We start from the raw sequence: 122,807 nt of genomic DNA on the forward strand, positions 1-122,807 counted from the left end.
CCAGTGTGAACTAGAACACTCTCCATTTATGGGGTTTGTAGCCCAACTTTTGGATGAGGTCACAGTTACTTATCCTGAGCTAGGGGATATTTCCATGCACAAGGAGTTAGCCAAACCTGGATGCTATATTAAGTGGCCTATTTCCATGTCTATAACAATCCTTTTTGTTGCATAAGGATACTGAAACATAGACAAGAATGTAAGCTCTTAGTTATATATCCCTCACCAAGTGGCAGGAGGCTGAGTCTACCAGTGCTTGAATATTTCTATTTTGAATATTTTTAAACCTACATAAAAGTAGAGAGAACAGCACAATAAACTCCCATAGATGCACCACTCAGAGTTAAAATTTTATCAAAATTTTTGTCATACTTAGTTTATCTGTTTTGAGATTCTTTTGTTTGTTGTGTTTTGTTCTTGTTTTGAAATGGGATGTTGTTTTGTTTTAGTTAAAAAATTTAATGCCACCAATGTGATGTCATTTCAACACTAAATCATTTAATATTTATTACTAATATTTTGAAACAATAAAATTACCTCCCATAAGCACAATATCATTGTTCAGTTGCCAAGTCCTGTCCAACTCTTCATGACACCATGGACTGCTGCATGCCAGGCTTCCCTATCCCTCACCAGGACAAGGAGAAGATGGTGATAGAGGTTGACACAGTTAGATGGCATCAGCGATGCAGTAGACATGAGTGGACTTGGGCAAACTCAGGGAGATGGTGAGAGACAATCCCATTATCACACCTTTAAAAATTTTAACACAATGCAGGCTGCAAAAGGATTTTTCATAATTTTTTCTACTTGTCCTCTTTTGAAGATCATTTGGGATATTTCTGGGCTTCCCTGGTGGCGCAGACAGTAAAGAATCTGTCTGCAGTGCAGGAGACCCGGGTTCGATCTCTGAGTCAGGAAGATCCCATGAAGAAGGAAATGGCAACTCACTCCAACATTCTTGCCTGGAGAATCCCATGGACAGAGGAGCCTGGCGGGTTACAGTCCATGGAGTCACAAAGAGTTGGACACGACTGAGCCACTTCACTTTCTTTTGCCACTTTGGGCTATTTCTACCCTTTTGCTTTTGTAAGTAATAATCAGACCTTTCATGACTAAATAATTCCTAAAAGAGCATAGAAATTTAATTTTGTTTTGGGGCTCCTTTTCCCAATATATGCTTGTTTTTATACATTCACGTCCCCCTGTATGTGACCTGCTCTGGATTTCAGCAGGAAGGGTAGATATGTTTACTGAGAGGTTTTCTTGCACTGTGCTAATTCATTTTGGTTTCATTGGGTGAAGATGACTGAAGTCAATGGCAGACAGACAAATGTGGACCAAAAGCATGTAATTTACAAATAAAAAGCAAACCCAGCCTCTGGTCACACTGAAAGAAAATGTAATTTGGACCCCACTGATTTTTAAAAGAACAAGTCTTGGAATTTTCTGAATTTTATTATAATCTAACATGTATTGGCCTCCATTTCCATGAGTTCTTTTTAATCAAATGAAGCTTTTAAATATCTGAGTCAGTGTGAGGTCAAGCGGCAGATTTTTATATTCACCATTTGTTCACTGAAATGGAACATCAGAAAGACAGTCAATAAATCACTCTGTCATTTGAAAAGTGAGCTAGAAAGAAGATAATAGGAGTGGTAAGAAAAATTACAAAATGCCAAATATATTCATTGCCATTCATTCATAAAACAGAAGAGAACCAATTTCAATCTTTGAAGCATAATTCCAAGATAACCTTTCTTTTCTTTCAGTCAAGGAGCTCTGAGAACCAACCTCAGCTTGAATATCTCTAAATATAGAAAATCTGTTTAACTTGGGAAATGGGACTATAAAATGTTAGCAGCCTTTTTTTAAGATTCTGAAGTCCCAGTTTTCTCATGCATACTCCATTTCTAGTATAAAGGATGAATAATGAATAACTAAGGTCCATCGTCAACTCTCATTTACCCTTCCCGCCCTGCTCTTCAATAGAAGCCATCAGACTGCATATGAGCCTGTGGAAAAGCCCAAACCTGGATTTGAGCTCAACAGCATTCCAGCCCTTGCTTTAACACCTACTGGCTGCGTGACTTAGGATAATAAGGTTTCTGAATCTTTCTTCTGCTTACTTCTGTCACGAAGTCATGTCCGACTTTTGTGACCCCCTGGACTGTAGCCCACCAGGTTCCTCTGTCCTTGGGATTCTCCAGGCCAGAACACTGGAGCGGGTTGCCATTCTCTTCTCCAGGGGATCTTTCTGACCCAGGTATCCAGCCCAAGTCTTCTGCATTGGCAGGTGGGTTCTTTACCACTAGCGCCACTGGGAAGCCTGTGCCACTATATACATTTGGATTATAGTATCTACTTTCTAAGGTGTGGGAAGAATTAAATTGAGTGTTTCTCAAGCTTCTTGTTAATTTTGCGTCACCTGGGAAGCTTTGAAAAACCCAGATGCTCAAACCTCCCCTCGACCAATATGATCAAAATCTCTGGGGGCCACTCAGGCCTCAGTATTTTCTGCTAAGTTCCCCGGCAGATGCCATTGTTGAGTCAAGTTCAAGAATCCCGTGGCTCTTATATACATACACATCTAGTACACTCCTGCCCCTCAGCAGACTTTCCGTCTGTGTTGGCTGTAACTATCATGACCTATCAAGTCTCAGAATGTCTTCTGTCTTGCCATTCTGTCACCTGAGGTGTCTCCAGACTATTAATGTGAGTAGAACTTGGCGTTAGAGCTTCCTTGCCGTCAACATCTCACGTGTATCCCTTTGAAAGTCCCCTTTCATTTCCTCTTTTAAATTAATTTCTATTGGAGTAGAAATTCTGCTTAGAATTCTACAATTCTACTTCGTTTTGTAGATTCTAGTTAGTCTTACTTTCTGTTGACCACATATGTGTACCCACACACATATCCCCCCTTTTCGGATTTCCTTCCCAGCTATCTCACCACAGAGCACGGAGTGCAGTTCCCTGAGCTCTGCCGTAGGTTCTCATCAGTTGTCTATTTTATACAAGTACCAGTAGTGTATATATGTCAGTCTCAATTTCGCTATTCACCCCACCCTCCCTTTCCGCCCTTGCTGAGAACCCACTTTCCTTTATTATCTCCCCATCTACTCACTTAATAGCATAGGCATCTAGGGAAGTGTATTCAACATTCTGTGATAGACCACAGTGGAAAAGAAAATGGGGGGGGGAAGTATATATAACTGAATCAGCTGTGCGGTAGAAATGAACACAACATTGTAAATGAAATATACGTCAATAAAATAATTTTTTTTAAAAAGCCACCAAAATAGCCATCTTCTATACCCAAAATTAAAGATGCCAGGCGAGGGTAGGAAGTTACTCTCTCCGAGTAGAATTTCACACTGCCTGGACTCATAGAAAGTGAGGTTCAGTTCAAGGGGTCATCTTAGTGACCTCTCTGTAGTAAACCTGATCACTGCTCACTGCACCAGGGTAACCATGGGGTTGGAATTCATGATTCACCGCTTCCAACTCTACTCAGTGACACAGTGTGGCTGTTTGGGTTCCTTTGTCATCCGATTCCATATTTTCATTCTAGTTCTTCTTTGTGCAGTGCAGTAATGATTGTCCTGGTTAATTTCACATCACCATTGTCATGGCTGTCTTGGCACATGGCCAGACAAACCCTGCAAGCGTCTGATTTGAGACACATCCATTCCCAGGATGGCCAGATTGTGATTTGTTTGCTTTTAACTGAAATGAAAATATGAGTTAATTAAGATGAGATGGTAAAGTGATAAGTCTGTCCTTAGTCAGAGAAGTCTGGCTTCAAGAAAACAAGTTGGAGTATTGCTACATGCATGAGCCACCTCATTTTTATTCTGATATGCTTTACAAGCATGTGTCAACCACCCTCAATAGAGTTCTCACACAAAGATGAATAATTTTCTGCAAGACTTGTTCAATCAAGGTGATGATTGAAAATCGACAGATGAAAAATTGAACCTCCCAGGTAAGCCAAACATTGGAACTGAACAATATGAAATTTCAATCTCTGCCTCCTTAACATCTCCAAATTCTTCTATCAGTTTATAGCTCAGACTGATAACACTCATCGACAAAAACAGTTTCACCGCTGTTGAGCTATTTCTGAGTCCGTGAAGACAAGGCTTTGAGGGAAGGTGTACGGCAGCATTTAGTGTCCATGTTCCTGAATTTGTTGTCAACTACTTTAAAGAGCAGTGGACATGTACACACTGCTATATTTTAAACAAATAACCAACAAGGACCTACTGTATAGCACAGGGAACTCTGCTCAATACTCTGTACTAACCTTAACGGAAAAAGAATTTGAAAAATATATATATACATGCATAACTGAATCACTTTTCTGTACCCCTGAAAGTAACACAACATTGCTAATCAACTCTGTGTGCGTGCTAGGTCACTTCAGTCGTGTCTGACTCTTTGCAACCCTGTGAACTTGGGATTGTAGCCCGCAGGCTCCTCTGTCCATGGGATTCTCCAGGCAAGAATACTGGAGTGGGTTGCCATGCCTTCCTCCAGGGGATCTTCCCGACCCAGGGATCGAACGTGCATCTCTTATGTCTCCTGCATTGGCAGGTGGATTCTTTGCCACGAGCACATCCTGGGAAGCCCTAATCAACTGTGCTCCAATATGAAAGTTAAATGTAAAAAGCTAACATTGCAACATATCTTTTAAAAAAGAGCAGTTAGCATTCATATCAACCATTTCACTGCTCACTTTCCCGCGGTTAGTGGGTGGATAATAAGAAACCAAGTTGGAACTCAGTGTCCTTTGTTTTGATGGCCGTGTCGTGACTCCACTGGTGAGGGAGGGATTCTCAGCCTGAGATTTCAGTCCAACCTGCAGCACCCCAACTGGACAGATGCGACTGACGGAGGTTATGAGTCACAAGGGCTCCCAGCCCAGGACAAAAGGACGCCCTGCCATGCAGGGCCTCCCGGGGGTGGGAGATGTGCTCTGGGACAGGCTGGTCAACCGAAGGCTGGCAGAGGCAGGCTTTGCTGTAACAAGAGAGCGGGTGACCCCTGGCTCCTGGCAGGAGGATGTGATTGGCCTGTTTGAATAATTTGGGGGCAGTCAGAAACCCACTGCTCAGGGGTGAACGGCCTTGTGCCTGGTAGCCTCAATCAGTGAAGTTGTTTACTGGGGAACCCCATCCTCAGGAGCAGAGCAGGGAAACTTCAGGCACTCAAGGTTATCCCACATGTCAAGGCACATGTAATACTGAGCTTTTAACTTAAGGTCAGGTTCCCCAGCCTTATACATTCAGGGCTCTCTGGTCACTTGATGGGTCAACAAGAGGGACATGATCAGGCGAGAGAACCAGTGGTTGGTATGCTTAACAGGCACTTCCTCGTATAACTGTATTGTTCAGTTGCTAAGTCATGTCCAGCTCTTTGAGATCCCATGGACTGCAGCATGCCAGGCTTCCCTGTCTATCACTATCTCCCAGAGTTTGCTCAAACTGAGTCGGTGATGCCATCCAATCATCTCATCCTCTGTCGCCCCCTTCTCCTCCTGACTTCAATCTTTCCCAGCATCAGGGTCTTTTCCAGTGAGTCAGCTCTTCCCATCAGGTGGCCAAAGCTTTGAATCTTCAGCTTCAGCATCAGTCCTTCCAATGAATATTCAGAGTTGATTTCCTTTAGGATGGACTGGTTGGATCTCCTTGCAGTCCAAGGGACTCTCAAGAGTTTTCTCCAGCACCACAGTTCAAAAGCATCAGTTTTTCAGCCTTCTTTATGGTCCAACTCTCACATCCGTAATTGACTATCGGAAGTCTTTCCCATTAAGCTGGAAACTTCTTGTGGATAAGGGCTGTACCTCTCTCCTCTCCCACTGCAGTCCCAGTGCCTCACAGAGCACAGTACATTCTTTAATTAGTTAATGTCTTCCTCAGCTTTCTCAGATCCTCTGCACTTAGCCATTCTGTAAGTCTGATTCAAGGATGCTAGTCCAGCTTCAAGTTGATGGAGAAAAAACATGATAGTAACTTCACCACCTTGTCATCTTCAATTTTGCAGCATTGCTTAATTGTGTCCTACTTCACAGCGCTCTTAGGAAAACAAATACGAAGTTTCAGTCTCTTAACATTGTTTCTTGACATGCTGGTTGAGAGTTTGAGGGCCACAAAAGTGTAACCTCTGCAGAAATGGAGATTGAAAGAGCCCGTCTCTGCTCAGTGGATGTGAGAGTGGTCGTGCTGGCCGCTACACACCAAGCCTCCTTTCCTCCGGCGCTCACTGCAAATGTCAGGAATGGTATACTCCTTTAGGCTGCTCTCTTCGACGTGTATAATTCTGGAAAATGAGTCACCCTTTCGCCTCCCCCCTCTCCCTCTTTAAAATTCAAAACCAAATACAGTTTGCTAAATGTTGGCTCAAGAGCAAAACATACTGGGAGACCACTGTTTAAAGTCAATTTAGCAGAACATATATATGGGTACTAAGGGGGAAAGGGGAGGGAAGGAATTGGGATATTCAGATTGACATACTATTGATACTATGTGTAACACAGATAACTAAGGAGAACCTTCCACACAGCACAGGGAAATCTATTGAATGTCCTGTGGGGACCTGGATGGGGCGGAAACCCAAAAGGGGGGGAATATATGTATCTGTACGGCTGATTGATTTTGCTCTACCATGGGAACTATCACAACATTGTAAGACAGCCATGCTCCAACAAAAATTAATTGTAAAATGTTTTAAAACTTTTTTTAATTAAAAAAATTAAGTCAATTTAGCAAGAGCTGCCCAGAAAAGAAGTAAAATAACAAACACCAATATCCAGATGGCTTTTCTGATTAACAAATTGGATTAAATTCTGTCTCTGATCCATGAGCTCCCTTCTTATACATTGCAATTTTTCATTATTTTGGCTTATTACAATTTCCAGTAATAAAGGGCACTCGACACAGTGGCCATTTGAAAGTGATTTCAGCGAGAAGAAAATGCTCTGTAATGAACTATTTCAATGGAGATTAGAATATATTTCATTCCTCACAATTTTCCCCCAGGTAATTAATCCTTAGTGGAAAGAAGTCTAAAGACTTGAATATCCATTTTATAAGCTATCTGGGCTTGAAGATCACTTAATCTCTCCAAGCTTCCATTTCCTCATCTGTGTAAAGTGGGGACAATAACACTTGTCTTGCCAAGTCATCTTGCAAAATCAACGAGACAGTACCCCTGAAAACACTTTGCAAAGTACAAAATGTTATGTACAAATGTAAGATACTATCAGACCAAAAAGTTCTTTGGTATTTTCATTTCATGCTTTTTTTTTCCCTCCCTGAATCCTCCAGCTATTTTTCTGTCAATGAAGGAACTGAAAACTAAAATGTTGCTCTTGTTACTGAAGCTGATCTCTGTAATTTCACTACTCATCCATGGGCAGCCCAAATACAATCTCAGACTCCAAACAGCTCACCTAGGAATACTAATTAGGAGCCTGGTCTCCAGACCAAGTGCCTGGATTAGATTCTTGTTCTGCAATCTCTGGGCTGTGTAGCCTCTGTGTGGGTGTATGTTCAGTCTCAAAGTCATGTCCAAGTCTTTGCAACCCCATGGACTGTGGCCCAAAAGGTTTCTCTGTCCATAGAATTGTCTAGGTAAGAATGGGTTGCCATTTCCTCCTCCAGGGATCTTCCCAACCCAGGGATTGATCCTCCGTCTCTTGCCCGCATCTCCTGTGTTGGCAGACAGATTCTTTACTGCTAGAGTCACCTATGAAACTGCTATGTAGCCTAGAATACATCATCTAACCTCTCTGAGCCTCAGTTTCCCGCCACAGTAGTGGAATAATAATGGCTTCTCCTTCATGGTTCTGATGAATATTAAATGTGTTCACACAAGTTATGTATCTAGACAGTGCCAGACGCATAGTACCTCCTCAGCTGACCTGATTATATTTAATAGTATTATCTCCAGCCATTTTCTTTTCTCTTTTTTTAAAAAACTTTTATTTGGTGTTGGGGCATAGTTGATTAATAATGCTGGGAGAGTTTCAGGTGAGCAGCAACGGGACTCCGCCATCCACATACACGTGTCCATCTCCCCCAGACTCCCCTCCCATCCAGGCTGCCACAGAACATGGAGCAGAGTTCCCTGTGCCAGACAGCAGGTCTTTGTGGGTTCTCCATTTTACATGTAGCAGTGTGTACATGTCAATCCCAAACTCCCTCACGATCCCTTCCCCCCACCCTTTCTCCCCACCCCCAGCAGCCACCAGTTCATTCTCCAAGTCTGTGAGTCTCCACTCTGTAAGATCAGTTGTACCATTTCTTTTTAGATTCCACATATAAGGGATGTCAGGAGGTATTTCTCCTTCTCTGTCTGACTTACTTCACTCAGTGTGACATTAGAGAGCGTCCTAAGTCCATCCACGTTGCTACAAATGGCATCACTGCATTCTTTTTGACAGCTGAGTAGTATTCCATTGTATTCCATCTTTATCCCCTCCTCTGGCGATGGGCATTTAGGTTGCTTGCTGCAATGAGCACCACCTCCAGTAGTTTCTACCTGCTTCTCCCCACCTGGCATCCTGCAGGTCCAGCAGGTCACCTGTCTCCTCAGGGGTCTGAGGGCCGGAACTTCCGATACTGCCGTCTTGCTGACGTCATTCCTTTATTCCTTGATTTTTAATCACTCTGCACCTCCTTCTCCTCTTTCTTGTTTTCTTATTTCTTTTTATTTTCCTTGCTTTTTTTCTTTTTTTTTCTGTCCCCTCTTCTGTAATCCACGTCACTTAGCCCCATGTATTTTTCAGCTTAACAAGCTTTGTAAAGATACTCAGGTATTTGGGCCTCACAGAAAAAGTGTTAGTCAAGGTCAAACAAGATTTATGTATTTATTTTTAATTGGAAGATAACTACTTTACAAAGTTGTATTGGTTTCTGCCATACATCAACACGAATCAGTCAAAGGTATATATCCGTCCCCTCCCTCCTGAGACTCTCTCCTTCCTCCCCGCCCCATCCCACCTCTCTAGATTGCTGCAGAGCACGAGGTTGAGCTCCCTGCAAACAGGGCTTATAGTGGATATGAAATGAAGGTAGTCAAACTTAGCAAAAGAATCAGCTCTTCCAGGGTGGTCTCTTAATATTAGGAGTCAATATTTAGCCAAACAGAATCTAAAATATGATACAAATGAACTTATTTACAAAACAGAAACAGATTCACAGACACAGGAAACAAATTTAAGGCTACCAAAGAAGAAAGAAGGTGGGCGAAGGATAAATTAGGATTTGGGGATTAGCAGATGCAAACTAAAATATGTAAAATAAACAACAAGGTCCTGCTGTATAGCTCAGGAAACTATATTCAATATCTCACAAAAAAGCCCCAGTGATAAAGAATATGAAAAGGCATTTATTACTGAATGCTTAGCTGGATTCGGAAAGCATAAGTTTTAATACTCTCAGTATAGTTTACGGTTCTCCCGAAGAAGGAAATGGCAACCCACTCCAGGATTCTTGCTTGGGGTATTCCACAGACAGAGAAGCCCGGCAGGCTACAGTCCATGGGGTCACACAGTTGAGCGCCTAAGCCACCAGCATAGTTTATGGTTATGGTTTCATCCAGAGATGTGGCTGTGTAACCAGGATCCTCAGGACAGAGCACGCCGATAATGACACTGGAACCAGAAGCCGCTACGCAGTCCATCAGCTCCAGGGCACGTTGGAAGCGACGAGTCCCAGCTGGATGGGGGACTCGACCTCCCCTTCCCACCAGGCCCTCTGCGTCTCCCACAGCAGTCCACTGACCCACAGGAATGGCAACCTCCCCGTCGGCCCCTGCATCAGGAGGTGGGCGGTACCCGGAGGGGTTTGGGCCAGAGCCCGGCGCTGCTGCTCCCCGCACCCAAGACTCCCTGGGCATGGACAGACATCGTCCACCCAGGAGCCCACATCCAGGTCCCCAGTCAGGGAGAAAACAATGGCCAGACAGGGCCCTCCTCCCAACCTCACCATCGGTTCATCGGATGAGGGTGGGCAGGGACAGTGCAGGCACCAGGGAGCCAAGAACCCATCACCGGAAGAGGGAAGGAGGCGAAGGGAGGCAGAACCACGTGTGAACCGAGCTTGAAGCCCCCAGCACATGCTTACCAACTGCTTTACAAGTTCAAAGAAAAAGTATTAAGAATTGCAAGACTGCAATTACTGAGCGTTATACCCCAAACACATGGTTCTTCTGAGGAGTTCAGGGCAACCTCACTGGCCACTCCTTTCATAGCTCAGCAGGTAAAGAACTCACCTGCAATGCAAGAGACAGAAGAGCCACAGGTTTGATCCCTGGGTTGGGAAGATCTCCTGGCGGAGGGAATGACAACCCACTCCAGTATTCTTGCTGGACCATCCCAAGGACAGGAGCCTGGCGGGCTACAGTCCATGGGGTCGCAAAGGGTCGGACACAGCTGAGCGACTAACAAAGACATGTTCACTGGTCACTCACCCGTGCAGCTGATCCTAAGACATATTCCCGTCTTAGCTCAGCTGAAGCAGTGCAGTTAAATGTCAACTGAAAAGGAAAACGGGCATATTATCCATCAAAGTGGAGGTTCTCATTACTCAGCCATAAAAAGAATGAAATGTCATGTGCAGCAACATGGATGAATCTAAAGATTATCATACTAAGCAAAATAAGTCAAAGAAAAACAAATATAACATGTTATCACTTATGTGTGGAATCTAAAATATGATACAAATGAACTTATTTACAAAATAGAAAGACTCACAGAAATAGGAAACAAACTTAACAGTTACCAAAGAAGAAAGGGATGGGTGAAGGATAAATTAGGACCTCGGGATTAGCAGGTACAAACTGAGGCGGGCCTGACAACGCACTCCAGGATTCTTGCCTGGAGAATCCCGTGGACACAGGAGCCTGGCGGGCTACAGTCCCTGGGGTCGCAAAGAACTGGACACAACTGAAATGACTTAGCACACGCACGTACAAACTACCATATACAAAATAAATTAACAACAAGGTCTTACTGTATAGCACAGGAAACTATATTTGATATCTCACAGTAAACCATGGTGGAAAAGAATATGAAAAGGAATATATATATTTATGTATGTTACTGAATCACTTTGCTGTACCCCAGAAGTTAACACAACGTTGTTTAAGTCAATTATGCTTCCATGAAAAATTAAAACAAAAACCCAAGTTCCTATCTGTATTCTTACCAGTGCGTAACTAGTGTTTGCTCAGTACCTACTGAGCCTTGCACTGGGATTAACTAAGGGTGCTGCATTTTGGAAAAGATGGAATTCAGGTACATATTTAATTGCATGAAACACCCTCTCTTGGATAAAATTAGATTATCAGCATACTGATGATAAGAAGGAGGAGGAAGAAGAAGAGGCAGAGAGGATATGGAGGGGAGGTAGGGGGGGAGAAGAAAAAGGAGGTAAAACGAGAGGAAGAGAAGTGGAGACTTCCCTGGTGGTCCAGAGGTGAAGAGTTTGCTCTGCCACCAGGGGATGGGGTTCGATCCCTGCTGGGAAATAAGATCCCCCTGTGCTGCAGGGCAGTTAACCCCACTCACCCCAGCTGGAGAGCCCACGCCACCACCAACCCCAGAGTCCCCCAGAAATGTAAACTAGGAAGAGAAAGGGATAGGAGGCTGGGGAGAGAAGTGGAACAAGGCGGAGAGATCAAACAGAGCTCGCACTTTCTGTAAATCCCAACAATTACTACTAATTTCTTCTTGTTGGTAAAAAAACAGACAAACAAGTCAGATAATATGTCTGAGTTAGGCATGATTAGACAGAATTCAGCCAGAACAATGTCAACTGTTTATGTCATTAGTCACGCAACTAGTTTAACTTGCTCTGAGTTTTCCCGTTATAAAGCAAATAGAATGCAATTTACTCAAATCCTTTTCCTAGAATTTAAGAGCACCACGAGCTACTTCTTTTGTTTTCCGGGCATATAGTCATGCAATTTTACTTTCCTAGCGTGTATAGCTTGTCTTTTAAAAAATACTTACAATGATGTTTCTGCAAATTTCCTTATTTACTGGTTGAGCTGTAGTTATAAAAACTCATTTCATTTGCATCTAACTGAATTTCAAAGTTTAGAGAAAGGCATTTGTATTAGTTAACCATCCCCACCACCAAAATGAGTTGTTTTAATGCTACTATTAATTATTAGCTCCAAGCAAGATAAAAAATCAAAGTTAACCTTTAAAAAAAGCTACGGAAAAAATAAATAAATAAATAAATAAATAAAGCTATGAAAATGGAGTAGGTTGTTGTTTTGTTTTTTGGCCAAGCCACATGGATTGTGGATCTTAGTTCCCTGCCTACGGATTGAACCTGGGCCCCCAGCAGTGAAAGTGCAGAGTCCTGACCACCAGACTGCCAGGAAATACAAAAAAGATGTGTATTTAATGATGTCCAAATTATGTTTTACTTGTAATGATCCTCTTAAGTACCAATCCACTACCAGTCTGCTCTGCCTTTCCAGTTTGGATTTTTTTTTTCATGTTTTTATTTTATTTTATTTTTTTAAGGCTAATTACTTTACAATATTGTAGTGGTTTTTGTCATACATTGACATGAATCAGTCATGGATCTACATGTGTTCCCCATCCCGTTCCCCCCTCCCCCCTCCCTCTCCACCCGATTCCTCTGGGTCTTCCCAGTGCACCAGGCCCGAGCACTTGACTCATGCCTCCCACCTGGGCTGGTGGTCTGTTTCACCATAGATAATATACATGCTGTTCTTTTGAAACATCCCACCCTCACCTTCTCCCACAGAGTTCAAAAGTCTGTTCTGTACTTCTGTGTCTCTTTTTCTGTTTTGCATATAGGGTTATCATTACCATCTTTCTAAATTCCATATATATGTGTTAGTATGCTGTAATGTTCTTTATCTTTCTGGCTTACTTCACTCGGTATAATGGGCTCCAGTTTCATCCATCTCATTAGAACTGATTCAAATGTGTTCTTTTTAACGGCTGACTAATATTCCATGGTGTATATGTACCACAGCTTCCTTATCCATTCATCTGCTGATGGGCATCTAGGTTGCTTCCATGTCCTGGCTATTATAAACAGTGCTGCGATGAACATTGGGGTGCATGTGTCTCTTTCAGATCTGGTTTCCTCGGTGTGTATGCCCAGAAGTGGGATTTCTGGGTCATATGGTAGTTCTATTTCCAGTTTTTTAAGAAATCTCCACACTGTTCTCCATAGTGGCTGTACTAGTTTGCATTCCCACCAACAGTGTAAGAGGGTTCCCTTTTCTCCACACCCTCTCCAGCATTTATTGCTTGTAGACTTTTGGATAGCAGCCATCCTGTCCAGTTTGGATTTTAATTTATGACACATAAACACACTTTTAAAAGACTTTTTTCCTTATCCTAGGAAGAGCCATGACTGTTGCGTATATGGGATAAACTCTAATGACTGTATATTGAATGCCATGAGTATGCCCTACGGGCTTCCCAGTTAGCACAGTGGTAAAGAACCCGCCTGCCAATGCAGGAGATGCAGTTTCAATCCCTGGGTCAGGAAGGCCCCCTGGAGAAGGAAATGGCAACCCACTCCAGTGTTCTTGCCTAGAGAATCCTATGGACAGAAGAGCCTGGTGGGCTACAATCCATGGGGTCATGAAGAATCAAGCATGACTGAGCACACACACACACACACACACACACACACACACACACACACATGACCTATATGTCTTCTAAATAGCATGTAATAATGACACTCACAAGAGCCATTTGATGTAAATAGCACTCATCCCCACGTGTTTCTGCTTACCTGATAAAGAAACTGAGGTTCAGCTTGGTAAGCAGTTTGACCAAGGACAAAACGGTCCCTCAGTGGATCTAATCTCTTCCTGAACAATTTCAGAACTGCTGCTGTCTGAGAGGCTGCCTTCCTTCTCACGGTGGATAGCTTTACATTCCATCTTGTGAGGCAGTTGTCTTAAATCTGTACTTTGAAAAGCAGTGAAGTATGGGTGGTGATGCTGGTAAAGAACCCACCTGCCATTGCAGGAGATGCAAGAGACATGGTTTCAATTCCTGGGTCGGGAAGCTCCCCTGGAGAAGGAAATGGCAACCCACTCCAGTATTCTTGCCTGGGAGATCTATGGACAGAAGAGCCTGGTGGGCTACGGTCCATGGGTTCACTAAGAGCGGGACACAACTGAGCATGCATACACACACACACACACACACACACACACACACACACGCTTGATAAGCCTCAATGTTTTCCAAAATAAGCCTCCTAACATCTCTAGTTACATATGATATGTTTTGACATTGTTTTCATTGAGTTGAACTTAGAAACTCCAGTAGTCAGTATCCTCAACTCCAAATCAACAGTATCTGAGGGTTTAGTTTCTGACTTGGCTTTCACTTGAGTCACAGCGGGGCTGGGGTGAAGGAGGTGCTGGACTACGTCCACTGTAGCCACCCGAACGGCTTGGACCCTGCAAAGGGGAAGGCTGCTGGCAAATGAGCGTACCCCGCTTTACAGCAAAGGGCCAGGAAGCATGGGCTGGCCTGGGTGGGGCCTGCTCCGCTGTTAGCACCAACAGAACATCAGGCTCTTTCTCCTTGTTCCGCAGTGCCTGGGAGTCTTCAGACCTATCGTACTGAAGGACCCAGATAAAAGGGAAAACCTAGTAAGAAAACCTAGATAGAAGAGAATCAAACGTCGTTTCTGATTCCCTTGGCGAATATAGGAACCATCAGAATAGGTGTGGTTTATCCACACATAAAATGAATGATTTGGACTATGAAGCCTTTTAATTTCCACTAGACTAGAATACAGTGCCTATCACAGTGCCTGATACACTAGGAACTCGAATTTTGAGCAACTATACATCTGAGACTTTCAATGTTTTGAAACAAAGAAATTTTACTTCCCTGTGACTCCTTTTAAATGTCAGAATGGATCAGTATATTCTACAAATGTCTACTCTACTAAGAAACTCTCTCGGGGGAAAAAATGTTTTCCAGAAAAATCATCTCTATAGTCTATGTATTAAGAAAACCTATTTTGAAGGGGAAAAAATTGCCAGTCTTCCAGCCCTGGCAATGTAAATGACAGAACCAGACAAATTACATCTACACTCTGAAAAATAACGTCTATCTCTGACAAATTTTTCAGAGATCTATGACTGTATTATTTAATACACTTAAATAACAAGGAATCTACCAGGAATTTGTGGAGTCAAAGATATGAAATGTGTGAATTCAATCTCAGCCTGTTCTAGATGAAATCTTGAGCTATGAAACCCCAAGTCTTAACCTATGAAACACCAGTCACACATCAAGAACATGCAGAGGTACCATAACTGAAGGAAGAAAAGGATGAAAATGTCCAGGAAGATTTCTTTATTGTATAAGTGTTTACTTCAACGCAGACTTTAGGGAAAGACACTCTTATTTCAGTACCAGGAAAAACACATTTTTCTTAATTACAATAATCCCTGTTAGCATTGTCTGGTGGGTCTCAAGGCATTTAAACACTGTCAATATATAAACTAAGGTGCATTATTTATTTAATATAGGAAATTATAATCTTTTTTGTATCACAGATCCTTTGAGGGAAACGATGAAAATTCTGGGTCTAATTTTCAGGAAATAATACATTCACCCAAAATTGTGCCTCAAATTGCCGGTGATCCACGGACCTCAGGTTAACAGTCACGTATCTATGAATATCCAGGAGCCGCTCAGATCTTTGGACTTCCCAAGTGGCACTAGTGGTAAAGAGCCCATCTGCCAACTTAAGAGACTCAAGAGACTCAGGTTCGATCCCTGGTTGGGAGGATTCTCCTGGAGGAGGGCATGGCAGCCTACTCCAGTATTCTTGCCTGAAGAATCCCATGGACAGAGGAGCCTGGTGGGCTACAGTCCATTGGGTCACACAGAGTTGGACACGACTGAAGTGACTTTACACATATGCACTCAGATTTTTAAATGTATAGACATTTATTATATTATTTCACATAATATTATATCATATATATTTGTCTTCTGCCATGGAATAGTTTGAAACTATTTGCAGAGGGAATCACATTATATCTACACTCTGTAGATATATCAGAATTTGTTACAAAATTAAACTTACAGGAAATAAAAATGATTTAAACTTTAAGGAGCAGGGTTTCAGGACTTCCCAGGTGATGCTAGTGGTAAAGAATTCACCTGCAAATGCAGGAGACGTAAGAGACTCGGGTTCAATCCCTGGGTTGGGAACATCCCCTGGAGGAGGGCATAGCAACCCACTCCAGTATTCTTGCCTGGAGAATCCCACGGACAGAGGAGCCTGGAGGGCTACAGTCCACGGGGTCGCAAAGAGTCGGACACGACTGAGCGCGCACGCACATAGCAGGGTTTCCCTAATCTCTGATGGATAATATAATAATGAAATAAAAACCAGTCAACAAAGAGAAGAACACTTTTGTAATGAGCAATTTTAGAATATATTAGGATTTGAAGAAGCTTCTTTTCATTGGGCATAATATATCAAATTACCATGAGACAAGAGAATATAAAAATAATTTAATTCACTTAGCTTATTTTAGCAAAAATGGTTTCAAGATGATCACTAGTTTCCCCCCCTTTACTTGACTGTGACATTTGTCTAATTTTAGGGGCAAGGAAACTTGTATTTTCATTTCATTCATTCACTTTCTCAAAAACATCATCTTATCTCCCAGGAAAGCATGGGCTGTCCAGGCTCAAAACTCTCTTCAAAAACTCTACATTGAAAAACTAATAATAGTAATAATTTCCCTGGTGGTCCAGTGGCTAAGACTCTGAGCTCGCAACGCCGGGGCCCAGGTTTGATCCCTGATCGGGGAACTAGATCTCACATGCCACAACTAAGATGTGGCACAGCCAAACAAATAAATAAAAACACTGTGCAGTGACCTTTGTGCCATGAGCTGCTGCAGAATGGCAAGAATTCCTTCCAAGAAGAAGCTTCCAGAAAGGAGGACTGCTACATTTGACATGCTTGTGGGTGGAAATACAGGTTCTGGCAAGAGCAGGTTTATCTGATTCATCTTCCCGTCTTTGCCCCATGACAGCTCCGTGGTGACTCATTCAGCAGGGAGGCTGATCGGAGCCACAGACACACAGATTATAAGGTTCCAGAACTTCGGGCGTGCACACCACGCGCGCTGCGTACAATGGTCTACACAAGTCACCTCTCTCCCCGACAGAGCAGCTGCTCCGCATCTCTGCAGGGAAATGAGAGTCTTCCCTTGTTGATTTCTTTCCCCCTGCGAGTTAGAAGCAAACATTTGCCACCTGGATTCTTTCCGGTCTTCAGCTTCTGTCTGATGCTAAAGCAAGCCTGGCAGGCCAGTTGATAAAAAGTAAGGCTTCAAAGACCCAAACTAGAAACCAGAGTGAGGCTTGTTCATGTTTTCTTCAGATTGCTGAAGCTAAACCTCAGCCACATTACAGCTTTGCGATTTCAGCGCCTGCCAGTCAAAATCAATGAGGATAGTCAATCCAGTTGCCTAATCCTGGATGCATATTCCTTTCGTTGAATTCTTTCAATAACTGCCCATATAGCACTTTAAAGTGAAAGAAAGTGAAAGGGAAGTCGCTTAGTCATGTCTGACTCTTTGCAACCCCATGGACTATAACCTATCAGGCTCCTCCGACCATGGGATTTTCCAGACAAGAATATCGGAGTAGGTTGCCATTTCCTTCTCCAGGGGATTTTCCTGACCCAGGGATCAAACCCGGGCCTCCTGCATTGCAGACAGACGCTTTACCATCTGAGCCACCAGGGAAACCTGATAGCACTTTAAGGCACTCTATAACATGCGTGTTTTTGTAGTTGGATGACTTAATAACCAGATTATGTAAGCCCTCTATGGTCATTATACATATCCTTCTTTCCTGCCTCATACATCCTAGGTCCTCAGTAACGTGTCCATCCTTTTGTTGAAATGAGCATTAAATATGTAGTTTGCTTTTCAATCTATTTACAAACGGCACACAGATCAATGACTTTAATTTCTTAAGTAGGGTAAGCAGAATTAAAACTATACAATTCTTCATGGTGCATTCATGAAAGACCATATACAACACTCAGTACAGTGAGTGCAGGTGCCAAGTAGGGCATCGATCAGTCACTATTTTTTTGTTGTTGTTTAGTCATCAAGATATAACTGGTTCTTTTGTGACCCCATGGACTGTAGCACCCCCAGGCTCCTCTGTCCACGGCATCTCGCAGGCAAGAATACTGGCATGGATCGTCATTCCCTTCTCCAGAGAATCTTCCCAACCCACGGATCGAACCTGTGTCTCCTGTGTCTCCTGCATTATAAGCCAAGTCTTTACTGCTTAGCCACTGGGGAAGCCAATATTTTTGTTGTTATGGTCTCCTCATCAAGCTCAGAAATCTGTAAGTTATAGGAGGTCAATAAATATTTGGCTGGATAGATGAGTCAAAAGATGAAGAGAGCATTATCTCAGTCTTGCAAACAGATTTTTTTGGAAAATAATTGCTTGGCATCAATAAATTAATGAATGACCAGTAAAGTTTTCTTGAGAGTTTTCCAAACACATTAATATAACAACAGAGATTTTTTTTTGACTGTACACTCTATCCTAGTGAGGTTGAAAGGCTTATACTAGCCCTGAAAGCTACATGCCTTCTATTAATACAGACCAAGACCCACTCTTTACAGTTATTGATTAATACTGACAGAAGGCCCAGAAGGAAGTGTGACCAATGGAAGCATCACATAGCTGAGGACTCTTGAGGGGTCATAAGAAGCTCATTCACCAAAGGTGAGATGACCTTAGACCCCAGCTGACTAATTTCTCCAGCTGACAAAAACCTGATTTTTCACACAAAAATACAAATTACTCCTATTTGTTTTCAATCATTTCAGTGTAAGAATAAGGAAACATAAGACCATAATAAGTATATGTTGCATGTATTATAAAGAAATTTAAGTATAAGAATAAAGAAATATATGCAACCTGGGTTGATGTAGGCTGCGACTAGACACCAAGTAGTGGATTGGGAGGATGTTCAAAACTTCATTGCTATTATAATTAAACCGTGTTACTTTTATACTTGAGAGGGGCAAGCTTTTACCTCTTCTAAGGTATTAAAACAATATTGAGTGGGTCTTGCTGCCTAGAGGAAAAGATATTTTCATTTCACTACCGCGAAGTGGTAAAGAATCTGCCTGCCAATGCAGGAGACACGGTTCCGAAACCTGGGTTGGGAAGATCTGGAGGAGGAAACGGCAACCCACTCCAGTATTCTTGCCTGGAGAAGTCCATGGATAGAGGAGCCTGGAGGGCTGCAGTCCATGGGGTCACAAGGCGTCAGACTTGACTGAGCAACTAAACAACAATAACCACCATATGAAATTACAGGTTATTGTCCTTTTTTCCTTGATATATTTATTCAGTCAATATTTACTGAGAGTCTGCTAGTTGATGAGAGGGTAGCTTGTAACCACTCCATACATGTGTGGTTCTTATGTGCTGTAATTCTTGAATTCACAAGATCTTGTTAGACTGTGGGGGCAGCTGTGTGGGCAGAAAGATGAACAGTTTGTGAAAGGTAAAATTTCACAGGAAACAGTAAGTCATCTCTTTTGCCACTCATATGAGAAAGACATCTTTCTAAGCCCCCAAATCAGAAATGAACAGCAGGCTTCAGCTGGTTAGAATTCAGTATAAAATACATTGTGCCCGGAAGACCAGAAAGGTCCCTTGGCCTGAATACATTACAAGTCGATACAAAGGGAGACTTTATTTTCTTTGGATAAATTCTTTGGTTTTGATTCAACATAAGAAAGATTCAGAATAAACATCAGGGTCCTGTATTGTTTGTACATCTTTCTCCTTCAAGACTTCGAATTATCACTAGATCTTCAGTCAGTAGGAGATGAGAGGAGACAGCATCTTGCACAGAGTTTGACCGGTTATACTTGGAATGTTGCCAGAACTCAGAGGAAAACTAAGTGATCCGCTGTTTAGGTCAGCATGTCACTACTGAGCTGGAGTTTAAACATTGAGCAGGAGGAAGGAAGGACTTTCCCGGAATCAGGAATGGCATCAGGAAAGGCACAGAGGTGTGTAAATATTTCTTTCATTTGGGGACTGGAAGTGAGCAGTGTGTTACAGCCAGAAAACAAAAAGAGGTAAGTGATTAGCCAAAAAAAAAAGCAATTGTTAAAGCCCTTAGTGATGGAAAAACACCTTAGAAGAGAAATTTTGACGTGGGACCTTAAGCACCCCAACCATCTTGGACCTCAGCAACAACAGAAACAGAGGAAGGTAAATAATCTCTGAGACTCTTTTCTGGGTGAAAAACTCAATGGTTTAAAAGCCATTCATGTAAAAAATATACCTGAATATTGAGATCCAACCAGTCCATCCTAAAGGAAATCAGTCCTGAATATTCATTGGAAGGACTGACGCTGAAGCTGAAACGCCCATACTTTGGCCACCTGATTCGAAGAACTGACTCATTGGAAAAGACCCTGATGCTGGGAAAGATTGAGGGCAGGAGGAGAAGGGGATGACAGAGGATGAGTTGGTTGGAAGGCATCACCCACTCAATGGAGATGAGTTTGAGCAGACTCTGGGAGATGGTGAAGGACAGGGAAGCCTGGCATGCTGCAGTCCATGGGGTTGCAAAGAGTTGGACATGACTGAGCGACTGAACTGAACGGATAGCATACTTCAATATAGTGCAGACACTGGGTTGACCAAAATGTGAATAATGTCTTATGGAAAAATCCAAACTAACTTTATGGCCAACCCAGTATTTATTCAACAAGTTTGTATTATGTCATAACCTGCACAGCACAGTAGGGACAAAAGAATGAAACCAACACAGGATTTTTAAGGCCATGAAAATGTTCTGTATGATCCCATCATGATGGATACAGGTCTTTTCACATGTGTCTGAATCCACAGAGCCTACAACACGGAGAGCGAACCCTAATATAAACGATGGACTATCAGGGCAGAATCTCGTGCCCACGTAGGTTCATCAGCGTTCTTGGAGGGACTATTCTGCCATTTTGCTGACGTCACTGTCACCGTCTAGAGCCCTGGGCGGCCCCTTCTCAGGATCCGTCTACAGCAACTAACGTTCCAGCGCCACGCGCACTCCTGGAGTGGGGCCCATGAAACTGCCTTTTAAGCAAATGTCCCAGTTTACTCTGAGGGCAATAGTCTGTGATCCACACTGCAGAAAAGCATTTCAAACACAGAGACTTCAGGTCAGATCTGTCTCTTCATCTTCGTGTTTTTGCTTGTTCGATAGTACCAAAATCCTCCAATTAAAAACAAACACCGAATGACAAAACAACCCCTTATCTAAAATACATTAGGACAGCCTGTCTTTAGACTGCATCCTCTGTCATTAACGATGATTGCTAAAGTAGAGTGGCCTCAATTAACTGAGAACAAGCCAAAGCTATTATCAGAACTAGATGGCTGAAACTGTTAACATCACTGGGATGAGGAAAGAGAAATAAAGGGGTCTTTCCAGGCAAGGAATTAATAAGGGGAATGGATTCACTTGCCAAGAAAATAAAAACTATTCCTTATGTCAGAAGAGGCCTGGCAAAGAAGCTTGACGTCAAAGCTTGTCAGTGACAACTAGAAATGAGCGGCTCCAGCCAGTGTCTCACATGGGGCAGCTGCTCCAGGGTGTGGTCCCCAGGGCAACTCCAGCAGCATCGCCTGTTGTTGTTGTGCAGTTGTGTCCGACTCTTTGTGACCCCGTGACCGCAGCACGCCAGGTCTCCCTGTCCCTCACTATCTTCTGGAGTTTGCTCAAGTTTATGTCCAGTGAATCAGTGACGCTATCCAACCATCTCATCCTCTTATCCCAGCATTACCTGGGATTCTAGTAAAAAGAAAAAGAGTAACATCTTAAACCCCTCCCGGTCCCAGCGAGTGAGAAACTCTTAGAGAGTAAGCCTAGGAATCTGCAGGATAACAGGAACCTTCTGGCTAAGACCATGAGAGCTGGTGAGGAAGCGGAGAAATTGGAACCTGCTGAGAATATTATAATGGCGAAGCCACTATGGAAAACAGTGCGGAGTTTGCTCAAAAACATAACATAGGATCCCGCCATCTCACACCTGGGTATATACCCAAAAACAGTGGAATCAGGATTTCAAGAAGTTATCAGCATTCTCATGTTCATTGCAGAATTATGCATAACAGCCAGCAACATGCAACACCATGAATGAAACTTGAGGACATTATGCTCAGTGAAATAAACCAGTTGAAGAAGGACAAATACTGTGTGATTCCACTTACAGGAGGTATCTAAAGGAAGGAAAGTAACAAAAAGCAGAGAATAGAATGGTAGCTTCTAGGAGTCGGTGGGGGAGCAGAAACGTGAATTACTAATCAGTACTCATAATGTTTCAGTTCAGTAAAACATATAAACTCTAGAAATCTGTTGTACAACATTGTACAACCTATAGTCAACCATGTATGGAATTGCACACTTAAAATTTTGTTCACAGTAGATCTCATTTTAAGTGTAATTACTAATATAAAGTAAGAATCCCCTGGTGATTCCAATGCAGCCAAATTTTTGAAAACCCCTAAACCTAGACAGTATATTAAAAGGCAGAGACATTACTTTGCTGACAAAGGTCCATCTAGTCAAAGTTATGGTTTTTCCAGTAGTCATGTATGGATGTGAGAGTTGGACTATAAAGAAAGCTGAGCGCAGAAGAATTGATGCTTTTGAACTGTGGTGTTGGAGAAGACTCTTCAGAGTCCCTTGGACTGCAAGGAGATCCAACCAGTCCATCCTAAAGGAAATTAGTCCTGAATATTCTTTGGAAGGACTGATGCTGAAGCTGAAACTCCAATACTTTGGCCACCTGATGCGAAGAATTGACTCATTGGAAAAGACCCTGATGCTGGAAAAGATTGAAGACAGGAGGAGAAGGGGGCAAGAGAGGATGAGATGGTTGGATGGCATCACTGACTCGATGGAGATGAGTTTGAGCAAACTCTGGGAGATTGTGAAGGACAGGGAAGCCTGGCATGTTGCAGTCCATGGGGTCTCAAAGAATCGAACACGACTGAGTGACTAAACTGAACTGAACCTAGAGGGAAGTCAGGAGCCAGTTATTTCCTTATCACACAATTGTTGTTTATCAGTCACTCAGTCAAGTCCGACTCTTTGCAACCACATGGACTGCAGCATGCCAGGCTTCCCTGTCCATCAGCAACTCCTGGAGTTTGTTCAAACTCATGTCCATCGAATCGGTGATGCCATCCAACCATCTCATCCTCTGTTGCCCCCTTCTCTTCCTGCCTTCAATCTTTCCCAGTGTCAGGGTCTTCTCTAAAGAGCCAGTTCTTCACATCAGGTGGCCAAAATACTCGAGTTTCAGCTTCAGCATCAGTCCTTCCATCAGAGTTGATTTCCTTTAGGAGTGACTGGTTTGATCTCCTTGCAATGACTGAGTATAAAAAAAAAAAAAAAAAAAAAAAGCTAAAGTCAAGTAGTTATGGGAAAGGGTTAAGACGCACAAAGGGGGAAAAAAATCCCCAACACAAATCACATTTACACTAAGGAATCTGGCTATTTTCAGAAAGCTGAATCAGATGCTTTAACCTTTTATAGCATCCTACGCCCACCTCTGGTCTGTGTCTTTCTCCCACTGGAAAAATTCTTCAGTTCATTTTAATTAGCATGACAGTTTACAAAGTGGATTCATACACATTATCTCATTTGATCTTCATAGTAATCCACACAAGAGGCGGGGATCATTCCCATTTTATAAGTGAGACAACTGAAACAGAGATATAAAGAGACCAACGTGAAATCCAGTTCAGTTCCATTCAGTCATGTCTGACTCTTTGCAACCCCATGAATCGCAGCACGCCAGGCCTCCCTGTCCATCACCAACTCCCAGAGTCCACCCAAACCCACGTCCATTGAATCGGTGATGCCATCCAACCATCTCATCCTCTGTCATCCCCTTCTCCTCCTGCGCTCAATCTTTCCCAGCACCGGGGTCTTTTCAAATGAGTCAGCTCTTTGCATCAGGTGGCCAAAGTATTGGAGTTTCAGCTTCAGCATCAGTCCTTCCAAAGAATATTCAGGACTAATTTTCTTTAGGATGGACTGGTTGCATCTCCTTGCAGTCCAAGGGACTCTCGAGAGTCTTCTCCAACACCACAGTTCAAAAGCATCAATTCTTCTGCTCTCAGCATTCTTTATAGTCCAACTCTCACATCCATACATGACTACTGGAAAAACCATAGCCTTGCCTAGACAGACCTTTGTGGACAAGTAATGTCTCTGATTTTAATATGCAACGTGAAATTATACTACTCAATTAGCAGAGTCAGAACCTGAATTCTAGACTTTGGCTCAGTCCCTAATTCATTCCGCCTTTCTCTAGACTCAGGTTACCGACATTCAAGAAGTTCCTCCTAAAGGATTTAGTGCAGAATCTCTCAGTCTCGACGCTGTGGACGCTTTGCGCGGGTGAGCTCTGGGGAGCTGCTCGTCGGCGCATGGAGGACCGTCCCATACATTGTAAGAAGTTGACCCGCATCGCTGACCTCTCACCGCTAGATGGCAGTAGCACTCCTACCTCCCGTTCAGTTCAGTCGCTCAGCCGTTGTCCGACTCTTCGCAGGCCCAAGGACTGCAGCATGCCGGGCCTCCCTGTCCATCACCAACTCATCATCATCACCTCAAGTTAGGACAACCCAAAAGGTCATCAGACATAGTCAAATGCCTTAGGGACAGGTTGGCGAGTAAAACCACTCTTGTAGAGAATGCCTGCTTTAGTTTAGCTAAAACTCTATCAGAATCACCTGGATTGCTTCTTAAACCTCAGGTGGCCCTGCCCCAAACCCTGAGTTTCTGATTCAGTAGGTCTGATGTGAGACCTGAATATCTGCATCGCTAACAAGTTCTCCAATACTTTGGCCACCTGATGCGAAGAGCCAACTCGTTGGAAAAGACTCTGATGCTGGAAAAGATTGAAGGGGACGACAGAGGATGAGATGGCTGGATGGCATCACCCACTCAGTGGACATGAGTTTGAGCAGCCTCTGGGAGGCGTGAAGGACAGGGAGGCCTGGCGTGCTGCAGTCCATGGGGCTGCAAAGAATCGGACACGACTGGGTGACTGAACAACAAATTCCCAGGTGATGCTGCTGTTGGTGGCTCAAGACCACCCTTTGAAAACCCCCTCTCTAAACCACTTGTGAAGTCAAAAAGTATGTCCCTAACAAGGATGCTTGCTATTTAAAAGATTTCATCACCAAACAATGAATAATGAAAACAAGTAAAGATTGTCTTGATCCACAGTGAATGTGAAAGTAGCTCTGTCATGTCTGACTCTTTGCAACCCCATGGACTATACAGTCCATGGAATGCTCCAGGTCAGAATACTGGAGTGGGTAGCCTTTCCCTTCTCCAGGGGATCTTCCCAACCCAGGGATGGAATCCAGGGTCTCCCACATATGCAGGCAGATTCTTTACCAGCTAAGCCACCAGGGAAGCCCAAGAATACTGGAGTGGGTAGCCTATCCCTTTTCTAGCAGATCTTCCTGACCCAGGAATCGAACCAGGGTCTCCTGCATTGCAGGCCGATTCCTTACCAACTGAGCTATCAGGGATTGATCCACAGCCTGCAGTTCAATATGCAACATCTTTCTGGACACCCAAATGAGGTTTCCACTATTAACACATGGCCCTTGAATATTATTTAAACAAAAAGCACTCATGCTGCTGACAGGAAAATACCTCCTACTTCTTATCTCCCATGGCTCTTTATGAAATCTTAAAATGTATTAGACCTTCAAATTCCTCTTATGATACAGGAAAGACAATACTCTAGCTTTTTTTTTCTTGCCTACCACTACTAGTTAGCAGACCAGATCAAGAGATGGCATGAATAATATGCTCCCTCTCTGAATTATGGAGAGAATCATATTTTATAATAGATTTAAAGTGCTCTCTCTGAGACAGGGAGAGAAATTCTGAAGTCCTAGGTGGAGAACTTTTCATAGAGGTTTTCAGAAGATACAGCAGTTCTGTTTCAGAATGAAAGTTCTTTTTTATTGTTTCCTGGGTTCTGTTATTGTTGTTCGGTCACTAAGTCGTGTCCAACTCTTTGCTACCCCACAGACTGCAGCACGCCAGGCTTCTCTGTCCTTCACCATCTCCCAGAGCTTGCTCGAACTCATGTCCATCCAGCCGGTGATGCCATGCAACCATCTCATCCTCTGTCACCCCCTTTTCCTCTTGCCCTCACTCTTTCCCACAATCAGAGTCTTTCCCAATGAATTGCCTCTTTGCATCAGGTGGTCAAAGTATTGGAGCTTCAGCATCAGCATCAGTCCTTTCAATGCATATTCAGGGTTGATTTCTTTTAGGATTGACTGGTTTGATCTCCTTGCAGTCCAAGAGACTCTCAAGAGTCTTCTCCAGCACCAAAATTAGAAAACATCAATTCTTTGACGCTCAGCTTTCTTTATGGTCCAACTCTCACATTTGTATATGACTACTGGAAAAACCATAGCTTTGACTATACAGACCTTTGTTGGCAAAATAATGGTTGAAGTTATTATGAGACTAATTGATGAAGGAACAGTTGCTTATTTCTTTCACCTTAACAGAGAAAAAAAGTGATGTTTATGTAATGTGACTAGAAATTCTCTTACTGTAATGGTGCTAATTGAAATACAACAAATACTTTTCTGTTGCATATCATCCTTTTGAAATCTAAGTTAGCATTTTAAAAACTCAGCATTGACATTTTAACAGCCAATAATTATGTAATTATAGCCTGTATACTTTTAAATGATTGAAAGGGTAATGGCCCAGGAGAAATGTCTTATAATTAATTGAATGTTTTTATGTGAAAAATAGCAAAATGACTCAAGGTTGAAGCAGTGAAAATTTGCAAAATTATTTCTTTGAAATAAGCTCACTCTATATTCTATTTAACTAGGATGTACACGCACAATGGGTAATTCAACCAAATGGTAGCTTTGCAAAATAAATGTATTTTCACGGCAGTCTTTTTTTATCTTGGAATATAACTGCTTTACAATGTTGTGTTCGTGTCTGCTGCATGACAAAGTGAATCAGCGATATGTGTACATGTATCCCCTGCCTCTTGGCCCTCCCTCCCACCCCCCATCCCACCCCTCTAGGTCATCACAGGGCATGCAGCTGAGCTCCCTGTGATAGACAGCCGCTTCCTACCGGCGACCTAGTTTACACCTGGTAGTGTGCATACATCAACGCCACTCTCTCAGCTCATCACCCAGGAAAGGAAGCGCTTCAAGCCTCAGCCCCCTAGATTTTTCCTTCAGCCGTGCCGCCCCCACCCTGCCCCCTGCCCCACCAGGCTGGGGCCTGGTTCACACAGACCTGACCCTCAAACCACTTTGAAGAGCCAGAGATTGCTGAGCGAACCCCTGCTGTCAGGACACGCCTGATGAGAGTGTGGGGGCCAGTCCCACAACCATAGTTACCACTCAGTAGCTCAACTCCTCCTCCTTCTCCTGAAATATCGATTGTAGGGCTTCCCTGGTGGCTCAGACAGTGAAGAATCCACCTACAATGCAGGAGACCAGAGTTCGATCCCTGGGCAGGAGGATCCTCTGGAGAAGGAAATGGCAACCCACTCCAGTATTCTTGCCTGGGGTATTCCAAGGTCAGCAGCCTGGTGGGGTACAGTCCAGGGGGCCGTAAGAGTCAGACACGACCGAGCGACTAACACTTTCCCTTTCCTTTTTCTCCTGAAATATCTATTGTAGGTTCTCCCCTTACGGTTCTTCTGTTGAAAAATTGGTTTCATAATGACTATCATTTAATCAAAGGAAGGGGATCTAATCCCCTGAAACTTATCAATCAGGAAAGAAAACCTAGGACAATTATCTGGGTGACGCAAATGAACAACTGCTTCCGCTGTTTGATCATAGGAAAGAAAAAACAGACTTGGCAATTATTTGATAACAATAAAAAAAAATCTGGCCATTGCAAAACCTAAGGTGGATTTTATCTTAAACTAGCCATTTGTGCTGTCTTCAAGATGGTAGCGAGTCTGCCTGCAGTGTGGGAGACCCGGGTTCGATCCCTGGGTTGGGAAGATCCCCCGGAGAAGGAAATGGCAACCCTCTCCAGTCTTCTTGCCTGGAGAATCCCATGGATGGAGGAACCTGGCAGACTACAGTCCCTGGGGTCGCAAAGAGTCAGACACAACTGAATAACTTCACTTTCAACTTAAACAAATCATATTTTGTTTACATCTCTCCACGAAGTGAAGTGAAAGTTGCTCAGTCATGTCCGACTCTTTGTGACCCCATGGACTATGGAATTCTCCAGGCCAGAATACTGGAGTGGGGAGCCTTTCCCTTCTCCAGGGGATCTTCCCAACGCAGGGATCGAACCCAGGTCTCCCACACTGAGATTCTTTACCAACTGAGCCACAAGGAAAGCCCAAGAATACTGGAGTGGGTAGCCTATCCCTTCTCCAGGGGATCTTCCCAACTCAGGAATCAAACCAAGGTCTGCCACACTGCAGGCAGATTCTTTACCAACTGAGCTATCAGGGAAGCCCTATAACATCTCCCCATAACAGCTTGAAATACTCAGACTCCATTGTCTGAATATCTCAGAGAAATATGTTTCTGTCTCAAACCATGCACACATTTCCCTTGCTTGCCTACTTCCCACCAGGGCTGTAGACTGCCTGAGAAGTGCTGTGTGCCATCAATCAGTCTCTTGGCCAGCACGGAAGTTCAACAAGAAAGAGCCAGCCACAGGCCTTGCACTGAAGTGACACGGAAATCCTGTTACTGTTTAACATGTAAATATCGGGTTGGCCACAAAGCCTGTTCAGGTGTTTCTGTATGATGGATGGTATGGAAAACCCAAAGGAACATTTTGGCCAGTCCAATATTTCAGTGACAATCATGGAGATTTTTAAAAGGAAAAGTGAGTTGGGAAAAACATGTGATGCCTTCCTTGATTTTGTTTCCTCAATACCATGTGTCACAAGCTGTTCACGATAATGGGCATGAAAGCTGAATCAGGTACAGCCTTTGTCTCCAAATATTTCACACGCCATTAGGAAACATAGACAGAGACATCCCCAATCACTGTAGCTGTTGACTAGGACTATACACAAAAATGCCCCAAGAGCTTTAAGAATAGAGTTGAAGGCCCCGAAAATGGTGGAGGGGAGTTAGATTTGAGTGGGGATGTGGATATACGGAAGGTGAGTGGCGTTAAGATAAAAACTGTATCATTAACTGTGAGGCTTTCCCTGCAGTGATTACAAAGGGGAATTGCTTGTGTATTGGCACGGCTAATTCATATTTTAAGAAGGGAAAGAACACCTAAAGTGAGTTAAAAACAGCCTAAAACCCGAGGCGTGTTTAAACGCCTTAATTTTACCTTTTAATATTTAAAGCTCAAGTCAGCGCTTGTTATGTGTTAAGCTTCCGTGTTTATGAATCTCCCAAGGTGGTTTCTATGAAATGCCTTGTTTTTTTAAATAGCAGATATTCTCCTGTGTTTAGACTCTCAGCCTCTCAAGACCTCACTCTCTCTGCACACTGTTTTCTTACATTTCTCTGCTCCCCGGGGTTAATAATAACGAGTCAGTGTGAAACCTTCATAAAACACTTTAAATTGCCCTAGAAATGAAAATCTCAATTATTGTGATTAAGTAAGCCCTCTGTGGGAAAATGGAGAATAATTGGGGGCTGCTAACAAATTTAGGCAAAATAATATCCTGAAATATGATTTCCTTTCACATCTCTTCAGTTCCGTGTTAATGCTGCCTGGCATTCTAGCACTGTTTCTGGGTGAGATGTAGCCACCTCCTCCATCTCCTTTTATAATAAACAGGACGACAAAGACCATGACAGCCTCAGGACAGAGTCCAAAGGGGGCCTTGGAGTCAAGGCGATTTTGAACCAGAAGCAACAGGAGAAGCAGTTCGAGAAATATTCACGAAGCAGAAAACCGGCATCAGCACGAGAGCTCTGTGAGAGAGGAAATACCATTTCACCAACACGGGAACATAGAGGCCTATTGACATTCTAACAGAACTATACACCTACATATACAATACGGATATATTCTATAGATGAATGCATGTGAAAGTGAAAGCTTCTCAGTTCTGTCCAACTCTCTGTGATCCCATGGGCTGTAGAGTCCACAAGGCCCCTCTGTCCGTGGAATTCTCCGGGCAAGAACAAAGGAGTGGGTTGCCATTCCCTTCTCCAGGGAATCTTCCCAACCCAGGGACCGAACCCAGGTCTCCTGCACTGGCAGACAGAATCTTTACTGTCTGGGCCACCAGGGAAGCCCATACTCCATATATGAATACATAGGTAACTATATATACATTTCTATACATACATACATAATATACATCTGTACAGATACTATATATAATACTTAGACATAAAGATATTTATTTGTCTATGTATACAAAGTATATATGCATTGTATATCTTATATATGTATATATATTATGTACATATATACTAGTATACACATATGCACATGTCTATAATATACAAGACACATACACTGTATATATATAGTGTATGTAAGTGTATATATTATATATAGTAGCAGTAATAGTTGTGCATACTCAGGCCTGTCCAACTCTTTGCAACCCCCCAGACTGTAGCTGTCAGGCATTTCTGTCCATAGGATTTTCCAGGCAAAAATACTGGAGTGGGTTGCCATTTCCTACTCCATGGGATCTTCCCAACACAGGGTTTAAACCCTTGTCTCCTGAGTCTCCTGCATTGCAGGCAGATTCTTTACTGTTGAGCCACTGGGGAAGCCCTATTATGTATAGCATATATGTGTATACATGTGTGTGTACGTGTATATCTATATTTAGTATATGTGTGCATATATATTATATATAGTTTATATGTGTGTATATGTTTTATACAAATGTTATATATGAAAACATGTCAACAGTTGCACAGAGGAAATTTTCCAGATTTGTAAACTAAGCAGTGAGGTTCTTTCATGCAATGACTATCAAAGCTTTGTGACACAGTAATAAGATGTTGTCTCCATAAGCTCTAAGGTATTTTTAAATCACCTTCTCACCTGAAACTACCTACAGTATTGTTATTGTTGTTCAGTTGCTAAGCTGTGTGTCCAACTCTGAGAGCCCATGGACTGCAGCATGCCAGACTCTTCTGCCCATGGAATTTTTCAGGCAAGAGCACTGGAGTGGGTTGCCATTTTGCTTCTCCGGGGGATCTTCCCGACCCAGGGCTCAAACCTGCATCTCTTGTATCTCCTGCATTAGCAGATGGATCCTTTGCCACTTGAGAAGCACCTGCAAATCTCAATATCTCATTTCCATTGGGAACCGTGTGTCTCTAGTTACCTACCCAAACAAAGCGCAAAGACTTAGGACACAGAGGTAAGGATGTGTGAGGTCCTTGAGAGTGATGGTTATATCTTATTTATCTTATTTATCTTTGTGTTCTAATTACCTAGCATTGTGCCTTTTCTAAAATGGACACAAATATCCATTAAAATGATATAATTCAATTCAAGCCAATAGCATTCTCACTATTCACTGCCTACATAAATACATTTATGAGTACCAGGCTAATTACAAAATAAATGGAACTGTAATTTGTAGTCCTTGATCTCATGGAGGTTACAATCAGCTATGGAAACAAACACATAAAACAATTCAAGAATAATAATCCAACTCTTTGGGCTGCTTAATGAGGGAAAGGTGAATTTTTCACTATAGGTTTTCAGAAGGATGAAAATTAGCTAAATGAAACTGAAAGTCAATTTATCAACTGCTTCTTCATGGAACATGCAAATTTGTTCTCTGTTCAGTTATAAAGACATCTGAATTTGATTCATAGGTTTACTATTTTAGCTAATGGAATGAGGCAGAAATTAACAGAGTGACATCATAACAAACTCGAATGGGGAAAACAAAACAAATAAGCCAACACTGATTCACTTGAAATTTAACATCATCTAGTCTGGGGAAATATCCTAAAGAACTGAGGGATTGCTGCCCCCAAGAGGTTAATAAAAAAAAAAACTCCAAAATAAAAAGGATGACTCACTTAAGTTCAGGAGTCCAACAACTGAGAAGTGAAGACATAGGGTTGGCCTTATTTTATAAGAAAAGGAGACCCGAGCCCACTGATTCTGGAAGAAAAAAGAAAAGAAGGTTGTATGGAGCTTGTCAACAAGGAGAGGAGTTTGTAGCTAAGGAAAGAAAAGGTGAGTTTTGCTCCAATGAACATCAGCGGCAACTTCTTTGGGGAGTCTTAGCAACTTCTAAGTTTTTTCTTTTGTCACTTTTGCCCTTATCTCTCTGTAGATACTAGTGTTTAATAACAGTGAAGCATACCTAAGAGGCTCTATCAGTTCAGTCACTCAGTCGTGTCCGACTCTTTGCAACCCCATGGACTGAAGCACGCCAGGCTTCCCTGTCTGTCACCAGCTCCCAGAGTTTGCTCAAACTCATGTCAGAGTCAGTGATGCCATCCAACCATCTCATCTTCTGTCATCCCCTTGTCCTCCTGCCTTCAATCTTTCCCAGCATCAGGGTCTTTTCCAGTGAGTCAGCTCTCCGTATCAAATGGCCAGAGTATTGGAGCTCCAGCTTCAGCATCAGTCCTTCCAATGAATATTCAGGACTGATTTCCTTTAGGATGGACTGGTTGGATCTCCTTGCAGTCCAAGGGACTCTGAAGAGTCTTCTCCAATACCACAGTTCAAAAGCATCAATTCTCCATGCTCAGCTTTCTTTATGATATAATGCTCTATGCTTATTCATGCTTATGCTTATTGCTTATTTCAATTATTTAAGAAAAGCTATAGGGTCTTAACTCAACAATAGGCCAGAGGAGGGTAACCTCCATCAGAATTAACCCTTGGCATTTCCCTGGGGGTCCAGTAGTTAAGACTTCCAATGCAGGCGACACAGATTTGATCCCTGGTTGGGGAATTAAGATCCCACATGACCCCAAGATTTGGTCAAAGAAAAAAGAATTAACCCTTGCATGTAGTAGAAGTGAAAGCCTGTAGACAAAATCTCTGCCCAATGGAACTCCTCTTAAAGTAACAGGCAGAAGGAAAGGAGTGTGGGGCCCAGACTCTTCCTGTTGTTACTCAGTTGCCACATTGTGTCCGACTCTTTGAGATCACAGGGACTGCAGCTGGCCAAGCTCCTCTGTCCTTCACCACCTCCCAGAGTTTGCTCAGATTCATGTCCATTGAGCCGGTGATGCCATCCAACCATCTCATCCTCTGTCATCCCCTTCTCCTCCTGCCTTCAATCTTCCCCAGCAACAGGATCTTTTCTAATGAGTCAGCTCTTCTCATCAGGTGGCCAAAGTATTGGAACTTCAGCTTCAGCATCAGTCCTTCCAATGAATATTCAGGGTTAATTTCCTTTAAGAGAGACTGTTTTGATTTCCTTGGAGTCCAGGGGATTCTCAAGAGTCTTCTCCGGCACTGCAATTCAAAAGCATCATCTTAAAGCATGAGTAGTTTAATTACCAGAAGTCTCTAATAGCAAATTATAATCTGTGTTGGTTTCAGGAACTCCTCGTATTAAGTCATACTTCTAATATTCAATTAGAAAAGCATGTGTAAATCAGGTGGGCAGAAAAAGGAGACAGTGGAGGCTGAAAACAACCTTCGTCTCAATCATCGGATGTATTCGGGATTTATTCTTAGAGAGTCACATGCCCACCAACTTGAGAGCTTTGCTGTAAATGCTTTTCCCCTAAGTACGGTTGACTTAGGTCTCTCTGTGCCTGTCCTGAGCCCCACTTCGTAATCCCACACAGAGGGACTGGTCGTGTGGAATCCTTTGCCAATTCACACATGTACCGATGCTCCTCCAGCCAAACCCACGTCATCCAAGATCAGGACTGCATCCTACCTTGCACAAAGACAGTGTCCCCCAGGCAAGCCGAGTGACATGGACACCGGATCTCCCCTGCCGAGGTGCCTTCTTTCCCTTAGGAGCTAGAAGCGGTTGCTCGAGCTGGCCGTGACAAGAGCCCTGCAGTCCCGGGGCTGGGAGAGCAGAAAGAGCCGCAGGAGGGAGCAGGGAGGAGATGAACAGCAAACAGATGGACGCTTGTGATGGAGAGATAAAGATGGGATCCGACGAGTCTGGAAGCGAAGGGAAATCGATTTTAGGACAGATGTCGGCTGGTAAGGATGGAGCCAAAACAGTCAGAAGCAACAGCTGAGGATTCTCTAGGCAAAAAGCCCAAAATGAGTTTAAGGGGAAACTAGCATGTTTAAAGGGGTAGCTTAGAACTCACTGGTTCTAACATGGTTCCTATCTGTCGTTGGTTAGTCACAAGTTGGGTATCCCCGTGGACTGCAGCCCACCAGGCTCCTCTTTCCGTGGGATTTCCCAGGCAAGAGTACAGGAGTGGGTCAGCATTTCCTTCTCCTGACCCAGAGATTGAACCTGCGTCTCCTGCTTGACAGGTGGATTCTTTACCACATGGTTGTTTGGTCATAAGTTCATCTTCATCAGGTGAGCAGTACAAAGAATAGCATCGGATGAGTTCTTAGACTTACTTTAATTGCTAAATCATCTCTGCCTCATTGCCTGAAGGATTGCATAGTGGTGATGCTGTAGGTATTGAGCAACGGAATATTTTCTGCTATAGCAGTAAACAAGGGTGTCACAATCATCAGCCTTTGCAGCCCTCCACCTTGAGCCCTGAGGGAATCCAGGGCTGAAAAGAACACCTGCCTTCTAGCAGCCATTGGAATACAGCCACTCCCTGCTCTGAACACTGAGGAAACTCGGGATGTGAAAACACGGGATACTGGCCCCAGAGAGTTGAGGCGCATATCACAGGAATGATTTCAGACAGCCCTGGCTCTTGCCTCTTCTCAACCAGAGAAAAGCCCCAAATCCCTTGACATACCCCATTTCTTTAATTAGCAGTATCTTTTGATGTTCCCAAGTATCTGCCCTTTGCTGCAAAACTCCTACATTTCCTAGCTCCTCCCCTTGCAGGAACAGCTTGGAGAAGTTTCTCAGAGCTACCTGAAATGCCGTCTCGCAGGCTGAAATAAAACTTAACTCTCGTCTCTGACACTGGGCTTTTTTTTTTTTTAAATCAGCAGTATCCATGCCAAACAGGCATGCTGTCTTAAGCTCCGTCTTTCTGAGCTTCATACAGAGATTTGTAATATATCTTCCACAGATGTTTATGAAAATGTCTGTAATAGAGGAGAAGCCTCGCGCTCATTCGTGTCTGACCCTTTGCAACCCCATGGACTGTAGCCCGCCAGGCTCCTCTGTCCGTGGGATTTTCCAGGCAGGAACATTGGAGTCGGTTACCATTTTCTTCTCCAGGGGATCTTCCCAACCCAGGGATCGAACCTGAACCCAAACCCGAGTATCCTGTGTCTCCTGCACTGAACCAAACAATTTGGTTCAGACTAAAAGTTCAGATTATAAACAAAAGTTAAAATCAGAAAGAACTTTTAATGTGGAGACATTTTTGAAGACCTAGGGGAAGTTGAATACAGATGTGGAAGCCACGGGGTTGTAGTGAACTCAAAGAGACGCCGCCAAGATCCCACTGCAGGAAGCACTGGGCCCCAGCTGCTGGCAGGGAGGTCACAGGCAGCCTCCGCATGTCAGCCCTATGAAATGGAGCATTTCCTGTCACAGCAATAAACAAGGATGCCACAGCCATCAGCTACTCCGGCTCTCCAAATGTGAATTTCTGAACCCACGTGGAGCCCGGGAAAAAAACCAATGCCTGTGATCTGGTAGCTCTCAGCCTGCCACCACTCCCCACTATGAGGAGGAGCTAAGCATGTGAAAAATCAAATCACAGGATGCTGGTCCCAGATAGCTGAGATACTCACTAAACGAATGATTTCAGGAAGCCCAGATTCTTGCATCTTCCCATACACAGATATAGCACAACAGTGCTATATATTCCTTAACTTGATATTTCCTGGTTTTCCTTAATTAACAGTAATCTTCTGGTGTTCAGACTACCTGCCACTTATTATAAGCTTCTATAACCTGATTGCCCACCCGTCACCCTTCACCCCCACCCTCCCATCCCACTGCCCCCCACCATTGTTCACAAGTAAATTTTCAGCTTATCCTCAAAAATCAGCTATGAAAAACCCCCTTTGGGATTCAGCTTTGTTAGCCTATTTTTTTTGTCTTAGAGTGGAAAGTGATTCTTCTGCTGAGCTAATATTTCCATGTGTCCACATCAGTTTTTATTTCAGGAGTAAGTCTTCTCAGATATTTGGTGAAGAAACTCTCCTCTTTGATCATTTCACACTGTAAGTAAAACAGTGACTATTTTTAGCTAGCAAAAACAAGTCCTCGACTTGTATTTAAAGACCCCGCATCCTCCAGAAATAGACGGTAAATGTGAAATACCTTACTAAAAAAGAAATGTAAGCAGCATCTCGTTTGGAGCACACACATTCCAAAAAAACTGATTCAATGACAAAGTGAGGACATTTTTAGCATGCTTTCCCAGCTGAGACCAAACAGATGCCTCCCCGTTTGAGGGGGTGCCACGGGGAATCGTCTGAGCAGTCCTCATGTACGTATGCTCAACAGGATTCAGCGTAAACAATGGGAAACTGCACTCTGGTAGGAAATTGACGATATTAGATCGTTTCCTTCCATAGACTCATACTTAGAAACACAAGGATGGCTTGTTGTTTCAAAATTTTCATCTCTCTAGCCAGAATGGTGTGCTTCCCAGAAGCGCAGTGGTAAAGAACCCGCCTGCCAATGCAGGAGACGCAGGAGACCTGGGTTTGATCCCTGGGTCGGGAAGATCCCCTGGAGATCTGGACTACTGGAAATTGCAATCCATTCTAGTATATTTGCCTGGAAAATTCGACAGAGGAGCCTGGCAGGCTGAAGTCCAAGGGGTCTCAAAAGCGTCGGACACGACGGAGCACATACACGTACATGCACGCAGAATGGTGGGCTGCAAAGAGGACATCCATAATGCCAGTCCTAGAAACCATTAATCCTAAATAGTTACCAGGTACCTACCGCGCACGAGACACATTGCTCAGAAAACCCAAGAGGCTACTGCATCAAAGACTTCTTGCAAGTGACCTAGCTCTTAACACAGTGCCTGGCTTTGCCTAGCAGCCAGGAAGAGTCTGGCAACACCACCTGGACCCACCAGTTTGGGTACCTCCCTCAGTCCTCAACTAAGAAGGCTGTACATCCTGGGGAATTCACTGAAATGTCAAATCTGGGGGACAGGGAGGGTGGTCCCTCAGGAACGAAGGGCTGTAGAAGGTGGAAATGACCCAGGAACTGTGGGTGACGGTCCACAAAGGAACACGTGCCAAAGTTCTACATGCAAATTCATTGCACAGTCGTCCTTCTGTGGTTCACGGGTGATGTGTCCAGCTGTTCCTGACGCTGAGTGTCTCCCCTCTGCTCCAACTAAAAAAAAAAAAAAAAACAGTTCCAATACATCTTTCTAAAAGAGAATGGGTCAATTAGAAGTAAAGAAGCATTCCAAGTTTACATGGTCGGTTTTGTTTCCCTGGTGGCTCAGATGGTAAAGAATCTGCCTACAATGCAGGAGACCTAGGTTTGATTCCTGGGTCGGGAAGATCCCCTGGAGAAGAGAATGGCAACCCACTTCAGTATGCTTGCCTGGAGAATCCCATGGACAGAGGGGCCTGGCGGGCTACAATCCATGGGGTCGCAAAGAGTCGGACACGACTGAGCGACTAACACTTTCAGCTTCTCTTGTTTATAAACAACATAACTTCTTAGTTTCTTATGTTTCCAGCATCCCCTATGCTTTTTGTCCTCTAGCGCCTATCAGACCAGCATCTTCAGGGTGGTCCTCTGCTGAGACTGATTCACTGGAATTCACTCCCTGGAACAGAATCACAATTTACCCAGCAAGGTGGGACACCAGCCTGTAAAGGCACATTCTAACCAGACGGTGGCGCTGTTGCAAAGGCAAAGCTGAATGGATAAACCCACAGGAACTGGTTTTGATAAGTAACATTGTCCAGAATTTTCACGCACAGACACAGAAACTGAATTAAAGCTTGTATGTGACATTTTTACCCCTGTTAATAATGATTATAATGGAATTGCAATTGTAGAACTAAACACATATTTTAACCTTGTGACCACTGCAGCATGTTTTCCTATAAAGTGTAGCTTTGCAGTTTACTTTCTTCTATAGTAAGTCCTCAGTTGTGAACATCACAGTCATTTAATTACTTAGAAACAATTGAAGTGGTTAAAAATTGGGAATGTTTTTAAAAATTTGGTATATTCTTTGAACTATATAGAGATCATGCATATAAATGTTTTAAACTCTGAAAATGAGAATAATGCAAAGCTAAATGAAAAGTTTGTATATGAAACTAATCCATATTAATCTAATCCATAGTAAAAGTCTAATTTTGGCTATTGGTCTCTATTTCAGAGCAGTGGAATTACAATGCTTTTAATTATAATCATAGGTGCAATGAGATATCACCTCACACCTGTCAGGCTATTGTAAAAAAATAAAAAAGAGAAGTGTTGGCAAGGATATGGCAAAATTGGAACTCTTGTACACTCTTGATGGGAATGTTAAATGATGCAGCTGCTATGAGAAACAGTATGAAGGTCACTCAAAAAATTAAAAACAGAACCACCAGATGCTCCAGGAATCCCACTTCTGGGTATATATTCAAAGAATTGAAATCAGGTTCTTGACGGGACATCTATATTCCCATGATCTTTGCAGCATTATGCATAACAGCCAGGACGTGGAAACAATGGAAATGTTCATCAACAGACGAATGGATAAAGAAAAGTTAGCAAATACATGCTGTCGTGCTGTTAGTCGCTCAGTCACGCCCGACACTGTGATTCTTTGAGATTGGAGATGTCTTTCCCTAAAGCAAATTAATTTTTAGAATTCTAGATTCTAGAAATAGTAAAAAGCCTATCTGTCCATGTTACATCTCACCAACAATGGAGCAAACTGACCTCTTTACCTCAAGAAAACAGGTTTTTAAGGTCTCTTTACTCCACGCCTCAATTGATTTTTTTTTTATATTTAGTTATTTTCTTCCGGGCTGAGCTGGGTCTTCACTGCGGCATGCGGGCTTTCTCTAGTTGCTGCTTCACTGCGGTGTGCGGGCTTCTCTTTGCCGTGACTTCTCTTGCTTTTCTTTGATTCAGTGAGCATGGGCTCCAGGCACGTGAGCTTCAGTAGCTCCACAGCACGTGGGATCTTCCCGGGCCAGGAATGGAGCTGGTATCCCTTGCATTGTAAGGCCGACTCTTAATCACTGCACCACCAGGGAAGCCCAGCCTCAGCTGATTTTTACAGACCATTTCTTACAAACTAAATAATTCTTTTTAAAAAAAAAACTGAATTGCCTATTCTCTGGAAGTCTTAACTTTAGGTGGCAGGACGCCAAATGATATGACTGGCCCCCCCACACTGAGTCGCTATGGCATCCGAGCCCAGCTGTAATGATTGTGATTATTTGATTATTTATTGTCGCTGTGGAAGGTACTTTTTCTCTTTTAACCCTGATAAAACCTTCAGATTTGTAATTGAGGATACTGAGGCCTTGTTAAAGGCTATGAAGCTAATGAGTGAGTGGCAGAGCCAGTCCCCAGAAGTAAGACCCCTTAGCTTCTAAGTGCTTTTACTCGCTTATTCTTGGCTTCTCTCCATCAAGTCAGGACACTTGGGCTCATCATTACACTGTCTGTGCTTAGCCGTTCAGTCATGTCTGACTCTTTGTGACCCTGGACTGTAGCCCACCAGGCTCCTCTGTCCATGGGGATTGTCCAGGCAAGAATACTGGAGTGGGTTGCCATGCCCTCCTCCAGGGGATCTTCCCGACCCCGGGATAGAACTCAGGTCTCCCACACTGCAGGCAGATTCTTCACCAGCTGAGCCACCAGGAAGCCCTGGGGCCATCATTAGCACTGGCCTTTAATTGGAACCTGAACCTAACAAGTTTTCCTCGCACTCCGAGTTTGGGCAGATGGATGGGACTTCAGAAATCCCATGCAGGTGTGCAAATATCAAGAGCTGCAGTGGTTGGGCTGGTCCAGCCTGTGCCTGTCCTGTCGAGAGAGACCCACGGCTCTGAGATGCCTCCTGCAGTGCCACTCAGAGGGCAGGAACTGTCCTCGGGTGCTTCCTGCATTGAACAACCTAATTCATGTCTGTCCACAGAAGCGTGATTTACTGTCCTGGGATTCAGTGGGAGCAATGTGTTTGCTAACTGATACACATGACGAATGAGGGTGGAACAAAATAAATACCACATGCTCTGTTCCAGGTAAAGCTCTTTTGATTAAGTAAAACAAAATTCCAAAGACTATGAAATAAAAGTATTTAATATAGGGAGGGTGGCTCAGTGGTAGAGAATCCACCTGCGGATGCAGGAAATGAGGGTTTGATCCTTGGTCCGGAAAGATCCCCTGGAGAAGGAAGTGGCAACCCATTCCAGTATTCTTGCCTGGGAAATCTCATGGGCAGAGGAGCCTGGCGGGCTACAGTCCAGGGGGTCACAGAGAGTTGCACATGGCTTAGTGTCTAAGCAGCAAGAGGGGGGGTTCACCATAATCAAACCGAAAGCAGCAGCCCAGTGGGCTAGGGCTTTCCTGAGAATACGATAGTTCTGGAGGATGGAGTGTTCTCAGCCCCCCGGCAGCAGGGCCCAAGAGCCAGCTTTCAAGAACCTCGCTCCAACCCTCCATCACACACTACACGCCCGCTGCTTCTTTCATCGCCTGAGCACATAATGACTCTTAGTCCCTTCACCTACAGCCAGAAAGAACATGGGGGCATCCTTCCTGCCCACATAGCGGGGACCGTGTGCCCTGTATGGAGGGAAGCCTAAGCCCTCCCCACGCTTCTTAAATGAGGACACACCTTCACAATCTCCACAAATAATCAACCCCAATCCACTGCGTGTATTTTGCATGTCCGTTAAGTCTACCAGCTCCAAAAGTCCTCTGGAAGTCAACGGATTTGCTATTCTGCCCACGTTCTTCTGATTCTGCAGAAGGAAGGGGTGGTCTCTGGTCCCAGGGACAGCTGGTCAGAGGGGTAAAGGGCTGCGCTGGTCCCAGAAAGGAGAGGAAAATGGAGACTTACACTGTGGCGTGCACTTGTTTATCTGCACTAAACATCTGCAGTTAAACGCATCTCATCTCTCCCAGTATTTACTTCCTTCCAAAGGCACCTCTCTCTCCTATGTGAAAAACTCACACTTGTCCTATTTATATAACATCGACTCTATTTCTCAGGAACTGACAACTCTAGCCTTAGTATGCTAAAAGCACATGCCCTGGGGGACATGTTTAAACTTTCTCAGATTAACTGACAATAAAATGTGCTGTTTTGAAATTGACTCAAAAATTTCCCCCCATAACTACAAAGGAAGGGGGCTCCGTTAACTCTTTCCCATGCAAACGCGTAAACTGGTCCAGAGAGGTTCACTGTCTTGTTAAAATGACAAAGCAATGAGCTAGGACTAAAGTTCAGGTCTCCAGATTCCTAAAGCCACCTCCCAGTTCAGTTCAATCGCTCAGTCGTGTCCGACTCTTTGCAACCCCATGGACTGCAGCACGCCAGGCCTCCCTGTCCATCACCATCTCCCAGAGTTAACTCAAACTCATGTCCATTGAGTCGGTGATGCCATTCAACCATCTCATCCTCGGTCGTCCCCTTCTCCTCCCGCCTTCAATCGTTCCTAGCATCAGGGTCTTTTCCAATGAGTTAGCTCTTCACCTCAGGTGGCCATAGTATTGGAGTTTCAGCTTCAGCAGCTCACATCCACCTCCCAGTACCAATTTCTGCGCAGGGGAGACATGAACGGCCCTCTAACATGGCCCACCCCAGAGGTACATGATCTTCAACTTTTCAATTTTTCCAGGATTTTTCTCCTCACTTCCCTTTGCCCTGAAAGGCAAGATTGTCCTAAATGTTTGGCTCCAGGCTCTGGGTTTATATCTGCTCCAGAAATTCTTCAACCTACTGCTAGCCCTAGGAGGCCTACAAGCAGGTATTTTTCATATGTCATCCAGCTTCCCCTCAATATTCCCAGCAGGAGTCTTGATCCAAATTGCCTAGTTTATTATTTCTCTTATTGAAGTTTCTCAGAGCTGGACCTGTGTTACCTCGTTTAATTGAGTTCAGAGGTAGAACGAATAGAAACAGAAAAAGAATAGAAATAAAGTAGCAAGTATCAGAGTTATTTAGAATTATGTAAATCTTAAGACTAAATGAATAGATATTATTTATATGCTGGCATAGTGAATGTTTGGTATGATGAACAAATCTTTTGAACTTAGGCATCTTTGGAAAGGCCTTTCTATGTTTACAGACTTTCCCAGATTATCAGTTCTGCCTGCCCATGCAAGAAGTCAGAACTTAATCCCCCAGCCTCCTTTACAGCTAAACACAGCCCTGGGCCTTAAACTTTGTGGAACACCTTGGTCCATCCGACTGTGCCCTGGAGACGGTCCAGGCAGTGGGCCTGTACGCTGGGCAAGGACGGCCTTTGCCTCCGGGGGGCGACAGTGCTCAAGTCTGAAACACCTGAATCTCCCTTTCTCTGGTGTGAGCTGTAATCCTCATCCTCCGAGAAGCAGATGCCAAGCCCGGCTTCAAGGAGCAAGGATGCTATCGGGGAAAATGCCTGGGCGAGGGAAAATGGTCAAAAGTCCACCAAAGGTTTGGGAGAGCCGTGAGGGCGCGATGCGAGCCCGACCCCTGAGTAAAGACGAGAAACGCCAGCGCTGGGTGCCCCGCAGCCTAGCGGAAGGCTTGGCAAAGCCGCCTCCAGCCCCAGTCGGCTGTCAAGGAAGTTGCTCATCTCGCAGGACCCGAGCGTCCCTCTCGTCCCTTCTCCCCGGGGTCACCGCCTGGGGGGCCGCCCACGGGAGGAGGGGCCTCGCTGGCAATCGGCGCTGGATTGCCAAGCCAGGCATCTGGACACGTGGGATGCTTTCCCAACCTCGGCGGCCTGGGATGCTTGATCAAAGGGTTTTCTGTAAACAATACGGTGCCACAATACTTACAAAGCAGGTGAGTCAGGGGAAGAGACTGCTGTTGCCCGCGTCTGCCTTGGCACGCTGCCCCCTCCGCCCCGCAGGTGATGCGGAAGGGAGGTGGGCCTGGGGACACCCGGCTCAGCGCTTCCCGCTCCGACAGTGCTGCGTGGGAAGGTGTGGGCGTCCAGTCTGGCACTTCACTCCGGATACCAGGCCTTGCCCTCCTGACCCTGCGCTGTCCCGTCCTCCCCTTCCTCCCCCTCCGCGTTCCTAAGCCCTGGTTGTGTTTATCTGTATCTTCATTGTTTCCTTCGGAGAGCCAATGATGGATGAACCTTTGAGCTGTTTGTCCGGTTGCGCAAAGGGACTGGGCATTGAAAGAGTTACGTTAGCTGGGAAAGTCATTAAATCCAGAGAGCAGCTGGGGTAAAAACACAGAGTGAAGAATACTGGGGCTCCAAGACAAAGCGTAAATGACTTCGTCCTGAGCTCAAGTGATTACTGAGGTTTTAAAAAGCAGTGGTCTTCGAACTGTGGTACAAAGTCCTGGATAACTTCAGTCCGATCAGTTTCCAGAGGCTTAAATGTCCTATCTCCTCTTTTCCAAATTGACCTGCCTGAAGATCTGCCTGTGATGGAAGGACATACTGCCTTCCCACCTGTTTCACAGCTGGGTCTCCTGCTTTAAAGATAAAAAGGCATCTTACTGTGGTGCATCTCCTGCAGGTGAAACAGTTTCTTCGACATCAAATAAACGGACGATTTGAAAAACTGTCAGCAAAATCTTAAATCACAGCCCCAAAGCATGCATCTCATGCATCTTTTTAAGACCTGCATTTTCAATAACAATTTTCTTTTTGTTCTGTAATTTTTATCTTAATCAAATAGTAAAGCTTAGGATGTTTGTCATTTTGATCAACCTGAAAGATAATCCAAAAGAAAAATATTAACACTTTGATCCCAGGAAAAAATTTAAAATATTAACATTTTTGTTGCAGATAATAAATGATCAGTAGGACTTTCCATTATAAAGATAAGTTACATTAGGATAAAATTCTATGTAGAATGATAAAACTTCAAGAAGAAAGAGCGATGCCAAATGTCTGAATTTAAATGGAATATGTTCAGGTATATAAATGTACAATGCTAAGTGTCAAACAACAACAACAGTATCAAAGAGTAACATTCAACTAGCTACATTTAAATGAATGACATAGAAGTTTAAAGAATATCAATATTTATAAAATGTCAGATATTACATCCTTTATTCCTTGAGAGTATGATGACAAATTCTAAGTTATATTAAAACTATATAAGAGGGTACATAATCTTTCTAAAATATTTTTATGGGATACATAAGCAGAAGACATTTTTTAAACACTGTTACAGGAGTCTAATAAAAAGTCTCCCACTTTGGTTTCATAGTGAACAGTTCATTCCCCATCCATTCATTGGGTGGCATTCCAGCAGAGCTCGACTGGTGTGGTAGAAAACATCAGAGACAGACAGAATAGAAATCCAGCTTTTTCATCAATTCATTTTGTAACCTGTGGCGGTCAATAAACCTGTCTATCTTTGCTCCTCATCTGTAAAATGAAATGACTGGACAACAGTTGAACAGTTGAACCTGGAAGCTATTCCACTCTGTCACTATATGTTTTTCTTGAATGTCTTCTGAGTTTGTCCTTCTCTTTTCTTTCTCAATCACTGTAAGTCCTTTTCGAGGTAACATAAACACAGTTGGGAGGAGGAAGGAAAACTTTAACTATCCTGTTTCCTCTTCACTAAAGAGAACGTGCTTCTCTAAGCCTTATAGAGTAGAATGAATGGGCAAGTAATCAATTCAAAAAAACTGCACAGCCTGTACAGTAATTTTTTGAGACTTCATGGAGAATCCCCCAATCCCGTGAAGTGGAAACTGGTGTACATAGGATTTCCCTTGACACCATGCATTCATAACCTGGAGTCCATGATAGAATCTGAGGGGTTCAAAAATTTGAGTAGAACAAGAGAAATACAGCTTAACTTCCACTAACCTTTTAGTTAAGTATTTCCTTCAATTATAGATGTAGGTAACAACCAGAGTGGTGTTAGCATTACTGTTTGTTCCTATGTCACCCAAAAAATCAGTTTCTTGTCACAGTACAGGTCTCAAAGTATCATTTATGCTCTTTACTATTGTTCAATTACGGGAGCTTATTAGATTTGGCACTAGCTCCTGCTTACTTTATGCAAAGAACATATGTATAACTACATACACACATGTATAAAACTATTTCTGTATAACAAAGTTGGTTTTCACATTTTGATAACTTTCAACATAATTTCTTTTGTAATTCTCTATATTTTATGAGTTTAAAATTGTTCTGAGAAGCTGATCTTAAGGCTGACCAGATTGCCAAAGGCATCCACCCTTGGCACATCCTCACAAAGACTGAGATTACCCTGGCATGAATACAGACAGAAAAATCATTAAAGTGCCACTGGGGCAGCGTGGAGCAATTGATAGCAGCCACTCTTAATCAGGAAAATTGCCAATTATGGCTCTATCAGGGTTTTCCTGGTGGCTCAGATGGTAAAGAAATCGCCTTTAATGCAGGAGACCTAGATTCGATGCCTGGGTCAAGGAAGATCCCCCCAGAGCAGGGAATGGCAACCCACTCCAGTATTCTTGCCTGGAGAATTCCATGCACAGAGGAGCCTGGCAGGCTACATCCAGTCCATGGTTCGCAAAGAGTGGACAAGACTGAGTGACTTTCACTTTCAGTTGAGTGAAGAACCCTGAGGACCAACCAGGAACACCAACTTAAAGACAGAGTCGGGGTGGGGACGGGAAGAAAAAATAAAATTTGTTTTTCAGAAATCCCGGAAGCCCAGGGTAAGACAGGAGGATAGGAGGGGCCCACTTCGGGATGCTACTTCGTTATTGGCGGCAGAGGCCGATGGAATGGCCAGCAACCCGTTTCCTGTTGACTGCAGACTGCAGTCCTGGCCTGTCCCCACCACCACCACCACCATTCTTCAAAGGGACACACCTTCGAGAGAGGGGAACGCCAGCCACCACTGAATCAAAGAACTCCCAATCAGAAAAATCACTCCCACTCTCCCAAATCAAAAAATTGATCTCCCGGCTTTTCGCCAATATCCGACACGCCTAAGGGGTTTAAGCGAGCTCGCGTGGGCTCCCTCTGCCCCGGGTCCACCCGGGGGGTTCCGCCGCAGCTGAGCGCAAAGTTTCATTCAATTACACCTGCACTTTCAGAAACCATCAACTGTCAGAGAGGGTCTTCCCGCTTCTCCAGACGCCAAGCCCCCACTTCCTTCTCTATCCCCCCTTGGGGCGGGGATATGCGGACCCTCTGCTTAGAAGCCGGCCCGCCCCCTAAAAAAAAAAAATCCCCGCCCCGCTAGTCCCTCGCGTTTAAGACCCCCCGGGGGAGCTCCAGCCCCCGAACCCCTCCGGCCACGCCTCAGGCTCCGCCCCCTTCTCTGCGGCCCCGGGTACCTCCAGGACTCGGCTTCCGGAGAGCAGCGCCGTCGGCTCTGACGTGGAGGCGCGGGATTGGCCGGCCCTCCCTGGCGGCCCGAGGATTGGCCGGCGGCCGGCCCCGCCCACCCCGTCCGCGCCTCCTCTCCCAGCCGAGGCCCGCGGCCGCCCGGGTTGTCCTCGCGCCGCCGCTCGTCCGCGCGCAGCCCGGCCGTTTGCCTCCACGCCGCCTTGCAGCCTGCGTCCATGGCCACCGCCGCGACCGAGGAGCCCTTCCCCTTCCACGGCCTCCTCCCGAAGAAGGAGACCGGGGCCGCGGCCTTCCTGTGCCGCTACCCGGAGTATGACGGGCGAGGGGTGCTCATCGCCGTCCTGGACACGGGGGTCGACCCCGGGGCCCCGGGCATGCAGGTGCGGCGGCCGCTGAGGGCCCCAGCGCGGGGGTCGGGGGCGGCGGGGGGACGCGGGCCTCGGAGTCCCACTGTGCGGCCGAGGGCGAGCCGGGCGCCGGGAGGAAGCCTCGGGCTGGGAGGCGCGGAGCCCGGGGCGCCCGGGCTGGGCCCCGATCCCGGCCCAGACAAAGCGGCGGGGCCCGGCGCGGCCGGTCGGGGCGCTAATCGCCGCCCCCCTGCCTCCGGGAAGCCCCTTCCAGCCTGGGCGCCGCCTGGCCCCGGGGCCCGCGGGCTCTCTCCTGCCCAGCCCAGCGCCCTCCGCCGCCGCCGCGGCTGCCTCGTGGACCCGAGCGGCCAGTGCCCGTTATTTACCATTTTATTATCCTGGGGAGGGTGGTGTGGTGGTGGTGGGGAGGCTTCAGAGAAGAGGCAAATCAGAACTTTTCGTGGGTTTTTTGTGCGTGTGTATGTGTGTTTTCTCACTGTCATTCGGGTGATTTGATTTGGGGTGGAATGATTTTTTTTTTTTTTTTAATCTCGAAACAACGAAAGCCGCCGGTTTCAAGAAGATAAGTCAACTTCCGGAATTGTTTCCTCCGGTAGTTTTCTGGGTGCTATTTTTAAACCGTCTTCTGCAGTGTACTTGTTTAGGGTCAGCTGCAACGCAGGGCTTATTAGGCTTTTACGTAAAGAAGAACCCGATTGAGTTTGTTGTTGGTTTGGGTTGTTTTTTTTTTTTTTTTTTTTGCGAACTCTTCCAGGGTGCATTCAATTATGCTTTCTTTCTTTTTAATTTTTCAACCTCAAAATGTAAGACCACGTACTTTATCATTTTTTAAAAGACGATTTTGTTTGGCCTTCGGCACCTTTGGGATCGCTGAATCAAGGTACCCTTGTGAAAAAGGTAATTTTTTTAAAACGTTGATCTCTGTTGAAAGCCTTCTGATTAAAGTTTTCAAAGTTTGGCTTTTGTAAATTTAGCCTTAGACTTGCAGGGAAACCCAGTAGTCAGCAGAACCTCACCATTGCTCAAGGTCCCATCTCTCCAACGTCTAACCTGGCTGATTGCTGTTCTCTTCCCCTGTGTCAGCCCTTCACCTGTATGTCTTAAAACCCTGAAGTTGAGGGATTCTCTTCCTCCCACGTGCCTCTGCCCTCTTAAATCCTTGATTGTGCTCTCTTAAAAGCGGGATAGCATTTGGGAAGTTAGGATGTAATTCAGGGGGACGAGGAAACTGTCAAGTCTGCTCTGTAGAGAGTCCCTTCTGGGGGGTATCTTGCTTCCTCCCCTTAATTCTTAAGCAGTGGGGAGGAGTGCCACTCATCTGCCCCTGACCCTGCGGGGCAGCTCTGGAGCCTCAGAAGAGAAGCAGGTGATGCCTTCCCTCCTGTGCTGGAATGGTCCAGTCATGTTAATAACTCGGGAGACTCACAGCAGTGACAGCCATCACCTCCTCGAGATTTTATTCCTGGGGAGCGATGGTTTCTTTCCGGGGTGGTGTGTGTTCCCTTTTTATAGGGATAAGTGGGAGGAGAACAGCTGGAGGCCGTGGTTCACTGGCTCTTTTGTCAGGATAATAAGGGGATTGGAAGAGTTTGGAGGAGTACTGTCTGGGGAAAAGAGGCTTTTGTAGAATCTCCCAGACCTGCTCATCCCGTCATTCTGTTCCTCCCTCTATAAAGTGGCAGTGACTTTCATCCCACCGCGCTGCTCTGAAAATTGAGACAATTAGTTACCTGTGACTGCTAAAAGAGCTCAAGAAAACCGTTCAAGAAACTCATGTTTTTAAGCAAGGCTTAAATAACCTTGAGGGAGTTTATGCTGGATCTTAAATCGCTGGCTCTCTGAAGGATAAATGTGCATTAGATGTGTGTGTGTGCTCAGCCCCTTCAGTCTTGTCCAATTCTTTGTGACCCCATGAACCGTAGCCCACCAGGCTCCTCTGTCCATGGGACTCTCCAGGCAAGAATACTGGAGTGAGTTGCCATGCCCTCCTCCAGGAGATCTTCCCGACCCAGGGATTGAACTCTCATCTCTTACCTCTCCTGTTCTGGCAGGCAGGTTCTTTACCACTAGCACCACCTGGGAAGCCCTTAGATGTGTCCATGTAACAACAAATGTTTGCACAACAGTGTATTTGAAGGGAAATGAAAATTTAACTCTTATCTTCTAACAGCTTGGAGAGATTGACCTAAACATGGCCATCCAAAAAGAATTCAGTAAGGTGACTTGCAAACACGAGTGAATTTTTAAGGTATTTTTTTCCCCCTCCTTACCTGTAACAAACGTGTTTTGTAGATCTGTGTATGCATCATTAAGGTAAGAAGGTAGATAAAAATAAAGTGGAAGGAGCGAGTGAAATAGGAAGAGGTGGTTGGACTGGACATCTGAAAAGCCAGTGAAGTCTGAGCAGAGGACCAGAGACCGGAGGAGAACTTTGAGGAACACAGTGGAGAGGCCCGTTCTTTGGAGATGGCCTCGGGCTCAGTTCTCTTTTGTGACAGCGTGTAGGCTTGCTAAATGCAGAGGGTGGCAGGATGAGAGGAGTAATAATTAAATAAGTGGTTAGGTCTTTTCCGCAGCAGATATTCAGGCATCTAAGGTTTTGCATTAAAAGATTCTGGAGTCGTGCAGACTGTAACTGTTAACAGATTGATCAGGGGGCCAGCCAGGCTTCTTGGAGGAGAGACAGCTTGGACAGGACCTGGAATTCAGGGGCCTCCTGGCCATCACTGGTCATCCCCCGCATTGCCAGAGTACCCTTCCTTAAAAAAAAAGAAAAAACCCTGCCATCACACCCTTGCTTAATATCAAACCGACCTATTTGGGCCTTCCAGTTGTCTTTGCGTGCAAACCCCCGGTCCTGAACTTTGCACAGCCCATTGCCACCTGATTCCAGCTCCGTGCATAACCTTTGTTCACATCTCAGCACTTCTGTCCCCGCCCCCGACCCTGGACTGCCACCACCAACACTCCACCCCTTTCCCAGATCTTCCAGGTCTGTCCCCAGCACATGCCGCTACACGTGAGGTTTAATCTGCCCGCAGACTTTCTACAGACACCTGTAAAGGCCTGTTTAATCCCATAAGACCTGGCTGGGCCCTTGCCTGTTACCTTTGGGGATATCTGCTGATTTACTTCAGCCATCTCCCAACGCGTATACTGTGTATTTTTGTGTATATGCCAACCGCTGTGTCAGGACCTGGGACTTCAAAGAGGGATAGGGCCCAGTCCCTGCTGACAGTTCCTTTTCCCTCTTTGCTCTCATAGCGGTTTATTCATATCCTCCTATAGCACTTAGCATTTCATTTTGGTCTCTTGCTTTTCATACCTTTTGCCTGGTTAAGTTAAAATTCCTCGAAAGCACCTATCCAGATTCATTTTCTGTGAAATGTGCTTGTGTTGAGTGGGAAAAAATATATATATGTGTGATAATATCTGTAATTTCCTCATGGAAAAAAAATATAACTTGGGGACGGAGGTTACAAGTAGTCCTGTAAATGTCTTTCTAATTTCATATTCACTAAAATATAATAGAGGGGGCTTCCCTGGTGACTCAGTGGTGAAGAATCCACCTGCCAATGCGGAAGACATGAGTTAGATCCCTGGGTCCTCCCCTGGAGGAGGAAATGGCAGTTTGCTTCAGTATTCTTGCCTGGAGAAATCGCATGGACAGAAGAAGTTGGCGGGCTACTGTGGGATCATGGTCAGACACAAGAAGATAAGAGTACAGTGAGGAAATTCTCATGGACGTGTACTTAGTTACGGATGAGAGGTGCTGCCAGTTTTAAGTTTGCCTTTCAGTTTGCCTTTCCTGATTTCCTGCAAGCTGAGTTGTGTGTTCTCACATGCCTTCCTAGACACTGTCCTTCACGTTTGTTATTCATCGTCCTGTGTCACTGTTCTCTTGTTTCATTTGTCTTTCCAGCTGGATTGTAAGCTTTCTGAAAGCAAAGCCTGTCTTACTCATTTTATCACTATGTTCTTAGAATAAGAGTCATTTCATACTGTTTGTTTGCAACACACCATGCTTTGCTCAGAGGAGTGTTCTCAGTATCGTCCCTGAAATTTCAAGTGAGCGCTTGTTCCTTCACTGCGGTTTGTGCAGAAAAATTGGCGAGCTTCCCACTCTGATTCTGATCTTCTGTAAACCCTGGCCAACTTTGCCACAGTAAGTGGTTCTCTGGAGATAAAAAGTAGCTGAGGTTCTTGATGTTGGGGAAGAACCTTTGGGCAAATTTTTGTTCCATTCCGCCAGCATCGCGCGGTAAGCACCTCTCTCAGTCTTCGACTCCATTCCCAGGGCTTACACCTCTGCGCCTGTCACAGCAGCTGTGTCTTCAGGCTCCTGTGACCGTGCAGCCCCACAGTGGAGGGACAGCGGGCTCAGGCTAGCCCTGCAGGTGCCTCTCTCCCTCCCAGAGCTGCTTGCAGGATTCTCAGCCGGTTTGCCTTTCTAAAACCTTCCTAGCCTTAAATTCCCTCTGTCTTCTCTCTGGTGGAGTAGGTCCCTTCACCTCATGAGGAAGGGAGAAGTACACAGAGAGAAAACTGTCCATGTGAGAATTTTTCATGGGTAAGAGAGGTCCTAGTGAGTAAAGCTGATCACAGTAGCAGATGCTGAATAAGCCACGAAATCCCGTTAGGCTCTCTTCCTTTGCTCACACACTGATGAATGAGGTTTCTAATGAGAAGGAGCTGTGTCGGACTTGTTAGCGATCTCTTGTGATTCTTGATCTCAAGGCACTGATGTTGTTGGCTGATTGAATGAGAAGATGAAGGCAAATGGTTTGTGTTCTTAGTGCTATGGTGCAGCTTTCAAATTACACACTTATTTGGAATACGTTTTCAAGGAGATTATTTGCTTCTGGTCTTAATACATGATCTAACTAGTCTTACAGGAGAGTTTATAGGAGAGTTTGAACTTCCTCCTAGTGGCTTCTGTCTTTATCTTGTTAGATTCTCTCACGTTTTTCTTCGTTCCTATATTTTCACTTCATGTTTGAAGGTACGTAGCCAGTCCTTTCAAAATCTGTGTCTGAACCTCCCAGGATCGCATCTGGAGAATGGCTTGTATTCTGCCAGTTTCGGAGTCGGGAGGGAAAGCAAGCCTGGCAGAGGTACCCATTCCATTCCCAGTTTGCTCAGTATCTGGTGATTGGAAGACACTCTGCAACAAGAGAAGAAGAAAAAAAAAAAAAATCTGTGTCTGATTTGTTTCATCACAATCTTACCGGGTTTGGATATGATTCCTGCGGTGCCTTTTAATTATGATTTGGAGCCTTCTGAGTGTATTAGAATACTTATTCCTAATATAGACAGCTCCCAAGAAATAATCACCCAGTTAAAGCATTACATCACCTCAAACTAACAGCGGTGCCCCCGGACAGAACTCTCAGCCCCTGATTGGCCGATGGTTGAGGTGAGATCTGAGATGCCCCCGCCCACCCCCTCATTTTCCCTCGTAAAGAAGGTGCGTGTGCGTTTCCCCCACATAGGGAACCCCCCCCTCCTCTGCGCCCTAACTGCAGAGCTCTGAGTGCCCTGCCGTGGGGGTGGCGGTGACGGGAGAGACTCCTAGGGGTGGCCCCTGCTCTTCATCTCAGAGGGCGAGTTCTCGGGTGGAACGGGAATCCGGGGGCTGGGCTCTTGGCCCCCTGTGGGCTTTTTTTTTTCATTCCTGTTTCTCTCTTTTTTAATTAATTTGTTTTTAATTGGAGGATGATTGCTCTAACAGTGTTGGGTTGGTGTCTGCCTCGCATGAGCGTGAGTCAGCCGCGGGCACACATGGGTCCCCTCCCTCCTGAACCTCCCTCTCACCCCTCGAGGTGGGCGCAGAGTGCCAGGTTTGAGCTCCCTGCCGCATCCAGCAAATTCCCACCGGCCGTCTGTTCCTCTTTCGCTCATGAGGGCAGGGGTCTTGTTTTTTCCTGTCCTTTTCGGGTCTGCGCACCTGATTCCTGCTGCTCACTCAACACGTGTCTCTTGAATGCAACAAATCCCCTTGACGAAGCTAGCCCAGAAAGAGCCCCAGAATGGGGTTTTTTTGCCCCCCACGAAGGCAGTGGGGTGTTCAGTGTTACCGTGGGCTGCAGCAGTCGGAGGGCCCAGCTTTGAAAGGGTGGGGCTGGCCGCGACCCCACAGCCGAGGAAAATCCATCTTAATGCCGAGTAAGGAGTGCCAGGCCGTCCAACAAGCCAGGAGCCTCGCGTGCCTAACAGACGCTGCCGGGTTTGGACTAATGTGGGGAATAAAACAGACGCGGCCCCTGCCCCAGTGGCGCCTCCCTTCCACTAGTGCGAGTCGGGGAAGAGCCCCAGCCGTGGTTACGAAGCCAGTGGAGTTCTGCAAAGGCCCCCCAGTACCGTGAGGAGGAATGACCGGGTTTAGGGTGATGCACGCTTACACGAGGCCAGCAGGGAGGTCTCTGTGAAGGGGCAGCGTTCTCTAGAAAACGGGGTCCCTGAGACGAGACCGGGACCCTTGTGGACAACTGAAGGGACAGAAAGTTCTCAGCAGAAGGGCCTGGTGCAGGAGGGTGGCGGCCACGGCCGAGGAGCGGGAAGGAGACCGAGAGGCCAGGGTCAGGAGGGTGCTCCTGTTGATCCTGGAGGGCTTCCCGGGGGCGGCGTCCCGTCAGGAAGGCAGGAGGTGACGGGGGGGAGAAGCTCGGGGTGCCGGTAGTGGACATCTAGAGAAGGGGGTCTGAACCGCACTAAAGAGGTAGAACGAAGGACCTCTGGGAAGCTGGCTGTGAGCACTAAACACGAGAGGCCGAGGAGGACTTCCTGCGTTTCTGGCTTGAGCACCCGGGTGGGTGGTGGGTGGTGGCTTCCCGGGCTGGCCGGGCTTGGGGAGGGGGCGGCTGTGGTGGTGAGTTTGAACCTGACTTCAGTTTGAGGGCTACTGTGGCCTCCAGTAATGAAATGCTAGTAAGCGTTTCTCCCTTCAAGCTTTGTACTCGTCCAGCCCCAAACTCACCTTCAGATCTCTCTCCAAATGTGGACGTTCTCAGCGAGACCTTTCTTGCCCAGCCTCGGAGCGCTGAGCGCCCCGTTCCACCTGTCTCCTTTGCCTGCTCGACTTTCTTGGTTGTCGTGACTGCCGACTGACATGTTACGTATTTATTGGTTTATTGAGTCCATATAACACAAAGTCTGTGAGGTCAAGAATTTTCTGTACTGGTCCTTGCTGTGTATTCCCCACACTTAGCGGAGTGTGGCCTCTGGTAAGTGTTCAGGAAGTATTTACCTGAATATATGACTACATTTTCTTCAGAGTATTCATCAAGCTTTTGGCTTAAAACAGCTCAGTTCCCTTTTTTAAATGAATGCAGATTTTATAGGATATTTTACATACGGGGACGTATGCACGCACAGACACACATTTGGGGGCTGGCATTGCTTTCACGATAAAAGCTGGATTCTATAATTCATGTTTTAATGGTCTCTTAATCTTCAGGTTACAACTGACGGGAAACCGAAAATCATCGATATCATTGACACAACGGGAAGCGGCGACGTGAACACGGCCACGGTGGTGGAGCCAAAGGATGGTGAAATTGTTGGTCTTTCAGGAAGGGTGCTCAAGGTTGGAGTGTTTTATCCTTTCACTGAATTTTTCTCTTTATTTTTTTGTGCTCTCACCTCAAAGCATCTTATGTTTTTACCTTACATTCCGTGGTATGATGTTCGTTACCTGTTGCTGTATCATAGATCACCCTGAGATGTCATGCTTTCAAGGAACCAATGTTTATGGCTTCTGTGAGTCAGGAAAGCAAGACAGTAAAGTCTTCAAGTGTCTTTGACTTAACTGTGCTCTGGTTAGATTACCTATATTCTAGTTCTGCTTCTTCCAAATAGCACATAAACTGCTGATGGTTGACGTCTAATTCTTCTTCCCTGTAAGATCAGCTACTGGTTAGGTGCTTTGAAGATGCTCGTCCTCTCCTTCTCTGAGGATGCTATTACTAAGCCATCTTGAGTAACTGGTGGTCAGTTACTTACGGCCAGTGGTAGTTATGGGAACAGATTAAAGCAGAAGAGTGAATAGAAGCATAACGCCTTTCATAGTTAATTGTACAGGCAAAAAGAAAAATGCACAAGATGCATATGTACAGTTGAATGAGTAATTTAAGTGAAGACCGCTTTACCTGCTATAGATAAGACAGAACATTGCCAAACCTCAGGACTTCACTGTGTTCTCCAGATCACAACATATTTTGGCTTCTGTGAAACCAGTTGTTTGCTTTCCTTTATGGTTTTACCACCTCTGCACAGATACATGGAATATATTGTTATTTTTGCCTGTTTGTGAGCTTCATATGAATGACCTCGTTTATGTGTCATTTCATGTCCTCTTTGCCTGGGTGTTTGTGAGGTCCATGAGATTGAGCCATGGTCTGCGTGGAGCAGTGGTGTCTTCGGTTCATTGCTGGGACGGTTTCACGTCTGGGACGTGGTTGGCTGTACCACGGGGTGTCCATTCTGCCGGGAAGAGTTGCTTCCGCTTTGGGAGTGTCGCAGTCTTTAGAAAATGTCCTTGCAGACGTACCCTGCACACCCGTGTGCACGTGGCTCTAGGCTTTGTGCCTGAGAGTGGAATTGCTGAGTCAGAGATACACCTTTCTTGGGTGACAGCTTCACCAGTTTTTCCAGCTGTTGCACTAAAATGCATTTCCACTAACCACATGTAGGACTTGTAGCAGTCACACTGCTACCAGTTACTGTTTTCAGGCTTTTTAATTTTTGTGAATAGATTGGAACTTAGCTGTATTACTTTGTAGTTGGAATTTGTATTTCTCGGATGCCTATTCAGATTGAACGCCTTTTCACGTGTTGCTCAGGCGTTTGGATCTTCTCTTTTGTGAAGTGCGCCTCTGCTGGTTGTTTTGAATCCTGAGTCATCTGTTGTTTTCTTACTGGTGTGTGGGGTGATCTGTCCTTGGATTTCATGTGTTTCGGGTGTCTTCTCCACCTCTGTACTCGTTTTTACACCTTCCAAGTGATGTCTTTTCATGGGTAGGACATCAAGTCTGTTGTGGTTGGAAATCAGCCTTTTGCATTTTTGGTTAGGGCTTTTTGTGTCTTACGAAATCCTTCTTCCGCTAACAATGAGTGAGAAGCACTGGCCCTGAACCTCACAGACAGAGGGAAGCGAACACCACCAGACCTGCACCAGACCAGCCGCAGACGAGAGTAGGGCCCTGGCCGGCACCTCGGTTGAAGCCAAGTGAAGGATCCAGCCCAGCGGTGCCAGCTTCTGTGACAGAGCGTGTAAGACAGGAAATGTGTGTTCTTTTAAGTCACAGCGTTTGTGGTAGTTCGTAACACAGCAGTAACTAACAGACTCAGCAAAAGATATAGAAGCTGTAAAAGACACTCAGATGGACATTTTAGAACTGAAATTTTTACGATAGCTGAAATATTTTTTTTTAAGAAAACATCACTGGAAGGATGCAGTAGCAGAAAGATGACAGAAGAGTCTGAGCGAACTTTAAGATCAACCAATAGAAAATAACCATTCTGAATAATGAAGAGAAAAACACTGGGAGATAATGAACTTAGCTTGAGGAGCTTGTCGGTCAATAATGAATGGTCAGATATTTGCATCATCAGACCCTAGGAAAGAGGGGAAAGGAGTGTGCTGCTGGAAAAAAAAATTCTGAAAAAATTTGGGAGATTCTCCCAAGTTTGGCAAAGATATAAACCTACTAATTCCAGAAGCTGTGTGAACCCCAAATAAGATAAACCAAAAGGAATTCATGCCCAGAAACATTCAGTCAGATTGCCAAAAATGAAAGACCCCCCCCCCCAAAAAAAAATCTGGAAAATAGCCAGGAAAAAGTGACCCACTATATAGACGGGAAGGATACTTGATTGACAGCCTTCTCATCAGAACCCTAGCGGCCCGAAAGGTGTGGCATGACATTTTTCCTGTGCAGAAAGAAAGGATCTGTCGATCCCAGATTCTGTATGCAGTGAAAATACATTCAGGGGAAAAGGGTGAAATAAAGACATTCCTAGATAAGTAAAACTAGGAGTATTTATAACCAGCAGATACACTTTTTTAAAATAGTAAAAAAAAAAAAAAAAAAAAAAAAAAGACTTTTCAAAGGAAAGCATGGAGCAGCAGAAATGAAGGACAAGCAGAAGAAACCATAAAGGTCTTGAGTACATTTGATCACTTGCTTTGAGTTTTTTAAAATCATATTTGATAGTAAAAAAAAAAAAAAAAAGTTCTTCCTGATCTGAAATCATGAGGATATTCTCCCATTTTTATTTTCTAAAAGCATCCATCATTTTTCTTTTCTTGTTTGTTCTAGAATTCACCTGGACTTGATTTAACGCTTCATTTAAAATAGGAGTCCCTATATTCTTTTTTTCCATCTGAACACCCACTTGTCCCACCATGTGTGTTAAAAGTCCATAGTTCACCCACCAATTTTCAGTGCCGCCATTCACTTTGCAGCCTTCAAAATGTGGTGACTTTTGGCTTCTAAAGCCTCATTGCCCATTCTTTGTCGTTAGGGTTTTTGTTTTTTTTCCTTTTCCTTATTCTAATTTTGGCAGCATTTGGAAGGAAGCACAGTGCCTTTTAAAGTTCTGCCTCATTTAACTTGAAGTCATTTTCCAAATCATCACTTTTTAGCCTAGTTTAGGCTAGTTGAGAGACCGTGAATGCTTCAGCCAGACTTAACATCGAATTTAGATGCAGTGATAGCTAAAAGGGAGAGGGTCCTTATGTCCAACCCGATCATGAGCCTGATAAATCTGAAGTACAGTTTTGAGGCAAAAAACTCAACATGATTTTCTTGCATGGAACGTCAACAACTCACGGTGACACTTGTCTCATTGAGAAAACCTTCAATTCATTAAACAGCCTTTCTTTAAAAGAGTCAGTAAAATGAGGTGTAATTAGTAATTAAAGAAATTCTGTTTCTTCTTTAAGAATCAGTCTTACCACATTGTAGTTACTATGTAATTAAAACTGTTTTAAAGAGAGCAGCTTAAAATGGTAGTAAATAAATTTTTATTTATTTGATTTGATTTTTGAGACTCACAATAACTTCATTTGTATGGAATACTCAAATTTGTAAAATGACATATTCTCTAATGGCCTAAGAGTAAAGATAGCTGAGCACAGAACTGATGCTTTTGAACTGTAGTGTTGGAGAAGATTCTTGAGAATCCCTTGGTCTGCAAGGAGATCAGACTAGGCCATCCTAAAGGAAATCAACCCTGAATATTCACTGGAAGGCCTGATGCTGAAGCTGAAGCTCCAATATGTTGGGCACCCAATATGAAGAGCCCCCTCATTTGAAAAGACCCTGATGCTGGGAAAGATTGAGGGCTGCAGGAGAAGGGGACAACAGAGGATGAGATGGTTGGTTGGCATCACCGACTTAATGGAGATGAGTTTGAGCAAGCTGCAGGAGATGGTGATGGACAGGGAGGCCTGGGGTTGCAAAGAGTCGGACTCAACTGAGCAACTGAACAACAAACAACAGATGTAGCTGTAACCTGGTTAAGGTTGACTAGTAAAACCATGATTATGCATAATTCTTCTTCTTATTATTATTTTAGTTACATTTTTGTAACTGGTCCACCTGTGTTATGAAGGAAATGCATGGTAGCGACTTGAGGAATATCTGGTTTATGGGCCCTGCAGAATTTAGTCTCGCTTTAATTAGACATAAATTATGTCTACTCGATTACTTTTATTGTATTACATACATAGTTTAAGTGATTGTGATTGCCTCAACACCTGATTATTTTGCAGTTACTTTGATCAGCTGTTTTGTTTAATCCTTACGCATTTCACACCTTTTCCTAATCTCTGTGCAAAGAAGCTGTCAGTAGCACAGGGGAACAGAGCCAGCTGGGTGGTGGGACACCTGTGATTAAATAAGCTAGTGACTGCTTACTCTTATTGTTGCAGCGAGTTATTACTATGTGTCACGGGTGCTGCCAGCGCAGGTTAAGAATCCCTATTATCTAAAGAAGGCTGGTCAGCTTTGAATGAAAAGCACTAGTTTGTGTGCCAGCGTATTTAAAATTTCACAAACTCTAGACATCCTTGATTCAGAAATGATTACTGATGTGCAGATGTTTTTTTAAATTTCTTTTTAATTGAAGGATAATTGCTTTACAGTATGTGCAGGCTTTTGAAGGTCAGTAGATCTTGGAACTTCTGTGCACAATTGTCTTCCTTTAGTTGTGAGAAAATTTCCTCCACAGGCTTCCTGCCTGGGGAATAATTTGATAAAGAGGGACTTGAAGATTCGAGGTCCTGCACAAGTGAGAATTGTGAGTCAGTCCCACAGCTTTTAGTGGTTGATAGTCCAGCTTCATAATCTGTACACCTTTAAAAGCTATTTTTAGTGATCATGAGTCCTGAGATGATAGAATATGAAGGGTCCCCATGGTCTTGATTGATATTTCAAGTTGGTTGATGTTCACACAAATTCTTATTCATGTGAATTGTGAAGTAAAGATTATTTTCTTCCTTTTGCATGTGAGGAAGTGGAAGCCCGTGCCTCCCACCTGGTGAGTGGCAGAGTTTGGGCCATAGCCAGGTTTGTCTGGCTTTAAATTCTGTATCCTTTACACCAGGTTTTTGTCTCTTGATAGAACTACATTCCAGCCTTCTTTTCAACCCTCCTGTTTGGGCCAGAAGTTTAATTTCTCTTTGCTTCTCTGCTTTCTCCATTGGTAAACTGGGCATGCTCTTTGTATTTTATGTAAATTAAAAGCTTGAAGTGTTATTTTTAAATACCTTGAGAGAGCAGGAAAGACTATTATAAGATGTTGTATGTAATTATCATGATTTTTATAGAGCTTTTTTCTTAAGAACACAAAGAGCTCTTTTTATAGGCTCTGGGCCCATCCCTGTAGTATCTTGGAGGAGAGTGAGTTTGTTTTCTTAACGGGACATCTGAGGGCGGAGAGGTCCTGTAAGTTGCTTCCCTCCCCTCGTTGATGGGCAGCTGGGTGATGGGGAAGTGAGTTGTCCTGAGTGCTTGGAAACTGAAGGTCTTAGCAGTTTAGTGTGGGTTGAAAGCCCTGTATAAACTGTAAAGCATTGTGTAAATGAAAGGTACTATAGTTGAGCTATCTCACTGTTGAGACAGAAGGAGCCAGAGTGAGGTTAAATGGCAACGTAGAGTAGTAAAGATACTGCTCGAAGGCGGGAGCCTGCTCCAGGTTGAGCCCCAAGGATGGGTTTTCCCCCAGGACTGTACCATTGGGATTGGGAAGCATTTAGTGAGAAATGTTCTTTTTTCCCGTAGATTCCTGTGACCTGGACAAATCCCTCAGGCAGATACCACATTGGCATAAAAAATGGCTACGATTTCTATCCAAAGGCTCTCAAGGAAAGAATTCAGGTAACGGAGACAATATGGTATCGATGACTTCTTCAGATTCTATTCAAACTGAAGAAAGAGGCTTCCTTAGCTCTCACTAACCTGATGAATAAGGGGATCTGGAGACTTTCAAATGATGACTGCTTCAAGAAAGACACTATCCGGTGAAATGTTACCCATTCGTGTTTCCTAATCTGAGATACATGGATAAGTTTAGGGAATCTGAACACCTTGAAATTTCTTTCACATTTTGTGTATTTGTGTTTTTCTGGGAGAATGGATATGCTTTCATTGGACAATCAATTTAAAGCCTAGACTGCCTTATTTATTCCTGTTCCTGTCATTTCTATGGTAATTTATCCCATTTTTCTAGTCTTTGCCTTGCTTTCTTGATTGCGGTAAGTGATGATTCAGTACTAGGGAAGGAAGTAACTCAGACCTAAAGCAGCTGAAGGACGGGAAGCACAGACTGTCTTTGGAGAGCTAAGAATTGTAAAACCAGTGAGACGGAGCCTGCTTTGTGGCAGCACTGTCGACCTTTCAGTAGTTATGGGCGAGTTTGAAATGTTCATTATCCTTCCATTACAGTAGCCATGAGCCACAAGCAGCTATTGAGAACTTGAAGTGTGGTTAGTATGACTAAGGAAATGAAGTTTTACTTTTATGTAAGATTTTAACGCAGTAAAACAAGATGTGATCCTTGCAAATGGGCCTTCAGGGTGAGACCCACGGGCCCTGTAGTCTGGGCTTGTGATTTGCTTCTCCAGGGGTCAGTAAGAAGTTGCTTAGTATTTTACATATAAACCTTTACTTGTCAGATTCCAGTCATTCTGGGGGAAAAAAAAAAAATTCAGAAAATAAGTGCACATAACTCAACTTCTATTAGATACTATTTTATTTTAATATTTCAGGCTAAAATGCACAGTATTTTTATGCATTATATTAAAGTTAATCAGCCACATTCAGGTATAGATATTAGGTTCAAGCAGATCCCCTTCCTTAGTCCGTGGAGTTGATTCTTTTACTGGAGAGCTTTCTTTCACTAGCCAACTTCCACTGGGAGGCAGTGTGGTTCAAGACACTAGGGATGGCAGGAAGACCAGTTTCAGCAGCAAAGAACCCCATCAAGTCAATGAGGGTGGGAAAAAAGAACAGGCCAGAGAGGTAGGAGGCTGAGGACGCCCACCAGAGTGCAGCTGCAGGCTTGCCCCTGTCTTCTGCTTGCTCTTGGCTGAAGGCATTTCTTTTTCCTCAAATGATGGGATTTCGGGCTGTTACCTGACATGGTGTTAATCTCTTCTTGGAGAAGGATTTAATGGGGGCCTGTGATGTGTTAAAAATACATTTGGTTGTGCCTTGGTAAACTTGTGCTCTTAGAGCCTAGGCATGGTGAATTAAGTAATCAAGTTTTTTATAACTGATCCATTGCTTTATCAACTTGATTATCAATGTTTTTTTTTAACCTCCGTGTGAGCATGGTATAGCATCGCAGCGGATATCAGCTCTTAAATTCCTGTCTCTGTTTACCTGCGTGTTAGTCCACCTCACTGGAAGGCCATTTCTCTGTCTTTGCAGAAAGAACGGAAGGAGAAAATCTGGGACCCTGCCCACAGAGTCGCCCTTGCGGAGGCCTGTCGGAAGCAGGAGGAATTCGACGTTGCCAACAACTGTCCTTCTCAAGTTGGTGCTAGTCGCTTTTATTTAAACATTACTGTGTTCTTAGAGAATTAACACTTCTTAGAGAATCAGTAGACTTTTTCCCCAAGTTTGTTTTTTCCCCCATGTTTTAACTTGTCTAATTTTACCTCTTTTCCTTTCCTCATTTGTCCTGAAATCAATTTATATATCGGTCGAATGTTTAAAAGTTCTTAATGAACACAGAACACCCGCACGGAAAAGTGCACACATCCTAGTTGTGATGTCATGAATCGTCACAAAGGGAGCGCCCCGAGTGCGCAGCACCCCAGCGCCTCTCATGCCTCTGGCTGCTCACCGCTGCCTCCGCCCAGAAGCAGCCGCCACCCTTGATGGCTGACACTGTCGAGTGACCTCTCCCGTTTTGAATTTTGTCAAAGGGAGTCATACAGTGTCCGTCCTTTGCCGCGTCGCTGCTTTCATCCGACGTTCTCTGCGCGATCCCTCTTCGTGCGGGGTGTTGCAGTGTTCACGCTCGTTGCTCTGTGAAGACTGGACCACAATGCATGTGTCCATTCTGCAGACTGATCCTTGCTTCGTTTCCAGTTTTTAGGAGGATGAAAATCCTCTTTTGAAAGTTCTCGTGCATGTCTTCTGGTGGGTTTTAAAGTGACTGTACCAATTCCACAGGAAGCGTATGAGAGTTCCCATTCTTCTACATTCTTGCCGTTGCATGTTTTGTGAATCAGTCTATGAGATGAAAATAGCATCTCAGTTTATTATAAAAGCAGTAAGTGCTCATTGCAGAAACTGGAGCACCAGAGGTATGTACGGTTTAGCAGGTGAAAGTCTCTGGAATGTCACCACCCAGGGATGCTAACAGCAACTTGATGTTCGTCCTTCTGAATTTTTCTGTTAATGCATGCCACTTTTTAAATGAATTTTTAATCGAAGTGTAGTTGATATACAGTGTTTTAGGTGTACAGCAACGTGATTCAGTTATCCATGCATATATATATATTCTTTTTCAGATTCTTTTCCATTATAGATTATTACAAGATATTGAATATAATTCCCTGTGCTATACAGTAGGTCTTTGTTTATCTATTTAATATGTAGTGGTGTGTATCTGTCACGCCCATGTTCCTAACTTACCCACCCCCCCCCCCGGTCTGTTTGTGTCTGTGGGTCTTTTCTGTCCTGTCAGGAAGTTCATTTGCGTCATTCTTTTTTAGATTCCACATATAAATGATACCATGGTATTTGCCTTTCTCCTTCTGATTTACTTCATTTAGTATGATAATCTCTATATCCGTCCGTGTCGCTGCAGACGACATTATTTTGTTCTTTTTCTGGCTGAGTAGGACTCCATTGTGTGTATGTATGTGCCACATTTTGTTTATCCAGCCACCTGTTGATGACGTGTAGGTTGCTTCCTTGTCTTGGCTGTTGTAAACAGTGCTGCTGTGACACTGGGGTGCATGCTGTCTTCCCAGATTGGAGTTTTTATCTTTTCCAAGGATATGCCCTGATGGGATCCTGGATCATGTGGTAACTCTGTTTTTAGTTTTCTAAGGAATCCCGCACTGTTTTTGAAACAGTGGCTGTACCAGTTTACGTTCCCACCAGCAGTGTAGGTGGATTCCCTTTCTCCATACCCTCTCCAGCATTTGTTATTTGTAGACATTTTGAGGATGGCCATTCTGACCAACGTGAGGTGATGGCTTCATTGTAGTTTTGATTTGCATTTCTCTAATAATAAGTGACGTTGAACATCTTTTCCTGTGTCTGTTGGCCACATGTGTGTCTTTTCTGGAGGAAGCGCCTGTTTAGACTTCTAGGGCATGCTTTTCTTAATCAGAAATGGAATTGTATTGGTGATTCTGAGCCCTGGCTGCATGGTAGGATCACAGGAGCTTTAAAAACTCCATGTTTGTGTCCTAGAGAGGAAATAAATCAGAACCTTACAGAGGAGGCAGGTATTTTAAAAACTTTTCAGGAGATTTTATTAACATGCAGCTCAGGTCGAGGCCCACCAGCCTACACACGCTTCTATTTACTTTATCTGTGTTCATTTTTAACAGCTGTAGAATTTTCGGTGAGATCACTTTTGGTTCTTCAACCTCCCGTTGGAGACATGAAATGTAGTATTTCAGGTACTACATATAGAGAACTATAGAAGAGGGATCTGAATTTAATTAACCATTTTATTTTGTATGCCAGAAATGTTTATATACCTGTCTGTTTCCTTGAGGAGGAGTAAACATTGAATATATTGAATAAGGAAAAATGAAGCATAACTTAAGATTTTGGGAACATGTGAAACCTAAACTTTTATTCACTTGGACTATTCAGGCGAATGTAGGTCCATCTCATATAGTATGTAGTTTTAAAAAGTGCTTAGGTTGAAGCATACAAATTTTCCGTTTTTATAGCTCAGAATGGTTGAATAGCAGCGTATATGTACTTGGTCATAAATACAGTATGTATTTAACCCAGCAAATTCAACAGAGGTGAGACTATTCATAATTCCTATTATTTGTTTGGGCTCTTAAGAAACAGATTTGAAATGGAAATGTTCCTGGATATAAAAATCTAAAGATAGATAAACTAACATGTAGCAACTTTAGCATTACTTTTGGAACACAGGTATGTGACTGATACCCTTGGCCAAATGAGATCACCACCACACAGCACCCTTTCTTTCCCAAAGCAGGTACAGTGAGTGACAGACTATGATAGTGAAAGAAGTATTTTTTTTTAATTATTTAATATTTTAATTGATATCTGCCACTAAATTGAATTTCAAATTGCACAGATATAAAAGGAAAGTTTCTTACATTTTTCCAGGGTAAAATGACTTTACTGCTAGTTCACATTGTCTTTGGTTGTCTATTAATATCACTTGTCAAGAGCACAAAATGTATTAACATTAACATGTGTTCTAATTGATTAGGCAAATAAATTAATCAAGGAGGAGCTTCAGAGTCAAGTGGAATTGCTAAACTCTTTTGAGAAAAAATACAGTGATCCTGGCCCTGTGTATGACTGCTTGGTGTGGTTTGATGGTGAGACTTGGAGGTAAGTCATGTGCATTTTATGCATCTTCATTTAAAAATAGTCTTGCTCTAAAGAACATTAAGCCCTCAAAACTGCCTGGAGATTTGGTTTACAAGACATTAATATCTCTAAGCAAAACTCCTCAAGAGCTGGGTTGGGTTGACGTTTGAGTAGTTTTGGATAAAACCTTTGGATCTTCTTAGTATGTTAGGCATGAGAGCTGACTCATCTCTTTTAAAGAATCTTACCTCCTTAACCAGACAGTAGTCATTAAATAGACAACAGCAGGCTGATTGTAGAAGTGTTCCTGATTGAAGCTGGGCAGAGTATCTACTATAAATGTTTTAAGAGCAGAGAAGGAAAGTGGGATAAAGATTTACCACTAGAGACCTAGATGCTAAGTTGGTCTGATTCCTTAAATGGATGGGTGGTTTTCTTCCTGGAGGTTTGTGAGGGACAGCTCCTAGAGCCCCTTGTGCCTGAGTTCATTTAAGGGCTGGTTGCTTAAGTCACCTCACCCAGTCTTTACTGAGGCCTCTGACAGAGGCAGCTGCCACGTTTGTGGTGGTAAACAGAGATAGTGTGTTGAGAAAGATAGCCGAGAAACTGTATTGCGTGATTTTTAGAAAGGTAGAAAAAGAAGATGAATTGCATTACCTGCTCTTAATTCTCCTTTCACAGAGCCTGCATTGATTCAAATGAAGACGGGGATCTGAGTAAATCGACTGTTCTGAGAAACTACAAAGAGGCCCAGGAGTACGGCTCCTTCGGCACCGCTGAGATGCTGAATTACTCCGTTAACATATACGACGACGGAAACCTGCTCTCCATAGTGACCAGTGGAGGTATTCTCTTTCAGGTTTGCTAACTAGAGATGAACATACAAAACACCAGGAGGGTAAATTCCTCTGCCCAAGAACAGCCTTAAGGAGAATTGACTTCCCTATGACAGAATTGGTCTGGAGTCATGGATGTGATTTGATTCCCTGGAAAAGTATTGTTTTTTTTAAGGCCGCAACCATGTAGGAGCCATTCCAGGAGTGTGAGCATGGTCCAGCAACAAAAAATAACATAAACATAGTTCATTCAATGAACAGTAATTTCACCTTCAAATACTGACTCTTGAAAATTCACCATGATTGTGAAGAGTCAGATAAAAGGATCCTCACCACAGCTTTCATTGTAATTTCAAAAAAGTTATAAACTTTCTAAATACCCATCGAGAAAAGAATGTTTTTTTTAATTATATGATTTATCCTGTGGAATATGTTATATAGTAATCAAAATGAATCTGCATGTAACTGTATAAATCTCATATGTAAATCTTACTGAAAAAAATATATTGATGTTAAAAAAATTTGTGTGAAAATTTTAAACATGCTGAACGATACTGTGTCATGTTTATGGGGGGGGGGGGGGTGTGTGTGTGTGTGTGTGTGTGTGTGTGTGTGTGTGTGTGTGGTAAGAATATAGGTGCGAAGAAGGTGTGCCCCAGCTGCAGTGCAGTGGTTCCTTCTGGGAGGGAGAAGGAGGGTGAGGTGGGGGCAGCCCGCGCCCCCCACGGCCCCCCACGTCCGTAGAGGCACAGCTCTGGTACAGGATACTGCACACGCACACTCACAGCGTGGTGAGTTTTGATGTGTGCGCACACCCAGGAAACCATTCCCACAGCCGAAATAACAAACATCTCCATCACCACCACCCTCAAAGCCCAGCTTGTTCTTCCTTTATAATCCAGTTGTCTCCACTCACATCCTCTGGTAGCCACCGAATGGCTTTCTTGTCCACCCTAGATTACTGTACATTTGATAGAATTTTACATAAATGGAGTAAAAAAAAATGCAGTTTTTTTTTTTGCCTGCCCATCTCAGCCTGTTGGCCTGAATCCATGTTGTGATTACAAGTAGCTTGTTCCTTATTCTCGAGTTGTGCTTCATCATGTGCCTCCACCGTGGTTTCTTTATCCACTCAGCTCCTGACGCACATTTGGGTTTTTTGAACAACTGTGTACAGGTCTGTGTGGAAGTTCGTTTTTGTTTAACTTGAACCCATGTTTGGGAGAGCTGGTTGGGTGTGGTAGGTCCACACAGCATTGAAGGCCCTCCGAGCTCCCCTTGGCAGTGGGAGGGTCACACCCGCCCACGGTGGCCGCCCTCAGCCTCAGCTCTTCAGCAGGGCGTGGCTCCGTGTGGCCTTCGTTTGCATCTCCCAGGTGACTCATGTTTTCATACATTTATTTGCCATTTGCTTATCCTCTTTGGGGAAATGTTTTTCAAACAACACTCTTTACCCATTTTTCTTTTGGGTTCTCTTATTTTTTTGGATTTGAAAGAGCATGTTCTAGATATAAGCGCTTTGTCAGTTATATGTGTGTGAATACTTTCGCACCTTTGTGACTGAACCGCGAAGAATCCAGGGTGGCAAATAGTGTATGTAATTCAAGTCATTTTTTGTGAGTTTTTATGAAGAGACATAAGAGAACAATACCCCCTTACGCGTTAAGATAAGTGTGTTTTTATTCTGATTACTAATATGCAGATTGAATCTTGCAGTTAACACTTTGAGCCTCTGAGGGTGTTTCCTCACTTTCTCCCCCTTTTGCCTCTAGGAGCCCACGGAACACATGTAGCTAGTATCGCTGCCGGGCATTTTCCCGAAGAGCCTGAACGGAATGGCGTTGCTCCTGGTGCTCAGATCCTTTCCATCAAGATTGGAGACACAAGGCTGAGCACGATGGAGACAGGCACAGGCCTCATCAGAGCCGTGAGTGCTCCTGAGCCGCGGGTGTCGGGGCGCACGGTTCACGGTCGTGGACACTTCGTCAGCAAGCTGCTCTTGCTTTCCCCAAAACACATGGAGCTGTATTCAGTGCATAGGACTTTATTTTCAAAGCCCAAAATGCTTAACTCATTTAAAAAATATTTTTATTAGAAATTGTTAGGGTTAAAGGGATTTGGGGAAAAAGGAAAACATTGTTTACATTATGCTTCTCACTTGTAGTAAATCCCTTAGCAAACTATTTTGAGACACTTTTAAAAGCATGTAAAAAGACAGGAAGACATCTCGGCCAGCCTGTTCCATCAGTGTAAGAATTTATTCGTCATTTTAACATATGAATTCTCTTTCACTTGAGTGAATTTAGACTTTAAAAGAGAGCCCCTTCCTCTCTCCAGCTCAATTCCGCAGATGCTGGTTGGTTTTTATGGACTCCTTCCTGTGCTGTGTATCAACCCCTGCCCCAAACACACACACACTTTTTTAGGTTTGTCAGCTGTGTGTCTGGCAGTAACTTATGAATTTAGGTATGAATTGGAATATGACTGGTTATGGGACTGCGAGATTCCATGCCTTTATTGTGCTAGCGTATCAGTTTTTTATAAATGACTGCCTAAGCTGGACTCTCTATCTTTTTAATAGATGATAGAAGTTATAAATCATAAATGTGATCTTGTCAACTACAGCTACGGGGAAGCCACTCACTGGCCGAACTCCGGGTGAGTGTTCTTTGCCGCGCGTCAGCCGTGGGAGCTTAGCTGACAGAGCAGTGAGCGTTTCTGGGTGACTGGGCCGAGCGTCACAGCTGACAGGGCGGGCTGGTGGGTCGGCCCTGACTGTGCGTCCCTGAGACCCTTCGTCCTCGGTCACGTCTTTGACGTCGGGGTCCCCTCCTGGCTGTCCACCCGACGGCCCCCGGGCCCCCGTCCACAGGCAGCCCGACCTCTCGGGCGTGCTCGCCTGACAGAACCCGGCCGGCGGAAGCCCCGCAGCGGGGCCGCGACGGCGCCCCTCAGCTGCCGGGCTCGCGGAGGCCGCCCTGGCGCCGGGCTCGGGGCCGCGCACCGCCCGTGTGGGGTCAGCGCTGTCTCTGGCCTCCTGGACGGCCGTGTCACACCTTCCCCTGGGGGCTCCCGGCCACCTCCCCGTCAGTCCGCAGCTGATGTGCTCACTGCTGTCCTTCCCGGAGCAGATGAAAGTGCTCAGGGGCGCTCCGGGCCCTCCTGTGACCCGCCTGACCCCGCCTGCTGCCGGCCCCTCTTCTCTCATGAAGCGTGCCCAGGACCAAGAGCCTGGCTCTGGTCCCCTCCAGCCTCGGAGATGCCCTCCAGCACCGAACCTCTCCTTTCCTGGCTCTCTTCGCTGTTAGACAGACGTGCTCAAGTATCCACTAGCTTTAAAACTAACTAATAACAAGCCTCCTCGTCTCCCATGGCCTTCCCTTACTTTTCCAGCAAAACCTAGACAGGTGTGTTCACTGTTTCCCCTGGACGGGTCTCACTGCCCACTCCCCTCCCGGGGCTGTAAGGGTCTTCCAGCCGCAGGGCCCTCTGGCTTAGCCTTGACCTCAGGTCACCTCAGCCTTTCTGTCTTCATAGCGCTAACTCGGCAGTGACGCTCTCTGGAGAGTTTCCTCCCAACACCCCATCCAGATGCACCCATCGTGCATTTTCTGCCAAAACGCAAGTGTCCCCAAACTAGAGCCTGTAGTTGGCTGTCAGCAGTGACTTAGTGTTCATGGGTGCGTCATAAATGCTTTGGCCAGATGGAAAGAGCCGGTTTCGGTGGCTCTGTGTCTCAGGGTTGTATTTAGGTGACATGTTGAAAGAGGCACAGCGGCAGGGCTCAGGAACGATCCCTGGGCGCCGGCGCGCAGAAGCGACCCTGCACCTGCAGTGGCCAGATAACCCGGGAGACGGTTTATTGCGGTGCTGAAATTCCTGTACTTAACGGTGGTGGTTTCACGGTCTGTACATACATGAAGTCTCAGAACTAGGCACCAAAGAGAAGGTCGGCCCTACCATATGTTGATTTAAGAAATAAAAATTTTAAAACCCATCATTTCCTCAGCTGACTGGTACTGGGCTCCTTGTGAAACAGATGCTCATTTCCGGCCCTGGTAACGAGCGCGCTGTCAGCATTGGTCGTGAACATAACCTCACTTCTCCTGCTTATGTTACCGCAGTGTATATCTCGCTCTCCTGGGATCTTACTTCTTATACAGTCTTCTTACTCTAATGTTCTTTTTCCTTCACTTTTATGATTTTGGAGTATCCTTGGCCCTTTACCTATTTTACTTCGACCACTTCGACCTCATTATTTTTCCTCGTGGTCTAACTTTACTTCCTGTAATTACTACCAGTGTATTTTTCTTCCTTGCTGTCAAACTCTGACCAGATCTCTTTTATTTTAAATCTCCCTAGTGCCTTATTTCCCCATTCACCTTTGCCTCTTGTCACAGCTGTGTGAGGAGCTGGTTCTCCATACTTCAAGTGTGGGGTGGAGTGGACCCCCGAGGCCCCTGACCCAGCCTCTGCTAATGGTGCGGTCTGTTCTTTTGGCCATTTTGCAGTTAATTTTCCTCACGTATATACAGTTTTGTTTTTAGCACATTCCCCGCTAAAAACGGGGCCTCCTAACTCCCTCCACTGAAACCCAACTAGGGTATGTCCACCATTAGTGGGCATGCCAGACTTTACCTGACCTTGTGTTTGAATGTGTTTTAGTTTTATAAACATTTTGTGAGCAGAAGCAATGCGCTTGCAGTTTGAGAATGTCCCTGAGTGATTCTAAGCACCCCTCCTGACCTGACCACTGTCTACTTCTGCTGCTCGCAACCCATGTTTTGGGTTTGTTTTTTTTTGTTTTTTTTATATAAACCATGTTTGAAAATATTTTCACATTACAGTAATCCATTTCTTGAAAAGTGGACAGTTCATATGTTCAAAGGAATCCCTCTTTCAGGAGAATCTGTGAAGTAATCAGTGAAGCCGTGTGGAAGCACAATATAATCTATGTCTCAAGTGCTGGGAATAACGGCCCCTGCCTGTCTACAGTCGGGTGTCCAGGAGGAACCACGTCCAGTGTGATAGGTGAGTTTCCTGTTTTAGAAATAAACTTAAAAACAAGCAGATGAAAAGATTCAGTCCATCCAGTGTTAACTGTATCTCTCCTACACGCAGGACTCTAGACCCTCAGGAAAGTGAACTCTAGTAGGGACCCACTGAGGTAGAATTTCATCTCCAGCAGACTGGAGTAAGTGGGGACGTACAGATCACGTATAGTGGAAGTATAGATCAGGCCTGTTGTTTAGTCGCTAAGTTATGTTCAATTCTTTGTGACCCCCATGAACTGCAGCATGCCCGGCTTCCTTCACTATCTCCCTGAGCTTGCTCAAACTCATGTCCTTCGAGTCAGTGATGCCATCCAACCGTCTCATCCTCTGTCGTCCCCTTCTTCTGCCTTCAGTCTTTCCCAGCATCAGGGTCTTTTCCAGTGAGTCAGTTCTTCACATCAGGTGGCCATAGTCCTGGTGCTTCAGCTTCAGCATTAGTCCTTCCAGTGAATATTCAGGGTTGATTTCCTTTAGGATGGACTGGGTGAATCTCCTTGCAGTCCCATCAGGCTGTGGGATCACAAAAGTGCAGTTTCCTCTGATTTTAGAGTCTGGGCAGGGCTTTCTGGAAGAAGCGTGAGAACAAGGATTTCAGTAGGTAGTCACAAGCAGGGGACGGGCTTTCCAGGCTAAGTGAGCAGCGTAAGTGAAGACACTTGCTTCACTTCTTATTTATAGTGTACGGCTGTGTATTTATAGCAGAGTTTCCTCCTTGAGTTTCTCTGGGAGCACGCAGGAAGCCCTAGAGGTAGAGGAAGGGAGCTTCGTTATTGAGAAAAGCAATTGAAACACGTTTATTGTGTGAATGTGGCCTTGGTGTTCAGGATCTGATACAGTATTTATTGTCTGTTTCACTGGAATCCAACAGGAAAAAATCATGCCTGTCAACGAAAGTTGTAAGAGATCAAATTATTTGCAGTCATAAAATCAGCTTCCATTATACTACAGTAGCTGCCATCTTGTGCAGAAAACAAAAACCCACAAAATGTGAAGCCCACCCCTTGGTTTTTTTAATGTGAGGCATGAATGAGGAAGGGTGAATTGAGGTCCCTTAATTAGTAAGTGAGACCTGAAGATTTTTGGTTTATTTTTAAATTTGGGTTCAAAGCACCTCTTAATGTTTGTGATTGAATATGTTACTATAAAAACTGGTCCCAAACAGTTTTCCTGGTTTATCCATCATTAACTGCACAGATACATACATATCATAGGAGTTACTATATAGTTGCATAGGTGTTAGAGATGTTATAGATAAACAATAATATGTGGGCATTAAAGTTTAGAATAGAAACTGGTCCTTTTAAAAATATTTTTGTTTTAAAACATTAGTGGTCTTATATTTATGGGACATGATCGTATTCGTGGCTTGTAAATTTTAAGCATGGTGTAGCTTGCTTTCAGTAACCTGAAATCTCTTGATTACGTAATTCTGTTAAATGGTGTGTTAAGACAGCAGTGTCTGCCAGTGATTCATGCATTGTGTGTTCCAGATCTCTGGATACTTTTAAGGACACGAAATGAAAGAAAATAAACCTGGGAGGCACCCAGTGATCAAAGCGCACTGCTCTGCTGCCGTGTGCAGTGTTTTATCATTTTCTCATCCCCAGATTCGCAGAACATTTTAACCTAAATTCTGCAAAATGACTACAGTTTCATGTGGCAGCATTGTTAACCTCAGTCCTCTTGGCTCACTCACTCTGTCCAGCCTTCTACCCAGGAGATGTGTGTGTTGTGAAGGAGAATGAGGAGCTGATAGACTTGGATTCTGAGTCTTGGCTCTGCTGGTCATTATGTCTAGTACATTTTTTAACCTCTCTCGACCCTGTTTCCACATCCCTGGAATGAAGGACCTGACTTGGGTCTCTGAATTCTGTGATTTCAGAGTCTAACTAGTTTGCCTCTGCACATTTGTCTAGGAGACTGCAGCATGTCACATGTTTGTTACTGGCTTACTGCAGCCGTTTTGCAGGGAAGGGCTACTGCCAATTTCATGAGTGGAATTTTCTATACCATGGTCATTTAAAAATGAAGATCAGTCAACTAATTGCTTTATTTTTCTGAAGTTACATTTTTACAGTTTGAAACACTTTTTTCTTTCTCTTTTATACACACATACACTTTTAGCTGCATTATCCTGTTTAGTCCACAAAACAGGCCTGGTAGGTATTTTCATACACAAAAGCACGGCCCCTCATGTAGTGTCTGGTACGGAGTAACCTTGCCTGGGGCGTTAGGTTTTTACACCTTTCCATTTTGTGAGAGAGGGTGCTTCGCCGGGTTCCCGCGGCCGGGGGAGCAGGGGGCTTTGCTTTTGCACGGGGTCCCCTGTTCTCTATCCCTTTGTCATTGACCACATCCCCACCCCCACCTCCAGGTGTGGGCGCCTACGTTTCTCCTGATATGATGGTCGCCGAGTACTCTCTGAGGGAGAAGTTACCTGCAAATCAGTACACGTGGTCTTCTCGAGGCCCCAGGTAGGTTGCCCGTGGAAGTGAAGTGGAGTGAAAGTCGCTCAGTCGTGTCCGACTCTCTGCGACCCCACGGACTACACAGCCCGTGGAAGTCTCCAGGCCAGGACACTGGCGTGTGTAGCCCTCCCCTTCTGCGGGGTTCTTCCCAACATGGGACTGCCTGGGGCGAGGCGCAGGGCTTTGCCCTGAGTTCACCTGCCCGTTGGCCCAGCGCCCACCTCCCTAAGCAGACTCTGCCTTGCTCTCCTCCAGCGCTGACGGGGCCCTCGGAGTGAGCGTCAGCGCCCCGGGCGGCGCCATCGCCTCCGTCCCCAACTGGACGCTGCGGGGCACCCAGCTCATGAACGGGACGTCCATGTCGTCTCCCAACGCCTGCGGGGGCATCGCGCTGGTTCTGTCAGGTGAGGCGCGGGTCCCCGGCTCAGCTCACCCGCTGCGGACTCTCCTGCTGGAGCCACGGGTCGCCGGCTCTTCCCCGCGTTTCAGTCACAATTTAAGTACTCTTAATGAGATAGGATTTTCAGAGCGTCATTTCACGCTTCACCTTGCTGCTGTTCTGCCGCTGGCTGGTGTCTCTGTGAGCCCGTGGACTGAGGGCTGCCAGGCTCCTCTGTCCTTGCCAGCGCTTCACCTCTGTCCCGGTTCTAGAGTCCACGGCTTATTTGGTTATAAGCTTGGTCAAGTAGGTGTGAGGTGTCTAGACAGTTTCATAAAATAAAGTTGATGGCATAAAGTCACATCAGGTTGTAGCCATAAAAAGTAATTGAGTACCTTTCTCTTCTTGCAGACAGATATTTTTGTTCTCTAAAGTTCTCAGGGCAAGAGACCTGGCCCAAAGTAAAGTGTCAGGTGGAGAATCATTTATGTGATTGTAATGGTTTGAACGTGCATTCAGTCAGCAAGCGTATTTATTGGCTGTTACTATTAAGCTTTATTTTGGCTCTGAGGCTAAAGTAGGGAACAGAACATCAAAAAGACCTGCCCATGTGGAGTTGATATTAAAGTTGGAGGAGGAGCAGACTATGAACAAAGTGAAAACTCGCTTCCGTGACACAGTAGAGGGTAGGGAACGCTGCCGTGGAGCCGGTGGAGGGGGCCGCAGGGAGGCGGCTGTGCTGACGGGAGGATGGGGCCCTCGGCACTGCCTGGGGCTCCCCCCCACCCCCCACACTGTGCCGCCGGTGGAGGGGGCCGCGGGGAGGCGGCTGCGCTGACGGGAGGATGGGGCCCTCAGCACTGCCTGGGGCTCCCCCCCGCCCCGCTCCACTGTGCCGCCTCTCCAAGTGTCTTGGGCTCGCTGGTGCCTCTTGTCTGTGGCGCGCTGTTCTCTCTGCCTGGAGTTCCTTTCCCGCCGGGTCCTGGCCCTGTGAGCGCCTGTATATTCCCCGAGAGCCGACCCAGCCTCTGTTCTTCTGCTGGAGCACCGCCCTCTCCAGGATGCTCCCTGACAACATCGTTGGCTTTCTCGGTTGGCTCCTACAGTGCCATCGTGTTCCCACGTTTATTTGGTTCACGTTCTACACTCTTCATGAGTATTTATTTGCATGTTCAGTTCTGAAGAGGACGGCTGGGTGGCCTCCACATCACGTAGACAGTCACCCCCAGCCCAGGAGGTTTGTCATCAGCGCCAGTGCCTGGGATCCGGTCGCTTTAGTTGCGTGGGGCCTGGGCATCTTTCTGGCTTGTTTACGTACCCCTGGTGTTTATCCTGTGCGCCCTGGTTGAGACCTTCTGCCAGTGACCATGTTGGTTGACGAGCAGTGTTTTAAGGAAAACCTCACTGGAATGCTTTTTGGTCCCTCTGCGGAGCCCACCTTCATGCTGCATCATAGGGGGCATGCGGAAGTTTTCATTGAGTGAAGTCTTTGTGTTATGAGTCATACTGTTTGTCACATTTTTAAGAAAAAAAAAGATTGAAAAAGGTGTGTTCAGACGTAAAAACATTAAAAGTAGAAAACATACACATTATCCATACCCTGGGGCAGGGGGAGGCCAGGGAAGAGTTTCAAGTAACTGTCTTCTGTAATAAACACTAGTTTCTTGATTTCATTTTTTGATTTTAGGTCTGAAAGCTAATGATGTTAACTATACAGTTCATTCAGTCAGAAGAGCTCTTGAAAACACTGCAGTGAAGGCTGACAACATAGAAGTATTTGCCCAAGGACATGGTATTATTCAGGTATTGCTGTTTGTTTGAGAAGCAGGTTGTAGATCAATAGGATAATATTTTAACTGTTATTGGATAATATCCCTGTCATGGTGATGATTGAGTTTTTCTAATTGTAGACTATATGGCCAGAGTAGTTCTCTGAACTATTAGCAAAGAAGATATGAAAACAGACTTTATAGTTGAATTTGTGGTGCTAAGATAGAGAAATTTAATTGATGTAGGACATATAGAGAGATGGCAGAGGGCAGCGGGTGAAAGCTGAACAGGCAAAACGGCACGGGGAGGGTTCCTAGCGTCATCACTTGGGAGTAAGAGGGTGAAGTGGAAGGTGAGTCCAGTTGCTGGACCAGTGTTTGTCCAGTGAGGTAGAACTGCCCTCTTAATGGGGTTTATCATGTAGTTCAGAGAGGCAAATGTTGAAGCTGACTTCTTGCTTGTACTTTGCTACAACCAAAATGAAATGGGCGATTTGCAATAGAAGATTTTTTTGACCCAACTGTGTATCTTACTGTTTGTATCCTTCTAATTAGGTCGATAAAGCCTATGACTACCTCGTTCAGAACACATCGTTTGCTAATAAATTAGGTTTCACTGTTACTGTGGGAACTAACCGTGGCATCTACCTCCGAGATCCTGTTCAGGTGGCCGCACCTTCGGATCATGGCGTGGGCATTGAACCTGTATTTCCAGAAAATACTGGTGGGTGATAGCCAGACAGTAAGCTCACATGCTCACGTTTTTGGTTTGAATTGTACTGTAGTAGAGAAGTGCTGTTGAGGCTGATCTTTTAAAGAGGAGATAGGAATCAACAGTGTTAATATTATTGTAAATTTCAGAGCACAGGGGAAACTGATGGCAACTGGGGATCCTGATACAGTGGCAGTTGAGTTAGCAGCATGACTACAAGAAAATAGTAGAGTGGGCCTCCAGTCACCTAGAGCTCTTGCTAAATTGTGGATCATAGAGCATCGATGACTTTTCTTTCCCACTGTTACTGCTTGAGTATAAGACCCAGATTCTGGTTGGAGAGTGGGAAAAGGAGAAGCAACCAGGGAGAACCCCAGCTCAGCGAATGTAAACACAATTTTGTCATCACTGTCAATTAGGAGTCTCTTAGATTCTGTTAACTGCATGCAGTATGAAAAATTGGCACTAAACGCCTTATGTTAAGGTTGTGGCCATGCTGGGTGAGCCCGTGGATGGACCGCAAGCATGCTGAAATACGTGTGTGGGAGACTGTGTGACTGATGTGTGTGGGTTATGCTTGGGAAGCCTGTGCCTACTACATTTTACAGCCAACCATGCTTTCCTGCTGCTGAATGTTCTTGAGAGATGACAGAATGTTTTAAAATGGAAGAAGAGGAAAACAGAGCTAATCTTCACCTTTTGGTTTTTTTAATGCCAGAAAACTCTGAGAAAATATCCCTCCAGCTTCATTTAGCCTTAACTTCGAATTCATCATGGGTTCAGTGTCCCAGTCATTTGGAACTCATGAATCAGTGCAGACACATAAACATCCGTGTGGACCCCAGGGGCTTAAGGGAAGGACTGCATTATACAGAGGTACTCACCTGTCTATCTTCATTTCTGCTTTCTTTGCTCTGTGTAAGAGTGTTTGTGTGGCAGACCGTTTGCCCGTTAGTCTGAGTAAGTCAAGGGTTGGCCTGCATGTAGTTGTTCAGGCTATTTGCCATTGGTACGTGACATGACATCAGAAAATTGATGCTTTTACTTAGGACCTTTCAGCTTTACTATGAGATGAGTTGTTTCCGTGAGTAGGTCCACCTTCTTTCCTTCTTTTTAGAGAAGCTTCATTTGTGGATACTGACACTTAACTTATTTTTCAAGGTATGTGGCTACGACATAGCATCGCCCAACGCGGGTCCTCTGTTCAGAGTCCCCATCACCGCGGTCATCGCAGCAAAGTAAGTGCCCAGTCACCACCAGCGTGCTGCTCGTGTAATTATGAGGCGGCTGTTCATGGAAACGGGCTGAGCCTGCAAAGGATCCATAGGCCAGAACCGAGGAACTGGGTTTTAGTTCTGCTCCTTGCTCAGCGTCCAAGGTGGCCCATGGTCAGTCAGCTGTTCCTTGTTCACAGGGAGGAGGACTAATGGCTTCTGCCCCCTGCCTTCCACCAGGGTCACAATGCCCTCCCGACTGCCCGGGCCAGGGGCCTGAAGCCTCTGCAGTGTCTTGACAGTGACTTGTCCCCTCCCAACCCAGCCTCACAGCCACCGCCGCCATCTCTGGAATCACATCTTCTCCTGGTTCTTCTGAGTCTCTGGTCTCCTCTGTTTCCACACTCTGCCCTTTCCATCTTGTCTTCCACCCTGGACTGAAGGACCAGGTCTGCTCATACTGCTTCCGTATAAGGTCCTCTAGCGTCTCACCTGAGAACCCTGCCCTGCTTGCAGAGCCCGTGTGTCCTGCGGCCCTATCACCCCTTTCTTCGTTCCCGTGAGCCCGCCAGAGCTGACCCTCCCGCTGTCTTCGGGACGGGCCTGTTTGCACAGCTGATTCTTTGCCTCGGTCCCCTGTCCTAACCCAACGACCAGGCAGGTTCCCGGTCATCGCCGGCTGAAGGGAGCCCCTCCTTTCTGCTGCTTCTCACTTTTGCACGCCTGTGGTTCCGGCTTTAGCAGTGCGCTATTTCTTTTACCCCCTTTGACTGTGAGCCCACGGGAGACTCAAGGCCTGTGTCTCCCGCAGTCCCACATGGACCCCACTGTGCAGAGCAGACACAGCAAACGGTCCCGTGCATGAAGGGCAAGACCGAGATGAGGGTTCTGCAAACGGGGAGATTCTGAGTTCGCACTGTCTGTCGAGTTAGTTGCACAGTGATACTTAATATGCAGTAGGTCCCAGCCTGTATGAAACGTAGAATGAGTGGAGATAACTAGTGACACAAGTGAAAAAATGGCAGAACGGTTAAATTCTCAGCCGCGTTTTCCCTGGAAGTCCAATAGGAACCTATTAGACAAGGTAACGTGTAAGACTCAGGAACCGGCTAAGACCTCTCCTGATGGAAGCTCCCCGGGACCACTCCGCACGAAGGAAGCCCTGTGTGTCTCTCCACGAACACTCCCCTTCTCCCGAAGCAGGCTGCGTTCAACATCGCTGCTGGGCTGTCTGACCCCACAGGACTGGCCGAGGAGAAGGAAAACAGTACATTCATTGTTGTGTCTGTAGCGTCTGATAGCTGTGCCAGCAGTGTAGTAGGCACTCATGAAATGTTTGTCACGCTGAGTAGACTTAATCCTTAGTACCTGCTTTAGCTTTCCAGTGTGGATAAGGATACATTTGACCTTTGTGTTTCACTGATCCTTTACAAAAATCCTGTGAAAGTAGTTTTCCTTCGTACTGAGTCATTTCTGGCATGGGTGCATTTTAAAGCTACAAAAGGGATTAAATTTAATAGCAGTTTCAGAATGATAAGACAGTTATCAGAGTCACAAAACGTTGCCTTTGATTTCAATATTTTAGACTCAAAATAGTCCAGATTCTCGTAATTGGAAAATTCCGTGGGTGTTGTAGAATTCCGTTAACAACAACAACAAAAAAGAACTGTGTGTCTGTGTGTCTTACAGACAAATTATAAAACAAGTGAAAAGCAGAAGAATCCTCTGTACTGGGCTCCCCCCAGGTTCTGTCTGCTAAGATGTTGCAAAGATGAGATGATTCTGTGCATACTGTTCTGTTCCCAGCCTTTAACTTCCTGTGTTCATTTCTCAGGAGCTATTGAAATCTAGAGTGCCGGTGGGTTTACAATATGAAGCCCTTTTTAATGAAAGTATCATGTTTAATCATTAATTTTTATTAATTTTCAGAGTAAATGAATCAACACATTATGACTTAGCCTTGACAGATGTACATTTTAAACCTGGTCAGATTCGAAGACATTTTATTGAGGTTCCTGAGGGTGCAACATGGGCTGGTAAGTAAAATTAAAGTCTGTCTTGCCCACTTGTCTTTTTTTTTTTTTTTCTTTAATTGGAGGATAATTGCTTTACAATGTTGTGTTGGTTTCTGCCGTACAACAGCATGAATGAATCAGAAATACACATGTCCCCGCCCTCCTGAAACTCCCTCCCAAGCCGCACCCACCCCCCTTGTCTTTCCGTGGATTCTGTCTCTGTTCCGAAGACCAGAGCAGATAAACCAGGGGGGAGAGATTAGGAAAACTTACCAGCGAAGTTGAATAAAGGGATACTAATGGAACTTAGGCATGGTAGTGAAGAGAGGTTTCTAAAATTCAAGTCCTCTTTATCAGGAACTGATTGGATTTTAGCTAAAGCAAGAGGAAAGGCTGAACTTGGCAACAGAGGAGGAAGAGATTTTAAAAATCCCCCGACTAGGATAATTGTCCCTCCGAGGACCGCTTCTGTTTCATGCTCTTTGCAACCTAGCGGTTGCTCACTTAAATCCTAATCTGTTTATTTTCCACAGCTAACTTTTCTACCCTCTCATCTTAATTACTGTTTTGTCAACTCATTGTTTTTAAGGAGATATGCAGGTTTCGGGTTTGAATGTATCATTCTATTCTTGATAGCTGATTCCCCTCAGGTAGGCGTTAATGGAAACCATTTTGTGTCCGTTTGAAATCTCAGCAGTGAAAATGTTGCCTCTTGCCTTCTTACCTCAGAGGTCACCGTGTGCTCCTGCTCTTCCGAGGTGTCTGCCAAGTTTGTCCTCCACGCAGTGCAGCTTGTGAAGCAGAGAGCGTACAGAAGTCACGAATTCTACAAATTTTGTTCCCTTCCAGAGAAAGGAACGCTCACTGAAGCTTTTCCGGTCTTAGTAAGTTTTAATTAGCAGCCTGAAATCCTGGATGTTTCCATTTGTCTTTCGTGTGGGCTGTTCAGTCGCTAAGTCGTGTCCGACTCTCTGTGATACAAGGACTGTAGCCCAGCAGGCTCCTGTATCAGTGGGGTTCCCCAGGCAAGAATACTGGAGTGGGTTGCCACGCCCTCCTGCAGGGGCTGTTCCCGACCCAGACCCAGGGATCGAACCCAGGCCTCCTCCTTGGCAGGCGAATTCTTGACCACTGAGCCACCTGGGAAGCCCTTGGTGTGGGCTAAGACTTAAGTGTTTGATTTGATTTTATAGTTTGTATTCAAAGCACACTGGGCCTGTGTGTTTTAGAGTAATGTCAGAAGATAGGTCAGCTTACTAAGACACTTAAGACCAAGTGAGATAAATATTATTCTCTTTAACTCTTGAATAATTTAGTCAAAAGAAAGTTCTGGTATGCTAGATGCTGACGCTTCACAAAGTGGACCCTGGTTGAGGTTGTTTTCTCATTGTATGGTAGACTGTTTCCTTATTTAAGACTTTTCTATTTACTTTAGGCATTTTATTACTGCCCTGTTGTTAAGAACCCATGAGGTTAATTCGCTGTATAGGTGAAGACTGCCACTCCTTCCTACAGATTACTTCATTGTGGCTTACCTGTAGTGTGAGAAATGGGGGCTTCCTTCTAGAAGCTGAATCACTGATGCCGTTCTTCATGCTCGCTACTTACTGTTTTCAGTTGGATCCCTTGTCTTCCCTTTATCTCTCCTCAGAAGATAAGTGGTCAGAAGATGAACTTTCACTTGTGTTCTTGTATGTGTTAGAGTAATATGATTCATCTTTAAACTTTGTAGTGCGAAGAATGTTCAAACTACCACACAGTTGCACTCATCTCACATGCTAGCAAAGTAATGCTCAAAATTCTCCAAGCCAGGCTTCAACAGTACGTGAACCGTGAACTTCCAGATGCTCAAGCTGGATTTAGAAAAGGCAGTGGAACCAGAGATCAAATTGCCAACATCTGCTGGATCATTGAAAAAGCAAGAGAGTTCCAGAAAAACATCTACTTTTGCTTAATTGACTACACCAAAGCCTTTGACTGTGTGGATCACAACAAACTGGAAAATTCTTCAAGAGAAGGGAATACCAGACCACCTTACCTGCCTCTTAAGAAATCTGTATACAGGTCAAGAAGCAACAGTTAGAACCTGACATGGAACAATAGACTGGTTCAAAATTGGGAAAGGAGTACGTCAAGGCTGTATATTGTCATCATGCTTATTTAACTTATATGCAGAGTACATCATGAGAAACGCCGGGCTGATGAAGCATAAGCTGGAATCAAGATTGCCGGGAGAAATATCAATAACTTCAGATATGCAGATGACACCACTCTTATGGCAGAAAGTGAAGAACTAAAGAGCCTCTTGATGAAAGTGAAAGAGGAGAGTGAAATGGTTGGCTTAAAACTCAACATTCAGAAAACTAAGATCTGGTCCCATCACTTCATGGAAAATAAATGGGGAAACAATGGAAACAGTGAGAGACTTTATTTTCTTGGGCTCCAAAATCATTGCAGATGGTGACTGCAGCCATGAAATTAAAAGACGCTTGCTCCTTGGAAGAGAAGCTTTGTTCAACCTAGACAGCATATTAAAAAGCAAAGATATTACTTTGTCAACAAAGGTCCATCTGGTCAAGGCTGTGGTTTTTCCAGTGGTCATGTATGGATGTGAGAGACCATAAAGAAAGCTGAGCACCAAAGAATTGATGCTTTTGAACTGTGGTGTTGGAGAAGACTCTTGAGAGTCCCTTGGACTGCAAGGAGATCCAACCAGTCCATCCTAAAGGAGATCAGTCCTGGGTGTTCATCGGAAGGACTGATGCTGAAGCTGAAGCTCCAGTACTTTGGCCACCTCATGCGAAGAGTTGACTCATTGGAAAAGACCCTGATGCTGGGAAAGATTGAGGGCAGGAGGAGAAGGGGTCGACAGAGGATGAGATGGTTGAATGGCATCACCGACTCAATGAACACGAGTTTGAGCAAACTCCGGGTGTTGGTGATGGACAGGGAGGGCTGGCGTGCTGCAGTCCATGGGGTCACAAAGAGTCAAATATGACTGTCTGAACTGAGTACACTGATTACTAGAAAATTTAAAACTCAGTATTCAAGGAACAGTTTGTTTTTTTTTTTAGTAAGAACAAAAGGAGGGACCATAATTTCTTTTGACTTTGGCTGCCGGGGAGCTCTGAGCCCAAGACAACTACCTGTGACTACTGAAAATGCCTACACAGCGGTCACACCCCTTCCTTGCCATTGTTCTTAATGGTTTTTCCTTTGGTCCTGTTTTTATTCTGCTTGTTTTCACTGTTAATTTATTATATGTACTTGGAAACCGCCTCAGATCTCTTACGACAAGCAGTTTAGGATTACGGGTAGATAACTGTGTATTTAAATACCTGCACTCTGTCCTGGCAGCTGATTTGGGTAACTCCATGCGTAGCTAATAACAAGATCCTTTGAGTTTTCTCTCCGTACAAATAGGAGAAGTTTGAAACCATGGAACCGCTTTGAGACAGCTGTTTGTGTTTTGTGGCTCATGCATTCACAGTAGTTTCATCTTTCTCTGCAGGGCGGGAAAGCGATCGAGTTCTGCATCGCTCGCTGGTGGGCGAGCCTCAGCGACGTCAACATCGACTACACTGTCTCTTTCCACGGGATCGTATGCACTGCTCCTCAGTTAAACATTGTAAGTTCACCTTTCCATCATTTTCAAGATCAATTACGTGTGTTACTGTGAAATAATGTCAATAGTTGGATTTAAATTTTAATGGGGACATTACCTATGTTCAGGAAACAGCAATAGTCTTTGTTTCATGGGTGCTTATAAACTTTGTATTCGACACATTTATTTGAGGTTTAAGTATTTTAAAATACAGTTCATTTGCAGTAAGTTGGAGAAACTGATTTGATAAATACCCTTTGTAGCATGCATCGGAAGGAATTAACCGTTTTGATGTCCAGTCCTCCCTGAAGTATGAAGACCTGGCCCCCTGCATAACTCTGAAGAGCTGGGTCCAAACCCTGCGGTATCGTAAATGTTTCAGGGGGATGGTGGGGGGCCCTCTTCACTCTTTGGAAAGGGTCCTTTTTTTTCCCTTCAAGTCACGTGAAGGCTGGCAATGAAAATTCACTGCACGACTTTCCAGCCTAGAAAACTGGACAGGTCTCTGGGAGGCAGCCCCAGAGTAGCTTCTGCCTTAAGTGGCATGTACCTGGAGCCCTCGGGGGGCACCTGGCAGGACCCACCCTGTGACGAGGGCAGGACTGTCTCGTTCAAACCTGTCCTTCAACCCTGTTAAGGATCGTCACCCTAGTACTGGGATCTGATTACATTAGGACTCTTAGTGGGCAGTTGAAAATGTTTTTATCATGAAAAGATTGTTACCTTTGTAACACTGCAGAATTTTAACTGTGTGTGTTGTTATGGTTTGGTCAGTAAAGAATTATGTAAATTAGTGATTAAAATGTTATAAAATACACTGCAAAGGGCAGCGTCCAGGAATGCTTGTTTATCAGTTTTTGCTGATCATAGTTTTCTCTCGTTTAAGTGAACCCTTGACTCTTATGCAATTATCTAATTACAGCCCGCTGAGTGCAAAAACAAAACCTTTAGGATCAAGAGACGTTTTGCCAAATAATCGGCAACTTTATGAGATGATCCTGACTTACAGCTTTCATCAAGTAAGTGTGTGTGTGACCAGGCACACCCTCGAAACAAATTTCTGTGTCTTCACAAATCATAAAATAAAAAATGGAAGGGGGTGTGTGTATACATACATGTATGTGAAATAGAACCAAACAAGTCACACTGGCTAATTTAGAGTTACTCTTTGGGAAATTGCTTATATAATGACGTAAGCACCATTCAGATCTGAAGTCACAAGTTCTCACTTAGTGGCGACCTGACCTTTGAGGCTTAGTTTTTGTGATCACTGACATCTGTCCTCCCAGTACCTGTCCACTGGTTCAGTGTCTTATGAAGCCAGCTGCCTTCTGATTATGGAACTGGGCCTCTTTGCTCTCTGTGTTGGCACAGTGAGACGGCAGAATGGCTCCTTGGTTGAATGGGTGGTAAAGGTAGTTGAGACGACCATAAATGTCAGATTTAAGCTTATGGAGAATCAGTAAGATTTTAGTAAAACTCTTACTGAAGCATAAAATGAGCTGCCACTGGGGAGATGTTTGATACTGGTGGATTGTCTAATTTCAACCTTATAAATATATTCGTTTTATTAAAAACCAATGAATTAAATGTCCTATAGAATATATATAGCTTTATAAATAAATGCAATTAGCTAGGTTTTTAATACTTTTAATGTAGTTTCAATAATAGTATTACAGATCTACATTACAAATCATATAAGCCATGTTAAGTAATCTTTTTTTTTTTTTTTTATAGCCCAAAAGCGGGGAAGTGACCCCCAGCTGCCCGCTGCTGTGTGAGTTATTGTATGAGTCAGAATTTGACAGTCAGCTCTGGATTATATTTGACCAGAACAAGAGACAGATGGGCTCCGGCGACGCGTATCCTCATCAGGTAGGAAGTGGGCAGTGATTTTTAGAATTCACAGAAGCCGTTTCCTGAGCCAATGAGCCCTGGATTCTTGCTCTGGTGACGTCCCTGCTTTGTGATGCCATGTGGTTGGTGTTCAGTGACATGGGGGTGTCTGCTGCAGCTGCTCAGCCACACCTTTGGGCTCTGTCTGGCTTTGCTTAGAGGGGGTCCCAGAAGGATGCTCACGGACACTGGCTGGTAGGGCCTTTGATTCTTCTCCTTCCAACCCCATGCCCGCTGCCATCTGAATGCTGAGAGCAAACCATCAGGATATGTGAGCGCCGAAAAGTGGTCCCAGGTCTGAACTGGATCAAGAGCATGATGACGGGGCCAGGTGTCCTCAGGTTATTAGAACTCTGAGATGCGTTCCTTCTCGGTGGGCTGAATAGTGAGCCCTGACTGTCTGCCAGGCACTGTGCCTGGCACTGTTGTTTGGAAGGAAAACAGTCCCTAAATCCTTTGTAGAAATTTTATCCCTGATTGAAATATTGTGACCAAGAAATGAGGTATTTCCTGTAACATTAATAATTCTATGCGAAATTGTAAAAATAACCTATCCCGGGTTTTCAGTCATTCAGGGAATGGTTTCCTTTTTCATCAAAGCGAGGCCAGGCACGTGTCCCCAGTGCAGATGGGTTATTATTGCAGCCGTTCCTGTGGTTGCTTTAGTCTCAGGAGAACTGTTGCTACAGAGAGGACAGTGTTCCGTCCTCGGGGCAGCTTGACTGGATGGAGCGTGGGACTGAGTAGATTCGTATTCCTTCATGCCCACGGGCTCCTGCCTTTCCTGTCTGCAGTAAGCGGGGTAGCACACTGGATGTAATCCAACCAGTTGTGTGTATGAAAACAGTGTGTATGTCTGTCTGAGATCTTACACAGCAGCTCAGTTTTGCTGATTCTTGTATTGTTTTATACGTGCCTATGAAGACCCAAGGGGGACTTTCCTGGTGGCCCAGTGGCTAAGACTCTATGCTCCCAAGGCATGGGGTCTGTGTTTGACCGCTGGTCAGGGAAGTAGATCCTCCATACTGCACCTAGAGAGCCCAAGTGCTACCTCTAAAACCCTCTTCACGACCCAGATAATCACGGTGGTGTGATCACTCACCTAGAACCAGACATCCAGGAATATGAAGTCAAATGGGCCTTAGGAAGCATCACTACGAACAAAGCTAGTGGAGGTGGTGAAATTCCAGTTGAGCTATTTCAAATCCTAAAAGATGATGCTGTGAAAGTGCTACCCTCAATATGCCAGCAAATTTGGAAAACTCAGCAGTGGCTGCAGGACTGGAAAAGGTCAGTTTTCATTCCAATCCCAAAGAAAGGCAATCCTAAAGAATGCTCAAACTACCACACAGTTGCACTCATCTCACATGCTAGTAAAGTAATGCTCAAAATTCTCCAAGCCAGGCTTCAGCAATACGTGAAGCATGAACTTCCAGATGTTCAAGCTGGTTTTAGAAAAGGCAGAGGAACCAGAGATCAAATTGCCAACATCCTCTAGATCATCAAAAAAGCAAGAGAGTTCCAGAAAAACATCTATTTCTGCTTTATTGATTATGCCAAAGCCTTTGACTGTGTAGATCACAATAAATTGTGGAAAATTCTGAAAGAGAGGGGGATACCAGACCACCTGACCTGCCTCTTGAGAAACCTGTATGCAGGTCAGGAAGCAACAGTTAGAACTGGACATGGAACAACAGACTGGTTCCAAATAGGAAAAGGAGCACGTCAAGGCTGTATATTGTCACCCTGCTTATTTAACTTATATGAAGAGTACATCATGAGAAACGCTGGGCTGGAGGAAGCACAAGCTGGAGTCAGGATTGCTGGGAGAAATATCAATAACCTCAGATATGCAGATGACACCACCCTTATGGCAGAAAGTGAAGAGGAACTAAAAAGCCTCTTGATGGAATTGAAAGAGGAGAGTGAAAAAGGCGGCTTAAAGCTCAACATTGAGAAAACTAAGATCATGGCATCTGGTCCCATCACTTCATGGGAAATAGATGGGGAAACAGTGGCAGACTTTATTTCTTTGGGCTCCAAAATCACTGCAGATGGTGATTGCAGCCATGAAATTAAAAGATGCTTACTCCTTGGAAGGAAAGTTATGACCAACCTAGATAGCATATTAAAAAGCAGAGACAGGCTGTTTTTTCGCTTCTCTGGGTTGTGCTCCTCTCGAGGTCCGCGAAGATGCAGCTCAAACCGATGGAGATTAACCCCGAGATGCTGAACAAAGTGCTGAGCCGGCTGGGGGTCGCCGGCCAGTGGCGCTTCGAGGACGTCCTGGGCCTGGAGGAGGAGTCTCTGGGCTCGGTGCCGGCGCCAGCCTGCGCGCTGCTGCTGCTCTTCCCGCTCACGGCGCAGCATGAGAACTTCAGGAAAAAACAAATTGAAGAGCTGAAGGGACAAGAAGTCAGTCCCAAGGTGTACTTCATGAAGCAGACCATTGGCAACTCCTGTGGAACCATTGGACTCATTCACGCGGTGGGCAATAATCGCGACAAGCTGGAGTTCGAGGATGGGACTGTTCTGAAACAGTTTCTTTCTGAAACAGAGAAGTTGTCCCCTGAAGACAGAGCAAAGTGCTTTTGAAAAGAATGAGGCCATTCAGGCAGCCCACGATGCCGTGGCACAGGAAGGCCAATGTCGGGTAGATGACAAAGTGAACTTCCATTTTATTCTGTTTAACAACGTGGATGGCCACCTCTATGAACTTGATGGGCGGATGCCTTTCCCGGTGAACCATGGCACCAGCTCAGAAGACTCGCTGCTGCAGGACGCCGCCAAGGTCTGCAGAGAATTCACTGCGCGTGAGCAGGGGGAGGTTCGCTTCTCGGCTGTGGCCCTCTGCAAGGCAGCCTAATGCCCCGCGGGGGCACTCTGCTTCGCCCCTCTCCCCTCCATTGTGAACGTATCTCCCCCCAAAGCTGGTATGCAATGCTTCAGTACTTGTAGAGCGCAGCGTCCTCCTTCGGGTCCGCAGATCAGCACTTACCCTTCTCCACGCCCACGAGAGCAGAGAGAAACCTGTATGCAGGTCAGGAAGCAACAGAGCTCGGCTGTGGATGGAGCGAGTTTGGCGTCAGCCTGCGATGGCGAAGCGCTCCCCGCCCTGTGTCTTGTACCTCAGTATCTCACGCTTTAATGGCTACTTTGGTTTGTGTCTGTAAGTTCAGGCCTTGGATGTGGTTTGTCCTTCAAGGGAATAAAATTTTTCTGCTGATAAAGAGAAAAAAAAAAAAAGCAGAGACATTACTTTGTCAACAAAGGTCCGTCTAGTCAAGGCTGTGGTTTTTCCAGTGATCATGTATGGATGTGAGAGTTGGGCTGTGAAGAAAGCTGAGCGCTGAAGAATTGATGCTTTTGAACTGTGGTGTTGGAGAAGACCCTTGAGAGTCCCTTGGACTGCAAGGAGATCAGTCCTGGGTGTTCATTGGAAGGACTGATGCTGATGCTAAAGCTGAAACTCTAATACTTTGGCCACCTCATGTGAAGAGTTGACTCATTGAAAAAGACCCTGATGCTGGGAAAGATTGGGGGCAGGAGGAGAAGGGGACGACAGAGAATGAGATGGTTGGATGGCATCACCGACTCGATGGACATGAGTTTGAGTAAACTCCGGGAGTTGGTGATGGACAGGGAGGCCTGGTGTGCTGCGATTCATGGGATCTAAAAGAGTCGGACACGACTGAGCGACTGAACTGACTGATGAAGACCCATGAACTGGGGTACATCATTGCCTTTATGAGTGGAGACGGAGTCAGCTGAAAGCATCAGAGTAGCCTGTTGTCGTCAGAGGTACAGGGCTCCAGAGCCAGAGCCGCCTTCAGCACCCTTATTCTCTACTCTGCACGTGACCTTGGCCAGGTCACGTGACGACTCTGACCCTCAGCCTCCGTCAGCCGCACAGTCGGTATGTTGTGTGCGTGTAAATGTGTGTGTCGTAACTTTCACAGGACGTCACACACTAAACCCTGTGTAAGGGGCATTCCTACTGTCTGTCCCCTTAGGTTTGGTTCATGTGGCTCAACTTCACTTTTCCCAAATACTCTTCTTTTTCAGTACTCCCTGAAACTGGAGAAAGGAGATTATACAATTCGACTGCAGATCCGTCACGAGCAAATCAGTGATCTGGAACGTCTGAAAGATCTTCCATTCATTGTTTCTCATAGGTTGTCTAATACCTTGAGCTTAGATATTCATGAGAATCACAGCCTTGCACTTCTAGGAAAGAAGAAATCAAGTAACTTGACGTTACCGCCCAAATACAACCAGCCATTCTTTGTCACTTCCTTGCCCGATGACAAGTAAGTGATGACATGGCTGTCTCTCAGTGTCTGTATCATTCCCTGGTCTTTTACGCGCTAGTTTATTGCATGGGGCTACACTTACACTGGGTTGTCATTCACCTTTATAGACTAACTTCTCCCTTTGGCTTTTGACACCTTAGCTACGGGAATTATTTCAGAATGCAGTTGTGATGTTTCTCCCCCTAATTATCCTTGTGAAACTTTCTCTTTTGTTCCTTTTCTCCTCTGTTGAATCTTCTGATTAGAATCCCTAAAGGGGCCGGACCTGGGTGCTACCTCTCGGGGTCCTTAACGTTGTCAAAGACTGAACTTGGAAAGAAAGCTGTAAGTAGTTTTTTTTTTTTTCTTTTTACATTGAAATTGCCTGTTCCAAAATTTCCTTTTCTTTAAAAACGGAAATTAATTCCACATTTCAGTAAATGAGAAGATCTCTCCAGAAAATGAAATTTAATAGTTTTTTTTCTAAGTTACTAGTAAAGGTTAATTAACGTTTGGTTGTATTTTTATATATTTAGTATTCTTTTTTCTAAAGTCTAAGTTCTTGGGCCTCGAACCTGTCCTGTCTTGCACAGTTACTGTACTTGAACTTCCCATGAAATACATAGATCCAGATCAAACTTGTCTTAAGTGAATGGGATGTTTAAAATTAGAGAATTGATTGAGTTTTAAGAATATAATATTGTGGATACAGGGAAAAAATCAGATCTTCTTGGGTGACTTCTAAAAACCAGTCAGAACAATTATTGCTAATAAGCAGTAGTTTTCACTTGTACAGATCTTTCTCTTATTGGAATTTTATGTAATTGTATAGATAACTGCAAGATACTTCTTTTGATGTTGTAGTTTCAAAATCATGCCTCTTAAAAAAAAAAAATCGTGCCTCTTGTTAAAAACTTATATGGTGGTTATATTTTAGAGGTAAATGTTAGATTTGATGGTATCTGTTTTGGTTCCCATCTGTTTTTATTACAGATTTATTGTGATAACAGTGTTTATATAGGTATATCTCCCTTTGTCATAAAGTCATTCATCTCCATGCCAATAAAAGTTGTCGTTCTTACAATTTTATATTTCTCTTTAGCTTTAGTCCTTACAAAGTAAATCTACCACTTAATTCTGGAATTTATGAGTGCTGTTATCAAAATGAATAGATCTCAAACGTCTTAACAAGTATGCTCATTCATTGCAAGAAATGAATGTTGAACCAAGGATGGCTTATTTGCTGACACAGAAGCATCATCCCTTAAGACTTTTGTCCTTAGAAGTCGTTTTCCCTAACATTTCTTGAGTCTTATTTCAGTTCATACTATTTGCTTGTGTGTACTTTAGTATAAGCTATAAACATTTCAGTGTAATGTGGAGTGAATCAGTAGTTACTGGAATTCATAGATGCTCTGATTTTGAGAAGTCAGTAATCTTTTTAGGGAGATTTCATTTTCCGGTAGGGGAAACATTTCTGCCTCTGCTATGGGGCTTCACCAGCGAGGCTTCTCATCCAGACCAGCTTTCTGAAGCATCCGCTGCCTGTGATGAGTAAGGCAGAAGAGCATTGTGATCGTGGAAGTACGCTTTTAGCCACTCAGAGCTCTGCTTCCTGGCTGTATTCTTTAAGAGGCCATTGTGAAATTAAATTATAAACAGACGGGATTGACTGTAGTTGTTACCCACCAGGGTAGATTTCCTTGAGGAAACCTGAAGCTGTAGGTTTAGGAATGACAGTTAACTACTGTCACTCGCAGCACGTTGTTTATCTCGCCCGACCTCGGTCTGGGGCTGCGTGTCTTGCGCTCTGGGCAGGGGCGAAGGTGACTGTGGCTCGTGCTGCTCCTCTCTGACGCGCCCAGTCACCTCGAATGCTGCTGTTCTGCGCCTGGACGTGTGTGCTCGCTGTGATGTCCTCGAAAACCCGGCTCTGAACCGTCAGCTGACTTTTAACGTCTTCAGGACTGTTCTGATAACCGATGGAATTTTGCTTTACAAATTATTGAAATACATCGACCCTTAGGAATAACATATTTGAGTGCACTTTTATTCCAAAAAAAAAATTTTCAAGTGGCAGGATTGCTTTCCTTTAAAAGCCTGCCATTTTGGTGACAGACCTGACCCTTCTAAGTTCTGTGACACATCCAGGTAGAACGGAAGCTGGAAGAGAATCAGACAGAGGTGGTATCACCATCCTGTATAGATTTTGCATGTTTTCTTACAGAATGTCCTTCTAACTCCCAGGGGCAGTCTGCAGCAAAACGACAAGGAAAATTTAAAAAGGTACTGATTGTCAGTTCTTTAAAAGATGTCTTAAAGCCTTATTTGCATATGAGTTAAACTTCTTTTTCTGTCACTATTATCTTTTTTAAAAAAATCTCCCTTAGTTTCCTTTCTTTAAGTTCTGCAGTATAATGCTTTTAGCTTATCAGTGTTGACATACTGCTGTCTGAAATTTATTTTCCTGCCATGAATTTCTTGAAGACCCCAGGTTTATTTGTGTATAGAGAAAATTCTAATAGTATTTCATTTCATACTCTACGTATGACCAAGGAATAATACTTGAACTTTTGGATTTCTAAAATCATAGAGAGAGATGAATGTGGGTTTTTTTTTTTTTTAGCTATATATGACAAAGTTATTTTTAAAGTCTAAAGACATTTCTTAAGTGGAATTAATTTATTGAAGTTTTTAAATTATTTATTTAAGTGGATTTAATTAATAAAATATTATTAAAATATTTAAAGTGAAGTTTATTTCCTGCCCTTGCATCTTAGTTCTAGAAAGGCAGAGACAAAAAGAGCAGTGGACGTAGCAGGAACAGCAGTAAGAACTGTTGGCCCGAAGTCAAACTTTCCACTGAGCAAGAGCAGAGAGTAAGGCCATAACTAGTGAGTGGTCTGATCCGCTGCCCTGCTGCTTGTTAAGACCATCTCTGACTGACTGCTGGAGCGAAATTTAACTTGAAAAACTCTTCTTCAAGTCTACTTCAGACAAGAGGTTACATGCTCACTAAGCTCTTTGGAGAGGACCTGCTGGCATCATGCATCATTGTAGAGATTTATGGCTCACACAGGAAGTACTGCAGGCGGAGAGTTAGTGTTTCAAAATAGAAACAAAAAATAAGGCTGTTTCTAGTGATCTAGAAAACTCATAGTGATCTGAAAATGGGGATCACCATTTTATAAAAGGTCAAATGTCTTTATTAAAATGACTTCTGAAATTCTGTATTACTATATATCGGTAAAGACTTTGTTCAAACAAAAGGCACCACTGGGGGATAAAGGAACCTTGTCTTCTCTGAAGACCACATTCCTCAACTGAGCATTTTGACCCTTTGGAAGGCCATGCAGATTCACCCAATGGAACTTCACCATCATTAAAACAAAAACAGAATGAAACAAAATGTGAGTTCATCAGACTCACAAAGCTGTACTTTCATTTTGTGTGTAGCTGATCATTTTGAAAACAGCCTGAAAGCCACTGCTTCAGAGAATGAGGGCAGGCATTCTTGAAGCCTACTCAAAAGACATGCATGTCTCAAAGGCAGAGCGGTGTTTTCTACCTGTTGAGTAGTCTAGTTGATCTTTTGGGAGTTTTGGTGAATTTTGTTAGTATTAGATTACTTGAGATGAGAAACTACCATATGAATAGAAGCCTCATTCCTGTGGTTAGGAAGCTTCTGGAGCTGACAGCTGGAGTGCCCGCCTCCATTTCTTCCCGTCTTCAGTGCAAGTGACACTCTTATTTTAAAAATAATTGTTTTTATAGTTTTCTAATTACATTACAATTATAAAATTATATATATTGCATAATTATGTATTTATTATAAATTTATATAAAATTTTTATATTATATATTTTAATTTATATAAGTCTATAATTTATATTTTAATTATATAATTACACATTATAAAATTATATAGATATAGATATAATTTATCACCTGAACAAAATACCAATGTTTTGTACATAATCTTCAATGGATTTGTCCTCTGGGTCTCAGTGACTTATCATTTGAAAATGTATGCTACCCATTTTTAAGTTCATTGTAATGTGAAAGAATATAGTTAACATCATAAATAGCACTCAAATATGATATTAATTTTTAAAATAGCTATTTTACTTTGTGTGAAGATATTAAAATTTTGAATTTATATTTTTTAAATAATTTAAGACATAAAGGTATTCTGTTTTGAACCACAATTTAAATGGTGATGTGTTTTATTGTCCAAAGAACAGTTACTGGTTTGGCAGATAGGTTTGATATTCTCTTGATCAGTTCAAACACTGCTGAAATTCTTTGTGAATAGCAGGAGTGATTTTTTTTCTTTAAAAAAACGCTTACTATTAAGTGTCTGCTGTAGAGAACTTATAGCATTTCTGCTCTGAATAGTCTTTTTTGACTGTCTTTTTAAATCATAATTAAGATTTCTTTTGATGTAATGGTATAAAATCATTTCTGTTAAATTGACCCTTTACTAAACCCTTTAGAAGTTGAGTTGTAAAAATATGTATTGACAGAAAGAACAAGTGACCATGATAAAATAAATGAAAAATGACTTCTTTTTTTTTTTTGGTTGGGGATTAAAAGTGCCATGTCAATAATTTTTAATAATAAAAAGTAGTGCTTTTCTTGAAATTTTGTTATGGGATAGTGTGAACATTTTAATTACTAATTTGCTATATATTTAATGTATATAATGCTGATTACATAATCAAGGTCCTTCGTCATTAACTTCCCCCATCTCTTTCATTTTCAGTGTAGTTTATGGTTGCTATTACATATGGTTTCTATCTATATATAGATCTTCGTTAGAGTTCATTATTAATCATCAGTTCAGTTTAATGGATTGTTCATTTTAAATTCAACTCTGTTTTCTCTCTTTACTAAAACGTCTTGGCCAAGGCCTTGCCTGTGAGCCTCAGGAGGCGTTGGCTCACGATGGAGAGGCGTCCCTCCTGAAGTCTGTCCCTCCCGCCGCCTGGGCGAGGAGGCGGGGTCCCCAGGGGGCGCGTTGGGTCAGAGGGAGTGCTGGCTGCCCTCCCCGGGCACGTGACTTCACGGGGTGGGGCTCCGCTAACCGCGGGGGCTGGAGTCCCTCCGCCTCCAAGTCTTAGGTGTGCGGCCTCTGCTAAGCAGTGGACACGGCGTGTCTGCCCCCGTGAGAACTTGGCGATGACTCGTCAGCTCCGGGTGCCGGCACTTTTGACTTGACTCAGGCCAGGCCAGCGCCCACCCAGGACAGTGCGCCTGGAGGGGCGAGCAGGGTGGTGGCAGGGACCCTTTCCTCTCCGCGGGCTCACGTGTCTCTGGAGCCCTTTGCCCCCTGACCTCTCACCCCCTGACCTCAGAGGTTGCGTGGCGCCGCAGTGGCCAAGAGTGGATTTCGCTGGTCCTTCCCCAGCCGTGGCTTTCTGCGCCTTCAGTGGGTCCTCCTGGAATAGCAGTTATTACTTTATTGGCACTTCTGCGCAGTAGCTTCCTGCGCTTCCTGTTACAGTATCCCCAGATAAAGTTTAATTATGGAAGCTGTTAGAATGGACGTATTTTATGTAACATTCGCACCTCAGAATCCTGTTTTAGGAAAGATGAAGCCAGTACTGTTTTGTGACTCAACCTGTGCAGTTTTTTCCTGAAATTACGTGATTGGGGCCTTAAAAACATCAACAGTGTCATTTGTTCCAGTTGTAGCAGCTCCATTAAAGAAAACACATACAAGATTTTAGCTTAGCGCTACTTTTACTATAAACCCGAAGATAGAATTTTAGAAGTTGTCTTAATAATGATGTCATTAGGGCCACCTGGTTACTGGGTCAAGCACAGACCTAGCAAGCGGAACATGGGATGTCATTTCCCAGATGCCGAGTTAACTTACCTCAAGTGTAGACGACATGCTAATGAAATAGTTGCAGATCGTGGTAGTTACACGGCTCTCGTCAAAGCGGAACTTCTCAGAAGAACCACCTCTACCTGCTTGCTTCCCCTCTCTCCTCTCCCTCGGCCTTTCCTGCAGGACCCCCGCCCCCCGCCCCCCGCCCCTGCGGCCCTGGACGGCCGGTGCCCGTGCCCACCGTGCGGCCGGGTTGACGGTTCCCTCTCCCGCCTGACGCCCCCCTCAGCGGTCCCCGGCGGCCCCTCGGTCTTCACACCAGCTTTGCCCGGGGCTTCCGTGGCCTCAGACTTCCCCTGGGATGGAGCGCTGTGGCCCACGCCCGCGCGGACCCTCGTCCCGTCTCCCCGCCCCTCGCTGGTCCCGTCCAGCCCCTCGTCCTACGCGCCCCCAGCAGACACCATCAGCCCTGCGCTCACGGGGCGTCCCCGCCCCGCTCATTTCTAATCTCAGCCGTCCTGCAGTTCCAAGCAGTGTCAGGAGACCCCGGCTTCTTGCCAACTTGTTCCGCTCTCTCTCCACTTAGCCCTCCGTCCTCCAGTCTCCAAATAGCCTATCAAAGAGTTCTTAAGCGCCAGCCAGAATGGTCCACCCACCCAGGATCCAGCGTTAGTCAGCCAAGAGCACAGATCTTTGCTCATGCCACCGCCTTGCGCCCGGCTCCTCCTGTTGCGCTCGTAATAACCCCGTCCTGTTCAGCTCACCTTCTCTGCGTCGCCGCCCGAGTCTCGGCAGCTCGCCCTGCGCTTGCCGCCCCCTGCTGAAGTTTCTGCCCGTGCTGGTCTTGTCCCTGCAAGCGCTCCTTCCTCGCCTCGTTTCGGTTATTTAGGTTCGTTGCGGTTCTTTCATTTAGGTCACTGAGGCTCCAGGAGCTCAGACATCAGCTCCGTAGAGTGTCTCTGTTAACAGCTCTGTCTGCACGGGTTCCCCACCACCTCCCCACCTGTCGCACTCTCTGCCCTCGCCCCGGTCTGTCCTCTTAGTATCCTGTGTCGTTACTCAACTGGTTTATTTACTCACCCGTGTGTTGGCTGTCTTCCTGCAGCGCTAAAGGCCCTTGTCTGCTTTGTTTTAGAGCAATTACCTTGCACGTCATGGGGGCTCAGCAAGTTCTAAGGATCGAATGAAGAAAGAAATTTCTTTTTAAATTTACTGAGCAAAGAGCATCTTTCCTCTTTTCAATTCTAATTGATTTTCCTCCGCAGAAATAAAATGTGATCGCTCAGTACTTTTTTTGTAGTCTTTCACAGAAAACCAAGAATACCAAATACACATACATGGGGGAAAATTGGTCCGTATTTCCTTTGTTTTAAAGGAGATAGTAGAAGCATCACCTCTAAAGCTTGGGAGAAAATGACTTTGATCACAGATTGGAACTTGAGATGAGATTGGAACTTAGAATCCGAAGTGCAATGTAGTCCCGCTCAGGTGCAGCCCATCTTAACGCGCTACTCAGCTAGTGGAGATTTCTAAGTAAGTAAAATAGTCACACATGTTAATCTAGGACTCTCTCCACAGGATGTAATCCCTGTTCATTACTACCTGATATCTCCACCAACAAAGACTAAGAACGGCAGCAAGGACAAGGAGAAAGACTCGGAAAAAGAGAAGGATTTAAAAGAAGAGTTTACCGAAGCGTTACGAGATCTTAAAATTCAGTGGATGACAAAGTAAGCTCTAAATGGCTTTGAATCCTCCAAGTGTTTACTTTTCTTTCCCAGCTGCAGCAGCGCTTACGTATATATGCAAAGACTGTATTCAGAAATGACAGCAGTGAATAGGATTGCAGGTGCTTTTAAATTTTTCCTGTAATTCCATTTATTTTTTAATTCCCTTTTGTAATGAGAGTTTTTATTTAAATCCTGTCCTCACTGGCTCTTGGAAGGGAATTTTATTGGAAGGTGCAAAGAAAACACGTCACTGTTTGCCCACTCTCCAAAGATTATCAGTGTCCCATTATTATTTGTCTCTGTGTTTATACACGTAGCAGGTGGGCGGATACTGTGTCCTGGTTTTCCAGTTACTATTTGGTTATGAGCAAATTTAAAACCACCTTTTTAAGCATCTGGAAATGATCCCAGGAACATGCAGCCAGTAGAGGAACAGCAGTTGCTGAGGCCAAGTCCTGGATGAATTTGGTTGAGAGGACCCTCCTGCTCAGCCCCTGCTTTTGAAGCAGAGGGTCTGCCCAGCTGGCTGCCGCTGAGACTCCGAGGCCCTGCCCGCGCAGGGAAGCAGTGACGTCACATCCGGCAGGGCAAACCCCGACCTCAGCTGCTGTTCCTCCTGCCACATAATCATCAAGAATACAGTTTACTCAGCTTCCCCAGCCGGGAACGTGCAACATTTGTCTCTTTACTCATTCAAGACTTCAGGTTTTTCAAGAAAGTGTACATTTTCCTTCTTTGTAGATCTTAGACCTTTCTAGATCTTTTCATCTTTCTTAACTCTTTTTGAATTTTTTTTTTGCATTCCTTTTGATAATTTGAGTTGTAGCTGGTACGTAGGAAAGCTGTTGATGCTTATTTTTATCCAGCCATCTTACTGAACTCATAATTGAAATAATTTTCAGTTTTATTCTTCTGGTTTTTCTAGATACATATATTTATACTGCCTGCAAATCTTTGTCAATAATTATATTTCAGATCAATGCCTTTGGATATTGCCTGGAGCATCAAAACAGTATTAAATAGTAGTGACAGAGATCCTTTTCTTTCTGAAAGAACTAAATGACGACTATTTCTTTCTTATTTCCATAGGCTGGATTCTAGTGACATTTATAATGAATTGAAGGAAACATACCCTAATTACCTTCCTTTGTACGTTGCACGGCTTCATCAGTTGGACGCTGAAAAGGTTGGGCATGCTCATTTTTACTATGAGTGTATTACTTTGCTTGCAGTATTAGATAAGGTTTGCATTTGAAACAAAGGTCCAGTCCTGATCATCTATTCCTGGTGACTAGAAACATGTTTCCTCACCTTGACTGTTCTGTTGAACTGTTTTCACAAAGCTCTGGACCTGGCCATTACTATTATTTGTTTGAACATTCTCGCCTGGTCTGGTTCAGTCAGCGGGAGGAAGAGGAGATAGGAAACCCTCAGGGTTGCTCTGTTGACCTTGGCCTGAAAACAGCTGGAAGCAGAAGGCAGTGGTCCTGGCCTGCTGGAAGCCTGAGCATCTGCAGCAGAAGCAGAGTGCTCCTCCTTGGTGTTTAACGATTTTCCTAGCTCCCCGCTGTCTTGACTGGAGCGGCTCCCACTGGGAGCCGTGGCTGCAGAAGGTGCTTACAGCCCTGATCAGCTCAGAGTCGTGGAGGCTTGAGCGGGAGCTGGAAGGTACCAGAGGGAGCAGATTCCTGGGGCCACCACACTGCGGTCCCCAAAGTGAGACTCCCGTTTCTAGTCCTGCTTTCTCTCATTTTTGAGATTCCGGTAGTAAATCAGTGAAGAATCTGTTTCCTCCGCTCGTGCTTGTCTAACTCCTGCTTTCACATGCGGTGCCCCTAGGGTAACAGAGCCAATCACATTTCCAAACTCTTGGTAAGATGCCGGGGAAAGGGTTGCCTTGGACAGAACAGTCCACGTCTCTATGAACCTGGTCTCTCGCTTGGTCTTACTGTTCACTGCTGGCAGGGAGTGTAGGGGTAGGTGTTCTCCCTCTGCCCTCAGGTTCTCTGGAGATGCTGGTGATCGTGAAGGTCACACCGGGTGGTAGCACCCGGCCCCTGGCCTGCACAGCCTGCCTGCTCCTGCACCACTGCAATTGTCACTCCTCACACTCAGGATGCTCGTCGATACTTCCTTTTTCTTATGTCTTCTTTTCTTTCCTCCCCAGGAACGAATGAAAAGACTGAATGAAATTGTTGAAGCTGCAAATGCTGTAATTTCTCATATAGATCAAACAGCCCTAGCAGTTTATATTGCCATGAAGACTGACCCCAGGCCCGATGCAGCTATTATAAAAAAGTACCTAACCAGTAAATACTCTTTCTTGCATCTCATTTCTTAGTTACTTTTTTTGGTTATTGAAAATATCCTCCTTTTCTGGTATTTGTTTATATCCTTATTATTGGAGTTATCAAGCTGGGGATACTCCATCCTTAAATATTTGGTGGTAGTTTTCTGTAGTCATTTAAGAAAAAGAAAAGTCATTGGCTTTCTCCACCATCAGGTGCTGTCGTGGTGAAGAGATTAGAGTGACTGTGATCACGCAGTCCAGCCATTTGGGGGTTTGTGTGAACTGGACATACGGAAAAGCACACAGTGGCCTGTAAAACTAATTTTTCAACTATTTATTGACCAATAATAGCATGACACACTCCAAATTTAGCTTGTAATACTTAATAAAATGATAAGAAAATTAGGTTAAAACTATTATCTAGCAACCTCAGTTTTGTGAAACTGGGTTGACAGGAATACTTGAGAAGGGGGATTGTAGTTCAGCCTTACTGAACCCCAGTGTGGTGTGTAGAACAAGTGACGCCAGATTTGCGCGTTTCTTGGTGTCCTTCCATGCGAGAGTGTGTTTCCCACGAGCTGCCGTGACGGTCCCCGCTTCGTGAGCTCCTGCCATCACTCCCGGTGGCTCGTCCAGGATCACTTCTTCCTGTCGCCTGGGTTCATTTCCAGCCCCGGGGTCCTTAACTCCCACCTTCTCTTAGAGTTGCTATAACTAATAAACGGAAACTGTGCAGACTGCCTGAAAGAACGGTCATTTCCTTTAAAGATTCTGCCTGCTATAGTCAGGATTTGTTTTTAATACAAAAAGCTTGATGGTAAACTGCTAGAACTCTTGGCATTACATCATTCATACTGCTGATATAGGTCTTATGAATCTTACAAGCAGCAGTTTTCAAGCAGAATAAAATGTTTCCAAATTGGTGGTTGGCCATTGTCAGCACCCTTCCACACTTTCCAAAGGAGCCTTCTTGAAACATTGCTATCTTATTGTTAATAATTATAGTAGAATTGACTATATCCCAATACAAAATGTTTTTGATGTTAAAAAAAAATTATAATAGTGGACAGTGTAGCCACCAGTTATGTACAAGGGATTCCTAGGAGCATTAATTTCTCATTTCCATGCAAAACTGCTTTTTCACTTAAGTCACTTGTGTCAACAGTTGTAAGACAGCCATTTTGTAATCTTAAAAATTCTAATTTTTTTAGGTGATCTAATACCAAGTTTTAATTACATTTAAACTGCAGTTTATTCTGGCCACCAAAGTGTCTAATTGAAGTTGCTTCCTCAAATGTATCTATTACCACCTTGATCAGTCCCTAACTAAATTTGATTCAGAGATGTTTTTTGAGCAAACACTGCTTGGGACACCCTTGAGAGGAATGTGGAAAAAAAAAGAATGAACCAGACAGTCTCCACTCTTAGAAAATGTACTGTCTAATAGTGAAGATGAAATAGTGAGATAGAATGTGACTAAGAGTTGGAAGAAGTATGTTAAATTGTGAAGGCTTATGGGAAGGAGAGCAGACTTATTTTTTTTGAGAAGGGCAAAACCTCATGGAATGATAGGTATTTAATTTGAGCTGGTCAGTTCTCGGAAGAGGGGAGGAAAAGAATATTCCAGATATATGGAATCTGGGCTGTTGGATCAGAGAATGTGGAAATAGCAGGGCGTCTCACAGGTGATCTAGTCCAGGCCCGGCTTGTCCAGCACACCCTCCCCAGCCTGGCCTCCACCCTCTGCGTCCTCCAGCCCTTCTCGAGGCAGCGGGCACAGTCGGCCAGGATGCCACGGGCAGCCGGATGTCCAGACCGCGCTGTGTCTGCCCTTCCTGTTCCACGGCCCCCCTTCTTCACAGAGTGGGCGCAGTGCCTGTGCCTGACTGCTGGGGTCACCGTGAGCAGAAGTGAAGTGCTCCTGAGACTTTCAGATGCTGCCCGCCATCTACAAGGTGGGGGGTGAGGGACCCCATTAAATAAAAAGCTGCATGGTTGCCCCAACCCCATCCATCCTTCTGTTCTCAAGTCCAAAGTGACCAAGCGCGTCAGGTCCCCGGAAACGTTCTCCATGAAGAGAGTAAGAGTGGGCTCTTTTAAAACGTTACAACTCTTTGCTGATAAACTCCTAGGCATCTTTTAGACCTAATTTCATCTGCCTTGCAAATGTATGAAGGTGGGTAACTTAGGTTGTAGCAGGTTACTGCGTTGTTTGGGGGTGTTTTCCCTTCCCATTTTAATTGTCTTTTGAACTGGTTACTGTAGAGTTGATAGTCCCTGTGGATTTCACATGGGGCACGTTTCACTCTGCATCCTTCAGAATCCTCCTTCCGGTTAGACAGCTTGTCCATCCCGTCTCTGAGTGCCTCTTGGTCGTCATTTCAGCACTTTAATCCTTGTTTGTGCGCAAGTTGGACAGGGTGCCTCCAATAAGCAAGCTTTCTGAAGCGCACGCTGTTCCCCAGGGTGTAGGCTGTTACTGCATTTCATTCAGCAGCGGTTTATTGAGTGTTCCATGCAGGCATTATTCTGGGCACTTGGAATACACCCAAAAACAGAGACGCCTGCCTGGAAAGCAGGGGGCCTTGGGAATAAGAGCAGCAGTTGCGGGACCAGCCGCGGAGCTGAGTCCTGGCCCTGCCACTTCCTGACTGGGGCCTTGAACAGATCGCCTGATCTCTTTGTGCCTCAGTTTCCTCCTGTGGAAAATGGGCGATTGGTGGTCACTTACTCACAGAATTATTTTGAGTATAGATGAGTTAATACGTTAAAATACTAAAAAACACTTGCTGGCACATGCAGAATAAGCATTCCATTTCTGTACATGTATGGAAGTTCACGACTACAGAAATATGTAACAAGTGATATTTACGAGATGCCTAAACACTTAGAAGATGCTGTTCTAAGACTTCTGTAGCTGACAGAATTTAGAACCCAGCACTCTCCCCTCTGTTGCGTATGGCATGCTGTTTCAACCAAGTACAGCGACCCTAACTCATGTAATCCGTGCGCGTGAATACATGGCTCATGTGTCGTACCAGCAAACGTCTGTCCAGGGCTGTACGATATTTCTGCATTGTAAACCTCAGGCGAAGGGTGCATGAGTTTAATCTCAGATAAGGCTGCGCTCTTAATGCCGTGTTACTGACCTGTGGACTGTTCTGGGCTTGGTGTGCAGTGACATGGACAAGCAGAAGTCGACACTGGTAGACGCGCTCTGCCGGAAGGGTTGCGCCCTGGCCGACCACCTTCTCCAGGCCCAGGAACAGGACGGTGCCGTGTCGAGTGACTCGGAGGGGCGAGAGGAGGAAGGAGAGAGCACCCTGGACTCTCTGACGGAGACCTTCTGGGAGACAACCAAATGGACCGATCTTTTTGACAATAAGGTATCCTTTCTGCTTTTTGTTTCGGCACAGCTCTTGGGGGTACATCCCAGGGCCCGGTGGGCCGACCAGAGAGGACAGGGTACATGGATGGAAGCTGAGCTGGGCTCTGAAGAAGCCACAGTCCTAGCGAGGTGTTCCCCTGGCTTCCCGGCTTTGAAAACCACTTGACCGTTGTTCAGTCTGTGTGCACAGTGGCCAGTGGCCACGCTACTTTGGAAAGAGTTGGAGGGTGTAAATGGAGTTGGAGGCTCGGGTCATGCTATTTATGTAGGAACCCAAATTCAGGCACCTGGGCTCCCACACCTGTCCACATGCTCACTTGTCAGGGTTGGAGGCTTGGGTATTCTGGTTAGTTTAGGTGTTTGTTTTTTCCCTCCAGGCTCTAACTGCTGAGTAGTTATCACCTTGATTTATAGCTGATCAGTTTTTAAAACCTAGTTTTAGAAAAAGCAACCTGGATGAGCTTTTTGGATTTTGATTTTTAAATCCCTTCTGGTGCTCAGCTGTAATTCTTATGGTAGAGATTATGTAACTGCAGGTCACTGTCAGTCTGCCTTTCCCCTGGACATAAAGGAGATGAAGTCAGTGGAATGCTTCTCACCCAGCACAAACTCTTGGGTGTGTTGTTGATTTTTGTTTGTTTTTTTTTAAGCAGACAGATGCTTATTTGCAAGAACAGCTATGGTAGTTAGTAGTAACGACCTCTGGATAGAAGTAGGAGAAAATTCTTCCTGTCCACCAGGTTTTTCCACCTGAATACAGAAGTGCTGTTAGAGAAGAAACTCAGTTATGTTCTGGAGACTGAAGGAGTCAGCCCCATAGGTTGAGAATTTAGATCTGAAATCAGCGCCTAGGGCTTGAACCAAGCTTGCCGTGCCAGCCGAGGCGGGTGGCTGGCTTCTGATATGGGCTGTGGGCTCCCACAGGCTCTCAGGAGTGAGTGTTAAGAGCCTGGATGGGCGTCAGCAATACTCACTGTTACTATAACAGTTACCACAGGTCTGCTGTGTGCCAGACACTGCACTTGCTGCTGGGAAAAGATGATTAAGAACCTGGTCCAACAGCCAGTGGCTAAACACTTGATGAGCATCACAGTAAATCATTACAAGTAATTCCCTTCTTGCCATAGTGCCTCTGTTATTCAGGGCCACTTCTGCATTTTATTAGAATTAGTAAACCAATAGGTTTACTGTGCTTGTAGCAGCGGCTGTTGAACCCTTTGCTTGACTCTAGAATACAAATAAATGTGATGGGATTCCTTTGAGGACATTCTCCACATTCTAAAAGTGGAGACTATTGCATATGAACCCTTTTCATGGATTACAGCCTTGTGGCGAAGGGGCTTGTGTCACTGAATGAAGCCGTGAGCCATGCCATGCAGGGCCACCCAGATGGATGGGTCATGGAGAAGGGTCCTGACAAAATGGCCTACTGAGGGAGGAAAGAACAAATGGCTACAAGTAACTGCTAATGATTTATCATAACAGCTTTCTCCCTCCAATCAGTCATCTGTTCTGTGCAGCACTGGAGTCTTTTAAAGACACTGATTGTTCTTTTAAAAAGTTTTAAAAATTGGCTTGATGTGATATGTTCATTTGAAAAGTTACACCTCTGTTAATGCTTCAGTTCTTTCATTATTAAAGCAATATGCTTAAATTGTAAACTATGTGTAGATAAGCTGTAACTTGTTTTATATTATAGGTTTTGACATTTGCATACAAGCATGCATTAGTGAATAAAATGTATGGGAGAGGCCTTAAATTTGCAACCAAACTTGTAGAAGAAAAACCAACAAAAGAAAACTGGAAAAACTGTATTCAAGTAAGTAAATTGTGTTCAGTATTTAAATCAGCAGTGTTGAGAGTCGTTTCAGTATCGTTTAGTGACAAGATAGTTAGAAAGCCTCATGGGAGTGATAGGATAACACCAACTTCATTGTGACTTTTAATTATTAGTCTAATTTAACATGATGTGAACAATACTATAAATGCATGAAAGATAGTAAGCTGTTTACATTTTTTTTTTAACATTTTTCACTTCTGTCCAGAAAACCTATATTTAGTCTCTAGTGTTTTCAACACAGGCAAAATGTGTTGCAGATTTCGTGTAGTTAGGAGACAGGTTTCCTTTATGAAGGAAACAAATAATTTCTTTTAAATACATGTTGGCTCAGAGCCAAAGTGGTTGAACTTTTAGAGTTTGTTTGATTTGATTTGTCATTTTAAATGATAGGCCATTTTTTATTTTACCATGTGTTATATGCAAACAAGTTCTACCGTTGAGCTTTCTGCACAAATTAAATGTCAAGTGTAAAAACCTAGTGAATTCTGAAGAAATTGTTTCAGCCTAGCCTGGTCTTTGTACAAACATGATTAGTTTATGCCAAAAAGGTAGATGATGGTTGAGAACTGGTCACGCCAAAGGCGGCCAGGGGCCTGATCTTCATATTTCAGGTGGCAGTAAAAACTCACCTGTGGCCATTTTTGGTGGTTAAACTATGTGTGGTATAGTCACTCAGTTGTATCTGACTTTTACAACCCCATAGACTGCAAACCGCCAGACTCCTCTGTCCATGGAATTCTCCAGGCAAGAATACTGGAGTGGGTTGCCCTTTCCTTCTCCAGTTAAAGTATAGCTTATCTTTACTCTTAGACTCTTCTGTGTATCTTTACCAAGTCAGTTCAGATTGTAAAACATTTAAAAATTTTCTGTTTTATCAAAAAAATGCTTTGGTTACTTTGGGGTCTTCATTGCTGCGTGGGCTGTTCTCGAGTTGCGGCGAGTGAGGGCTCCTCTCTGGTTGCGGCGAGCTGGCCTCTCGTCGTGGTGGCGTCTCTTGTCGCAGAGCAGAGGCCCCAGGGCGCACAGGCCTCAGCAGTTGCAGTTCCCGGGCTCCACGGCACAGGCTTGGGGGTGGTGGCGCGCACCGGCTTGGCTGCTTGGAGGCAGGTGGGATCCTCCCAGATCAGGAATCCATCCTGCGTCTCCCGCCTTGGCAGGCGGATTGTTGACCTCTGAGCCACCAGGGCAGCCCCATAAGATCTCAGTTCACGTCTTCAGACCTTTGAGGAGGTGGAGGGAGCTCTGCCTGGAACAGCTGGTGGTGTCCTCCCATCACGGACTCTGTAAACGGAGCCCTTGTGCTTGTGCAGCCAGCCGTCCACCAAGACTCGCTCATCAGGGCACGTTCCACGGCTTGTCTCCGTCCGCTCGCCGGCTGGCTGTCCACACAGCAGCTGGAAAGGACAGCTTCACACCCTCGGGGTGAAGCTCCGGCACATTCAGAGGACGATCCACGTTCCCCAAGGCTTGTGAGGCCCGTGTGGTCCAGCTGCTGCCACACTCCCCAGCCGCAGCTCACCCACGTCTCGCGTCTCACGTCTCACGTCACACGTCTCTCGTCACACGTCACACGTCTCTCGTCTCTCGCGTCCGCCCTCTGCTTCCCCTGTGCGTGTGACTGACACAGCTGCACCCTTCCCCCCAGAGGACCCGGCTGTATGGAGAGCTCGTCCCCAGATTTTCACAGAGCGGATTTCTTCTTGTCATGCAGATTTCAGCTTACAGGTCACCTCCTCAGAGATCGCAATCTTGACCATCTCACTTACCAATCTGTATTAGAGCAACTTTATTTGTACTATATACCTGATATATTCTTAATTATATACTTATTTATTCAACTGTTCTGGAGGAGGAAATAGCAACCCACTCCAGTCTTGCCTGGAAAATCCCATGGACAGAGGGGCATAGTGGGCTACAGCCCATAGGTTCGCTGAGTCGGACACAACTGAGCGACCTCACTTTCACTTTTCCCTTTCATGCATTGGAGAAGGAAATGGCAACCCCCTCCAGGGTTCTTGCCTGGAGAATCCCAGGGACGGGGGAGCCTGGTGGGCTGCTGTCTATGGGGTCGCACACACGACTGAAGCGACTTAGCAGCAGCAGCATTCATCTGTTTGATAGCTTTTGACTCCTGAACAGAACATAAGTTTCTTAAAAATGAGAAGTGAGTTTGTTCAATGCCTTTTCCTAACGCCTAGAGCAGGGTTTGACTACAGTAGGCACTCAAAAAGCTTGCAGGAAAGAAAACTAGGGTAGGAGGGAGGAAAGGAGCAGGTCAAGTCATGTTGATGGGGAGGAAGATGGGAGGGAAGCAGGAAAGTCTCCGGGGATGATGATAATCACCAAGTAGTTTGGTTGGTGGGCTTCCCTGATAGCTCAGTTGGTAAAGAATCCGCCTGCAATGCAAGAGACCCCAGTTCTATTCCTGGGTTGGGAAGATTCCCCTGGAGAAGGGATAGGCTACCCACTCCAGTATTCTTGGGCTTCCCTAGTGGCTCAGACGGTAAAGAATCTGCAATGCGGGAGACCTGGGTTCAATCCCTGGGTTGGGAAGATCCCCTGGAGAAGGGAAAGGCTGCCCACTCTAGTATTCTGGCCTGGTGTATTCCATGGACTATATAGTCCATGGGGTTGCAAAGAGTCAGACACGACTGAGCAACTTTCACTTTGAGATTGGTTGGTATGAAAGCTGGGTGACTAGTAGATCATGAAGAACACTGGTTGGTAGGAAGGAAGGTTGGTGGTGGATTGGTTGATGGTTGGATGGATGAAAAGGTCTACCTGCTACTTCTTTATTATTGCTACATATTTAACTTGGAATTTACCCTAAATACTGAGCTTGGAACATCTATTTTTTAAATAGTATTTTCATATGTTTTATTATTTTCATGTTTTATTACAGCTGATGAAGCTGCTTGGATGGACCCATTGTGCGTCTTTTACTGAAAACTGGCTCCCCATCATGTATCCTCCTGATTATTGTGTATTCTAAAATAGGAACCAAGACTTTACATTTTAAAAAAGAAAGTTTTATAGTGAATGGATATAAAAACAAATCTGTGGCATTTTTAGTCTAATGCATGTTTTCATCTGCTATCAAATACTGATTATTAAAATGATATGTATTTATCAGAGAATTTGCTGGCGTGTGGCTTAATACATGTAAACCTAGACCTCTGACATCATGGTGTTTTCTTAATGCCTCACATTGCTGGCAGCGGGCTGTGCCCTGGGTGCCAGCACAAAGGACTTTCAGTTGGGTTGCAGCTCTTACATGCATGAGAGGATTTGAACAGTAACTTTTAACTGCAAACCTGTAAAATTCTATTTTTTATTTTATAAATGAACAGGGTTTTAACATGCTTGACTTTAATTTTTTTGAATTGTATGAAGGCCTTAAAAAAGCTACATTAAGCGTAGCTAAAATTATTTATTGGACTAAAAAGTAACAGAACTTCATTTCCAGATTTTTTTTTTTTTGGCAAACGTTTACATTCAATTAAGGGGAAAAAATAAAACCGGCACAAATAAATGCGTGGCAAATGCTGGAGCATAACTGCTTCAATCACTCTTCATCTTGGAGTTATTTCAGGCCAATCATTCTTAATATCTCTTGACGTGCAGAGCATCAGAATGAACTAATAATACATGTATAAGTGCCAGACAGCTTAAATCTGTATCAGGTATTGTAAAGATACCCATATGGTTTGTTTATTACAGCTGAAATAATGTAAACAACGTGAATAAATGTGCAAAACCAAGATCGCAGTACACCATATGCACTCTGATACCTTAATTTTTTTTATAAATAATAAAGTGAATATTGAAGCTTCTTAAAGTTGGTCTTAATTTTTCATGAATAAAATTTGGGGTTAGAACAGAAATAATATATTAAACCTACAGATAAAAAATTCAATATGAAGTAATTTAATTTATAATGTTTATTATAGGCTTGCAATTATTTGAATATATTTCCAAATCTTTTATGTGATTAACTTGTGTATGTTTTATTATTTTTATCTTTCTGGCTACTATACTTTCATCTTCTGTGAAATAAACACACAGAGACAATATTAAAAGGCCTCTACTCACTTATAGCAAGGACGTGTGTGTGCGCATGCGTGCATGTGTGTGTATGTGTGTACGTGGCTTCTAAATCTTCTTTCCTTAGATTTCACTACTGTAAAAGGCCTACCAGAGATCTGGTCTTATTAATCATTCGTAACTGTTTTTTGAGTAATTGACTCCTCTATCTGATGAAAACATTAGACCCTTGATGAAAAAGTGCAAATATGCATGCAGACATTTTGTAGTTTCTGAGCCATCTTGGTTCATCTAAAGTTCATCCATAAACAGCCACATTCATGTTTTCTCACACACACATACTTTCACCTCAACATACACAGGCCCCCCATACACAGGTTCAATCCAGTCAGGAAATTGAGAAGTTCAGAAGGGACAGGGTGACTCCCCAAGGTCATGCTGCTGGCTGACTACTAATTAGAGAAAGTGTTTTACAAGTTTGCTGTTTCCGCCGAAAGAACTTCCTGCCACACAGAGCCTCAGGCTCAGCCGTGGGTAGTGCTCGGGTCTTCGTGAGGATGCATTCAGCCCCGCGACATGTGTGGATGACATCCAGGAATGTGACAGCTTTCAGAGTCCCCCTGAGCATCTCATTTACCTTTAAGCTTTTGAATTGGTCCCAGCAGTTGTCCGTCATCTCAGGCAGCCACAGAATTATACAGTTGCTTGTAATTATCTCAACAAACAGTCCCGGGAAAAGGCTTCTTGGTCTGAGAGCGCTGAGTCCTGAACAAGGTGGCCTTGTACATGCTGTTTTCTGAGAAATGACTGAGTTTTGAAAAAGTCGCTTCTGAGAATTTTTGTCAGTTTTCTCATAACTTAATGGAGGAGATAATTTTCAGAGGTACTCTTTCACTGACAGAAGTTACACCGTTGCATTGAAATCACACCTTTTTTTTTTTTAAGAATATGACTTTAGTATCCAATTTTAATGTAATTTTAAGAGTAGAAACTTCCTAGTAATAAATTTATTTTTAAGTACTACCTTCTGAGTTGTGTCAGGATATAGTGAATCCTAGAATCCTTCAAATACTTTTTATGTAAAATCACCATTGTTAGAGAGTTCCCTGATTTCTCACGTTATTATTCGGGTTTTGGTCTTTGTGCTATATTTTTTAATGTGGAAGGAAAAATTAAGCCCATGGTGGGTTTTGGATACACTCTTTAAAGAAAGTGTGAAGTTCCAAGTGCAGTGAGCCGCCGGGCCTTCATGACAGGCCAGGTCCGCAGGAGCCTGGTCCTCTGGTTCCATCATGGTCCTGATGTAGTGAGGGGCAATCAGGCGGGGCACCAGTCTGCAGAGAGAGGTGGTGAATGACAGCGCTTCTTAATAGAATGTATGATAGAGCGTGAATGTATTTATGATACACCATAAAATTCATACACAGATGAATTTCTTTTTTTTTAAGTAAGAGTCACGTCAGGCTCTCTGTTCTACCAAGGACTTTTGTATCCAAATAGTACTCTCTTTCAATGAGATATAAGTCTTTCTCAGAAAATTTTAAGTTCGCTGTGGAAGTTAGAGATAGGTCCACAGGCTGGCAGGATCTGCTGTGAACTGTTTATCCTAGGAAGACCAGTCCCTCAGTTTTACCCACGGGCAGTGACATGAAGCTGCCTTGTTGGCCCCTCTTTCTGTCGAGATCTCTCAGTGCCTCCACGCTGACACCCAGACCCAAATGTGTCCTGGGAGAAGCTATCCTTGGCAAAACTATTACATTTCTAAGCTGAGGTAAAGTGATAACCTTCCTAAAAATTTTTATTGAAGTTCAGTTACACACACACATACATTCTTTATAGTCTTTTCCATTATGGTTATCACAGGAAAATGGTGTGTTTTTTTTTTTTTAATCATGCCACATGGCTTATTGAGATCTTAGACCCTGACCAGGGATCAAACCCACACCCTCATCAGTGAAAGTGCAGAGTTCTAACCACCAGACCACCAGGGAATTCCTAAAATGGTAATTTAATGGTGTGTACATTTATTTTTTATACATATTTACTTCAAAAAAAACATGACTTTTAAAAAAGAAGACGGGGAATTACTAAATTAATTTGGAAAATGTACATCAGCATCAAAAAATGCTTTACAAGTTTACACATGATAAGTCTCATAAATACAGTGTTCAGTGGAGAAGCATATCATAAAAGAATATACACAGTTAGATTTCATCTATATAAAGTTCAGAAACAGACAAAACAGTCTTTAGTGATGATCATGACTGACTGAAATTTTGTTAAGGATAACTTATCTCCTGAGGAGATAAATTGTTTCAGCAAATTGTTTGCTGGTTGTTTCAGTTTCAGAGACTGTCTTTGCCAATAATTTACTTTAAAAAGGTTCATTGTGAGAATTAAGTTGCAAGCCAACAGCATACAGGGTCCATCATCTCTTACTAAGCCCATAGAGAAATACTGCAAAGCAGCTGATGGTTGATTCAAATGATTACACTAACAAAATAGTACTCTTAGAAATTGAGACCGTTTTCCTCTCGAGGTGCTGGTGGCCAGTGTCTGCACCACACCATTGTAAACAGTGGAAAGAGCTGGATACGGATAAACACCTTCTGAACGAAGCACTAGGGGCTGGTACACAGTGTGCTCAGCACTACTTCCAGGCCCTTAGAAAACACCCATTTCCTCGTCCCAGCACTGTTTTCTGTATTTTTCAGTTTCAGCCAGCGTTAAACCTATTAGTCAGTTCAGTTCAGTCACTCAGTCGTGTCCAACTCTTTGCGACCCCATGGACTGCAGCACACCAGGCTTCCCTGTCCATCACCAACTCCTGGAGCTCACTCAGACGCATGTCCTTCAAGTCGGTGATGCCATCCAACCATCTCATCCTGTGTTGTCCCCTTCTCTTCCTGCTTTCAATCTTTCCCGGCATCAGGGTCTTTTCCAATGAGTCAGTTCTTTGAATCAAGTGGCCAAAGTACTGGAGTTTCAGCTTCAGCATCAGTCCTTCCAATGAATATTCAGGACTGATCTCCTTTAGGATGGACTGGTTGGATCGCTCTGCAGTCCAAGGGACTCTCAGGAGTCTTCTCCAACACCACAGTTCAAAAGCATCAATTCCTCAGTGCTCAGCTTTATATTCCAGCTCTCACATCCATACATGACTACTGGAAAAACCATAGCTTTGACTAGATGGTCCTTTGTCGGCAAAGTAATGTCTTTGCTTTTTAATATGCTGTCTAGGTTGGTCATAGATTTTCTTCCAAGGAGCAAGTGTCTTTTAATTCCATGGCTGCAATCACCATCTGCAGTGATTTTGGAGCCCCCAAAAATACAGTCTGTCACTGTTTCCATCGTTTCCCCATCTATGCCATGAAGTGATGGGACTGGATGCTATGATCTTAGTTTTCTGAATGTTGAGTTTTAAGTCAACTTTTTCACTCTCCTCCTTCACTTTTGTCAAGAGGCTCTTGAGTTCATCTTGGCTTTATGCCTTATATAAGGGTGGTATCATCCACATATCTGAGGTTATTGATATTTTTCCCAGCAATCTTGATTCCAGCTTGTGCTTCCTCCAGCCCAGTGTTTCTCATGATGTACTCTGCATATAATGTAAATAAGCAGGGTGACAATATACAGCCTTGACGTACTCCTTTCCCTGTTTGGAACCAGTCTGTTGTTCCACGTCCAGTTCTAACTGTTGCTTCTTGACCTGCATACAGATTTCTCAAGAGGCAAGTAAGATGGTCTGATATTCCCATCTCTTTGAAGAATTTTCCAGTTTGTTGTGATCCACACAGTCAAAGGCTTTGCATAATTAATAAAACAGAAGTAGATGTTTTTCTGGAACTCTCTTGCTTTTTTGATGATCCAGTGAATGTTGGCAATTTTATCTCTGGTTCCTCTGCCTTTTCTAAATCCAGCTTGCACATCTGGAAGGTCACAGTTCACATACTGTTGAAGCCTGGCTTGGAGAACTTTGAGCATTACTTTACTAGCATGTGAGATAAGTGCAATTGAGCAGTAGTTTGAACATTCTTTGGTGTTGTCTTTCTTTGGGATTGGAATGAAAACTGACCTTTTCCAGTTCTGTGGCCACTGCTGAGTTTTCCAAAGTTGCTAAGTTAAGCCTATAACTTTTCTATTACTCTGTACCCTCTCCTTTTGCTACAACTAAAATCTGTATGAAGTAGAGTCTTTGAAATAAAATACATGGACAATGCTGAGCTCAGTTTAAAAAAACACATGATGAAAGTATATTGACAAGTTTAAGACCATGCTCTCCAGCAGAAATAACAAGGGGACATCTACTTGTTAATGTGTTCATGTAAAATTTATTAAACACTTAACTGAGAACTCTAGGAAGCCAACAAAGCTACTCTCATGTTTTCATGCTATTTCTGTGTGTATTTAGATTAACCAGATAATCCTAAATAGGTTATTTTAGAGAGTTGCCATAATAACCAGGTTTATTCTAGGTCGATACGTGGATTCTACACACTACCTTCGCCATCTTATAAAATTTCTAACACTGTTCAGCAGACCCACTAATGTTTTGAAAGGCATTTTGTTTCGTTCAGTCCCATTTTAGTATTCCTTTAAAGAGTTTGATCGATGAGTCTTGAGATTCAGCCAAGAGTGTCGTGTCAAAAACTTGTTTGAATTTATCTAAAAATTCGTAGTCGGTGCTGAATCTGAACTTGTTGGCCCAGAGCAGTACTGTTCCTGGCTGGCAGAGGTATGCCATGGTGGCAAGCAGCTTGTCCAGAAAGTAATGGTGGTAGACCACGTCGGAGGCCAGCACGTAATCGTAGGAAAGCGTGGACTTGGGGAAGCTCTGCTCCAGGCCCTCCCCCCACACCAGCTCCTTCACTTCCGGCAGATGCGTGGTACAGTTGAGCGTGTTCTTTAGGAGATTGTATTGTAGGTTCCCCAGCACATCAGGCAGATCTGTCGCCGTGACTTGAGCCCCTAAAGAGAGAAAGAAAACCTGTCTTAAGTACCTGGAAGCGCCTGGGCAGCCCAGTGGACACACACTCTCAGGGGGAAAATGGAGCTGGGTTTCCCACCTTGACCCTGTGGACATCCGGGCTGGTTTCCTTCTCGTGGGGTAGACCCCACGCTGTGCCCTGTAAGATGTTTAGCAGCATCCCTGGTCCCCATCACGAGATGCAAGTAGCACCTCCCCACCCAACCCCCAAGGCATGATGCTCAGAAATGTCCCCTGACATCGCCAAATGTCCTTCATGGGTCAGACACCACCTCTGGTTGAGAACCACTGGAATGGAATAACATTTCCATCTTTTAAGAAACTGAAACCATGGCACAGGGGAACTCTGTTCAATACTGTGCAGTAATCTAAATGGGAAACGAATCTGAAGCAGGATAGATGCTGTATACGTATAACTGAATCATTTTGCTGGATACCTGGAAATATCACAACATTGTTAATGATACTCCAACAAAATAAAAAACAAAATTTTAAAAAATTTAAAAAAACTAAAACAGTGGTATAGTTTTGGGAGATTTCAGAATAATGAACACACCAAGATTTTGGGCTTCCCTGGTGACTCAGAGGGTAAGGAATCTGCCTGCAATGCAGGAGAACTTGATCTCTGGGTCAGGAAGATCCCCTGGAGGAGGGCGTGGCAACCCACTACAGTATTCTTTCCTGGAGAATCCCATGGACGGAGGGGCCTGGTGGGCTATAGTCCATGGCATCACAAAGAGTCACAACTGAGCAACCAATGCTTTCATTTTACTATAATAATGCATGGTGTTTTCCTTCTAAAACTGTGTTTATCTGAAGCTTTTGGTTTTCTCTTCTGGAGAGTATCAGCACCTTTCCATAGGGGATGATCTATTTTGTATGATTCTCCCCCCTATTAAATGCATTAAAGCAAGTGATCAGTGGTCACAAAGTAGATGGCCATATTTCCAGACGGATTTTGATAGATGTGTAATCGCGTAGGCAGAAGTAGACCAGACACACCCACTTCTTGTGCAGTCCAGGATGCACAGCTGGCGTTTGGGATATAAATCTGTCTTCACCTTGGATTCACTGACACTTTTTTTTCCAAAACCTTAGTTACAATAGTTGCAATGAAAAGCAGGACACAGCATAACATAGCTGTTTACAACCTGTTTACAACTCGAGAGTCACCCCTCCAGAATGTCAGCTTTCTCACATGCTAAGCAATGGTTGGATGTTAGCGTCTCTAAGATGCAATTATTTTATCTCGGGGATAACAGGAGTCCTTCTGGCCTGGACGTTTGCGGGGACCCAGTGAGGGCAATCACAGCCAAGCACCTAAACCACAGCCCATCATGCAGTCAGCATGTATTATTACTGTTCTCCTGGTAAGCATCGTTTGAAACGAGGTCGGGAATAGACAGACACACCTAGAATACTGGCCACGATGGAAACGAGGCCTGGTCCAGCACCAATTTCCAGTATCTTAGCACCTCGGAGACTGAGTTCCTCTGCGTGTTCCTCCAAATACTGGCACAACACCATGGCCTGGAAAACATTCACCCTTGTCACTGGATGCTGACAACCAGAGACCCCAGTCCCCACCGCCAGTGAACTACTAGAAGACATGTTCACAGTTTCAGCTTCCTGAGGGGTCCATAGGAATCAAAGCACACGCACCATGGCGTGTTTTGACCTGTGAAATATGAAAGTAGCAACTTGCATCAAAGGAACTCGAGATACCAGCTTGCTAAACGGCCAGTATCCGAAGACTCTTGATCAACCCCCAGGAGGAAGAACAGCTCAGGTCTTCCAGAAGCAGGAGTCGAGGGGCCGCAGGACAGCAGCCCCTCGCCCTGGGCAAGTTGCATCAGTTCTCCACCTGCTGGAAGACCGCTGAGCTCTAAACACTCCAACACCTCCCTCCTGAGCCCATCAGCCAGCAGGCTGCCGTCCCCTCCCCACCCCCCGAGACCTTGACTGAAACACTGGACAGCGGGGCAGTCATTTTCATTTTAAGTAACTCATTTAAGAAACACTCTGGTAGGACGGCGCTTCCCAGACTCTAGTGCACACTCGGTTCACTGGGGAGCCTGGTTAAAGACGCCCTGCCGCGTGCAGTAGGTCTGGTGGGGCTCAGGACTGCAACTCTTAACAAGTCTGCCTTTCTAATCAGCCAGCTCATGGACCACGCTTTGGGTGGTAGCCAAGAAATTGCAGACTTTGCACAGTCAAGACAAAAACAAACCCCAAAATAAAAAACCCAGGTGAATACATTTAGATCCATTTTTAGACAGAAAACCAAAGGTCCCTTTCCTTCTTTTTTCACTGCCTTCTGCCCACTTCCTACCCTGTCTGTGAAGAGATGAAGGGAATTCGATGTGTGTGGATGCAAGAGGTGTTTTGTGTGAGCCAACGGGGGGTTCAGCTAGTGATGCGGGGGGCCACAGAGACTGGGGGAGTGAGTGTGAGGGCATGACCTGGGTTGGGAACCTGAATCCTAAGCTGAAGAACCAGCGAGGAAGCTCAAGTGTGCACACACCTTTAGCCCTCGCCTTCCAACAGATGCTCGGGGCTCGTCGTGACTCACTTTCTATCTGGGGCCGAGGCTGGAGTGGCAGGGATGGGGGGGGGGGTCCAGCATCATGTGAGACATGCTGGCCACACTCACAGTGGCCTGCCCCAGGGCGGGTGGCAGACCCAAGGCCGTGGGTCTGTCCATTTCATCCTTGGATCCTCTCAAGGGACTTGGAGGGCGCGGCCGGGAGTCAGGGGATGGAAACTGAGGCACAGGTTCGAGGTGCTCCAGCTTCCAACCCATGGCAAGAGCTCATGGCTGGGGACTGATGTTTTGAAGAGAGGCGTCCTTTGGATCTTGAGAAAGGATCATTGTGCAGAGTGGGAGTTTCAGCATTCAGAACAGCTTCACCAGGGCCACCGAGACTCATGTGTGATTTGAGGGCTTCCGGAGCGGTGGCAGAGGCGCCCTTCCTGTGGGATGTGCCCTGTGAGAAGCTGGACCGGTGGGTGCCGCCTGGGGATGGGTCTTCCCGAAGGAGCAGCTACACCTCTTAGCAAACCCTCCTCCAGCCACCCCCCACCCCGCCCCCAGGGCTTCCCTGATGGCTCAGACGGTAAAGAAACCACCTGCAATGCAGGATTCATGCATTGGGAAGATGGAATCTTCCTGAATTGGGAAGATGGGAAGATGCCCTGGAGAAGGAAATGGCAACCCACTCCAGTGTTCTTGCCTGGAGAATTCCATGGATGGAGGAGCCTAGTGGGCTACAGTCCATGGGGTCACAGAGTCCCGACACGACTGAGCGACTAACACGTTCACTTTCAGCCACACCGTAAAAGGCGAGGGACCCCCTGAAGGTTGTTAGGCTTGGCCCAAAGCTTTTGCCCACCGCAAAATCTAAACCCTAAAGACCTTTCTTCTGATTTTCTTTCTTAACAATTCATATGAATTTTTCATCCTACTTCCCAATATGCTCAAGTTTGTGCTAATGTTAAAAAAGAGGGTTTCAAGAAACACAGCGTGGCCGAAATGGTTTCTAGGAGAGAGGATGTGTTCTTGCAGCTTCTACGCACACCAGCAACACCCTTGGTGCATCCGGGGACCCTCCATCTGAGACGCACAGACGTTAAAGCCCTTGGCTAGGTGCCCAAGGCAACACAGTTGTACAAAAGTGCTGTTCCCATCCCCAGAAACCCTGACGCCCCAATGTCATGGCTCCCTCACCCCCGGCCACACCACTGCCCCGTAACTCTCGATGGATTCTTGAATGACAATCTTCTTGCCCACAAACCGATAATACTCCTGGGTGTAGCTGGCGTAATTCGTAGGAACAAATTTCTGGAGGCTTCGAAGTGATGCTTCTATCTCGTTAGAATCTGTGGGACCAAAAATAACAGGTTTCATGATTTGTGAAAGTGAAAGTCGCTCAGTTGTGTCTGACTCTTTGCGACCCCATGGACTATACAGTCCATGGAATTCTCCAGGCCAGAATACTGGAGTGTGTAGCCTTTCCCTTCTCCAGGGGATCTTCCCAATTCAGGGATTGAACTCAGGTCTCCCGAATTGCAGGAAGATTTTTTACCAACTGAGTCACAAAGGAAGCCCAAGAATATGGCAGTAGGTAGCCTTTCTCTTCTCCAGGGAATCTTGTCAACCCAGGGATCAAACCCAGGTCTCCCACATTACAGGTGGATTATTTACCAGCTGAGCCACAAGGGAAGCCCCCCCATGATTTGTGAGTCCAGTGCAAATACACTAATTAATGGTACAATTAGTCGAATGGGAAGAGATTGAGCCATCTTCTAGAAACAGAGAAAAAGTAATGCTATCAGTGACAATGGCCACAAATTAGCTCAGACAGAATATTGTGGGGTGACTGGGATGGAACAGTCCAATGGGGAATTTTATCAGATGACACAATGCTAGCGGATGCCCTGGGCCCCTCCCTCAATTTTGGACAGAGAGTGGTGTGGATCCGCCCCTCGCTCTGTTTTGGCAAGAGGAGGAAGCTATACCACCAAGCAGAATGGCAAGACTGAGTCGTCTGCAATAAGGAGGACCCGGGCAGGCATGGACCAGACTATTTTTAGGTCTTGAAGTGAAGTAACATCCCACATGCTGGCTGGAACACGTTCCTTAAGTCCTCCCACCACTGCTCCTCAAAAGGTACAGGTCACCCAAAGACGAGCCAGCTCCACAGCCCTGGGGGAGGCTGTCAGATGAGCCCCGACTATTAAATTACTCTTCCTTTAAATACTCCTTGACACTCATGACCCATGCGAGCGGTGCTCAGATATCATAAAAGATGGGAGGAAGAGAGCACCTGATCAGGGATGACATCATGGAAGCCCAGAATGTCACAGGTTTCCCAGAGGGTTTCAGCATTTTAAAAAAAAGAAAGAAAGAAAAGTGAGTTAAAATGTCAGAATGAGGAGGTTAAGCACATGCAGGGGTCATGTGCAGAAGAGGGGGCGCTGCGGGTGTCCCCAGGGAGAGGTATTGGTAGCGAGGAGTTTGGGGGGGGGACCGTGCGTGAGACCAGCCTTTGTTGCCTGAGCTGTGCCTGGGGACAGGTAACCAGGGATGGAAAAGCAGAAAGGCGCTGTCAGTGAGCTTGGGAAGGGCTCTAGTCAGAAATATACATTCAGGAAGAAAGAGGAGGCTGAGTGCAGGGTGAGGGGCAAGGGGCCTTTGAAAGAGCCAAATCGGGGGTCCACCCCTCGGAGTTCAGTTTCACTGAATTCCAGCTGCACTAGAGCAGTTCTCTGTTGCAGCTTTCTCTGCAAACCCTTCTAAGAGGGTCACAGTCAGAAGAGTCTAGACATGTGGAGTAAGCACTTAGAAACATTTACGAAAACTTGACCATGCCTGTTGAATCTGATTATGAAAAACTGAAGCTTGTACTGGGCATATATGCCTTTTTCATGTTGTTTTTCCAGAAATACATTTGTGTTGCATTTTATAAAAAAGTGTTCAATGGTCTTTGATTGTAGTGTGAGCCATGTGACCAGTTTGTAAATTAGCAGAATGATGCCTGCAGCTCTGGGCCATGGGTTCTGATCTAGACTATTCCAGCCCCGGAAGGATAATTCTCTGTCCTGACCACAAAGACAAGAAACCCCGACTTTCTCGAAGCTGGCAAGAACCTGCTGAGGCACAGTAGCCAAGTCAGTCCTGAGACATCGTCTTTTCCTGTGATGTGCCCTGGAGAGATCCTGGGAGAGAAGGGGGCCTATGATTCTCACCAACATCTTATAAGGGAAGCTACTGACACCTAACAACACGAACCTCAGATTTATCACCCGGCAAAGAGGACCCATCTTCTCCCACAGGCTGAGTGGCTGACTCTGAGCTCTGGTTTCAGAGGCAGCACGAAGGCAGAGGAACAGATCATGTGGTGCCCAGGAAGATCCAACAACCAGGCTGGGAGCAGGGAGGAACCGCTGACGTGTAGGGTTTGGTCGTCACCATGGTGACAACGCTCCCAACATGGCCGTCCCCAGGGAAGAGACGCCGCCGCTGAGCATCATGGGCGTTTCTGCCACGGAGGCGACATCCACCGACAGCCTCAAGAGCTCAGATCATCGTAACATGTGGGAAGATAATTCGTGATGAGACATGAGTATTTATTACCTAAGTTTTTCCATATAACTTTCCCTTTTACGCAATCCATTTCGTTGTATGTTTATATGACTTAAATTTTAACAGTGGCCCTGTTTAAAAACCAGCTTGCAAAAATTCCCAAAATGCAGGAGCTGGCCCTGGCCATCGGGTAAGAGGAGGGAGTCCTGGGCTGCCCTCCTTCCATCTCAGCCTCTGGTCACTGGAGCAGGCAGACCGTCAGGGACCCAGGGCACTTCCTGCCAGCCTCCAGCCCCTCCAGTTGGCCGGACCGGGCCTTCTCTCCTTCTCACAGATCACCACATGGAAGCTAACTTTTCTCTCAAGACTGTAGGAAAAATCAATGGGCTGATTTATAAGTGGCTCATCCTTTCACAGGATGACAAATAATAAGCTGATGGTCTTCCTTTCTGGGTCAACATTGTAAAGAAACATGGGCATAAAAATACCCTCCTATAAGACCCCTTTCCTTGCTACAAAGATAAAGACATCTATGTTGATTGCACATGATTTTCATTTATTGTACCTATGCTCACCTGTGGGAGTTTTCCTGGTGGCTCAGACCATAAGAATCTGCCTGCAATGTGGGAGACCCGGGTTCGATTCCCTGGGTCAGGAAGATTCCCTGGAGAAGGGAATGGCAACCCTCTCCAGGATTCTTGCCTGGAGAATCCCATGGACAGAGGAACCTGGCGGGCTATAGTCCATGGGGTTGTTGAGAATTTGACACAACTGAGTCACACACACACACACACACACACACACACACATGCTCACCTGATAGTTTTAGAGAGGTCAGCTTTTGGAGATAGGCAGAGTCGCATTTTTATGTAAACAACTTAGTAAAAATAAATACCGTCCTGGTTTAGCAGATTTGAAACAGAATGTCCCATGATCAATGACTGTACATGTTTTGAATGTTATAACTTGGCTCTTATGACATCATTTGTTATGTCTATTACTTATTTCCTACTGATTCGCTGTCCAGAAATGCAAGCCTGAATGGTTATGTTGTCCTAATGGGAAAATGGCTTTGTGAGGATTCATTGTAGACTGCAGCTGCCAGGAATACATTTTGGCCAAGAGCAGGAAGGAATCTAGATTTCATTTCTTTTCTTTAAGTTCTTGTTACCAAAATCTGACTCTCCTAGAATTTGGAGAAGACAAAGTTGTGGGCTTTGATAGGTAAATAAAAAAGCATAAGGACTATTACCATTACTGTCATGCTTTGCTGGCATAAAGGCATTCTTCTACCACTTCATGATCAAAGAAAGATCTAGAGTTAAAAGAAAATGGACCGTCTGGTCCCTGAGGCTCACTGGAAAATGCCATCCCCAGGAAAAGAAGTGAGAGGGTGGAGAGGTGAGGAAGGAGGTTACCTCCCGGGGGTCTGCTGGTGCCGTCTGTGTGCAGAGCCTTGTCATCCGGGGGGCTCGGAGCCTCCTCCAGGGGCCGGGGCTGCTGCTCGGAGCTCAGACACGCATCCATCACGGGGCCGCTGGGGAGGAGAGAGCTGGCCAGGTCGAGTGCTCCGCCGTGTCTGGACTGCCCAGAGCCTCCACAAGGTGCAGCTTATCGCCTTAGCATCTGCTGAGCCGGAAAGAACACCTGCTTTTCAGCTTAGTTCCTTGGACGAGGAGAGCAGCCGCCCCGAGCTGCCATCCTGGTGCCGCAGAGCAAAGTGGAAGGAGACCAGGAAACATTACCCCAACTTTCCTGTGCCTGGGGAAAGGCAGAAACAGCCTCTGGTAGTGAGACAGGCGCTGCCTCGCTGCGGTCTGAAGCGTATCTCTGAGAGCTTTGGGGACTGCGTGTTGACGAAGAAAGCCTGACCCAGCCATACATATGATTGAGGGTATCTTGTGGATCGAGGGTTGATGACATCATGCATTTGGCCCAAAGGCAAGACTGCTCCCTTTCCATCTGAGGCTTTAGCGCAAGACAGTAGAAAGCTCTAGGGGCTGAGCGCCAGGAAGCCGGTTGGCTTCCCACTTTGACTCTCCGCGACTTACTTAATCCCCTCCACGCCATTTCCTCATTAGCATAAAGGGAAGGATAATGATATCTGCCTACCTCCTAGAGCCGTGGTGGGAACAGGAGAGCAAAAGTGAAAACCAGCTCAGGAAAACCCTACCGATTCACGAGGGGAAAGAAAAAAAGACCTAGCTGGGGGGATCATTGCTCAGCGTCCAAATAAGAACACGTGGCATTCCTGCGGGACTGCACGTATTGCTGCCAAGTTCTGTTCTTGTGCTTTTAGCGTATCGATTCATCTCATCCTCACAACAAACCTATGAAGCAGATGCTATTATTACGCCTCTTCTCAGATGAGAGAAATTCGGGCACAGAGAGACTCGAAAGCAGCCCAGGATCACGCAGCCGGCCAGAGGCAGAGCCAAGAATCCGGTCCAGGAGGTCCAACTGCAGGAGCCACATTCTTGACCATGAGGTGGGACGCAGCCCAAGTTGTCTCATTTCAGCCATGGGTTTTCTGGCTGATTTTTTCCCTAAAGTGACTCATAACACTTAGTTGTCACAAGGATGTTTTCTAGTCTTCCACTTTTTTTTTTTTAAATAAAATGTAAATCGTTTTCCTTATCGGCTTTTATACTCCGCTGTTGCCCCATCATATATTTTTTTTGGCCAACCTCGGACAGCAGCCAGCCACACTGGCCACATGGTTACTAATTATTCTGCACCTGGAAGGGTTGTGTGCCCTGCCATCAATGTGCAGCAGGGCTTCAAACATGGAGGCTGCTGTGAATGTAATTTAGCATTTTCACTTGCTCTGGAATCAAACTTTCAAACTGTGCTGGAGAAGACTCTTGAGAGTCCCTTGGACTGCAAGGAGATCCAACCAAGTCCATCCTAAAGGAGATCAGTCCTGAATAGTCATTGGAAGGACTGATGCTGAAGCTGAAACTCCAATACTTTGACCACCTGATGCGAAGAACTGATTCATTGGAAAAGATCCTGCTGCTGGGAAAGATTGAAGGTGGGAGGAGAAGGGGACGACAGAGGCTGAGATGGTTGGGTGGCATCAACCGACTCCCTGGACATGTGTTTGAGCAAGCTCGAGGAGATGGTGAAGGACAGGGAGGCCTGGCGTGCTGCAGTCCATGGGGGTAGAAGAGAGTTGGACATGACTGAGGGACTGAACAGCAACAATAAAGAATCAAACAGATATTTACCCCAGTTTGCTGACTCAAGAAGTTTTTTTCTCTTGCAGATACTTACTTGCTTCAGCTTTTCAACTTGTCCCCAACTC

General features: G+C 44.7%; 2 protein-coding genes, 1 non-coding gene and 1 pseudogene across 5 annotated transcripts; 3 read left to right on the forward strand and 1 right to left on the reverse strand.

The window, feature by feature from the left end:
* The first annotated feature begins 46,768 nt into the window (after positions 1–46,768).
* Positions 46,769–108,417, forward strand: TPP2 (tripeptidyl peptidase 2). Of its 3 annotated transcripts, XM_065902393.1 has the most exons (30): positions 46,769–47,017; positions 54,462–54,590; positions 60,292–60,387; positions 61,942–62,046; positions 64,958–65,082; positions 65,743–65,906; positions 67,670–67,824; positions 68,479–68,555; positions 70,801–70,928; positions 73,326–73,425; positions 73,675–73,823; positions 75,486–75,601; positions 76,123–76,291; positions 76,998–77,155; positions 77,441–77,517; positions 79,423–79,529; positions 80,238–80,392; positions 83,020–83,136; positions 83,376–83,476; positions 84,035–84,131; positions 84,850–84,987; positions 89,074–89,318; positions 89,567–89,645; positions 91,548–91,586; positions 96,715–96,866; positions 97,956–98,052; positions 99,034–99,164; positions 102,335–102,542; positions 104,244–104,363; positions 107,287–108,417. In XM_065902393.1, exons 1-30 carry the CDS (start codon positions 46,853–46,855, stop codon positions 107,374–107,376), a joined length of 3,789 nt encoding a protein of 1,262 aa, XP_065758465.1. In that variant the 5' UTR covers positions 46,769–46,852; the 3' UTR covers positions 107,377–108,417. The 3 variants fall into 3 exon arrangements, with proteins under 3 accessions (XP_065758465.1, XP_065758466.1, XP_065758467.1); XM_065902394.1 differs by lacking the exon at positions 91,548–91,586 and having other exon boundaries at positions 107,287–108,416; XM_065902395.1 differs by lacking the exons at positions 104,244–104,363; positions 107,287–108,417 and having other exon boundaries at positions 99,034–99,175; positions 102,335–102,516.
* On the forward strand, positions 52,041–52,180 carry LOC136144551 (small nucleolar RNA SNORA7). The gene has a single exon (XR_010658577.1). It is a non-coding gene; the product is annotated as a small nucleolar RNA SNORA7 (small nucleolar RNA).
* Positions 87,160–88,014, forward strand: LOC136144291 (ubiquitin carboxyl-terminal hydrolase isozyme L1 pseudogene; annotated as a pseudogene).
* A 4,545-nt stretch (positions 108,418–112,962) lies between the features above and the next one.
* Positions 112,963–121,360, reverse strand: METTL21C (methyltransferase 21C, AARS1 lysine). Its single transcript, XM_065902338.1, has 4 exons — positions 120,919–121,360; positions 117,143–117,294; positions 114,828–114,945; positions 112,963–113,396 (listed from the first exon to the last, which is right to left on the reverse strand). Exons 1-4 carry the CDS (start codon positions 121,025–121,027, stop codon positions 113,002–113,004), a joined length of 774 nt encoding a protein of 257 aa, XP_065758410.1. The 5' UTR covers positions 121,028–121,360; the 3' UTR covers positions 112,963–113,001.
* Between the last annotated feature and the right edge of the window lie 1,447 nt (positions 121,361–122,807).

The sequence above is a fragment of the Muntiacus reevesi genome, chromosome 11 (genome assembly GCF_963930625.1).
Source record: "Muntiacus reevesi chromosome 11, mMunRee1.1, whole genome shotgun sequence".
Lineage (NCBI taxonomy): Eukaryota > Metazoa > Chordata > Mammalia > Artiodactyla > Cervidae > Muntiacus > Muntiacus reevesi.

Excerpts from the sequence above, each read along its gene's own strand:
- TPP2 (XM_065902393.1), top strand. The coding sequence starts at position 46,853 with ATGGCCACCGCCGCGACCGAGGAGCCCTTCCCCTTCCACGGCCTCCTC. Across the intron at positions 83,137-83,375 it reads CTGCTCCTCAGTTAAACATT|CATGCATCGGAAGGAATTAA; the intron begins GTAAGTTCACCT and ends TACCCTTTGTAG. Across the intron at positions 102,543-104,243 it reads CCGATCTTTTTGACAATAAG|GTTTTGACATTTGCATACAA; the intron begins GTATCCTTTCTG and ends TTTATATTATAG.
- METTL21C (XM_065902338.1), bottom strand. The coding sequence starts at position 121,027 with ATGGATGCGTGTCTGAGCTCCGAGCAGCAGCCCCGGCCCCTGGAGGAG. Across the intron at positions 114,946-117,142 it reads GGGCAGTGGTGTGGCCGGGG|GCCATGGTGTTGTGCCAGTA; the intron begins GTGAGGGAGCCA and ends AATGTTTTCCAG. Across the intron at positions 113,397-114,827 it reads CATCGTGGCCAGTATTCTAG|GGGCTCAAGTCACGGCGACA; the intron begins GTGTGTCTGTCT and ends TTCTCTCTTTAG.